Source organism: Pollicipes pollicipes, unplaced genomic scaffold (genome assembly GCF_011947565.3).
Source record: "Pollicipes pollicipes isolate AB1234 unplaced genomic scaffold, Ppol_2.1 Scaffold_6052;HRSCAF=7182_pilon_pilon_pilon, whole genome shotgun sequence".
Classification (NCBI taxonomy): domain Eukaryota; kingdom Metazoa; phylum Arthropoda; class Thecostraca; order Pollicipedomorpha; family Pollicipedidae; genus Pollicipes; species Pollicipes pollicipes.
Window position 1 is genome coordinate 19,863,413 of NW_023596805.1, and position 133,276 is coordinate 19,996,688.

General features: G+C 54.3%; 3 protein-coding genes across 3 annotated transcripts; 2 read left to right on the forward strand and 1 right to left on the reverse strand.

Moving 5' to 3' along the window:
* Window positions 1–7,302: 7,302 nt before the first annotated feature.
* On the forward strand, window positions 7,303–12,630 carry LOC119104329 (zinc finger protein 77-like). Its single transcript, XM_037228027.1, has 3 exons — window positions 7,303–7,429; window positions 10,378–10,663; window positions 12,402–12,630. Exons 1-3 carry the CDS (start codon window positions 7,303–7,305, stop codon window positions 12,628–12,630), a joined length of 642 nt encoding a protein of 213 aa, XP_037083922.1.
* A 1,091-nt stretch (window positions 12,631–13,721) lies between these two features.
* LOC119104332 (zinc finger protein 408-like) lies at window positions 13,722–19,358 on the forward strand. Its single transcript, XM_037228028.1, has 4 exons — window positions 13,722–13,788; window positions 15,249–15,485; window positions 18,354–18,547; window positions 19,119–19,358. The coding sequence occupies exons 1-4, from the start codon at window positions 13,722–13,724 to the stop codon at window positions 19,356–19,358; spliced, it is 738 nt and encodes a 245-aa protein (XP_037083923.1).
* A 29,162-nt stretch (window positions 19,359–48,520) lies between these two features.
* Window positions 48,521–82,108, reverse strand: LOC119104435 (glutamyl aminopeptidase). The gene is made up of 19 exons (XM_037228131.1): window positions 81,983–82,108; window positions 67,105–67,505; window positions 65,499–65,586; window positions 63,488–63,663; window positions 62,145–62,292; window positions 61,206–61,317; window positions 60,611–60,821; window positions 58,493–58,697; window positions 57,854–57,988; window positions 57,264–57,371; window positions 56,270–56,463; window positions 55,931–56,014; window positions 54,252–54,381; window positions 53,863–54,066; window positions 53,270–53,344; window positions 52,402–52,562; window positions 51,287–51,379; window positions 50,863–51,002; window positions 48,521–50,155 (listed from the first exon to the last, which is right to left on the reverse strand). The coding sequence occupies exons 2-16, from the start codon at window positions 67,476–67,478 to the stop codon at window positions 52,557–52,559; spliced, it is 2,250 nt and encodes a 749-aa protein (XP_037084026.1). The 5' UTR covers window positions 67,479–67,505; window positions 81,983–82,108; the 3' UTR covers window positions 48,521–50,155; window positions 50,863–51,002; window positions 51,287–51,379; window positions 52,402–52,556.
* Between the last annotated feature and the right edge of the window lie 51,168 nt (window positions 82,109–133,276).

A 133,276-nucleotide genomic window follows, 5' to 3' on the forward strand; every position in this document is an offset into this window, starting at 1 on the left:
TTGGCAAACGCACACTGCTGAGACCGGCCATGATTAAGTGCGACCAAGACTCGAAATCTATCGGGCAAGGTCAGCTGGCGTAGATGAGAGGCCTTTTGTCTCGCACCCTTCTTGCAAATCCTCTGCATTCGGCATGTGCATATAAAGCTTTCAGGATATTCCATTGAATGTTTGGCTGCTTTGATTGGGGTATCTCATAACTTGGGGCGTATTCTGGTCCGAAATCGAATTTCGGAGATATGAAGAAATGTGCTACTTTGGGGCTTTTGAAAAGATTGCAACTACCCAGAAATAAGTCCCACAAATCAAGCATGAACCCTTGAGCAATGCAAAGTGGAAAGAGTGCGATTTCAAAAGGCAGTGCAAGCGCTGTGAAGCCACGAACAGTTCAAATATGGCCGCCTTCGTGTTTTGTCTTTTCCCGTAATACTGGGGACAAGCGCACTGCTCTAATAAAACCACTACCACGCGCGGTCCTGCAGGACTCACGTAATGGTGAGGTTCAGTAAAATTATTACCGCGTAAAGAGAAAGTTGCAGCCAAAAGTTGAGATGCGAAATGAACCGAAGCGTGTGCTGCAACTCTACCTATTAAACTACAACGCCAGCGTTTCGTTTCCTAAAAAAATATGATAAAATTGGGTGTTGAAAGTCGAAATTTATCCGCGGAACCACCTTGTTTTAGTGGTGAGATGGAGCTGCGAAGATTGTGTGCTAAAATTATGTCATAAAATTTTGTTTTTCTTTAGCCTCAACTTGCTGAAAAGTCCTCCGTTTTGTGGCAATGAGATTATTGTACAAATAATGTTTGCTTATGAATCTATACTGTCATTTTCCACTATGTGTCTTTCCATCATAGTGAATCCTTCAAGATAGGACGACTTGACAGATCTGCCATGGTCCGTGGCATATACGCATGGGGTTATTCCCCGTCTTTTCAGGATAGCGCGATGTTGGAAAAATGAATCAATGTGAATTCGGGCTTCGGTTTTGAAACTCGGCTTTCATGTGATTAAAGCCATTATTGCGATCTAACATGGATTTTATGAAACGCAGATTGGGCACATTCAGGTGAGACATTTCGGCCTGTCTCCCCGAAAATATATTCTAGTATGCCTTTCTATTACTAACATCTGCCACCCGTCCACTGGAGCTAAAGGAACACGGGTAAACATGTGACTAGCTTAAAGGAAGAAATAAAATAGTGATGTAGTCGGCTTTCGGTTCGGGCGTCATGCTGCGGACTCAATGAAGTTAAATGCCTATTCGACGCCTTGTGTAACGGGATGCTGCGCTGATAGTCCTTCACAGGAAACTGGTCCGTGTCATTGGGGCTTTGTCGGCGCTCTCAGCTGCTGAGGCTACATGGCGTTGCCTGCCTCTCACCCTGGTAGGAAGGGCGGGCATCGCGGGGAATCGGACCCCGTACCTCTGGTTTCCCAGCCGCGTAGTGGTTAACGAAGACGCGTTAGCCACTTCGCTACCGGCACCGCAAACTGGTTTGGTCCCTAAATGGAAACCAGTCACTATCACTCATTACAGCACTTCATGTGGTAGCATCTAAATATGACAGTCTTCCTAGGTTCAGTATCACCCGGGACCCCACCATCAGCGACCCCACGTATTTTTTACATCTACGCATGAACGTACTGGATGTTAGAAAGTGAAAAATCTTCTCTTTATTGTAAGTGTGCGAGATATCAAACGCCTAACAAAATTGCAGCCACCGAAACTTTTTGATTGTTGATATTTACAAAAGGTCATGTCACATGCACGGAATTTACAGCAAAGCTTTATTTCTGGCACGAATCTCGGCAGTTCAACTGAACAAACCTTCGTGGAAAGGGCTGGTGCGAGTTAGGTTTTGCAGCATCAAGGAACAACGCTTCTTCCGTCCGATGACAACAAACGGCCCCATCTCCCTTTATCACGTATTTGGGCGCAAAATGACCATCGCAGTCGACGCGCCCGAAAACACCAATGAACAACCTTTATCACCTATCAACAACTCATCCGTAGCATGTCTTTAAGTGCCAGCTAAGGATGTCCGCAAAATATAAGGCGAAGCTGCTGTAAGCTGAATAATTGTACCACGACGCAGCTGACGTCAGCTTGGCGCAGTTTCATTCTGTAGACTAATCATCCCTGCGTAAACTTTGTGTTTTTATGCAAAATATGTGCATGCTTGTGTACTGCAGTACCGGAAGTGGCAAATTTGGTTTATTACGTGGTATGCTCAGTGATTCATTGCATTTTGTGTGCATGTGCTACCCGGATTTGATTCATTTTGATATTATGATCTTAAGTAGGCTGGATGTCTCATGAAGTTAGTCTGAAATGAAATCAGTCTGAATACGATGCTGTCCACCTCGTGTTGTTTGTCGGGCCCGATGCCCCTAAAGTACTGGCTCCCAATGAGATGTATTCAAATAAGGGTTCGACTTTTTATTTTAGTGTGTACATACTGCGAGGACGCTACTGATGATCAAATTGGCCATGTTTTTGCCTTTTCTATTAAAGTAAGCATATCCATCGGGATCCCTGGTATTGTTTTGCCTGTGTGCGTTAATTCGCCTTCAAGTTTTCAACGATGTTTATTTTTCTTACGAAAACGGTTAACTGCGCTTTTGGTAACAGACCCACCACTAGATCTGTGAAAATAGCACGTCCTGGAGAGGAACGGAAGGAATGCGTCCGCTCTTGCCTCTAAAGGGATCAGAACATGATCGCAGCATGCGTAGGGTAGCTGGCGGTTTCAAGAAGTCATGCATTGAGCCATCGCGTTGAGAAGTGTTGTTTGACCTTTAATGTAACACGCACTGCTTTCAACCTCCACGCACCTTTTCTTTTTATGTCCGCGTCTTTTTACGCCAGCAATGTCCCAAATTTTGAGAGATGATAGGCCTGTATTCAGTCGATCTGAAGGCTTACAATGAAGGGTGTAGGCGACCAAAAATTCTGGTCTCTTTGTTGTGAACCTTTCAAGAAGGAAGGGGACGGACCTGTCCTTTCGAGGGCGCTTGCTGATTATTTTATGAATGGAGCCCCAGACAGGGTATGGCGTAATTACTGAGGGTGTTGAATTGTCACATAAGAACAATGGCTCAGATATAAAGTAAATATATGTTGCCATGTTGCCAGAAATAATAGCAGTTCAATCTCACGTATTTGGTGGTTCGGCTGCCTTCATGTGCCGCTCCTGTTGTACAACAGCGCTTACGTCCGATGCCACAACTGGTCTGCAGTGCTGAGATGGTGCCATCCTAGCCGTCGGTGCGTTGATGATTATCCAAGTGTTTTCTTACTCAATTTCTATGTTAGGTATTTTTGGATTAGGTATACGCCCTTGATGTTGACTATCAGCGCGGCGAAAATTCACGCTGTCCAGAAAGTTGGTATTGGTCTGTTGTCCCGGCAGGTTGTCCCATAGAATGTTTGAAAGTTACCGGATAAAAATAAATACCGGATCCTTCTCTTTCTTATCCCTTCTCTGGATGTCATCCCCACCCTTACTGTGGAGGTTGCGAAATGTAGTCCTTTCTTTTGTCTATGGCTCTAGGATTTGCTTCTGGCATACATTGCATGTTTTCTTCCACGCTGTACCTGCCGAGAAACGTGCGCTGACTTTGTTTTCGTTTCCTAATAAGCATGGTCTCTCCGGAAAGGACGACGTCATGGCAGCTTATTGAATGCTGCATGGTCGTTGCGAAGTTTGAAGGACTTATTTCACACGACTCGGTAAGGTACGTATGCGTGTTTGGCCTATGTCACTACATCATTTTGAATTGTCGCTCGTGATGTGTCGTGTTCAGATTTTATTTTGTATTGCGATTGTGGCACAAAAAACCGATAGCAGCACCAAGAAATGTGCTGGCTTTTCCTGTTATTCGTGCCACGCTAACACTCGTTGTAGCATGATTTCAGAATAAAACCACCAAATGGCGTTAAGGAGCAAGAAAGCTCACCTGTCGCAGAGGTAGTGACCTGAAGTTTTTGTTTTGGGATGCGTTGCAGTTGGTGTAATGACTGCTATTTCTGTCAGAAATTGCCCCTTCTGTGCTGCCTTCTCGGCGTGGGACACTGTCTTCGTGGTTGGGCTCGTGGCATGTCACACCACAGCAGTGTGTGATCTTATTTCTGGGTCTTGCTTCACGGAATGTGACAGATGCATTATAGCCACTGAAATAGGTGACGTGCCGCCTAGTGGGTACAAAACAGTGCTTCGTTAGATAGATGGACACACTGATATGCGTTCAGCGTTGTTGAAACGTCGTTTCTGATCATGAACAAGTAAGCTATTTACGTTGACATTGGCCATATCTTACGTGGTGGAAGGTGAGGGGCAAGGTTAAAATCCACCTGTGGTATGGTGGTACCGCAGACCGTGTTGTTGTTTACAAAAATATTCTGGAATGTTTCCCAGATTAAAAAACCTAAATGATATTTGAAGTGACCCGTTTTTCTTATCTGAGTCTTCATTTTCAGCCCCATGGACTGAAAACCCCGGCTGTGAAGGACCCCATTGTGCAGCTGCGTCGGAAGTAGGTGATGTCTCATCTTACAGATGGTGAAAATATACGATGAAAGTATCATCTACCCGCAACGTGGCAACGGAATTCGGTTCTTCACCGCCGGCTGCGGAGATAACACAATGCGGACATTAATTTCCCAGCTAGATAATGATGGTTGATAGTTCTCGGGCTCCTCTATACGATTTGGGCTAAAACCATGGGGCATGCCCAAATCTCCTGGCTGAAAACACAAAACATTTATAGCACATATCAGTGAACATCACCATCTTTTCCAGCAGTAGGTATTCACCAGGTTTGTTTTAGAGGATTGGATGTGTCATCTAGAGGTCCGAGTTTTAATCTCCTAATGAAATATGCACTTTGTCAGGGCCCAATTCCGTGGTCGCGCAGTGCGCAACCGGAACGCGCAATTCAGGACCGGGGTACCGAATTAAATAATTATCTTCCAGGCGAATTAGAACCTGTTAATGAATACCATCATCTGTGCCATCGGAAGTCCCAATAATATTGTATCTTCATCAACCCAGGAGTGTGTTGACTATAGAGCCTTGGGCATGCCATTGGAAGGGCCCGTTTCGATTGCTTTGGTGTGAGGCCCGCATTTTTGCGCCTGCAGGGTAAACAGTTAGTTACCTGCAACGTGGCTGCGCACACAGAACCGGGCCGCGGAGAGAGAAAAAATCATTTTTCCCGCTGAAGTTTAATCACTCATAGAATGTATAGTTCTTATGTTGCAGATGAATAAGCGCCCCCGTCCCCAACTAATCGACCGTTCTTGTTATTTAAGGAATTTGACCTGAAAAAAATCGTTTTGATTTTCGTATCTGTGGCGTTGTGACATTCCCCTCATCCATTTGGCACGTTTCTTTTACTGCTAGCTTTCTGTACGCATACTGATTCTTTCATTGTGGCGACGTTTTTGTTCTTGAGCGATACGGACAAATACGTGGGGCAAAATGTGACTGCTTTTTTCGCCTCGGATTTCCTCACGTGAAAGCTGCTTTTTGAGCTAAGAATTTACGTCTTCCGCCTGAAGTGAGCTGTGTAATAGCGGCTGGCTGTGACTGGTTTTTGCTTCGTTGCCTTCTGAGGTAATCATTGCATTGTACTTTGTGTCGTGCACTCTTGTAATTTGAACTCCGGGTTCTCATGTGCTGTAAAAGACTGTCGCGTTCAGTTGCGTTTGTTATGTGTGGAACCGGCAGCTATGGATGAAACTGGAAAAAAATACATCGGGGATGTTGGCAATGAGTTACATGCATGGTATGCCCTGTATTTCATGCATGTTGGATGTCGGTGTCCCGGCTCTTGCACATCTTTGAAGGTTAACAGTTCCGATATGACGCATCGGTTTGGATTTCTCCCCGGGTGTAATGTCCACGCGCCTTGTTCCCAAAATGTTCGTATCTTAATGCTCCAAAGATGTATTCGAGGCAGCAGATGTGCGAATGCATCCGTTTGTGTTTCGTGTTACTGATCACCCGGCACCGTCCTTACCTTGGCGATTTTAGATGTTGGCCTGCATGAAGACATCGATCTTTTCTATTGCACTCCGTCTTCATTTTGGAATGACTTCAGCTAAGACTGCATGTATTAGGAGCATGGCCGAAGCAAAGCTATCTGTTACCCTCTATCGTCTGCGCGTGTCCAGCGAAGACATCCTGCGCCCATCCCGTTTCCGAGGCTGTTATCAGATGGAGTAGGAAAATCGTCGACTGGTTATCCACGTTTCTTTGTAAATCCCGGCACCTGGCGCAAGTCAACCTGGGCCCCATCACTCCATCCTCATGTTGTTAGTCGTCACTTAGCTGTGTTAAGTTCGGTTGATTCGTTCCACGTCAGTTGCTGGGAAACATTAAAAAGTTTAAATTGTTCATACTTCCTGGTCTAGAAAATAAATTTCGGCCCTGTGGAAAATTGATGCACACGCTAATGGTGTTTTCAGTTAGTGTCCATTATGATAAGTGTGCATCTAACTTGTGCACATTGCGAACTTTAACTTTTTTCTAACAAAGTATATACGTCCAGGGATTGAGCCTGCAGTATTTTGTCAGTGTGCTCCGAATTCTTGTACGGGGATAATTGATATTCGTTCAATACAACCGATGCGTGGGGGCTACGGACATGCGTAATAAATATTCTGCTTATCTTGTGCTTCAGAAAGCCGATAGTTTGTGAGCAAATCTGCGTGAACATGATACTGGTTGCCGCCGATCACTTGAGCCGAATTTGATTGTGCAGGATACCGGAGGGCATTGGATAACCTTCGCCATTGTTTGTGCCTGTCAGTTTATTGTTTTGTGTGCCGAAGCATGCTGTATTGCATTACTCGCGCTTGGTGGCCGTTACATGGCAGCTGCTCGTCATTAAAACCATCAAAGGCCATTGATGTGTAATCACAGCTGTTGATGTCTAAATAAAGCTGTAGGTAGCAATGCGAATAAGTATTTAGATGTTCAGCTCCATTTGTAATTCAATATACTATGATACGTTTATCACTTTATTAGTAACCGCTTTTGTACTCGACGCACGAGGATGTCCTGACACTAATCCGCGGGAAGCAAGGACTTGAATGGTGATTGGGTTTGGTAAAGAAAGATTGAGGGTGATGAAGAAAGATTAGAATGGGGATTGTGTGAGGCTAATAAGCCGTGCTTCCATAAGCCAGGCAATATGTTTTGAACGAATGAAGGTTAACGTGCACTTGTTTTTCGACAGGGGACCACCTGATGTGCCGTGTATGTGGCAAGTTCTACACCAAGTTGGACACCATGCGGCGTCACATGAAGATTCATTCGGGCGAAACTACGTGCCCTCTGTGTGGCATCGTGTACGGCATGGTGACCAACCTGCGGCGCCACATCAGGAAGGTGCACGGCGCCAGGCGCGGCGACCACAGCTAGCAGCGAGGAATGCGGTGGGGCGTGCACTGCTCGCTGCGAACTAGTGCGACCTCCCGGGTGTACGCACGGAAGGCTCAGCCAAGAGAGCGTATGTCCACCCAGAACGAAGGCAGTGTAATTTGCGGGTGACAACACGCTGGGAAGGGATTTGACCTTCCCCAGTGGCCGTCCTCGAGTGTGTCAAGCGTCCGTCGGGCAAAGTGCATATTTTTGGAAGTGCGGTGATGCTTGGCATGCACGGGTAAGCGATGTAGTGGCCATGGTGTGCCATATTCTTATTGTCTTTCTGTCGTGATCTGGTAAGAGAGCAAAGTGTTATTTATGTTTGCGTGGCGGTAATTGTTTGGTGGTTAGGAAGTATTTGGTTAGTAGTCGTAGTTTTCAGCACGCGTCGATGGGTATTGAACTTCGTTCACGGGACGCAAAATTGGTGCGCGTAAATCAGCTCGCGGTCATGATACTGCCCACTGTCAACTATCGTGGCTGTCATCGCCACCGACTGAAGATGACACCAACTTGATGGTACTTCCATCTTGCTGCTCACTCTCATGTCACATCTCCTTACAATGCGCTTGGGATGCAAGTGACTGCTGTAATGTCGACGTGGTGTCTTCATCACGGCCTGGAACCTCGTTCAACTGGGAAGCACAAGGTGGGTGAGCGCCGGGATGACGAGAGTCTCGCATCAGTGCGCCTCCTTTAAGGCCTCGGCTCGGCATTTTCGCTGATGCATGTTCTGCGTTTCTTCAGTAATTAGTACTTACGCTGTCCTTTCCGCCAGCCCTGACGTTGGTGGACCACATGTCGACCGTGCACCCGAATGTCGTCTTTTATTTGACGGGAAGCAAAGGCACGTTGGAGGAATCCACGTCCGCCTTGCCTCGTCGGCTGGTAGTGGGTCAAACCAGCATCTCTGTAGGAGCAGAGTCTGCTTGCTGGTTTGCTTAGTCGAGTCCATTCCTCCCACTGTGGTCCAGGAGATAGCACGCTTAGGCAGAACCTCCGGTGAAACCCGGTCTGTTGCTAGTCACCGGCCGGGAAGCCACTTCCTGATTGGGTACGGGTCTGCATGATCCAACCGTCTTGCGCTCAGCCGACTCGGTTCCAGGCTGTGCGAGCAATGCTGATCGGTCGCGAATTCGTACGATGGTTGGAATGCTTCTGCCCAATTTTCGGTCGGCTCGTCATTCAAGATCATGATGACGATAGTTAACCATGTTTTTGACAAACTGCACCTCTGGTTCGTAAAGTGCCAGATTGTCAGCACCCTTCCTGCATTCTGCGATAGGGTGCGGATCTGGCATGGAAGGGCTGCTTCGTGCTTTATGGCTGCTTTCTTTCTTTTAGGGCTGCTTTCGTGCTTCGTGCTAAGCTGTGCTGTATTTCTCTTGATCAAAATTGTATTTCAGCAAAGCATAGAGCCTTAGCATCTGGCTGTGTGGGAAGCGGAAATGTCCCAGGGATTCGGTTTCCGGTCTTCGCCATATTGTGTGTGTGCTGTGTTAACACGCTTGGTAATGCATGACGTGAACATGCTGTGTTTCTGGCACCTGACAGTATGAATGTGCAATTGGCCTTGGGTTGCCAACCAGCCATTGGTCAGGTTGTTATAATGTCCGTGCTCCAGTTGTCACCAGTGTGTTACGGAAATATATCAGCGCCTGGACGTATCCCTGTTGAGAAGTGGTGCAGACATTCGCTTTTCTTTTGCGTTGTTTTTGCGCCTTAAGCGTCGTTTCTCAATTGCTTTCAATATATACTGGCAGGGGCAAAACTCCATTAGTATAATTTGCGCAAAGCTGGAATACGGCTCTTGGAACGCGTGTAACGTTGCATTGCTAACCTCCTTCCTGATTCACGTTCGAAGGAAGCTCACAAATGTATTTACCATTGTCACTGACGTCAGCAATATTCAACGGTTCGAGCTATGGTGGCCCAGTTTTTTTTTTTTTAGCTCGGCTAGAAACACAGTGACGACTCTAGGTCTACCCTGCATCCTCTTGGTGTTACTTTATGTCCGTTTAACATGGATACGACTTTGCCGTTCTGTAGCCAAAATTGATTGCAGACTTTTTGGCACAATCGACGATGGAAAATAGCAAGAAGGGTTGTCAGAGCCTGCGTGGGAGGCCACAGACGAATCAAGTCTCACTTCAATTACAAGACAATGCCCAGCTTAACACGCTGGGGCGACCCGCTCTATCCCAACCCGATGCTACGTCGGTGTGTTGCAGAACGTGCTTCTGTTCTATTTCCGCCTTATATGCATCATGTCTTGCTCGCCGCCTAAGCAGCAAGGATTTGTGGGAGTTTTGCAACTTTGTTTACAAGACATTGTGCACCAACTACGCGGTAACAAGCGTCCGTTGGGGGCGTGCACCTGAGGTTATTTTGCGCATCAGACTCCGTATGGGCCCTTCCACACAATCGGTATCACTGCCTACGCTTCCTAACTTCCTTTAAACCAATAGTTCCCACGTTGCTGAGGAACAGTTCTGTGTTGTTTCCGTATTTGAAAATGCTTACTGGTCCCTAGCATATTGATAATATCATGTGAAGTTATTTAGTCAACGGGCCTGGTCTTGGAGACCGGCCCTATGACTCAGCAGTTTATGCATGGCATCCCGAATAGATGCTTGCGTTACGAAAATATCGTTACGTGGAAGCAGCTAGAACGTCTGTCGCAATTTGACGAACCGAGGTAAGCCACCTGCGATATGAATGTATACTTCTGCATCGCACTCTTGGTTCGATTCAGTTGCTCTCTTTGGACTTACTAGTCACCTGAACTGGCATGTATGCTGCGATTCCTATTCATGTCCGCCGATGCCCGTGCGGCGTGATGAGCGCCCGTATGGCCCTGAGCCCGTGGGTGGGCTCCACGGCGCCAGGCCTGTCGTCCCGGCTCCGGCTCGGGCCCTGAGCGCGTGTTCTGTGCCGCAGCTGCCGGCGACGCGGCGCGCCACGTGTGCGAGACGTGCGGCTCCGTATACCGACACCCCACCTCGCTGAAGCTGCACAGGAAGGCGCACGAGGGCCGCACCACGTGCCCCGTGTGCGGCCGCACCCTCTCCGTGGTGGCGTCGCTGCGTGCGCACATGCAGAGCGTGCACGGCATGTCGGAGGAACACGTGCGCCGCCTGGTACCGGGCGCCGCCCGGCATCGCTACAGTGCCCCGGCTCGGCCGTCGGCCGCGCGCATCGCTGACCGCTCCAGCGACGCCCACGGGCTGGCGCTCCCAGCCAACTCCGCGCGGAACCTCCCACCGCACCGCGGCATGGACCGCTGAGACGTGTATCACGGAATACCACCCCACGGCTTGTAGCACTACGGTTGGGCAACGGGGGCCATCTCGAGTGAATCGTCAATTGCACTTTCCTTTGCAATTGCACGATATAAGTGCGAAGTTGGCGGAACAAATCACATCTCGATGAACAGTTTTCTATTACTTTTACGGATTAGATAGGTCACTTGTAGCGCGATTTAAGCCAGATTCGTACCCTGGTCTGTCGGAAAATTGCCGGCACCATGCATTTCGTTTTTTAAGGTGGCAAATAGCCTGCCTTTTTACAACTGACAGCAAGCACCCGCATGTGGCGATTTGGGCTACACGCCATCGAAGCCATCTGATCTGCCAGTGCGTGATGTATCGACCGATAGCACAGCGACTCCATGTCACGTCGCGCCATTCCGGCTCAGTGCTGCGATCTTCAGTTTGCTAGTGGGTCTCTGTCTGCTCGAGATGTGACTGTTGTGCCGTACTCCTCTGTTGGTCTGCGGTCGTCATCCGACCTCTGGATGGGTGTGACTTCTCGAAGTGGTTTTGGTGCACCCTGCCTCTGAGCAGCTTGATCTTGGTGTCATGTTGGCCGCCCGAAGTCCGACGGTGACAGCGGCGAGTTGGACTGATGCGTTGTAGTGAGCGCTGTTCATCTGACGTGCGGACACAGTGGACACATGTCCACTGATCCGGCAGGGAGCCATCCCACAACAACAAAGCTGTTCGGGCTAAGCTCAGATGGTCTACGCAGTATTACCTCATTGAAACTTGACTCAAACGCTGCCCCGCAGCTGGAGTACGGAGAGCGGCTGTCACGGGCATATGTAGTCACGCTTGCGAAGTCTCAGCCGCTCATTAGTTGTACCAATAGTGGCTCGATGGGGTTGGCAATATTGGCTAATAGTGGCCAATAGTGGCAATAACAGTGGCTCAATGCACACGGCGGCAGTAAATTTTAGCATTCACACCGTGAAGGTCTGCTTCGTATGTGACCAATATTATGGATCCGTGAAGCTTTTGAAATCATCCATTCAGCCGTGACAGATCTGCTATTGGTCTTAGGGAACTACGCTCGCATCGCGGCACTAATGCGTACTGTTTCTGATGAGCTACCCCTGGTCTAGTATAGACCTTCTTTGGCATGAAATAAAACAGCTTCAGAGTCCTTGCCAGTTCGTTTCAGCCTGTTCATGGAGGCGTGACTGATGCGCTTTATTTGCATGTTCTGACAACGAAACACCACGCATTACCCGGCCCTGGTGTTGTGAATGCCGATCAGATCAGATCCCTCCGTGAACCTCGGAAGTTGCGGACACCGCTGATGCTGGTCACTGATGGTTCAAGGTATGGAGGTTACGGGGTGGGCATGAAGTATGTATGCGTAGGAACCGAGCACGCGGAGATAAAGTGTAGAACTGCCGGAGGTAAAGCCTGGCACGATGAGTAACAATCACTGCCGTGCATCTGGGGTCGCAACTTGAGCAGCTTGACTTTTCTCGCGTGTTGTGATGATCACATGGTCTCATATCCAACATTTTGCTTGGCCACAGTATGGGAGGCAGCAGCCATCCGCGGAAGGCTCCCGCGGGTGGCGCTGCCGATGGACGCTGCGCGGATGGCTGGCTTAGGCCCGGACCCCTCTCTTTTAGCGGGTGGCCGCGGCTGGCCGTGTCCGCACTGCCACAGGGTGTACAAGTTCCGCTCGTCGCTCACCAATCACCGACGCAGCCACGAGGGCCTGACGCGCTGCCCGCGCTGCGGCGCCGTCTCCAGCAATGTCCACAACCTGCGGATGCACCTGCGCGTCGTGCACGACGTCGGAGCGGAGGAGGCGGTCCGACTGACGATCATACCCCGGCCGGCTGACGGCAGCTCGATCAATCTGATGGTGGCGAAGCGGTGGCCAACGCCGTAACTCTGCTGGGGCACGAGAGGCGTCTGTCGGACAGACGCATTGCGGAAGACGTGACGAGTCGTTTCCAGTATTGTGGCGCCTAGCATCAGTGGTGCATGTGGCCGGGTGGCCGGGTGCTTCGGGCGGAAGATAAGAGCAACGTTGGAACACGTGAATAACATCTGGGTATTGACCCACATTTACTGGGACTTGAATATATGTAACGTTACACCACATCAGCCGAAAGTTCAGTTGTTTTAGACTATAAGAAAGCGCCGCAGAGCATGGCGTCGGCTGCGCAAAAGGCTTGAGTGGTCACTCGTCCAGTGGAAAATTAGGTCCTCCTTGGACAGCGAGTGGATTACAGTAATCGTCTTTAGTGCGACTTGTGAAAGGATTCAGGCGGTCTCCTCGGGCAGGGCCTCGTACGGGTATCTGCAGAAGAAGACTGCGGGGAATCAACCACAATGTACAAGTTCGTGACTTAATGGATGCGGCTCTCCTGTATCGCACCATGTCCCAGCAGATTTGTCTTGATCTGGCCAGGCTGGCATCTGTGTCGGGAATTCTGGTAGCGCCGATCAACAAGATACCGCCATAGCACTAAATCATTCTGAGTGCTCATTGTATATGTGTACCTCGTATAGTGTACTCGATGCTGGATGTACCAGTGCACGAGTGCTCGCCTAATAAACCACTTCAACTATCCATATGCATTTTCGAATACTTAAGTGGGCTAGGTTATGTGTAATGTGGGCTTGGTAGGCATCCACTGCATTCTCAAGTACGAATTATATATATATATATATATATATATATATATATATATATATATAGGTATTGATCATCACACTGACGTGATGGTTTGCCTGGAGTTCGTGGCGCAATGCATGTGGAAGATTGGTCCGTCCCAAATTGATTTGGTCTTGACCTTCAATATGCAGTGCAGCACCACGTCGTGCTTTGACGTGTAATGCGGAGCACCGTAGTTCGTTTGGCATCTTGACATCTTTGTATTTCCAGTCACTAGCTGTTAGGGGTTCGTGCTTTAATGTTTCTGAGCAGCCTATAGTTAAGCTTGGTCCTGTGGAACATGAGAACGTCACCTTGATATGATTTGCGACACAGTGGACAGAGGCTGCAGCTCGTTCATGGAAATATGTCTGCTGTTCCGCACAGGTTAGGCTTCAAAAATTAGTGGTCCCTTCTCAGAGAAAACAAACGCTGAACAGATCCCAGATATTTTAGTGACGATGTTTAGTGGCGCTTTTAGTGGCGACGCATTAAGCAGATGCGATGAGAGATTTTGAAAATAGATTTTTCTCTATCAAGTGTGTAAGCTATTCACCTGGCCTTTGCAGCGTGAGTTGGCCGGCAGGTAATATCGGGAATTGTCCGGAATGTTGGAAATTTGTCTGGGACTGTTCGGCGTTGCCAACACGGAAGACTCTCCCAGATAATTTTTCGTATTGAGAAAGAATCCCGGAAAATCTTCAGAACACGGTCAAGACGGAGAATCTTTTGCTATGCATAGTTATGACCGTTGACTGTGTGCGACGCATGGCACACACATCTGGGGGATAGTTTCCGGGTCGGCCGAACTCATATGAAGAATCTCCGTGGATGACTATGGGGAGATAATCGTCCACGTCGAATAAGAGATATGATCATCCGCGAATTCGTTGAATGATTTTCCCTCGACCGAATGCGCCTGAAATGTGTTGACAGGAGAAAATGTCTCACACTCGGTCCAATTCCCCCCCCCCCCCCCCCCCCACTGGCCGGCCTCCCCTCCCCCACACTCACTGCCGTTTTATCCCAGTTTTAGTCCCATCCTAGCCCATCCTAGCCCCTCCGCGTACCGCATACAATGCACTGCATCGTTTTCACCGCGTTTCATGCGGGTGCAAGAACGAAGGGGCCTAAATCCGGAGACAAACTGGAATGTACGGGTAGGCTAGGTGAATCCATGTATGGGATTCGTCATATTGTTAGAATGACCCCCACCCTTTAAAGACTCCTTAGAGAGGCTCTGAGTGCGCGCGTGCACACCTGTTTGGAGGTCAATTCCGTGGGATATTCTTGAACATTGAGCCGCCAAACATTAACTTGTGTAAGTGCATGGTTAGAATCAGCACACAGGTGACTTCTCGAGTCATCATTAAGAAGTCAGCGTGACATAATTTTTTTGCCGAGCTGATATGCCATACCTGACAGATACAAGGCATTTCAGAGAAAATCCATATACCCGGAACGCGAAACAAAGTCTTATCAGCAAATCTGAATCTGTGTATATATGGTGATTTGCGGAAACAATGCCCCTTCCTGGAAGTCTCCCATTCCGTAGCCTGACACCTGACGCCTGCGAAACGATGGGCGGAATGGTTTCGCTATGAACAAATAAACTTCGTATTGCTATAAATGTCATTATGGACACGTGAAAAATTGTGCCCTTTAGATTGGCATGTGTAGTTGCCGATGAGGAGCATGCCATAAGGCATAGGTGTCAGCCATATCCATCAATTCAATCGTACTAGGGCATGCGTCTGTAGCAGCCGCGGCTGCAGAGTCGTGCCGGTCACATCAGCGTTGGCGTGTAATGTTCCACCTCATTGAGACCCTGGCTTCTCCTGTTGCAGCGAACAGGAACGTGTGTGACGTGTGCGGCAGTTCGTACAAGCACCGCGAGTCGCTGTACCACCACAAGAAGAAGCACCTGGGCCTCACCAAGTGCCCCGTGTGCGGGAAGGTGTGCAGCATCGTGGCCGACCTGCGCCGCCACATGGAGGTGGCGCACCAGCTTTCCTCCGAGGACGTCCGCAAGATCATCCCCACCAAGCCTAAAGACCGCCTGTCCTGGAGCCAGTTCATGACGGGCCGGTGAAGATTGCGCTCCGGCTGGCTCGGCCTCAGCCGGCACCGGCGGCGCGCTCCCCAGAGCCTGGCCGACCGCCGACGCCGACGGGCGCGGTGCCCCTCGCTCGTAGTGACCGGCCCGCTCTGAGCCAGGTCGTGACGGCCGGTGCCTGAAGAACGCTCGTGGATCGCTCGGATTGCAGAACGAGACGTCCGGGGTTTGTGACTGGACATCTTAAACGAGGGCACCACCGAGCGTATGCGATTGTATACGTGTGGGTGTGCGGGGTGGCTATTTGCGGCCAGTGAACTGAGGTGGGATCTTCGTAGTGATGCCTTTTGATGGCTGCGCCGTTGCGTGGCTTTTTGTAGTCGGATATCACATTTCCTGCTGTGGATTTGGTATTTTGTTACGGGTGATATGTCCACCCATAGTGTATTTCGCCTGAAAGATGGATGTGGATGGCCCCGGGGCGCATTCTGTTGGGATTTTTTTGCCATTGCTTCACATTAGATTTCGGCTGGATCTTATGCCTGCTTTACTCTGGATGCCACCATCGCCGATTCAGTCTAATGTAGCAGGCATCGTCATGGTTTTGCCAGTTTTCTCTCGGTGAATGGCGACATGGTTGGGATGAGCTGTTCATTTTTTTTTTTTTAATGGCAAAAGGTGTTCGTGGCATATAAATTTAATATTTGTCCGCGTTGGATGCGCAGTAAAGGGTTTCGTTTCAATGTTGCTGGCTATTTTTCACTGATATTATCAAAATCATGCGATATCCAAGTCGTAATTTAGGCGGTTCTCATAACGCATTGTGTCTAGGCGATAAGAAGCTTGAACCACGTACGCGTGCTTCCGCCGTGCCTCTTGGCGTTAACCTTGGGCGACTACGGTGTATTTTCAGCCAACTTTGTGACTATTGAAATATGCCGTGGTACTACGATAATTGCGATATCATATTACGATAGTTTGCATGTATGAGTGAAATCGATTTTGAAACATTGCCTCATTTTGTTGCCACCGTGAACGCCTCGTACCTGGCATGACATCAATAAGCTACGCTAAGTATCAATTTATGCCAGTAGTTTGGGCCCGATACTGATTTTTTGTGCTTATTTTTCTAGATACCTCAGTATGATAGGTTCATCTCGATACTTAAGCCCGTTCGGGCGTTGCACTGATTCGCGCTGATTGTGTTCGTTCCACCGAGTCGTCACGTGCCTTTTTTGACTATGGAACCTTTGTCACCCACTGTTTGCGCGCTGTATAACACCCGCTGTATGCTCGCTGTCATGGTTTAATAACGCCAACATTGATGTCAGCATTTTGTCCAATCATCGGTAAGTAAAATGCGTTACATGGCATGGCCTTCCCTCCTAAACTAAAGACGCGTGGATTTTCACCGATATTTTGATACAAGTGAAGGGATGTCAAGATGCTGAAGCCGGCTAAGGGCAACACCACTGGTGCTTTGTTCTGTACTTTTATAGCGTGTCGCGCACAACACCGAACTGTATATTTTTCGCCTCAATTGCGCCTTACACAAGATGCAGTGTTATCCTGGCATCAACGAAATGTACCGCAACTACGGATCGTGTCGTCTATCCTGGAATGGGAATGACCCCGGCTAATAATGTGACGGAAGGGGATTCCTTATTTCAGTGCAGGCTCGTCCGGCTGGTGTTGTGCCCGTCGACGCGCCACATTCGTCACCCGCGATGGAAACCAGTTTTGAGATTGTCTGTTCCGTACCCGGATATCGGGGCCCGAAAGCCCACATCATCTTCATCATCTCGGAGTTTTTAATGTAGATACGTCTGCGCTGCTATGTGCGCCAAACGTCACTCGTGGCTAGTGCCTCCTGTATTGCCTGTGCGGTGTTTTATTTCTGTAGTGTTCGGTTGGTCTGGGTCTGTGTGCTGCACCGGATGTATGATAAACCATGCATACATTGTGGTTGTAATTACTCCGGATGTTGGCAATGGTGGAAGCTGCCCGTGAGCGCTTCTGACGAAGAATCAACCCATAACATTTCGATTTTCACGACGTATCTGGTAGGCAATATTCTGCTTCCTTTTAAAGGTTAGGTTTCCGTTGCCCATACTCACGTCATTCCCAATCGTAATATACAACATAAATTATAAACGTTGATTAGTTTTTCCGGTTATCAGCACTTCATAACACATTTTGCATGCTGTATACCAGCAGCGACTTCAACGTTGCGCAATATTTTACATTTGGAACCACGCCTAGCCACCAGCTTTGGTCTGACGAGAATGGAGTGCGCCAAATGTTTGTCCTGATGCACCCTGCCAAGATGTATCGTTCCCAGCTATTTTCCCTGCTCCCCATCCTTGCAAGCCTGGTTAACCCCCATGGCACCTCAGCGACCGCAGATTTAGAGACGTATTTTCTCAATATAATCGCCTGTGTTGTTTACTCAACTTTTTAACCCAGTTCAGTTTCCCTTCTCGAGTCCAGCTTAGCACCTTAGCGCTATTCTAAGCCCTCGGTCGATATAGACAAGCCGCTGCCCTAACCTTTGACATGGGAAGGCTGCTGGATGTTTGACGCTGGGGAGCAATGGCGGACATCGACGCGCGGGGAGGATGGGGAGAGACCCTGAGCCTTTACACCCGTGTCAGCGCAGACGAATACCTACCCGAGCGGCGTCCCCGATCTCCGTGCGGCTGGTGTCGTGACCTGGGTGGTTGTAGTGCCATGCGTAGCGGCGACGTCGTCATTGTGCGTGACGCGGTGACTGTGACGTCATCATGCGTGACGTGGTGACTGTGACGTCATCATGCGTGACGTGGTGACCGTGACGTCATCGTGCGTGACGTGGCGACGGGCAGGACCTTGGCTGACACTGGACGTTGCCCGGCAGCGGCGGCGGCGGCGGCCACGTGCGACGTGTGCGGCCGCGTGTTCCAGAACCCGGGCTCGCTGCGCAATCACCGGCAGCTGCACGCCGGGCGCACGGCCTGCTCGCTCTGCGACGGCGTGTTCAGCGCCGTGTCGGCGCTGCGCCGCCACCTGCGCGACGTCCACGGCCGCTCCGAGAGCGAGGTGTACCGGCTGGTGCCGAACGAGCGCTGCGGCCCGCGCCCGATGGGCCTGTCGCCGCTGCTGCCGCAGGCTCCGGGGGCAGGCCGAGCGCCGGACGGGACGCGCTCCGACCAGAGCTGGACGCCTATCCACGGCGGCGCTCCCCTGCGCCGCTAAAGGCAAGAGTGCCACCGGCGTCGGCCGAGAGCCGGTGGTGGTAGTGGTGCTTCAAGTCCGAGTGGTGTTCCGAAGACCAGTTCTGGAGATCGCGCTGTGGGTGAGAACGGGAGTGTGCGCGGCTGGAAACGCCGCACTCGGAGCAAGTCAGGACGGCGGTTCTGGAGGTGGCGCTGTGGCCGTGGGTTCCATGTCGCCGAAAGTCACCTGCAGAAGCCAAAGCCAAAGTGATCTGCTGACTTCAGACCGCACCATATTGCTGCGACCGCTCCAGATTGCCTTGGCGCGTCTATGCAGCGGCATTTTGTGGATACGCACAGGCACGAGTAATGCGTAACGCGCCGCGGCAGATCCCACTCAGCAACACCGGATCGTGCCACAAGAGGCGCGGTGGAACCCCGTGTTGTGCCACATCGTGCCACGACAGATCCAGGACTGCCACATCGTGCCACGACAGATCCAGGACTGCCACATCGTGCCACGACAGATCCAGGACTGCCACATCGTGCCACGACAGATCCAGGACTGCCACATCGTGCCACGACAGATCCAGGACTGCCACATCGCGCCACGACGGATCCAGAACTGCCACATCGTGCCACGACAGATCCAGGACTGCCACATCGTGTCACGACAGATCCAGGACTGTCACATCGCGCCTCAGTAAATCCGTGGCAGCCCCATCGTGACCAGACAGATCAGGGACCGCCACGCCAGAGCCAGGGCTGCCATGTATAGTGTAACGACAAATCCGGGGCTGGCACGTCGTGACCAGACAGATCAAGGACCGCCACGCCAGAGTCGGGGCTGCCGTGTATAGTGGAACGACAAATCCGGGGCTGGCACATCGTGACCAGACAGATCAAGGACCGCCACGCCAGAGTCGGGGCCGCCGTGTATAGTGGAACGACAAATCCGGGGCTGGCACGTCGTGGACTCGAGAGCCAGGGATTAGTGTGCGGGTAGATCCAGAGCTGCGAGACGCCTGTAGCAGTATTCCTAACAATCGTGCGTTCCGCGTGACATGAATTGATGGCACCCGTATTATTGACGGCCCCTTTGCAGAGGAGTACTCACCAATGCATTGCTAGCGTGTATTGGTGATGCAACCTTGCGTGATTACCTTACTCGATGCTGAGATCTTTCTCCCTGCATATTGTGCACCAGATCCGTACTGTATTGTACTGTAACTTCTGTAACTGCCACTACATCTTACTCATGAAGCATCAACGCGATAGTGGATTTTTCCTTGGAGCGGATTTTTGGCGAAATATGTAAAAGCTGGTTGCAGTAGCCGGTTTTAGGCAGCTTTTTACGTGAAATGGTGCAAAAATAGCAAAGAAGTTGATAGATTCTGCACTGGTGTGTATTGCTATCCATTGCAACGCAGCATTTCTTCCTACAAGTAACTCGTGGGCCAAAAATTGCATGTGTGGTGAGTATGTATTCGCACATTATCGCCCAAGCTTTATTGCACCATATGAAATCGAGTACATTTTGTTCGCGCGGAGCGAATTCGCCCGCGAGATATTTACTTGAGGGAATGGATCGGTCAGAGTGACGATCCATGAAATCTGCCTCCGGCAAAATCTGCGAGTGCGCCTTCGCTCCGATGTCGCATTTGAGCCATCCTCATAAATCCTCGCCGTCAGTTCTGCCTTGCCCCAGTTCTTGTTTCTAAGATCCTTTCCTGCATCCATCCCCTTTTACCTGCCTACACATCCGTCTCCGTGACGGACTCATGGAGCCACCGAGATGCGTAGACCGTCATATCCATGAAATACATTGTAATGCGGTGTTCAAGACAGACAATTGCTGTTCTGTTCCGATCCCCGCGACCTTGTTTCGGGTCGATCCAGTGGGTAAAACAAACCGTGAGGGTTAGCCTCGGAAGCAGTATCATATAGGTCGTTTCGAACCCGTCCGGGTGGAGTTGTGGCTTGAGACCATCATCCCAAACCCATAGCATCGCTTGACCGCTGTCAGGTTTTCACCAATGATGTATCAATGCAACCGTGGAAACGCTCGCCCGCGGCAGAATGTAGCAGTCCTGGATAATGAATGATTGAAAATCCAGGTTGAGCTTCAGACGTGTATGAAATCTGTTTATGTGCATCCGGTGTCTGTTACCTCGCATTAAGGGCGTAGAAAATAAATCAGCCATGATTACACCTTCGTGATTGTTCAACCCCGCATTCCATGTCCGGATCACCGAAGCTATACGGGCACTGGATGTGGTAATGGGACCGGCCAGCAAACATATCTCGCTAGATATCTCTTCATGCTGAAACTTCAAACGCCATTGCAGAGGACAGGTTGATGGCGTCAGTGTTGCGCCGCTCCGCCACGTCTTCTTAAAAAAATATGGCTACCGCTTTATTTGCGGCGGAATTGTGTTAGGCATAACATTGTCAGGAAATACACGCGTGACGACGCTGAGCGTTATGTCACGGTGACGCCCAAGTCAAAATGCTGCCGTGATCTCGCAAATCATTTCCATCAGTTTTGCTTTTTGATGGAATCACGTTCACGAAGGCTATCTTGTTTTACCCCGCGTATTTGTGGCCGCACCTCTCTTCTCGGGCGTCAGGAAAGTCAGCGGTCTGCCATTGTTACTCCCGTTAAACACTCTTAGGTAAGTGGTTCCCACAATCGACAGATATGCGGTATGCAGAAATGTATTTTAAATATTCGCGTGGCGTAGTCATTCACCATATTATCCGGTGTCTTCTCTGGTAATGGAATTTCTGCCTTAAGTCCACCAGTGTGTCTGGTAGGGGCCTGGTGTGAACAGCCCTTACTCCACATTCGCATGCGTGTTATGGATAAACAGGGCGATTAAACTTGTATACAGCCGTGTTTTATTCAGCCGCTTTAGTTTCAATGGGTCGGGATTGCCTACCCAGGGACGGCTCCATCCGGCGACGGGGACGCGTCCCTCTATCGTCGGATAGGGGGGCAGTCCCGCTACTCTAACAACGTTTGGGTAGAAAAAATACACCAATTTTCACGAAGGAATATTTAACATATTCACATGACGATGATGATGATGGCATGATGAAACTTCTTCACGTTGATAGGATTGCACTGCTACAGTGTTGGTACGATTCTACTAGGACTTCAAAGCACTGCTCGGGGATTTTCTGCCTTTATTCGCCGGGCTTTCTCAATGCCTTCGGTGCCCAGAGTTCAAAGACGGATTAGAAGTCGACAGTATCGTCATGTGCCTGCAGCCTATGGTTTTTGAAAGTTGTATTATGGAAAATGAAAACTAATACTGAATTTCAGTGCATGTGGTATCAGAGACGGCGCCACTGGGAAAACGGAGGGGGGGGGGGGGGTGTTTCCTTATTACGGGATTGGACGGGACAGTCCCCATACCCCAGGAACCTTTTTGGAGGAGATATGATATTCTTTATAAAGATTTTCACTGGACCCCATCTGCAATTATTACCACGATAAAGCTCCCTCACATCGGTAGGGTTACGATGGTATAAGCACCAGCACAGTACTAGAACATACAAACGCTTGACGGTATGCCGGTTCATTGGCCGAACATAGTCAATGCGTCTGTTCCCATCGCTCTTCCAAAAAAGATGACATTAATTTTGAGGAGGCTGGGGAGCGCTGAATCTGCGTCAAATATGCTGCCACGTTATTTTTTTTTTTAAGTTTCCTTCACCCCGCGCAGTTTTACCAAGCAGTGCCGGCGCTCTGGCGGCGAATGATCTTAATGTTCAGTTCGCTGAAAAATACATGCTCAAACTCGTAGATATGCCTAGTGATGCTGTTTTTATGAACATAAAAATATGGAAGGCGTAGCTTGCATCCATTTGCACCCATTTTTGCAATCGTTCTTTTTTCTGTTGTGTAATCAGAGATACGAATGAACTGAGCCATTCATGTCGACCACAGCCTCCTCTAACCTTCCCCGAAAAAAACGCCTTTGATTTCGCGAGAGATTGAAGAAGGTTCGGGGCGAGCTTTTAGGAGCTTGGAGGAGGATGGAAGAGCCACAGGGGCGATCAGATCAGTTTGGAGGAGATCTGAGGAGGTTAGAGGAGTGACGGAAACAGGCCCAATGTCTTCCGTGCCTCCGTGCCTAGATTTTAAGGTCGGATAAGGAGGTGGTTTAAACAGCATCAAGTGCATGACAACCGATGGATGTTATACTAATGTATATTGCGTCATTTTTGTATTACCAGTTATCATTGATGAATAGTACACGTATTTTTAGGAAAACATTGAAATTTGTATAGAATTGCAGCATGCGTGCTATAATGCAATATCCTTGATGACTTAGGTGCGATTTCTGTTTTTGATCGCTGTATGTCAATAACCATCAAAAGTTATCATCAAGCTCACCGTCGTGTTTTTGCAGCAGCTTCGGAACGCAAACTGGCATCGACCTGCAAATTTGCATGTGTTTCCTATTAGTTGCGCGCTTTGTCACATTTTGTACCTAAGGCCTGGCATGACGGCGTCATTTGATCATATTACTATTGGCCGTTACCGCACTCGAGGAATTTTAACGAAAATTTTGGTTAATTTTGCTGTTTTAGCCGTGTTGTAATGCAGTTTGATGATATGTTTAAACAACTGTCTATTTAACCGTTTTGGTGTGATTCAGTTTTCATTTTAAATCAAAACCAGCCGGGGAACGGAATTTGTTCCCCGTCATGTTTTCAGGGCTTAATCAACTGGTATCAAAGCGGAGCGACGCCAAATTTGTACTACCTTTTACGTCTTTTTTTGTACGCGACGGCAATTTTTAATTTCCAAGCAGGTCACTGCACTGACCGAGGTCAGTATGAGTTCGGAGTCTAAAAATGATGGCCTCATACCATGTTTAGGTATGGATAAATCTCGCGATTATTGTAGAAGCATTCCGTTGTGTTATGCATGTGCATTTGCCGCTTTTGTTTAACTTTTGCACATTTTTTGGTCTTATAATTTGTAGCGAAATGGCGTTCAGAGAGAATTACGCCCATGGAACTGGTAGGAATCAACTTTGAAGTATTTCCCCGGGCTGACTCGGTCCACGTTTCCTGCATCATTGCTAATCGAACAAATGCGTAATACGTTTTTTTTTTTATTCCCAGAATTTATGAATAAGGTAATAACGGTAAAATTTGAAATCAGCATTTTAGTACATGCTGAGTTTTTAGGTGTAGTTTGATTTTCTAGGTGTGTGGTTGAGTTCTAGCAATTGTTTCTGAAATTGGACTGCTGAACCTAGCCTACAATATGCAAGGCAAACATCAAGAAAATGCAGGGTGGTTCCAAAGCGTGGGACCAAGGGAAACGTGGCCACCTCAGCCAATAGGATTGCTCTAGGTACTGGGCAATTTTTCAGGAGTTTGGTGCAAACTCGCAGGACTCTGAGGAGATCTCATATTTGGCCCCATGGGGAAATGTCCGCTTCGTGTCTGAGGAAATTGTACTAGAGAATCCCGGCCATGGCGTCGTTCCACATTCACAGTGCGCTGGGAAATCTTAAGGGGGTCACACATGTTTCCCACTCCAGCAGTCGGGCACGGGCTAAAAACATGCCACTCGTGTAGCCTAAAGAGACCCCATTTCTTCCGTGTCTTCCCTATTTTCAAGCTCGTGTCGATCTTATGCCTGGTCGTACGCAAGCTGCGCGTGTCAACCCTTCGGAGGCGTCCAGGGGGCAGCGCCACCAGAGATGCAATTGAGCAACCGCCCCCTGATATTTGCCAGGGGGATTTGGACACTGGCAAGACTGTTAACATTCGACAGAGGGTTAATGGCGTCAGGTATTTGCACGTGATATGCAGCCACGCGGCGTATATGATGTGAGATGTATTCAAACATATCGCCCCTCTGTTGGGAGAAATGTCAAACAATCCGTAATGGTACCCGAAAGCTGGCGTAAACCCCCCGTCCGACCGGTGATCGTAAAGTTCCGTTTCATCCGACCGGTTTAATGCGTTCAAGGTAGTGTGTAGCTGTTACCGAGGTAAAACTTCCCGACCTGCCATCAGCGTGGTGCGTTGCTGGCGGGTGGGCGACGGTCCACAATGTGTCGGCGGCCCAGGTAGGCGACAGTGCATCATCAGGTGGGCGACAGTGTATCCTCTGGTGGGCGATAGCATGTCAATTAGGCGAAAGTGTATCATCAGGTAGGCGATAGGGTATCATCAGGTAGGCGACAGCGTATCATCAGGCAAGCGACAGTGCATCATCAGGTAGGCGACAGTGCACCATCAGGTAGGCGACAGTGTATCGCGCCTGAAGACGCTCGGCCCTCGTCCCAAGCCCTGCAGTGACGTGGTCTCTCTGCGCAGGCGACGGCGCCTTCTGCAAGACGTGCCGCCTCGGCTTCAACAGCCGCCGCTCGCTTACCAACCACCTGCACCGGTACCACGAGGGCCGCACCTCGTGCCAGCTGTGCGGCGTCTCCTACTGCAGCCTGGGCTACCTGCGCTCGCACCTGGAGCGCCGGCACTTGCTCTCGCCGGCCGAGGTGCACCGGCTGGCGCCCGTCCGCGATCGGCGCTCGCCGCTGCACGTCTTCAGGCAGCGCCAGTTGGCGGAGCGAGAGCGTGGCTACAGACGGGAGCTGGATGTGGGGCAGCAGCGCGGCTACGGACGGGAGCCGGATGTCGGTCTGGAGCACCCCTTCAGACGGGAGCCGGATGTCAGTCAGGAGCACAGCTATAGAGAGCAGCCTGATGTCGGTCAGGAGCACCTGTACAGACGGGAGCCGGATGTCAGTCAGGAGCACGGCTATGGACAGCAGCAGGGTGTTGGGCAGGAGTTGGGCCGCAGACAGGAGCCGGATGTCGGTCAGGAGCACCGCTACAGACGGGAGGCGGATGTTGTGCTGGGCCAGGACTACAGACAGGAGCAGGACTACCAGCCGCTGCCGGTGATAGAGCAGGAGGAAAGGTTCAGACGGGAGCAAGCCTATAGCAAGCGGCCAGACGGTGATCAGGACCAGAGATACAATCAGGAGGTAGACTACGGGCAGGTACCGACCCCGAGGCAGCAGCGCCGCTACCCAAGCCGGCTGACCGGCAGGCCAGACGGGATCGCCAGCGGGCCGGCAGCGGCATCGGCTGAAGGCACGGTGACACCCGCGCTCGACGCCGGTGACGCCTGAGAGGTCAGACCGTGCTGGTCAGTGACGCCTAAAAGGTCAGACCGTGCTGGTCAATGACGCCTGAGAGGTCAGACCATGTTGGCCAATGACGCCTTAGAGGTCAGACCGTGCTGGCCAGTGAAGCCTGAGAGGTCAGACTGTGCTGGCCAGTGACGGCAGAGGGGTCAGACCATGCTGGCCAATGACGCCTTAAAGGTCATACCGTGCTGGCCAGTGAAGCCTGAGAGATCAGACCGTGCTGGCCAATGACGCCTGAGAGGTCAGACTGTGCTGTCCAGTGATGCCTGAGAGGTCAGACTGTGCTGGCCAGTGAAGCCTGAGGGGTCAGACCGTGATGGTCAGCCGGCTGGCGGCGAGCGGACCTACTGTGTGAGTCGGGAGACGGGAGGCACGGCGTGATGAGTAGTTACACCACCGTGACTCTGTGTTACACAATGTGTAGTACGAGGTGCTGGCGGTGGGGCGGCGGCGCCGCGCCGGCGCAGGGCATCTGTCAGGACGGTGGACACTGAGCCCGGCTGCGGCAGCCCACCACAAGCGGCAGTGCCTGCTGCCATAGTGGGCTGTCAATGAGCCCAGCTAGCAGCCACCGGCGCGACGACTGACGCTGCAACGAGTGTGCTGCGGCGACGCCTCGCGTGGTGTGGCTGTCAGTGTTTGTGCCGCGCTAGCGCGACAACATTCCCGACTCACGAGTCTGGACCAAGGTGGCGGCGGATTTACCCTGCTTTTTGTGTGCCAAGAGTCACTGCTGTAATGGGTGCGGCAGTGACCTTCGACCTATAGTACGGTGGTCGTTTGCCCAAATGTTTGCGGGCACATGAACAAATCGTTATTGGCGTCATTGCTTCAGCCGGGGGCTGGCGTGCGGTACGGGTTGTGCTGCACGCAGAGACTGGCATTGTGAACTACGCTAGGTGACGGGTTTTTAAGAACGCGCGTTGTGCTTCGGATCGTGGCCGTTCGTGGCCAGTTGCAACCAGGCCCGCATTCGGAGCAGTTTTTTTAAACAGACGGCGAGTTACGTTTTCCTCCCGAAGTATGATGGCGGGGTAAGTTTTCCCATTCCAAGTGGCAACCCCCAGTTGTTGATTGACTTTCCAACGGTACGTTCCAAGATCCATAAATGGTGATATTTTGAGAACGAATTCATATGTGTTTTGATAGTCAATTAACTATCTGCGCTGTGCAGTGTTTTGACTGCAATTTGATCCTGCTTCTTAAAATGGTTTTAATTTTTGCACCACACCTCGGTAGATCACTCGTTTTTGCATTTGATGTTACCGATGTTCATGAATATACCTCTGGTGGTCGCCCCGGGCATGCAAAAAGTGAGTGATGCAAGTTCCAATTGGCCTGTAAAAGACCTAGACGACGATGGCGATTGGGGCTTTCAGGCGCGCCGAGTACGGTGGTGATTGAGCGCGCAGAAAAGAACCCTGAGAGACATTTGGCGTACAACGTATGTGGTGAGTGCAGCTAGCTTCACTCGGTCCCGCTGCTTAATAACTTTATGTAAGGCAAGTCGAGCTTTGCACCTGAGCATTTCGGTACAAAGAAAACAAAGCAGTGCGTTTGTATTCCTCTCAGAGCAATCTTGTCTCCATGAAGTTATCTAACGATTAGCTTGCTTAACCACTCTGTTCTATGCATGGTCACTGGATGTCGAAACCTCACGCCTTTGTCCATATTTTCGGGATCACTTCGGAAATATATCCGAATGCGCGTTAGGAGTGGGATGCATTTCAGTAGTATTTCCGAGCTTTGTTCGGTTCAAGAGTTCAGTAGGAAATCCCAAGACAACCGCCTGCGGTTTCATAGGACTATTCTTCGGAAGTTGCTAGAAATCCTTGCCAGCCAATGAGGCGTCCCGTCTCAGCTGACTCATGGTCGGCAGCCCGGTGCGTGCTGTGACGTTAACATGAAAACCGCTAACAGTTTACCCAGCGCATTTTTCGGAGTTCAAAATGTCAGCCGTCAATGTCTGGTGAAGAACGCTTATCGAGAGAAGGCTTGTGCAATTTTTGTTCCGTATTTGGTTACGCACGTCAGTCCCTAAAAAAATTACTTTTCGTCGCCATTGTCCTATGTGACACATGTGACATGAGGGTCCGAAGTTTGGCAGCTTCTTGGTGTATCTGGCCGTAGACATTTTATTCTCCATAGATGTGCACTGGAAATAATTTAGAAATTGTTCTCGGTGAGCACTGTGAGATAGAAATGGCCCTGTCCGCAACCACCAACAGCACCGCGTGACACACTGCACGCTATTGGTGAGAAGGCATATTCCCCGCCAAGAAATACGAACCGGATGTAGTACGAAAACGCACGAAAGTGATAAAGAAGAAAAGGCTGTATTTTTTTGCTATCTACGGAGCGTGACGGCCGATTTACACCGCGAGTAAGCGTTTCTTGTTCTCGGTTAGATTGACCTATCGACTGCAAGTTGAGATACTGAAAAAATATTTTTGTAATCTCCCTTTAATTTCAGGTAGGTTTGGCCGATTTAAGATTTCTAGGAAATATTAAAAGCAGTATTGAAACTGATCAATAACTGGAGATCAATAGCTGAAGACTGCTCTTCGGTGTGCGCCATTTCTGTAGCATTCCGAGATGCCGACGTCTATTCTGGAGGCGGTGAAGTCTCGTCGGGCCGTGACAGTAGTGTTGGCTGCGGCTTTAAGTAAAGGCCATATATCAATTCAGCCCAGTCATACACACAACATTTTGTCTGACTCAACGTCGGCGAATAGATGAAGCAGATGTCAGCTGTGCAGGGCAGGTTCGCTCCATAACGACGAACTGAGCCTCGCTGCCGCTGCGGTGACATCCGAGCCCTAATCACAGCAGCAGCATAAGACGTCACACACGGATGTTGTTTTGTACGTAGGTTTGGGCAGAAGGCTGAGAGAAAAAGTAATTGAACCCAGATGAACAGTAAACACAATGTGTCTTCTTAAAGCTAGGGGGGGACTTGAGTCCCATCCAACTGAATAGGAAAACTCCAGGTCCCAAATTGGATATGTCGAGGTCAGTGGAGGCCTCAGTGGCTGTCACAGTGTCCCAGCACCTGTCCCTTTGGTGAGAAAGATACTACCTTGGCTGCCAGGTAACCGCAGGAACTGCTATGTGCCAGATGTTCCTATTCATGTTATAGTGGATTGCGTGACATTTCGATCAGAATGTTGTCATGACGTGCTCTGGAGAATTATACAACGGGTGCACAACATTTCAAACAGTAGTTTCATTCAGCATTGGCTTATACCAACCCTAATTGATTCAAACCTCCTTTCGGACAACTGTCAATATAAACAATTTCCAATGTACTCCATACCTTCAATGGGTATGGTATGTGAGAGCATACACTTAAAAAGGAAGGTTTATTTGGGAAGCCAGAAACTTTCAGAATTATGCGCTTCCGATCTTCAACTGTCTTTGATAATCACTGAAACCAGCCAGCGCATGGTATTTACTGTTAACTGCTGCTTAAGAATGTCCTACAGTAACAGCTGTGTAGGCAGTGCAAATTCATCTGGGCTATTTTGTTCTTACTACAAGCCACGATTTTAAAATTTGTGTTGTCTCCCCCAAAACCCCAAACCAGATTTCATGTACTGGATATGGTGGATCAAAATTATGATTACGATAAATAAAAATATAATATGGGAGCGCTGAGCTTCCCGGGGCGTACCACATTTATCATGCCATTTCAAAGCGGCTGTATGATGCTGTCAGTCAAAATGACGTTGTTAGTCATTGAAAAACAGTCATGACGCTCCCTCGCCCTTGTGACTGACTGATCTGCGTTAGAGGGGAGGGTCGTCACTTCGTGCGATGCTCACCAAGATCGAGTTTTTCACATGTTCGCTTCCCTTGTTAGCTGCCCCCTCGGTCCTCTTGTATATCAGACGCCAGGAACGGGTCACCAGTGATAAATCGGCAAAGTCGACGATTTTTGAGGAGCAGATCTCGATCAAGTTGTTTGATTGTTATTCAACAACGTCAAATCGGCGATTTTTGAAAGTGTTTAAAACATGGACTATGAATGAATGCACTGACGTAGATAAGCTTAAAAAGCCCTAAGTTGCAGACTTCTTTTTTTCAATACATTGAGGCATTGCTTTGGCTGCAAAAAAATGGTGGAACGTTTTGGGAATTGTCTCCTCATTAACGGGAGTGTTCTACCTTTGTATGGTATTTGAACTGGGGTACTCATTTTGAAGATCATTTAGTGCAGGTCACAGCTCTTTAAGACTTAAAACCCATTTGTTTCTGGGCTTGACGTACGTGATCTTGCGCAGACTATTTCGTGCAGACCATTTCAGGGTCATCCATACATGCATGACGCCATAGAAACGTCACGTGAATGCTGCCACCTCACTAGCCATGCATTACTCAAGGTCAAACAAAATATGGTCATCTAATTTTGCGTACCTGTGGTACATCAGCACGCTTTCAGCACGCACGCTTTCAACAGATGTTAGTTGCCCCTCAACCAACGCATTGCGTTGGGGGCAAGTTTCAAGCACGAATCACGTTTTGTGCTACGTGATGCAGGAATGTGAGCAGTGCTACGAGTTAAGGCGAAGATAAGACTGGGAAAAGAATAACCTATAGCGTTATAGCCGAGCATGTGGATGCAAGTGAAGAATTTCATTTGCGAGATGCAAGAAGAATTTCAAATAGCTGATACACATGCAAGAACACCAGGACAAAGGGCCAGAACACGAGCGTCTAAAGATATTCGAGTTCTGCCAACACGCTCTAACAAACACTGCCACCTGTCCGCAGGTTTAAGTACTACAAGTGAGTTAACTCATTCGTTACAGTGGCAACTTTGACTCGGTCATCTGGCAGCGTCTGACATGTAATTACTTCATCAAACAACGGCGTTTTGGGAACTATTTCATAAATAGTGAAATTGTGTTGTCTTAAACAGTCTTTAGCACTCAAAAGCAAACCAACAGTTCCAAGTGAGCTTTTTACATTATATCTGAAGCTCGCCTCAATATCTTGAAACGTGGAACATTCCTTTCACAGGTTGGTATGTTGCCGGGGTCAGGACCCGGTTCCGTTACCTGGCGGTCGGAACTGAGACAATTTTGCTCTGGCGAAAATTTGCGAAATTTCGCCACTTTGTCTCTGGTTCGACGTTTTTGGTGAAAATGAAGGTCAAGTGTCATTCCAGCCGGGGATACGTCGCTCAGTCGGAATGAACTAAGCTAGAATGTTGACTGTGCACCTACTGACGGTGTCTGGACCCTGGAAAAGTCCGGCTTGGATCGTGCTAATGTAATTTATGGAATAAGAAATGTGTATGACCAGTCAAAACCGTCCAGAACCATGCCGCTCAAACAAAGGCGTATGTGATATCGGACACTCGTGATCCAGATCCACATCCAGTGCACTCTCCGGGTTGCCCGGCTTTGGGACAAATGCGTTTCGTGTTCATTTACGGATTGTCTTTAGTAACGAATTCCATTTGTCCCGTGGAAAGCTCATTCCAACGTCAAACAGTGCGGCATGACCCCAACCAGATCCTGAGATCGCCAGGTGACCTCGCTCTCTCACAATGGCCTGGCGCACTAGTGCCACCCTCTCGCACGATGGGCACCACAAGCGTATCGTCGGGCAAAACTCTTCTTATTGGTCGTCGTCATGTCGCATCAGGTCACTTCTGTACCTCATGGTTTGGGTCTTTTCCGATTGAAGGCTCAGTAAAAGGCGAGTCGTCTGCTGCCGAAGAGATTGGAAGATGAGGGGTTCGAAGATCATACGAACCGCCTAAGCGACTGTTGGTGCTTGTTCTACGTGTGGTCACTGTTTTACGAAGTGGGTGATGGTGAAGGTGCTTGAGTGAAACACTAGAAGATAGAAAATTCGCACTTGGGAAGGAAATCTTCAATTAAAATTCGAGAAGGGCTGACACCATCGACGCCTGTCACTAGTCTGGCCAACGTGCCAGGGCAGACAGCCAGTCATTGTCACATCTGTTACACAGCAGCCGTGCCATAGTCAGCCAACTTTCGAGCAATGTAGTATGGCGAATGATCGAGAAAGCGCATCATCACTAAAGCACTGTGTCTGCTTAACACCTCAGCAGTTCGATTCTCCTGCGCGTCGATCAGGCCCGTTCATGTGGGCCTCGAAGGATGTCTAGCTTTGTCAGCTTAGGTTCTGGTACGCTTATTGGGGAGGGGTCTCCAGGCGAAGTACCAGCTTGCTCACCCCACGGCGCTCGTGGTGTCTCTTACTTGTTCTTATTTTCAGACGGTGAAGATCACCGCTGCGAGGTATGCGGGAAGGCCTTCAAGAACCCACGTTCACTCATCAACCACCGGCAACTGCACGAGGGACGCACCGTCTGTCCAGTCTGCGGTGTCGTCTACAGCACGGCACACAATCTACGCGCGCACCTTCTGACAAACCACCGTCTATCCCAGCTGGACGTCACCCGACTCGTGCCTAACCGGCGGCACCTCCGGCAGTGACTGGCTGCTCGTGGGCCACTCACCCGGCTCGTGCCTAACCGGCGGCACCTCCGGCAGTGACTGGCTGCTTGTGGGCCACTCACCCGACTCGTGCCTAACCGGCGGCGCCTCCGGCAGTGACTGACTGCTTGTGGGTCACTCACCCGGCTCGTGCCTAACCGGCGGCACCTCCGGCAGTGACTGACTGCTTGCGGGTCACTCACCCGGCTCGTGCCTAACCGGCGGCACCTCCGGCAGTGACTGGCTGCTTGTGGGCCACGCACCCGGCTTGTGCCTAACCGGCGGCACCTCCGGCAGTGACTGGCTGCTCGTGGGCCACTCACCTGGCTCGTGCCTAACCGGTGGCGCCTCCGACGGTGACTGGCTGCTCGTGGGCCACTCGCCCGGCTCGTGCCTAACCGGCAGCACCCACCTTCGGCAGTGACTGGCTGCTCGTGGGCCACTCATCCGGCTCGTGCCTAACCGGCGGCACCCACCTTCGGCAGTGACTGGCTGCTCGTGGGCCACTCACCCGGCTCGTGCCTAACCGGCAGCGCCTCCGACGGTGACTGGCTGCCCGTGGGCCACTCACCCGGCTCGTGCCTAACCGGCGGCACCTTCGGCAGTGACTGGCTGCTCGTGGGCCACTCATCCGGCTCTTGCCTGACCGGTGGCACCTCTGGTAGTGACTGGCTGCTCGTGGGCCACGCTGCCGAGGTGGCAGTGGTTGCCACTGGCTGAAATATCACCGAAAGACTTTGAACTAGTCGTGTGACCTGAGCTGGTTATCACAACACCCGCCATATGTGTTGGGCCCGCGAGTCGGTGCTGTGGGTGGTCGTAAGGGTTGTAACTAAGGTGTCTTGAATTAAGGAACCAAGGTTCGCATTGTCTCTGTTCTTTCGTCTCGACGACCTGGGGCAAGGTGGAATGAACTCTGCATCTCAGTGAACTTTGTGTGTGGAAATTGAGCAAATATGAGAGCCTGAATGTCTTGTTTTGTAACCTGAAGGATTCGGCGGGCTGTGTTACCTGGGTGGTGAATTACAGTAACTACTGTACATGTTCACCAGCATTGCCTTCGGTGGTGGCAAGAGTCATAATGAAGTTGACATCGGTGACGTATATGGTTTCTGTTGTCTGATCCCTGTCAGTGAGCTGAGACGAACTAAAAAGTTCTGCACGGCAGGTACTTTGTGTTAAGAAACTGAGCAAATCCGAGTATTTAAAAAGTGAGCAAATCTGTATCTCTCACTAGTTGCGTTGACTGTTTCTGATGGATACGGCAATGTCGCTGAAACAAGTTTTGCATAGAATGTTCGAACATGCTGGATACACTTGAAGGAGTCGATGCTCCCGCTACCCGGATCAGATGAATTCATTATGAAATGCCTCGTGGTGCAGATAATAAAAGAAAACCTATGGAAAGCGCAAGTGTAAATGAATTTTGGGCTTGAAAATGAGAAAGGGAACTGAGGCAGACCTCAGGTGAGCAGTGGGTTTTAGTTAGTGTTTCTATGGCGTCGCTGGCCCTCGTCGTTATTTTGTGGGCACGTCAGCGGCACTGTGACATTGGCGCGGTTTTTTAACTGTACACTGCCGGACAAGCACATTGTATGGACCGTTTGACTTGTAATTCAGGCGTGGCTGCATTACTACGTTGTGCCAAGGCCCTTACCCACTTATCGATCGATTGATTACCGTATATTTGGTTAATGCCGAATAAAGTCCAGGCTGCTACTAGCCATCGTCAGCAAATAAATTGATGTCATGAGGCTAAAGACGGTCAATAAAAACACAAACAAACAAACGCACTGGAGCACAGGCACAGGCACTCCGACCACACCGTACAAGCAGGACATCGCATCCTCGGAAATCTCAAGAGAAGTCGCTTCAAATCCCTTAGGAACGAGACAGTCGGGAGAAATTGAAGATAGTCCGGGAGTTTGTTATGCATCTTGGGCGCGTGAACGGAACAAGCAAAATGTAACACTTTTTGAGTCCTGGGTACAATGAGCTGTGGACCATTGCCCTACACTGATATGCAGTAAATGACCTGTGGCAGAACCAAGGCATTCACCAGGGTCGTCGGGACACTGGCAGGCAAGCAGTGCTGCGGATGTGGTAGACTAGCTAAGATACCTCAACAGCGTTTACTGTCATGCGAAATGTGTGAATTCCAACTGAAATTGCGACAACATTACGTAGGTTGCTCGGTGCATTGGCGAAGAACATTATTCAGATAGATAAGAGAATTATATTAACTGTATTCCTCGGAAAGCAAACAGGAGAATGTATATGTAACTAGGTTGATATTTCGGCAACATGCTTTATCGAAACAATAGCAGAAGTGAATTCACTTCTGCTTGTGAATTCCTTTATGTTGTGAATTAGAATAAAATTAGTGAATCGCTACATATCTATCTCTATCTCTATTCTCCCGTTTTTCCGATGAATAAGGCTAATACCACTGTCTCATCTATGAGATTGAGACAAATTCATGTCCGAGCGTTTTACCTTCCAAACCAGATGCAAGGAGGCGATGGCTAAATTTGACGGTTAAGTGGGGAACAGTGCGAAGATTTTGTGGGCTTCCAAAAAGCATCAGCTGCGTTGTAGCAGCACTGACTTTAAGACCGTTTAATCTGAACTAATCGCCAAGTAAGGCCAAAACATGCTCCAAATGAGAGGTAGTGTTCTTGAACTGAGATTTGGGGCTGCTAACCAAAAGCTGAGTATCGTCCCCGTGCTAGACCACTACAGCGCCCTCCATGACAAGACTCAAACCGTGAGCGAATACGCTGAAGAGGAGGGGAACCAGCGCGAGTCCCTGGAATACGTCGATGCTATTTAGAAGTTTAGACAGGACTTCCGATGTGCCCGTGCGATCAGTGAGACTGAGGGTTTTGGCGTGATTTGGGTGTGAGTACGAAGTTGGGCCGAAAACCAAGAGATTTCAACGCTGCAAGCGCGCAGTTTGTAGAGGCTTAGTGACTTATCACATCGAAGCACTCGCTGAGATCTAAAACGCAGAGCAGTGATGTTTGTTCACGGTCTTTGGTGGACAGAATGTGGTCGGAAATGGTGGCCAGTGCGGTCTCCGTGGAGGGCCGGGGGCGGAAACCATGTTCGGAAGAGGAGAGGAGGTGGTTGGCGGATAAATAATTATAGAGCTGCTGATGAACAGCACGCTCTGCGATTTTAGCAATCACATGAACGATGCATAATGGGTGGTAATTGGAAGGCTTGGTGTGATCGCCGGACTTGTAGGTGGTGAAGGCTGGGTGTGATCGCCGGACTTGTGGGTAGTGAAGGCTGGGTGTGATCGCCAGACTTTGGGTAATGCAGGCTGGGTGTGATCGCCGGACTTGTGGGTGGTAAAGGCTGGGTGTGATCGCCGGACTTGTAGGTTGTGAAGGCTGGGTGTGATCGCCGGACTTTTAGATGGTGAAGGCTGGGTGTGATCGCCGGACTTGTCGGTGGGTAGTAGCAAGGGATGTGTCCAGGATACCAGGACTTCAGAGAGGGAAGGGCTGGAGTTGACCAGGTGGAAAAATGTCGTGCCCATAACGTCAAGCGTGAGGCAGACAACACACATACAGATGTCATCCTAGCCACTGGTAGAGGAGCTGATCATGCCATAAACTGCGGCTCGCAACTCGGACAGTGAGAGGGGCATCAAGGTCAGAGCGCGGACACCGACACGCGGCAGGCGACACGGAAGGTCAGGTGGTGCTCCCCGGCTGGCCAGCCACGCGAGGGCCCACGCCGACAAAGTAGGTGTCCAGAGCATCGGAAGTAGCGCCCGGGGGCACACGACCCGACCTGCGCCCACCAGCAGCGGTGCGCAGGGATCGCCAGACAGGTGGTACACCACCCTCTGCCATTCGACGCCGGATGTCGCCACGGGTGTGGCGGTGCAGCGCCGAACGCCCAGCGCGACTGAGCTTCCTTTAGGTGTCCGACCGGTGACCGTGCTGCGCCAGCGCGTGGTGGCGGCGCTGTGTCAGGTCACGAGACCGGTGACCGTGCTGCGCCAGCGCGTGGTGGCGGCGCTGTGTCAGGTCACGAGACCGGTGACCGTGCTGCGCCAGCGCGTGGTGGCGGCGCTGTGTCAGGTCACGAGACCGGTGACCGTGCTGCGCCAGCGCGTGGTGGCGGCGCCGGCATCAGGCACGAGACCGGTGACGTGCTGCGCCAGCGCGTGTGGCGGCGCTGCATCAGGTCACGAGACCGGTGACCGTGCCGCGCCGGCGCGTGGTGGCGGCGCTGTGTCAGGTCACGAGACCGGTGACCGTGCTGCGCCAGCGCGTGGTGGCGGCGCTGCATCAGGCCACGAGACCGGTGACCGTGCTGCGCCAGCGCGTGGTGGCGGCGCCGCATCAGGTCACGAGACCGGTGACCGTGCTGCGTCAGCGCGTGGTGGCGGCGCTGCATCAGGTCACGAGACCGGTGACCGTGCTGCGTCAGCGCGTGGTGGCGGCGCTGCATCAGGTCACGAGACCGGTGACCGTGCTGCGCCAGCGCGTGGTGGCGGCGCTGTGTCAGGTCACGAGTAGCCCTCTGTTACCACAGGGGCAGCAGGGGCTGCGGAGGCGGGTAAGGCGGAACGGCGCAAGCGCGTCGACAACGCCGGTAAAAATGTGTCCGAAGCACTGCTACTTCTCGGACATTGTCTCAAATAGACAATCCATGGACCATTCAGCACTCAGAAGGTCGGAGCGAAAGTAGGCCAAGTTAATGCGACACAGAGCACGAGAACGGACAGTGGCAGCCGGGAACGCACCTTAGTTACAGATATAAAATCGCGTAAAAATATATGCGGACGAGAAGCACAAAACCGGGTATCACAGCGTGTGATTAGAACAGAATCACTGAAGAACAATGTCAATAAAAACCGAAGAAAAAAGTGCTGGAGACAACTATTTGATGCAAAGAGTTAATATTTGAAGAAACAAATATGTTGTCAATGAAGTGCTGACATACAATAAGGGAAAATATAGAAAATAACAAAGAGAGATACAAATTTGCACAGCCTGGATTCACAACTACCACAGCCGGATTTCTAGAGGTCACAGTCAGAATCGTTGCAAATCTTTACACTGGGATATTCAATTCGTAAACGTTGCAACTGCACCTCGAGACCATCACAGTCTGCTCTTAGATCTGCTACTGCGTCTGGGCGAAAGACACGCTGATCTGAACATCAGTCGCCGCTTACCATCGGGTTTGACAAGCGTCCGCCGATCTCGATTTTCTTATCGGGTTGGCGCGCTGCAGAAACTTCCAAGCGCGATAGGTAAATCCCGCCCCAGGCGAGCACTGCCACGCCGCCGTACCCACGACCGTCTGCCAGGTCAGCGTGCAGCAGCTGGTGGTCAGGCGTGACCACGAGGCGGGACTGAGTGTCCGGTCGCTGCTGGGTCTCGTGAAGAGAGAGAGAGAGAGAGAGAGAGAGAGAGAGAGAGAGAGAGAGAGAGAGGAGAGGAGAGAGAGAGAGAGAGAGAGAGAGAGAGAGAGAGAGAGAGAGAGAGAGAGAGAGAGAGAGAGAGAGAGAGAGAGAGAGAGAGAGAGAGAGAGAGAGAGGAGAGAGAGAGAGAGAGAGAGAGAGAGAGAGAGAGAGAGAGAGAGAGAGAGAGGAGAGAGAGAGAGAGAGAGAGAGAGAGAGAAGAGAGAGAGAGAGAGAGAGAGAGAGAGAGAGAGAGAGAGAGAGAGAGAGAGAGAGAGAGAGAGAGAGAGAGAGAGAGAGAGAGAGAGAGAGAGAGAGAGAGAGAGAGGAGAGAGAGAAGAGAGAGAGAGAGGAGAGAGAGAGAGGAGAGAGAGAGAGAGAGAAGAGAGAGAGAGAGAGAGAGACGAGAGAGAGAGAGAGAGAGAGAGGAGAGAGAGAGAGAGAGAGAGAGAGAGAGAGAGAGAGAGAGAGAGAGGTTCGAATTGAAATTTTCTGAGTTTGTTGGATAGCTCAAGCATCTTCGGCTTGAGGCCTTCAATGTTCAGAAGGCCGATAAGAAATCTTGTTCTTTGCTCGCCGCGCCAGCGCTGCCCACTGCTACCCTGTTTGAGGACGCCCGGTGCGCGCCTGCCACGCCGGGCCCGGCGGGGCGGGGAGGCCGCGGAGGTCGGCGGAGAGCCGGTCCGGTCACGCGACGCGGCCACCGGCAGCGGCCCGGGCAGAGGCTGGCCTGGGGCGTTCTCACGAGTGGGTGACGGTCACCCTCTCGATCACGGTGGAGAGGCGGCCAGCTGGCGGGGATGATCCCCACGACCTTGATGCAATGCATAACGAAGCAGTGTCAATAGCACTTCACTTATGATGACCACATCGGACAGAATGGATGCTTTAGGTCATGCTGGCCGTAATGACTTCCGGTGTCCGAAAATTTTCAAAAGTTGTGGATGCATGAAGAAATGCTGAAATATGCCTAAGTACAAATGCTGTTTATTTCAACGCGACGTTATCCATAACTAAGTTTGGGGAACTAACTTCAGGGCGGCATTCACGTACACCGCTGTAACAAAGCTGTCTCGTCGACTGAAATGTGCACGGCCAACGGCGCTGGTACCATTCATATCACCAGCAGGAGAGTTTTGTTAGTCAAGTCATCCTAGAACGCCGCGCAACGTTGAATTCTGTGTGTGGGGTGTGTGGATGACAGCAAGTGAAATGGGGAGTGAAAGAAAAATAGTGCATTTCGCTTAAACGGATTTGCATTGCAATTTAATGCCCTTTCACTCGAATAAAGGGCGATACAAGCACCCTTCTTCCTATCTCCACCGATCTGACACTTATCCTTGCACTCGAACCGACCGAATTTATTGAGAACACTTGTCAGGGCACCATTACCTGCATACGGGTTTCGTGAGGCCGAAAAATCGTGTACGCGTTAATTTCGGTGATTAAGCGAGCGTGGAAACAAGGTACTATGGTTTATTTAGCATGAGCCATTCGTCTCGATAACAGCGATGAGCCAAAACCACGGTGTCCCGGGCTGTGTCGAAAATGTAACTGTTTACATGATAAGAGATGGGTGAAAAAATTAGAACACAACATAGAATGAGGTTGCAACTAAATATATGCGGTAGATTTCATGGAAATTTGCTGTGTCAATACATTCCTTAATTAGGCGTCATAAGCCCGACGTTAACTGTCTGGTATCGAATACCGCCGTATCTCTCCAAAAACTGTTCTGCCCATGCAAACGATAACATGGTTAGATACTCACATGGGCAACAAAGCTGGTGTATGCAGTTTCCTTATGTGTTAACACTGCCTGAAGTTTTGCTTATTGCTCCCAACCGATAGTACAAATTTCGAACGCTTGAAGACATTGCCCTGCTTGTTGGTACGAGTTAACAAGTTAGGAGGTAAAGTGACCAGAAATGTTTAGCTAAAACCGTTGCGACTGCCCTCCGCAGAACGCGTCCTCTCTTTCACCAAATGTGTTGCTCAATGCGTTGTTCTAATCTTTCGTTCAAAGATGTGTCGCTCAAATCTTGTTCAACTCAATGTGCTGCTTTTTGAATATTCCGTGTTACACAGCCTGTTATTTTCAGACGGCAAAGAGCACCGCTGCGAGATATGTGGAAAGCCCTTCAAGAACCCACGTTCACTCATCAACCACCGGCAACTGCACGAGGGGCGCACCGTCTGTCCAGTCTGCGGCGTGGTCTACAGCACGGCACACAGCCTGCGCACGCACCTCATCTCGAACCACCGAATGTCACCGCTAGATGTCACTCGGCTCGTGCCCAACAGACGCAGCCGACAGTGATTGGCTGTTCGCAAGCCCCGTGGCCGCGCAGCCAATCACCGCGGCCGGTTCGCACTCCGTGTCTGACGGCGTCTGCTTGTCATCGAACTACAATGCTGTGATTGGCCCACGTCGGAGTACCCTCAGCGCTGTCAGCTGGGTGGCGAATGCTGGCGTTCGATGTTGGAGACAAATGACCTGCTCCTCCGAAGGTTCTTTCAATGGCCACGTGACGTAACCGTGTTATGCATGTGACGAGTAATCATTGCAGATTGTCTGCTATATGGGCGCATTTCGGCACACCAGCATTTTCCACAATTTGTTCACAGCGTCTCGAAACGCGTGATAAGTACTGATGCCCTGTGTCGACGGCCATTACAATCACGGAAACGATTTTTATCCCGTCTCAACCTCGTTAAGATGGGACATGAGGGACTGAAAGACGCGCATAACCGGACGGGCAAGAATTACTGTCATCTGGATCATGTCTGTGGGCCGCACTCCGATGACGGAGTGGGTCTGTGGGCCACACTCCGATGACGGAGTGGGTACGGAATAGGTCACTCGGTACCGACCCGGACGTCGACGTGTGTGGTCCGAGTCCGATTCCAGGCTGGCGCTGTGGCCTGTGCGCGAGTACGTGGCTTCCGTTGTTCCGGACGCCTCCTGTTAGGCCACGCGGCAGCGTGTACTGTGCATACTTTTATAAAAATAGCTGGATAAGCCTGTCTGGCGGAAGCAGACGTCTTCTTTGGACGGGTGCATGTTGTAACCATCCTGCGCTCGGTTCCTCAGGGTTCGGTAAAAGCATACATGTTACCCTTCTATGTGTTTTCCCCACGGAACCAGCACCTTACCTTCCACGGTTCAGATAGCTAAAAGGAAGGCTTTGGTTTGTTTGAAAAATGCTGTCAAATGTTTGACCTTCGTGTTCGTGCTCTTGACATCGGCTTTGTGTTTGTCTTCATTCCGGAAGGGCTGCATGAAATATTATTTCTTTGCCATTCCTTATATAAGGTTTCATTTAATGTATTTTGTTATGTGTATTTCGTAATTATTCGTACCTTGTTTAACAAACTGCAAACATAGTGAACGACGATGCCGGCACTGGTCTTTCAGTTCCAGCCCTACTACTCATGATCCCTTATTCTCCAATACCGTGAGTCTGGCCTTGAAACGATTGGTGAGATCACGGCCACCAGCCAGCGACTTATACCAACCGAGCGGGCACGAGCGAGAGATGATACTGCGTGGTCGATGACGCATTCATGAACAGGGAGACCACCTGTGATTAGCTACCACGAACAACTCCCTTCTGGGCGGCGGGCTCGGCTCCACACATTGATCTATGAAACGAGGGAGGGTGGTGATTGATCGATGAGGCATTCACGACCGTAGAGGCCACCTGTGATTTCGAGCTGCATCGGCGGAGCCAGGGCGGGCGCGTACCATATGCGCTCGCTGGCGGATGGTTCGCGTGCATCGTAGAGGGCAATACGCACCCATACAATCCGATGACCAGGAAAAACTATTTTGGTCGTAATTTTCATATGACAGACGCTAGCATGGCAGCGACATGTAGAGCCCAACAGCCCTAATTCAGCTGCAAGATTGGCGGATAGTCGAGTGAATATGTACCGCGCGCAGCTGAAAAGCACCAGGGAGACAAAAATCGATAGTTTTTTATTGCGCTAGGCACTGTTTCAATTGACGTTTGTGAAATCTGGTGGTCTGATTGCAGACCATAGGTTAACGAGAGCTGTTAGCCTATGTCCTGCGACAGTATTGATACCTTATTCCTCTTAAAATGACCCAGCACGGCTGTCATACGGACATGTCATTGTTATGCATATTTTGCAATGTTATGTCTGTGTTGTGTATGTTTTGTTCATTGATGAACTAGCTGTAAGCATGTGAACGACTACGTTCGTGTTAAATTTCCAGCTCCAACTGTACCACTCGTCGTCATTCATTCTCCAAGACCGTTACTCTGACCTTGAAACGATTTGTGCGATCACGAGTCGGTAGCCAACGGCGAGAAGAGAGTTGTTCGTGAAAGCCAATCACGGGTGGTTTCTCCGTCCATAAATGTGTCATCGACCAATCATCATTATCTCTCGTTTCACGGATCGATAAGATTGGGTCTTGCGCCGGCCGAGCCGGCATGTATCAATGGTCTTATTCCTCGTAGAATGACCCAGCATCACGTCAATGGACAGAATGCCACAACCTATCCGCCCATTTTCCTGGTCACTCTATGAGTAATAATTATATTGATACTGTCTTACCCAGTGTATAGGTTCTGTCAATGGGGCTAGGTCTCACTCGCGACACTATTAGCATCCTCCCATCGCAAATTCGGGCAAACTCATCGCGAATGGCAAATTCAGGTAAATTCTGACTGGAGCCTATTCAACATTCCTTGTAATGTATCCTCATGATTTCAGTGTTCTTGAATAGTGTACGTTTTGCCCTTGCTGCGTTATGGTACCAAAGTTAAGCAAGATGATCAAACAAGCTTTCATTTTTTCGCCTAGGCCTTATTTTCAGCTCGGTATGCACAACTGACATAGATCGAACTAGCGTCCACTAAACGAGCTGGACGGCATGATAAAAACGCACGTTTAAGTGCGCATTTCTGGACATCAGTGTTGTTGCTCGATCAGAAGCGTACCTCCGTCGATTGGTACTCATCGCATGCCTCAGTGGTGTGTATTCAAGATGGAATTTCCACCAAGGGCGCACCCAATTAATGACACTCGCAAGGGAAGAGCAGTGTGCAACAGTGCGTCCAGGCGGTTGTATGCTTCGTGGTCTCACAAAGCTGATACAGTAGCTAGCTGGGTGCATTGCCTATTTGGCCTGGCTAAATCACACGTACATCTTTGTCACGGCCTGCAAATCTGTGCCAAATATGGACTACAGTGTAAGTACTTACACCAGTCTGTCATGTCACGTCAGTTTGACACGAAATGAACGATATTCTTTCGGTACCACTTTGCTTACTTGGAGGTTTTCAAAAATGCTCCATGTGCGTACCGTTTTGCGGTTGAACAAAGAACGCCGCACCGTTTGTGATTGTGATGGGTGCGCCAGAAACGGGGTGGCACACCAGTAACGCTCTTAACACACTGGTCCTCTGCGAGGAGCTCCTCTCGTCAACTCCCCACTCCACCCCCACTTCCCTCCTTTCGGCTGGAGTGATGATGCGCAATGCGCGTCAAAATGCACCCCCACCCCCCCACCCCCACCCCCCGCTGAGACCGACGTTTTGCCCGACAAAACAGCAACTTGAAGATACAGGATGCATCTTTTATCGCACATCTTTTACAGTCTTATGCCAGTGATGCGCTGGTTTGCTACCTATGCCAGTGTTTGCGTAATGACAGCCTTCTCTCGAAGCTCTAGACTTTTGAAGAGCTCGTGTTAGAACTCATTTGTCTGCTGTCGGTCGGCAGTGCGACTCGAAAAATGAAGGCGGACTTCAAAAGCAACTCTTCAAAAGTAACTACAAAGTAGGGGATTTGCTCCGATTCCATGACAACGATGCTGCATCAGCTGATGATTGGTTTTCCACTCCGAAGATATCAAGGAAGAGCCGTGAAGCATGAAGTGGCTGCTGCATTAAGAGCCGTCTTGTGTCCCGGAAGATCTTCCTTGCTTTACTTTCGTCCATGTAAAATGAATCGCTGCTGCAGTCCAAAATTGAAGGTAAGTATGTCTTTGACGCGATGGTCATTTTGCGAGCAATAGGCTTATGAACTAAGGCAAAACTTCAGTCTCAGGCTAAAGAAATGACAGCGTTTGGTGAGGAGCGCTGACGAGGCACCGAACCATGGCAAGTTTCAGCAGTGGCCAGCGAACCAGAATCAAGTCTACCAAAGCTGCCCTTCTTGACAGGATTGGACACCAGCCTCGCTCAAGGATGGCAGCGTTGGCGGAGCGTGTATTTATTTTTTGAGGTGCCGTTGCCTATTGCGCAGTTGTTATGGCCGCCTGACGCGTATAAATCGGACGTTGGTTTGCGGCCATACGAGCTCCACCAAAACAGTGAGATCCGGATCGGACGCCTCTGGGAAAGTCCAGGACGAGCAACCTTAAATAGTGAAGCTAATTTTGTCTTCTTCCCCACCAGTGTAGCGCGAAAGCAGTTTTGAGCCCATTTACGCTGAGCGTGTTATCACACACGGTCTGCTGCCACTGGCCGCTGGGCGCTGCTGTCTGTCCAACGCAGGGGCGGCGAGGAGGCTGCGGGAGGGGGGGGGGGGGGGGCTGGACGCAGCTGTCCCAGCAACTCCAGGCAACATTTACGAGATGAACAGCATTTCACATTTAACACTAGGGCAGCGCATCGAAGGATTGGTTCTTTGGTTGTTTGGATTAGAGCCATTTCGTTCAGGAATGATCACGTCGGGGCTATGGGGTGAAGGAGACTGGATAGCAGTGTGGAAAGGACTACATGCGCCTGAGGGGGGGGGGGGGGGCAACCGCCGAGTTCAGCCCGCGCAGAGTCTCTCTCCAGGTGACTTCCCGGCCCACCCTTGGCTGACGCATGCAGCCTGCCCCGCATTAGCTGGGCATCGCGAGGATTCATGATTAAGCAAGAAAGGCGATACGAGGGTTGGATGGCACATTGGAGGAAATATTGAGAGAAGCAAGTAAATTAAGCCACTTATCTCATCTCCGCAGGGGCTCCTCCGCGACTGCTCCGACACAGCAGTGTCGTTCATGTTTATATGTGATTGGCATGTAGGTATACCTCCGTACCTGGACCGACACGGCTATGGTTGCCACACGGCATTCCAGATAGCATTTTTTACACTATGTTAATAATGCTTGGCACGGGGCTCAAGGAACTTCCTAATAACGTGTGTCCAGGGACGGTGTTTGCTGCAGTCTCCGAACGTTACGCGTGTATTGATTCTTTTCTCACACCGGCAATGGAGGCGATATTGGCACAGCCAGGTTCCTTTTTCGAACATCTTGAATGCGGTTGAAGATGGTTCCGCACCCCAAGGCTGTCCGCACTGCCCCCCCTCCCCCCCTCCCCCCCCTCCCCCCCAACATGCCACACACTCAAAATGCCGTAAAAAGATCCTGCTATACCTGTTTTCACTTGGCCTGCCTTGTGAATTAAAAAGTAATGCATCTTTACAAATTTGCATAGGTAATATTGGCATGTTGGACAGTTTGTTCTAGTGTTTGGAAGGCTTGATTGGCCTTGAGGTGTTCCCACCTCAAGAATGTTCAAGTCAAAGAAAGAGGTCATCCCAAAACGAAAGCTTGAGCACCAGGCCCACCTATCTTTTAGGCTTAGGCCTACCATTAGGCCTCTCGAGCATACCTTCCGAAGCATTTGAAACGTTTCAAGACATTTTGCGTGATGTTCCTGTACAGAAGTGGCGGTGCCAAAAGGATTATACGCACGTTACCGTGTAACATCTCTTCGGCACATTCATCAATTCATCAAACAAAATGGACAAGCCCAAGGCGACGCTCGCCGACAAATCTTTTGTTCATTAGCCACACTACAATGCCACCCACCCGTTTCTGTCATCCAAAGGCAAAATCCCGTATCTTAATTTCGGAACATTTTTCGTTTTTATGTCATTTGATTCACCTACTCCTGCCAAATTTGGTAATTTAAATCATCAGTTGAGATGTCCACAAACTTCTAGCCCTTTCTTTTAGCTAAAAGCTTGTGAAAATTTCAGCTATTGGTTTAAATGCCCGAATTAAGCATGACAAGACAAATCAGACGAAATCAAAACGCAAAACGGCCAGAAATGAGCATATGTGGTTTTACCTTTGGACGGCAGAGTTGTCATGGAGACTAGATGAATTTGTTTGTGGTGCGCCAGGCTAGACGCCAAAATGTCCCCATTCCTTGGGCATTGTCGCCAGGTGGTCTCCAGTTCGATGATAGCTGCATACCTTAACATTGCCGCCAGCTTTTTTGAGTCTCAAAAAGACAATTTCGCATACAAATTGGACATGATTGAAAGTGATGATTTTAGGCTGGGACTTAGATGCGGTATCTGATTAAAGAAAACTATATCTGGTTATAACGATAAAATGTTATTCAGCTGGCGCACTACCATTGGCCTCTGCTAAATAGCACAGAGCGCGTTACCTAGCATTCCGTAGCCTTGCTAAAAAAAAAAGTGGGGCCGACTCACAGGTGATAACGTTAGCGCGGTGGGAGCGCCCTGCCCTGCTGACCAGCCTGGCCAGTCTGCAAGTCTGACCCTGAGCTGGCGTGTCCGACAGACGTCTGCGAGACACAGCCGCCCCTTCAGTGCAAGTTGTGCGGCAAGCGCTACCAGCACCCAGGCAGCCTCAACCAGCACCAAGAGTCGCATCGCGGCCTCACCAGCTGCCGCATCTGTGGCAAGGTGTTCAGCATCGTCTCCAACCTACGCAAGCACCTGATGTGCGTGCACAAGCTGAGCCAGCAGGAGACGCACAGAATGGTGCCTACTAGGCATGCCGCCAGGCCCTGGTATCCGAGAGGCCGCCTGTGATCTCCGGTTGCCGACCTGAGGGCTTGAGGGACAGCCTGTGATCTCCGGTTGCCGACCTGAGGGCTTGAGGGACAGCCTCTGATCTCCGGCTGCCGACCTGAGGGCTTGAGAGACAGCCTCTGATCTCCGGCTGGCAGCCTGAGGACTTCGGAGACAGCCTCTGATCTCGGTTGCCGGCCTGAGGGCTCGAAAGACAGCTTCTGGCCTCCGCCTGTCAATCTGATGGCTTGAGAGACAGCCTTCAATCTCCGGCTGTCAGCCTAAAGGCTTGGGAGACAGCCTCTGATATCTGGCTGCCGGCGTTTTTTTTTTGCGGCCACAGTCAAAAACCTTTGATTGAATCTGACATCACGTGATCTTACATGGCTTTGGCATGTTGTCAAACTTTAAGCGTTATTATCTCACACGTCTATTGTAATTACATGACGTGTGTGACGTTATTTGAAGTAAATATTTGAAACGTCTGTACCATCATACACTGTTTCGCCTCGGCCTCGGGCTTAAGCAAACCGATTGCCGGAGTCCAGCTGCCTCACAGTAGCGAAGTATGGACGGAATACGACAGCTGACGGAAACCCCCTGAGTGGCCTGGGGCACCAGAAACACGCCAGAATCCGACAGGTGATAGGAAACCCTCTGAGCGGCCTGGGGCACCAGAAACACGCCAGAATCCGACAGGTGACAGAGACCCCCTGAGCGGCCTGGGGCACCAGAAACACGCCAGAATCCGACAGGTGACGGAAACCCTCTGAGCGGCCTGGGACACCAGAAACACGCCAGAATCCGACAGGTGACGGAAACCCTCTGAGCGGCCTGGGGCACCAGAAACACGCCAGAATCCGACAGGTGACAGAGACCCCCTGAGCGGCCTGGGGCACCAGAAACACGCCGTGTGACTGAGCGCTGGATGCGGCGCCTCGTGGCGCCCTATGGAAACAGAGTTCCCCAAATGTCGCTGGCAACGGTTGCTCCCTGATGCGTTGTGTAAACGTTCAGAAGTTCCTCATTTCGAGCACAGTTCAAGTCGAGCTCGATAGCTTTTGACGTGAATTTTTTGTTAACGCAAAATCCTCAAAGCAAGGCATTAACGACGACAATTTGTTTAATTGTACACGGCCTTATCCTCGGTATCGTGTAACGCACCAAATCCCTCACCGGGAGCTGGTAAGGGTTGCTCCCCTGAGGTCGGGAGCTGGTGAGGGTCACTCCCCTGAGGCCGGGGACTGGTGAGGGTCGCTCCGCTGAGGTCGGGGGACTGGTGAGGGTCGCTCCCCTGAGGTCGGGAGCTGGTGAGGGTCACTCGCCTGAGGCCGGGGGACTGGTGAGGGTCGCTCCCCTGAGGCCGGGGGACTGGTGAGGGTCGCTCCCCTGAGGCCGGGGGACTGGTGAGGGTCGCTCCCCTGAGGCCGGGGGACTGGTGAGGGTCGCTCCCCTGAGGTCGGGGGACTGGTGAGGGTCGCTCTCTGAGGCCGGGGACTGGTGAGGGTCGCTCCCCTGAGGCCGGGGACTGGTGAGGGTCACTCCCCTGAGGCCGGGGACTGGTGAAGGTCGCTCCCAGCGCCCCACATTCTCATCTGAAGCCGGGAGCTGGTCACGTGCTCCCCGTGACGTCATATGTTCTGTCGACGGCGACGTCGTTCCGCTGGTGCCGAGTTTGCCCCGTGTGTTGGTTATTCGACCACAAATGTTAATATTGGACGCAAATCAAAATGCAAGGAAAAAATAATAGCCTGCATGAGTCTGCAAGAAAAGGAGCAAACAATGCAGCAAAAACCTTGTGATTTTTAATCTTAAAAACACCCACGGACCAAACTGGCGTACTCTGCTCTGAATACGCGCAGGTTCATCAAATGTAGCAAACATTTTACGCCGAAAAGTTAAACGATTTCGAGTACCAATTACATTTTTGTTATAATGCGAAGTTTTGATCTCCATAACAGTATCCATAAGTGCACGAAACGACACACATTTACATATATTCCCAAATTGCCGACACACAAGACAAACTAGTTCTGGATCCGACGAGCTCACTAGATTCACACACAGTTGGATAAACAAACAGCATTTGCCGGCGTTCCAGGTGTCGAAAACTAAAACCAACAGACTAGCGCTATTCTGGACCTTGCTTGGCCGCGTAGCAAGGGCGTAAACAGTATGGCACTTGAAAGGCTTGGCACGTCACAAAGTGCAGTCCCATTCCAAATGGATGCGTCTCGAGTGCCAGGTACGTGACACCCAGTCTTTGCACCTGCACAACCACTGCAGACCATCGCCAGTCACTTTGAGCGGCTTGGCCAGTCCATGTCAGTACTCGATCACTGCTGCAAATGTGCTGAGATTCCGGGCCGTAGCGCGATAAACGTGGATATGTCTGCATGATCATAATCGGGCTGGTGCCATTCGGCTTTGTGGTACATCGCAGCTCACACCCTCACCCGCTGCAGATTTGCAATGAAACGCTTTCCGCCAGCCCTTAAAAGGTCACGCTGCTGATAAATACGATCGGTGGTGGTCTAGTTTATCGCACCGTGGCCATCCGAGATGGACTTCTTCCCGCACACTGACCATCAGGAGCGGACTGGCTTCTCGCACACTGACCATCAGGAGCGGACTGGCTTCCCGCACACTGACCATCAGGAGCGGACTGGCTTCCCGCACACTGACCATCAGGAGCGGACTGGCTTCCCGCACACTGACCATCAGGAGCGGACTGGCTTCCCGCACACTGACCATCAAGAGCGGACTGGCTTCTCGCACACTGACCATCAGGAGCGGACTGGCTTCTCGCACCGCGACCATCAGGGACGAACGGGTTTCTTGCATGTGACCATCAGGGACGGAATGGTGTCCCTCACCCAGGTCGTTTGTGAGGACTATCTTCTCGCATTATCAGGGGATCAAGGGCTAATTCAGGGAATCAATGATTCTTCCAGGGGATCACTTTCTGCACTCTGAGGATCCTCGAATGGCTTTCTGTACCTCGACAATAGTGAGGGGAATATTTCACCATGCTGAAGATCAGGGACGGAATGCATACTTGATCAGTTGGCCACCGCCATTGAGCCGGGCCCTGAAGACCAGGAGCCAACGTTATCAACACCAACGTTACTAAAATTGAAGGTGTTCAGGTATGACGTCACTTGACGCTGGTGTGATGTCACTAGACGTTGCCGTGACGTCACTCAACGCGAACATGGGACCTCCACATTCGCACACCGTAACCTTCTGCAGTTCCACTCACTCCACACATCACCCGCACGTCTATCCAAAAGCCATAACCGCAGCTTGAACAGCCGTGCCACGATCCCGGGTCACTTCAGCCCAGCTGAGGCGAAGCCGACTTCCTGGACTTGAGCCACTTCTTCAGCTCTTGCTTGTGGTTCTTGAGCCAGTTGATGTTGGCCTGGATGGTCTCGAGCGCCTCCTTGCGCGCGCGCTCCCCGGCGCCGGCCTCCGGGTATCGAGCGAAGAAATCCTTCGCCTCCTGCAGCTGGTGCGGCGTGTTGAAGTGCTTGGTGATCTTGGGCACCAGGAAGCCGAGGTAGCGCTCGTTCAGGGTGAAGCGCGGCACCAGGTAAGACTCCCACTCAGACCTGTCACGGGGTGAGGCGGTGTCAGTGACACTGACACCATATGCCACAGGGGCAGGCCACTCAGACCTGTCACGTGGCGAGGCGGCGTCCATGACACTGACGCCACATGCCACAGGGGCAGACCACTCGGGTATGTCACGGGCAAGGCGGTCCAGGTCAGCGGCACGGAGCCATATTTGATTGAGGTCAAGCTCTCTGCTAAGTTGCAAAGCTTTCCACACAAGTCCTGCCTTGCATTTTCTGGAATCATCACGGCCACCTACAATGTTTATTTGAACCGGTTCCCCAATTGGAGCGGCGTGCAACACATGGATTTGTCAAAAAAAAGTGCAAAAAGCAACAATGAGTTCCTTGAAAGTGCGTTTTCTCTCGCAGCTGAAATCGACAAGTCTTTTTCTTGTACAGCCTAATGCGTCACAAATTGCTTGGGAACGTTTGGACTGCTTTTGCGGCCTAGTTTTTCAAAAGTTAGGATTTGATGCTTGTGACCTGAGAACGCCCCCTTAATGCCAAAATATTACGCCCATCAAAATAAGTATCGCTTGATACGTCAAAGAAGCATCACACAAAGTTTCCAAATGACTGAATTCCCCTTGAATATTTATCAAAGCTCTTCCCCTGAAAGCAATTGCTCAGAGAAATTTCCATGGCCTGGGATTTTATCCACCCCCACAGAAGCTCCTCGCGCCATCCCCGTCACCCTTCACCTCAAATAGTTCCAGACGATGGGGTTGCCGGCCGGGTTGGCGCTGACCCTGGCGCAAAGCTTGAAGAAGTCCTGCGAGCGTACATAGCTCTCGTTTTTGGCCAGCTGGAGCAGCCGGTGCAGCAGCCACGGCTGGCGGACCTGGTGTAGTCCGAGGAGCGGTCAGTGCGGCACTAGTAACATCTACCGAGCGCTGAGACTCATACTGAGCCGGTCAAATCGGTGACATGAGGATGGAACGGCTTTGGATAATCAACTAACCGGATTTCGCGCTGTAAACAGGCTTGTACAACTCCGGCTCTATGAACAACTCAAAAGAGATGTGCGTATGCGATTTTCATGTAATTTGGGATGTTGGAAGGCACCGAACAAATAACACCCCGCCCAACGCCTGGCGGCGGGTTGAGCTGCACTGGCTTACTGACCGCCTGCCAGCCCGCTGGTCAGCTTGTTCTTCTCCTGGGCGTTGTTCTCGTTAATGTAGCGCTTCCACATGGTCTCCCAGGCGTTCGCGGAATCTGCGGCGGGGAGCGAGTCAGTGTCATGCGCGTGGTGGCCGCTGACTGTGTCCAGCTGTGTCCGACACAGTCAGCTGGACATAGCACGATGTCATGCCGCTAACTGGGCACTACTGCACATTGGGAAACGAGTAGATAGCAACCGTTTTCGCACAATATTTTTACGTTAAGTGTTGAATTGGTTTACAAATATTCAACGAATTCGTGTCGGAATGTACGGGATTACCAGGGGTTCCCGGTAGTCATTTGTGAACTAAAAAATGGTCTAGTTTCATGTGATTCTCGAAAAGACATAGACCGAAATTTGCATAAATGATAACCGCTCAGGTGCAGCTTTCCGAAGGACTGCAACGCCCTTAAGACATCCGACCGCCTATTTTCCTTCAGGTACCTTCTTTCGGTAGTCACCAGACAGTAAGGCAGGTTGTCATTTTTATTTAGAACGAAACCAGTTCAGAGCTGAAAATGAGATAGGTCACTGAAGAGGGTCCATGGATCCAGCTCAGCCAAACCCGAGAGGGTAGCATGATCATACGCCCTATATCCATTCCAAGGTATCCCACACCCCCGATCTAATTTCCCGAATAGTTTAGCGTGAGCGCATTTCTAAGCATTTGTTAGAGGTTTGTGTTATACTGCATGTACTCGAACGTTATTTTAAAAAACTGCGAAGTCAGAATTACCTGCAGTTTGAACTTATTTCCACTGGTTGGAGAGTCAATAATTGCTGCATATGAATGGATGCAAATAATGAAATGCATGGGATACATTAGGTCCTCCTGCAATATTTATGTGTTAAAAAATAACCGAAATACATTGCAGGACTCTTCCGGGTCCTTCGCGAACAAGCGGAACAAGCGGAGGCTTATCGGCTGAACGCGGCTGCAGAATCCGTGCTGCGTCACGGGCGTAGCGTCTGACGTCTCAACCCCCCCCCCCTCCCCCCCGCTCCTGCCTCCCCCGTCTCACCCCTCCCCTCCTCGGCCGGCCCCGCCACGCCCTGTCTCGCCGCCCCCACTTACTGATCTGTTGCATGCCGTACTTGTAGACAAGTGAGCGAATGTTGGGCGCGATGTAGTGGTCGGGATCGGCCAGCCAGCTGCGCAGCCGGTCAGCGGCGCCCTGCAGGCAGCCGGTGTGACCGGCGCGGCACGCCAGCGCCAGCAGCTGCACCCGGTTACGCCTGGCGACGGCGCACGCGCAAGGTCAGGTCAGTCAGCTGGTCAGCGGCGCCCTGCAGGCAGCCGGCGTGGCCGGCGCGAGACGCCGGTGGTCACGAGATCGAACGGCAGGCGCGCTGGCCGCTGGCGGGGGGGGGGGGGGGGCACTTTGGCCGTCATTGGCTGCGGCGTTGATGGCAGCGCTGGGGGGGGGGGGGGAGGAGGAGGGTACATCCCCAGGACGTCACCGCTGGTGACGCGACTTCTACCGCACGCTTTCACCGCATGCTTCTGCCACTTCAATGTCGTGGGCATTGGCTATTACGAGGCGTTGGAAAAGTCAGTTACACAGCGTGCATATGTTTAAGTCATACTTGTCATGTCATCCTATGTTACCCTTGCCATCCTTCGTCCCAGCCATCCTGTGTCACCCTTGCCATCCTTCGTCCCAGCCATCCTGTGGCAGCCTTACCATCCTTCGTCCCAGCCATCATGTGTCAGCCTTACCATCCTTCGTCCCAGCCATCCTGTGTCAGCCATCCTGTGTCAGCCTTTTCACTCGGCCCGACCAGCTGCCCGTAGCAAAACACTCGACATCCTTTACAGTTGTCCACAGCCTTAGCATGACACTGGGATATTTGTGCATAAAAAACGACACAAAGTGAGCTGCATGGCAAGTTTGGACACGCCGCTGCCGAGGGGCACGGCTGTCCAGGCGGCGCCAACCTACTTTTCCAGGTGCGATCCCACTGTCCTCCCAGCCGAGCGACTCGAAGTGGGGCTCCACTATTTCAATGATGTATTTCTGGAGAAGTAGACATGCTACTGTCAGACGCCATGAAGCGTTTTACATGGGCAGTGAGGGTCCTTTTGAGACACGATGCAATGTCGGTGAGTTTCGGGTGGGGTAAATGATGAGAGGGCTGGGTGGCTCAATGCTCGCCGCTACCCACGCGGCCACGGCCGACGCGGGGTCCCTTTATCAACAGTGGTGGAGCTCTATCAAAATCATTGGAACACATTGGGTTCGAAGGTCAATTATTTGTGCTCGACATCCACAGACAACCACATAGCTTTCAAAGCGCTGGAAGATGATTGACTCGTCCCCCTAAGATGGAACAGTACATCTTTGCCGAGGGCCTCCAAAATGTTTCTGTCCGTATGATTTTTTGCGATGAACAGACCAAGTTTACGGTGTTCCTCTACCCTGCAGCGTTCATGTACGTGTATCGAACATCAGGCGGAACGCTTCCAACACAGCCTCGCCGACTTCCTTAAAGGCGTTTACGCGCATGCGCACGCGGGAGCCAGCGACCTACTGACCCTGAAGTGGCCGTACAGCTCCGTGAACTGCAGCGCCGACATCAGGTCGGTCAGCTCGTCGACGGCGGTCCGCCACGGCACGTAGTGCTGCTCCTGGCTCAGGTATGCCGTCATATCCAGCGGCACGTCGTAGGTGATGTAGCCGGCGCCGGCCAGCGCGAAGGCGTCGTTGATGAGTGAGGACCGGTCGGTGGGCTTCAGTACCTGCCGGTCACCACAGCGGTACAGCACCTCCCGATGCACGCCGGCCAGGCGCATCCAAATACTGACCGCCACCATTTCTGCCCACGGCACAACACTTCACCAGCCAATCGACGCAGGCAGCTGAGGCGCAGCGCGATCACCACGGGTGGGAAGCTGTGCTCCACGGCTCGTCAGCGTGTTCTCACATTGTGCTCCTTCAGCAGGGCTTCACTCAGCGCCCGCCAGCCGTCGCTGTCGTAATTGACCCGATAGTAGCCGCGCTGCTCCGCGTTGACCTTGACCCAGTCGGCGGCGTTGTCGACCGGGACCTCGATACTGCGAGAGGGCGGTCGGTGTCACGGTAGGCGCGCCCTATGTCGCGTCTCGTCAGGTAGGCCGTGGACAGCCCGTCTCCAGAGCCCAGTGATGCGCAAACTGCGCCACACTCGCCGCAACGTCAGCTGTCGGGCCGGCGACATGGGTGCAGTGCGGCTGCGAATCCATACACTATCATCAACTCCAAGCAGCAAACAAATGTTGAGGCACGGCGATTGGTACTGGCAGTTGTCGTTTCATTAGGTAGTGACAGCTGTCGTTTGATTAGGTAGTGACAGCTGTCGTCTGACAAGATAGTGACAGCTGTCGTTTGATTAGGTAGTGGCTGCTGTCGTTTGACTCGAGCCTTGTGCTAATGCTGCAAATCGTTCGCCTTCGAGTTCGGTTCGGTTGTTCGTTAGTGAGATCTGTCGTTTGACTGAGTGGCGACAGCTGTCGTTTGACTAGGTCGCGACAGCTGTCGTTTGACTAGGGTCATATGTTAATGCTGCAAATCGTTCGTCTACGAGTTCTGCGATTAAACAGATTTTCCATGCATGTTGAGACAGTGGACAGACATCGCTGGCACGGCTCCACCGAACGCATGACACATGTGTTTAAGTTCGGCGTAAAAATATCTCCTGAGCTAAATGCCTGATAAAGTGTGATATAGCCATCGCACTCGTACGCAATCTTTCCTCTCAGACCGTTTGCTCTTTATAATTTTGCTTTTGCTGATTTGATTATGCGACTTTTGATGATTCACGTGCCGCCTACGCGAGGCGAGAAGCGGTGAAGAGACCGTCTCGCAGAGCAATTTTAAGATCCGTGGTGTTGCAGCAGTAGACAACGCGCGCCAGCAGAGTATTCCTGTATTGTGTATTTTTTATGCTGAATTATCTTTTTGTAACCACATTTTTGTGCTTATTCTGCAAGAAAAAAAGCAGCTTTTGGTAAACCCGTGGCGTTTGCCCCACACGCAGATAGAAATGTCAGCCATTCCATCCCATCAGGGAGTATTAGTACGATAAGCGTAGACGCAAGGTAGCACAGCCATCAGCGCCATTTTCGGCGGAATGTTGACGCGCATGGGTTGTGCGGCCTCCACCGCGCTGCAGAAGCACACCGGTGGGTCGCAAACTGGCGCAGCCACGATTTTGTCCAGGAGAGTCCAGGAGAGGGTAAAATCGGATCACAGGAGCTTTCCGACCAAGGGTCCCCTCTTCGTCTCAATAGGGGTCCGCTTTTTCAATTCTGGAGACCTTTTTTAGGTTCAGGATTCCATCTTGACGCCTCAAGGGATTGCTTTTATGTTCGCGAAGCCCTCTGGACGTCTATAACTCTCAAAAGCCAAAGGACATTGGCAGAAGGCCTCCGTCAGCTCCAGGGAGGAGGGACATGGTCTGAAAAGGCAAGGGACATTGGCAGGAGGCCTCCGTCAGCTCCAGGAAGGAGGGACATGGTCTGACATGCTCCCCTTGGCTACGCCATTGGCCGCAACGCCGGTCAGGACTGTGGCGTGCAGCCCGCGCTGCCGGCGCTGCTCACAGCCGCTTCGGCAGACGCTCACCTCGTGTCCTCCATGTGGAACCAGACTTGTTTGGGCATCGACTCGCTCGACGTGAAGTACGTGACTGGAATCTCCCATCGATAACTGGCAACAACAAGAATCAGTCAAGCGTGTTTGCGGTACTTCATTCACGGTCGTTGAACAACGAGCCAGCCAGCATCGTCAGCGACCGACGAGCGTGTGAATTGATTGATGATCGCGTGGAGGTGCTCATTCATATTCACGGACGCATCTCTGCATGCGAGCACACGGCACGGACACGCACACACGCACACAAAAACGTATGCTGAGCGCGAAAAGCGAAAACATGAGTCGCGGAATCAGCATCTGTGCGCTTACTTGTACGGGCTTTCTGTTTTGTCCACGGCATCTTTATCGGCCAGGAAGCGCTGCTGCGTCATAATGTACGCCGACCCATCACTATTTTTCTTCAGGTCCAGCACGGGGAATCCCATTTGTCGGGTCCAGGTGTTCATGATCTTAGTGATGGGCAGCTGGTTGGATGACACCTGGCTCAGCTCGTTCCACAGGTCCTGAAAGAAGCCAGGTGGTGCTTAATGGGGACAGGGACGGCATGGCTTCAAGCGTTCAGAATGTAACACCATGTACTCTTCCATAAGAGGGATATGGAACACGTTCCTCCCAACCTTTCTGAAATTTAACATTGCGTCCATGACATTGCATTGAAAGACATGCCTTAGAAAATTCGCTGCTGTTCCCCCCCCCCCCCTTCCAACTGTTAGCCCGTGACAGAGTTAACGTTTAGTCATATTGCAAAACCAACAAATGAACAACTCCATCTTTGTTGTTCTTGAACAACCTTCAAAGCACTTTGGAGTCGTGGAAGACCCTTACATTCGCTACCACTTGTCGAACTACAATTTTTTAAGGAATTTGACGTCACGTTTTGCATCAATGAGTTTGTGATCAGAGACATTGCTAGTGGTAGCTAGTTTCGAAGATTTTACCGCAGCGCCCCGTAAACCATTTTCTGTTTAGCAGACAACTATTGACGACACATTTTAGTGTAGCAGGTACGCCGTCCCTGTGTCGACCTCGCCTTCTTGACTAATTCCCGACTGGCGACAAGCCACGTGACCCCACGTAAGCCTCACGTGACAAGTCACGTGACCCCATATAAGCCTCACGTGGCAAGCCCTGTGACACCGCTTCGGGACGTGACCCTACATGCCTTCCACACATCTGACTGCAGACGATGGAGTCCGCCGTTCTAGCAATGGGCCACAGCGCTGGCGGTCTTCGGCAAGGTGTTCGCATGCTGCTCCAGTGCCGTACATCACTATCACTCTCAATCACTTTAACGCGCTACTACCTGAGTAACGGCGTTCTTGTAGGAGAACCTTCTAAGGAAGTTGGAGATTCCCTGCCTGAACTCCTCGTCACCCATGAATCCCTCCAGCATCCGCAGCACGGAGGCGCCCTGCGGGAGAAGCAAAGGCGTCAGCCTCTGGGGCGTGCCCAGCCGACTCCATCTCTGTCAAAGCAAACGGTCGGTCAGAACTGCAAGTATGGGGACTCAGGGTCAGCGCCTTCGGATAATGTTTGCCCTTTTTCCTTCGTTTGCCGTGTTCACTCTCCGTTTAGTTCACTGCCTTGATCCTAGCATTGCCACTTGTATGCGTCTGAGAACGTCTACTAACAGCATCCGATCCTGAACAGCATCCGAGCCTGAACAGCACCCGATCCTGAGCAGCACCCGATCCTGAACAGCATCCGACCCTGAACAGCATCCGATCCTGGACAGCATCTGATCCCGAACAGCACCCGATCCTGAACAGCATCCGATCCTGAACAGCACCCGATCCTGAACAGCATCCGATCTCGAACAGCATCTGATTCCGAACAGCATCCGACCTCGATCCCTAACAGCGTGCGAAGCTGGCCCGGCGTGCTGGGAGTCACCTTCGCGTAGGAGATGACGTCGAAGATGGAGGTGATCTGGTCGGGCGTGTCGACCGGCTGCACAATCGGGTGGGAGCTGAGCGAGGCGTCCAGCACCATCACCCGCTGCAGATCGTCCGGCAGCATCTGGGCCTCCTGCGAGGCCGGCAGGCGGGTCAGAGCGGGACGCGGCGCTGACACTGGTCAGGCAGGCTCGGCCGCTACCAGACCAGGTGTGGCAACACCTGGCTGGCTGTGCGCCCCGCGCGCTCGGCTCGCGCATATGCCGGCAGCGAAAAACTGGGAAGCACTCGCGATAACGCAGGCTTATCATACCCGAGTCGTCTCGGTACTGCACTTTCACATCCCTTCTACCTATTTCTTTTTCCCTGCGTTCTATTTCTTATTTCCTATGTTTTATTTTTTCTGTTTTAGCTATTTCTATTCCCTGCGTCCTATGAAACACGTCCCGTTCCCTATTTCATCCATGCACGCATCCATTTCACCCCTACCCATTCACTGCGTTCTTCTCGAGGCGGTGTAGTGCCCACGCTCAGCGCGCCTCGGTCGACGTGGTGCTGGTGCCTACACTCACCACTCGTGGTCGCCACGGACCTACACCCGCCATGTCCCCGCTGGTGCGACACCGAGCCGACTCACCACGTCCCAGTCGGGGTGGTACTGGGCGATGCCCTTGTACTCGATGTAGCTGGCGAAGCCCTCGTTGAGCCAGAGATCGTCCCACCAGTTGAGCGTCACCAGGTTGCCGAACCACTGGTGCGCCAGCTCGTGCGATACCACCGCTGCGATCCGCTGGTGGTTATACGACGAGCTGGTGCTGGGACTGTACAGAAGGTTCGTCTCCCTGCAGCAGCGGGCCACGGGCGCGTCTGTCAGGTGGGGCACTCCGAGATAATACACGTCTGTCAGGTGGAGCACTCTAAGACAATACACGTCTGTCAGGTGGAGCACTCCGAGACAAGACGCGTCTGTCAGCTGGAGCACTCCGAGACAAGACACGTCTGTCAGGTGGGGCACTCCGAGACGAGACGCGTCGGTCAGCTGGGGCACTCTAAGACAAGACACGTCTGTCAGGTGGGGCACTCCGAGACAAGACACGTCTGTCAGGTGGGGCACTCCGAGACAAGACACGTCTGTCAGCTGGGGCACTCCGAGACAATACACGTCTGTCAGGTGGAGCACTCCAAGACAAGACGCGTCTGTCAGGTGGAGCACTACAAGACGCGTCGGTCAGCTGGGGCACTCCAAGACAAGACGCGTCGGTCAGCTGGAGCACTCTAAGACAAGACACGTCTGTCAGCTGGAGCACTCCAAGACAAGACGCGTCGGTCAGCTGGAGCACTCTAAGAAATACACGTCTGTCAGGTGGAGCACTCCAAGATGAGACACGTCCGTCAGCTGGAGCACTCCAAGACAAGACGCGTCGGTCAGCTAGAGCACTCTAAGACAAGACACGTCTGTCAGGTGGCAGCACTCCAAGACAATGCAGTCAGCAATATATACATGATTTACACCCTTGTGTATGTAATACTACACCTTTATCATGCATGCACGTAAAAAAGCTCTAACAATACACTCACAGGGTTCTCACACAGTTCTGAGTTTCGTGTTTAGCCACAGCGCTGCAGCTCATCCCCGCTATGGCACGTATGACGACGGCTATTACACGTGACCGCCTCTCTGCTGCATTTCTATCGCAGGAGCTTTGCGGGGAGGAAAAGTCGGTGCCCGTCAGGCGCGGCTGCAGCTGTCGCAGCCACCTCTGCAGGGGAGCTGGCAGTGTGAAGCGCCGCGGGATGGCCGGTCTGGCCGGCCGGCCGGAGCGGCGCCACGGTCACGTGACCGGTGAGCGGTGAGGCAGCGGCGAGGCGGCCAGCCACAAGTGTCCTCCAACACCGCAGGCATCTGCCCGAAGTCGGACCGTTCCACAGCTGACGGCGCTGGGGCATCGCGGCCGTGACCGCGATAAAACCGGCGCTCGTAACTTGCGCGGTGTGGTGGTGAGAGGCCCGCCTCGCCGCGGTCGTGGATTGGATTAATGCTCCGACGTAAATACCTGGTGCCGTTGGCCTTATCTTTTAGCCTTCTCAGATTGTGTCTTATCTGCGACACCTTTTGATGTGTAGGCGGGGAAACCCCCCTTGACCTGACCGCAAAGTTCATCTGGTGTTCGCTAGAAGCCTACAGGCCTCAGCCTTTTGAAAATGTCGCGCAAACGGTTCCGCGTCTGGTCGCCTGCTGGCGAGAAAGATGGCGAGAAGGCGGATGGAGAGACGAGGAGGGCGAGCACTTCACCCAGAAGGACAGAACGGCAAGCAGCCGTGTTCCTCGCCTGCACGTGATGGGGGGGGGGGGGGGGGCGGAAAGCAGCCGTGCCTTTTACCTGTGCGTGATGAGGGAACGGCAAGCAGCCGTGTTCCCTCACCTGTGCGTGATGAGGGAGCGGCAAGCAGCCGTGTCCCTCGCCTGTACGTGATGAGGGAGCGGCAGGCAGCCGTGTTCCCTCACCTGTACGTGATGAGGAAACGGCAAGCAGCTGTGTCCCTCACCTGTATTTGATAAGAAAGCGGCAGGCAGCCGTGTTCCCTAACCTGTACCTGATGAGGGAGTGGCAAGCAGCTGTGTCCCTCACCTGTACGTGATGAGGGAGTGGCAGGCAGCCGTGTTCCCTCACGTGTACGTGATGAGGATACGGCAAGTAGCCTTGTTCCCTCACCTGTACCTGATGGGGAAGTGGCCACCAGCTGTGTCCCTTACCTGTACGTGATCAGCCCCCAGTGTTCCATAGCGCCCGACACGAAGTCCGGGATGGCGATCATGTCTTGCTTCGGCAGCGGGTACTGCACGCCGAAGTAGTCCTCGAAGAAGCCAGTGATGTTGGCGCCGATGTCGGCCGCGTACTTGGTGGAGTCTACACGATCCGGCGCGGCATACACGCGGAACACCACCCCGTGCTCCGTTTGACGCTCTGCCAACAGACGGAACACCACCTTGTGCTCGGCCCAACGCTCTGTTTACGGGCGGAACACCACCCCGTGCTCCGTTTGACGCTCTGTCAACAGGCGGAACACCACCCGGTGCTCCATCCGACGCTCCGTCAACAGGCGTCGGCTGGAGTTGTCGCTTGGTGCGGCGGCGGAGGGCGTGTCGAGACGCCGCTCAGCCATGTGACGAGTCAGTGAGCGAGTCCTCTGGCGAGGCTACGCGTCGTTCATCCCGCCACGGCGTGTCAACTGGCGTTATGACGGACTTTTCCCCCATTTCTGGTAGAACGTCTCCGGGCCTGGCACGTGCGTATTTATGCCGTTCCGATGGCGGCCGTAACTGTGGCGCTAGGACGGCGGGAGCTCACCTTGGTACGGAAAGTCGCAGACGATGAAACACGCCAGATAGGTAACCATGGGCACCGACTTTTGGAAGTGGACCTTGGTCAGGCCCTGCGACGGCACGTTTTCTTCTTCTCTCTGCAAGCGGAAGCATTGCGTTGTATTTGGTGGACAGTTGCCTTCGACTGGTTGGCATACGCTGCTCTCATTTGACTAGAAGCTGTTTGAAAACCCAGCGATCAGATTACCACCAACACCAAACAAAGTAGCGGTAACTTAGCCAAGTACTAGGGCAAAAACAATACCAACACTTAAGCACTAAAATCCGGGTGGTTGTAAAGCTTCCGCAGAGTCAGCCAAGCCACAGACGCCGTTGCAGTGATCTTGACTGGCTGAAAGAAATCAACGCAACACAAATATATAACACACCAGACCCTGGGGCCCCCCTTCCCTCCACCTACTTGACCTGTCCAGCGGAGTGGCCCCCGGACCGGTCGGATAAGACACCACCTACCACCTGACAGCATCGATCAGACGGTACCTGACCTGACATCACCTGATCTGACCCCGCCTGACCGGGCTTCACATGACGTGATCTGACCTCATCTGACCTGACCCCACCTAGCCTGACGCCACCTGACCTGACCGCACCTAGCCTGACCCCACCTAATCTGACCCCACCTGACCTGACCGCACCTAGCCTGACCCCACCTGACCTCACCCACTTAACCTGACCCCACCTGACCTAACCTGACCCCACCTGGCATCCTCTAACCTGACCTGACCCCACCTGACCGGGCTTTACATGACGTGATCCGGTCTCATCTGACCTGATCCCACCTAGTCTGACCCCACCTGATCTGACCCCATCTGACCTGACCGCACCTAGCTTGACCCCACCTGATCTGACCTAAACCCACCTGACCTGACCCCACCTGACATGCTCTGACCTGACCTGACCTCACCTGGACTGGCATATTGGAGAGGGCGATGTAGCCGTCGCCGCTGGGCCGCACCAGGGTCGTAGTGAAGGTCGACTTGAAGCTCGGCTCATCAAAGCACGGGAACGCGCGCCGAGCAAAGGTCGGCTGGAACTTGGACGTGGCGATAAATCTGGAAGCACGCCACCGGCTTTATCAACGGAATAATGTCACTGCAGCATGTCATCAGTTTCCTCTCGCGAGATCATAACTAAACTGGTGGTTATTTGCTCGCTGTGGCCATGTTCTGTCTCTTTATGGTATCAATCTTGATATGCCTGGCCAGGGATCACACAGACAAGGCCATCACACCGTCTCTGCGAAGGACGGCATAGACAAGCCATCAACCCTTGGTGTTGCACCATCCCCCAGCGTGAGTGATTGCTGTGCCCATTGTTGGGCGTCGCGTGAGCGTCGCGTGCGTGAGCATCAGCGGGCGCGAGCCGGCCGGCACGCACTCGCTTTGCAAAGGACACGGCACGCGGGACAGGCCGGCCGGCAGTGACTGGCTTTTGCAAAGGACGTGGCGCGCGGGACGAGCCGGCCGACCGCGGCGGGCTTTTGCAAAGGACACGGCGCGCGGAGCGTGGCGCTGACCTACAGATTACGACGCCGGACTTGCCGAATAAGGCGGGTCTGGCCCGGGCCTGTGGGTCTGGCCCGGGTCTCCGGGTCTGGCCCGGGCCTGCGTCCGAGGTCGGCCTTTTCCCCGGCGGCCAAGGCAGGCGTGCGACCCAGCCAGAGGGTCAGGCGGACCCTCCACCTCCCCCCCCCCCTTCCCCCCAACGGCAGTCATCAGGCACGCGTGGCGGGTGCGAGGAACAATGCGCTGCATGCTGACCGCGAATGGGTCGGTGAAAACAGCGCCAGCTGAGAAGCAGTGACGGAGCCTGTTGTAGTTATTCTTTTGAACAACAGTGTTACGGAACCTGATGCATTTTTACACAAAACGACAGTTGATCAGACTTTTAATCCCCTGGACAAAATGCATTGGGCCTACGATGCAAATCAGACATCTTCTGCTGCAAATCGGCCCCTGTGGGTTCGCCATGACCTTGAAAGTTATGGGTAGTCCTTGAGCTGAGAACCAGCCGCTTGTGATTCTGGGGACAGCACGAGCAATACCCCGTTCATTATTTCACGACGCACACCGCTGCTCTTCTCGGCAGTGGCGCGATGTCTCATGACAACTACGGCGGAGAGATCAAACATTGCCGTTGGTGAGTTTTGAACCCACGAGTCAGCCACGGCCCGCCGCATGACGTACGGCGGAGTACCGCTCCAGTCGCTGGGGACAGCCTCGTCGCGGCGGCGGTGGCCGATCTCACCGTTTCTGGCCGGTCTGCTCGTTGGTGTAGACGCTGCGGTACATGCCGACGATGGAGCGGGTGAGGTTGCCGCGGAACTGCAACTCCAGCGTGTAGTTGGCCGGCACCACCGACTGCTCCAGCTGCACCACCCAGAACTCGTTGGGCTCGTACTCGAAGGCCCGCTTCACGGTCACCTGCGGCGGAGCGCGGGCGCCGAGGTCACCCACAGACCTGGGCCGAGCCCGGCAACTGCCTGCCGTCGCCGTGTACGTCTGCTCGTGGTCATGACGTTCGGATGTGGTTACCATTCTTCGCACAGGCTGTTGGAGTTTTCAAGTCGATGATTTGCACGCGGTGAAAATGCTGCGCAGCGGGCGTTATCTTATTTGGTTTGGTTTGGTGCGACGACGTCTGGCAAAAGCCGCAATAGTTCATGTCCTATTTGAAACGGTTCTGAAAATCCCCATAGGGTTATGGTGAGGGAACATTACCGAAATGTGCAACTTTCATCATGTAAAGCAACTGGTTCTTAAGTTGCATCACATGAACATTGATCACCTTTTTGCGCACAATCTTTAGCATTTTTTGTCAGCAGATAATGTGAGATACCATAATCTGAATGTTCATCCCACGTTGACATCATTTTTCTCGAGCGTTTTTCCCAAAACACAAAATCCTTCTGCCAGGCACGTGTCGGCCTGTTCGCTGCGACCTTCTGCCAGGCACGTGTCGGCCTGTTCGCTGCGACCTTCTGCCAGGCTCGTGTCGACCTGACCGTGGCGGTAAGTGGATGTCCACCAGCACAGGACAGCATTCCTCCCGGATAGCGAATCCCCAGCAGCCGTCCCGAGCGGGTGAAAGCGAGAGCCCGGCGACTCCAGCTGACCTAGATCGAGGACCCAACGGTGGCCGTTCCTGACCGACTCCCCCCGGACACCGGCCGGACGGCCAGCGCTCACAGACGGCTGCTGCATAACCAGCCACGACAGCACCGCAACGACGTGTTACAGCAGAGGATCAGCGGTAATTTTGGTGGAGATAAGCCTACTGAAACATTAGGAACTCCCAAGTCCAGGTTCAGCTGTATAGACCGCCGTTTAAATCCAGTTCCGACTACGACTCGCCGTCTGAATCCGGCTCCTGCTTACGTCGGGCGCACGAATATGGTTCCGGACGTAGCCCCGGCTTCTGCCACAGACCAAAGGAGTTCAATCCCAGCTACAGGCCGTCTCCCGAGTCCAGTTCTTGGCGGCGAGCCAGTCAGAATGCACAGGACTGCTTTCTCCGCAGCGAAGAGGCCGTCATCAGGTGCTCGGACCGTCCGTCAGCATAGACAGTGTCTTATCATCGTATCGAGGATCCACAAGTCGAATAGAAAGGGGTATGCACTTCTAGGGAGGAAGAGGAAAGAGAAGAGAGAGAGAGAGAGAGAGAGAAGGAGAGAGAGAGCAGAGAGGAAAGAGCAATAGAAGAAGAGATGGGGGGAAGAGGAGAGAGAGAGAGAGAGAGCGAAAGAGAAAGAGAAGAAAGTCGACCCCAGATTATCCCCTCTCTCCCTCGAGATCTCCCATACTCAGACCGTCTCCCTATTCTCATCCTCTATCTCGTCTCTCTCTCTCTCTCTCTCTCTCTCTCTCTCTCTCTCTCTCTCGCCTCTGCTTTCCCTCATGGGATGACTGGGTATACAGTGACCTGGACCGACCTGCCACGAATCGCCGGCCTCTCTCCCCCTCTCTCGCCCGTGCCGCCTCATTTGCAGGGCGTACGGCCAACCGCGGGCTTACACGGCTACCGGCCAACCACCGGGCCGTCACACGTGGACAGCTCGCTGGCAGGCCGCTCATTGCTAAGCGTTGCACAGCGCGCAGCATGCTGGTGGGGAAGGCTACCAGCGCAGGTTTCACTTCATGTATCTGTAGATATATGCGTCCACTCAATCAAATTGTGGGAAGAAGCAGCTGCTGAGGACCATCAGCTGCTAAGCACCGTCTTGGTGCCGGACCCCCCCCCCCCCCCCAGATAAGCTCACCTCTGTGCCGTCTCCCCGGGTCAGCTTTGTCTTGGTGATGTTGAGGAACTTGGCGTGAGTGACTAAGAAGTCACGCTCATCTGTCACCCTGGAGGCATTGGGACATTGTCAACGTGTGTGGGGGAGTGGAGGATGCGCTCCGGCACTTCAGCGTCCCATGCGGGTCAGCAGGGTGATTGACATGGGGTCATCACTACCACACCAGACAGTCGGAGGTGCGGCATGGTTACTGGAGGCAGGTCCGTCTTTAAAAATGATACATTGCAGTTGAGGAAGTTGTACGCGCAAGGCCGAATTGGGCCCAGACAATGGCTGCGGAGTTTCTTGCCATCTTCGTTACTAGGATAATTATTTGACTGTCATGGACGCGGAACTACGCGTGGGTCAAACGAACCACTCGTCAGAATACAACTTCTGCGCATTGCATATATGAAATGAGTGGGAACATTCAGGCTCTGTCAGAAAGCATTTATGTGCATGGCAGAACGTCACAGATGGCGCCTTAAGTTGGGTTTCAGACATCAGCTCCAACGGTGAAGTGCAGTGGCGATGCTTTGCCCCCCCCCCCCCCGCCCACCGCTCCAGAAAATGGTAGCCGAGGTAACGGGAAGCCATGTTAACGTTTGCATTGACGGAGTACCGGGTCGAACGGAAGCCGGCGGCGGGATGCGGTAGGTGTACCCGACGGGAGGTGGCAGGTGTACCTGGCAGGAGGTGGCTGGTGTACCTGGCGGGAGGTGGCGGGTGTACCTGTCGGGAGGTGGCTGGTGTACCTGTCGGGAGGTGGCAAGTGTACCCGACGGGAGGTGGCAGGTGTACCTGGCGGGAGGTGGCTGGTGTACCCGACGGGAGGTGGCAGGTATACCCGGCGGGAGGTGGCTGGTGTACCTGGCGGAAGGTGGCTGGTGTACCCGACGGGAGGTGGCGGGTGTACCCGGCGGGAGGTGGCGGGGGTACCTGGCGGGAGGTGGCTGGTGTACCTGGCGGGAGGAGGCAAGTGTACCCGACGGGAGGTGACAGGTGTGCCGAGCAGGAGGTGGCAAGTGCAGTCGGCGAGAGGTAGCAGGTGTACTTGATGGAAGAAAGCAGGTGTACTGGGCAGGAGGTGGCAGGTGTACCGGGCGGGAGGGGGCAGGTGTTCCTGACGGGGGTGGCAAGTGTGCACGACAGGAGGGGTAGGTGTACCTGGTGGTAGGTAGCAGATTTACCCGGCGGGAAGTGGCAGGCGCACCTACCTCCTTCCATCTCGACCCAGAGTTGAAATTAAGAGACAAACAAACATTGTAAGACAGCCTATGAAATTCCGCTTAATTTCCGATGGCGTATTCATAACTGATCATGTTGCGTTCCGATTCGTATAGAATGGACCTACAAATCATCACCGTCGTTTCCATCTTCTGGCAACTGAGCGATTCGGTAAGCCAGTTTTTCGTTCATACCAAAATCACATTCTGCTGACGTTTAAACCCGGCCAATCAGTTTTTCAAGGCAGTAACATTTCAGGGTGAGTGTATGTGCGAGGGTACGCGGATTACCTTTGCAGCACGCCAGTATCCGCCCAAAAATCCGCCAGCCGTCGGCCTCGAACCTCTGACCTACGACTGACCTGATCAGGATGTCCACCTGGCCGGAGAACAAGCCGGTCTCCATGTCCGGGTGCAGGTGCAGGTCGTAGTGCAGCGCGTACGTGCTGGACGGGATCCGGTAGTCACGCTCCCAGGGTTCCTTCGGCTGCTTCTTTTCCGCCGGCTTCTCGGCCGGGCTCGCCTTTCCGGCGGTCTTGCCCGCCGTCGGTTCCGGCTCCGGGTAGGGCTCCGGCTCCGGCTCCGGCTCCGGCTGCGCCTGCTGCTGCGTCAGCGGCTCCGACTGACGGCTGGGAGCCAGCAGCGCCACCAGCAGGCCGACCACGACACAGCTCAGCACGGCCACCACGGCCAGCAGCAGCAGCGTGCGGTACCGGACGAACGTCTCACGCGCCATCACGAACGACAGGCGGCGCAGAGAGGTCTGGGGACGGAGGCACGCTTCAGAACCACGGTCGGACAGACACAGGGCAGACGGCACCGCGCTGGAAGTGGTAAGGGACCGTCTGAGAACATGGGTAGGTCCAACAGTGGGCGGACGGCACCGCGCTGGGAGTGGCAAGGGACCGTCTGAGAACAGGGGCCAGTCCGACAGCGGGCAGACGGCACCGCGTTGGGCGCGGAGAACCGGAACCGGTCCGGCAGCGAGAGACGGCACCGGTCTGGGAGTGGCGAGGGACCGTCCGAGAGCCGGGACCGATCACAATTTTCTTGAGGCATGAAGCAGATTAGCACGTCTTGCGACGCCGAAGCTGAGCAAATCACATGAGGAGGTGAGGACTGATTTTTGCGGCAGAGCTGCGTGAAATGCACCCACGCCCTGCACGCGACGCGAGCCGTTATCCCTAGGCCTGCCCAGTTGCGAAGCCACGCATGGCTGACTGGGATTTAGTCTGCTTTCCTCCAGTTTTTTTTGTGATCAAAACATGAAAGTAGCTCCGCCCCAAAAAGTCGCTGTTGTTTAGACCCAACCAACCTCATTGGTGGTTGCACCCACTGCATCTGATCTATACTGTAAACGCTTCCATTTCCCGGTCAGGCCTGTAGTGTTGTTACCTCTCGGTCCGGCCTGTAGTGTTTTTACTTCCCGGTCCGGCCTGTAATATTCTTACTTATGGGTCTAGTCTAGAGTACCTTTACCCTCGGGTCTGTCCTGAACTATCTTTACCTCCGGTCCTGCCTGTAGCACTCTTACTTCTGGGTGTAGCCTGGAATACTACCTCAGGGTCTACCCTGAAGTGTCCTCACCTTCGGGACTGGCCTGTAGTGTCCTTAGCTCCGGGTGTGGGCTGCAGTGCTCTTACCTCTGGTTCTGGCCCACACCGCGGTGCCGCAGGGCGAGTCATCTTCCACTGGGATGGAAAACGCTAGACGTAAATCACACCCAACGAGCTTCCATTGCGAGCCTCGACTGACTGTCAACAACATTTAACGGAGAGGCGGGCGGTCTCTGCAAGCGGCAATCTGACCAAGGTCTCCGGCAGTCGAAGGTCGAATGACCGGCTTACAACCTGCTGTGGACAGCTTTTTGCCTGCTACTTGCTTTTTACATTCAAAATCAAAGGCACCACAAAAACGTCTGGCCGAGTCCAGCAAAAAGCGCCTGCTCCTCGCCACACTTTCGCCACTAGATCCCACGTCAGATCAGCACCAGCTACACAGCAGCTCTGAGTGTCGGGACCAGAGCTGACTTTAGGAGTCTGGGTGCCCTGCTTCCGATGTGTACCAGGGTGTATCGCCGCCGCCCTGGTACACCGGTGGTCAGGGCGAGTCGCCGCCGCCCTGGTACATCGATGATCTGGGCGAGTCGCCGCCGCCCTGGTACACCGGTGATCAGGGCGAGTCGCCGCCGCCCTGGTACACCGGTGATCAGGGCGAGTCGCCGCCGCCCTGGTACACCGGTGATCAGGGTGAGTCGCTGCCACCCTGGTACATCGATGATCAGGGCGAGTCGCTGCCGCCCTGGTACATCGATGATCAGGGCGAGTCGCCGCCGCCCTGGTACACCGGTGGTCAGGGCGAGTCGCCGCCGCCCTGGTACATCGATGATCTGGGCGAGTCGCCGCCGCCCTGGTACACCGGTGATCAGGGCGAGTCGCCGCCGCCCTGGTACACCGGTGATCAGGGCGAGTCGCCGCCGCCCTCGTACACCGGTGATCAGGGCGAGTCGCTGCCACCCTGGTACATCGGTGGTCAGGGCGAGTCGCTGCCACCCTGATACACCGGTGTACCAGGGCGAGTCGCTGCCACCCTGGTACATCGATGAGCAGGGCGAGTCGCTGCCGCCCAGGTACACTGGTGATCAGGCGAGTCGCTGCCGCCCTGGTACACCGGTTATCAGGGTCTGTCGCCGCCGTAGCATTCAGGGTCTCCTGCCTCAGCACCTGTTCAGTGCCCATTCAGCCAGGACACCCAACCTCCCCACGATCGGACTGCCAGGGAAGCTTTATTCGTCATTGTGATCCTCGTTTCTTCACCTTACCGCCGGTAGTAGGCCTATTGTGTCGATAATCTTATTTGCACTTTGAATGATGACTAGTTTAGCCCAACTAACGACAGCTGGTGCATTAATTGCAACCCTCAGTGACTCCGCTTCATTGGTTTGTTGGCCGACCACATCCCTGGATACATACTTAGTCGTTTAATCGTACGCACACCTCGCTGGGTACGTCAGGATGCATGGTTAAGCGGCCTCCTTGTGACATTAGCTCAGCGTAACTAGGTAAATCCCCCCCTCCCCCTCCCTTTGGCCATTGTTTATCGCAGTGATACGGTATCACTGCTGCTAAAAAAACGTCCAAAAAGCTCCCAGGTTTATTGCTTGATGAAGCCGGACCTATTCCGTGTAGCATATCGCCAAAACCGAAATGGAGACGACCGAGCGGCAAATTGCTAGCGTCAGACGGAGCTATTGTGAGCATGCACCGTCCAAATGCCAACACAGCTGATCTGCACGTCAGTATCAGAAATATACCAGCAATTAAAGCGAGCGCTATTTCCGCAGAGCCGCCATTAGTAACTGGTCGTCACGAGGTCAGTGCTCCCGCGGATGACCTGTGTCTTGTGCCCAGGCCCGCTCCTGCTGCTGTCTTCCGCCGGTCCAGATCCCTCTGCCCACGCATGCGTATGGCATGCGTATGGCATGCGTATGGCACGCGTATGGCATGCGTATGACATGCGTATGGTATGCGTATGGCGATGTGTATGGTATGTGTATGGAATGCTTATGGCGTGCGTATGAGATGCGTATGGCATGTATATGGCATGCGTGTAGCATGCGTATGACATGTGTGCGGCGTGCGCATGGCATGTGTATGGCATGCGCATCACATGCTTATGCGCCCGGGCGTCATTATCGCCCGTGCGTAGGTGCCATTCTCTCACTCGGGCACCTCCAGTCGGGAGGCTGGCGCTCGGCGCGGCGGCGCGGCCGCGGCCAGGACCGGACCGGCGCATTCCTGCACGTCCGAGCACGGGCGGGCGCGGATTGCGCTGCTCGGACGGATTTGCGTCACAAAGCTGGGTATCATTGCCATGCATTGCTGCACCACCTTAGACATCACATCAAGCCAAGGGGCAAACAAGGGCGTGTTCACCACGGCGATGTCTGTCGTTCCATATCGCGTTAAGTGCGCCCCTCTCCGGTGACAGCCAGGAAGCAGGCGTCTCCACACGGCTAGGTAGTGTCAGAGGGTGGCAGCAGTTGTCACTTGTCATACGATGAACGCGGTTTGTGCGGCCGGCGCAGTCCCTGACGGGTGCCAGTTGGTGCAATGGTGGCGCCGATGCGTGAGGTCTCCCCAGCCGGGAGCCACACGCCGCACCCGCCTCTCGCACGCCCGCGGATGGACTCGCTCTCGTCAGCCGTCCGTCGCGAGAGTGTTCAACCACCTCAGTCCAGCCTCAGTCCAGTCTCAGTCCAGTCTTGGTCTCAGTCTGATGTTGGTCGGTTAGTGGCCACGAGCGCGAACCACCATTCCTATCAGGTTTTATAATGCGATGAAGCCTTGCCGCTGCGCGGACTTAAACTTAAATTTCGTATTCATGAGACATGCTGAATCGGCTTTCTCAGACCATGCAGCACAAGGTGGCTCCATATATTTGCCTAAGCTCGAACGCTTCAGTTCCTAAAATGAAAGCAATGGGATCGGAGCGTGCTTCGTCCAGGGTACATTTCGGCACGACTCACGCGACGGGCGGTGTGGAGTGCTGCGATTCACCGGCACACTCTGCGATGAACCGATAGGTAGATCGATAGACCGATGGACGTGCAGAAAGACTGCATTACGCAGCGCTTACCGCTCGCGAGCGACAAGGCGGCTTACCTTTTTTGCGGTGGCATTTGACCCAATCGCAAAAGTACTCAGTCCATGTACGGATAGAATGCAGTTGTTCGGCCGGTGCGGAGTTGCCGGCGTTCCGTCCGACTGGTCTAAGGACTAAGGAGCGGCCCCCTTAAGGTTAGGTGACGTCAGAGGTCATGGCGGACCGTGCCGAGTATTGCGGCACGTTAAGATTTTGCCACCGAACTCTGCCGTTGATTTGGAATTGCACAATCGGATAGTAGGGGTCAGGTCTCACACAATACAAACTGCTAAGCGTGAGCTCTGATTCCAAAAACACATCCATTCTCAGGATATGGATTAGATTTTTAAAGAAGTCGAACAATACGCAACGCTATTGATCAGAATGTCACGCATGTGTAACATGACCTAATGAGATGATTGCGAAATGAATTTGGTCTTCTGCGAGATTCTAATATCTCCAGATGTTTTCGAAGGCCAGGAAAGGCCTTTTTGAAGTAGTGGCAGCATCACAAACGTATTTGCTATAAGTCAACTTCGTCATTGTATAATGCATCTCACTCATCTCCTTCACAGGTGAAAGGTTCCCTTTACTTAGCATGCCGTGACCCAGGGGCAGTAGTATCCGTCGCGACATCGGGAGTGAAGGGCTGGACAAGGCAGTGGTGCTGCGCGCTGCCTTGATCAGCGCCACTGTTTTGCATTACACGGAGGCCGTGCCTGGGTATCCTGGTGGCTGCACCTCCGATGCTGCTGCGCTGCCATCGTGATATGCCCGGCCGCAGGCAGAGGAGTGGCGCGAGCTGCGAAGGACACAAACCCGACTTGGGCAGCGGTGGGTCTGTGCCGACAGCGGTGGGCCTCACTCCCGCTCCTCACGCATTTCCGTGTTCCCAGTTATGCCGAGAGCCCTTCAAGGCCCCCACCTTGCTTTGTCTTTTGTGAGAGAATGGCATGTCATGCAAGCAAAGGCGCACCGACCCCCCCCCCCCCTCACGGGTATCAATTTGCATTCTTTTAGGTGGAGAACTGCCCGCCCCAAGTCCAGTTTGGTCGCCCCACGATAAGTTTGCCCTTTTCTAAACCTTCTAAACCTTTCTAAAGTAATAAGTACAAGCAGGACATTAGAAATGGAAACTCAAAAGCATATCAGTTTTAAAGGAGACTCTACTAATTGTTTCACAGGTGGAATGAACACAGAAAATGCAAATTCCGATGTCATGTCCAGTAAGTGCAGCTAACTGAGCTAGTCACACTTTTCAAGTCACACTTTTCAAGTTTCCCGTTCGTACCCTGTCTGCATGTTGCATCTTTTTGATTACACGTTTACAAAGTCTTGTTGACTCTTGACTAGCTTTTTGCTATTGTCGGGCTGTTTTGGCATTAATTAGCGATGCTCCAGGTTTTGTTGTCTGCAGCAAGTTAGCCTATTTTTCCAGGACGCCTTATCGGAAATGGAACACAGGCCGGCCTTTTACTAGCAAACAAAAACGTGACCAAGTCATTTGCCATCTCCGCTGTAAAGAAACCTTGAAATGTGCAGATCTTCACTTCGACTTTTGCCTTGAAACCTGACGATCGACACCAGCCGACTTAACCAATAGCAGTACTCGTCTGTCAATGACCACCAAAGCAACACGAGACGTGTCCAACATGTCCAACGCGGCTGCTGCGTTGTAACCTGCATCCCGTCCTGCGGCTACCAGCCTGAGATTGCCAAGACAACTTTAAATAGTCGTGAGTATCAGCTTACTCTCTTTGTTTCCGAAGGCGTCCACGTCTAATAACTCCTGAAGCCACAAACGCCGTCGCCTCGTCGATTGCCGAAACCAGGTTTCGACGATCGACGTCAAACAAGACAACAATGACACCCGACGGAGACAGAGCGAGAAAACGCATTAGAGCAGGGATGGAGTTTCCTATTCAGATAGGAAGAGCGAGGACTCCAACTCCATAACGTTGATAGGAAAGTGGGTCAAATTTGGGGATAAGCCTGTTGGCTAGTGTATTTATGGCTATTTTTTTACGACCCAATTCAGCCCCAATCCTATCCTGCAGAGCTAAGCCGCTGTGGTGGGGGCTTAACAACTGGGACACACGGCGGATGCGCCATCAGATTACTCCAGCGTCGGGTCCGGGACTGAGGACCCATTTCCGAGCAGGGATAAAACCGGGACCCGCCATTTGCATTGGACAAGGCCCCGAGTGAATGAGGGCCCATGTGTCAAGAGCCCGTTACGCCGAACTAGAGTCTCTGTGCCAATGATTGGACCACCTGCGGCGATAATGAATTTTGTCGCGACATTGGGGTCTCCTGTGCCGATCCGGGCCCAAGGCCGGGTCGGTGGACTTCAGAGGCTTGTAGGGGATGGGTAAGGCAGGCAACCAACGTATAATTGATCTCTCTAAAGGATTCCGTCTCAAACCGGGGGCCCCGCTCCTGTGTTGCCAGCATGGCAGCCGGCAGGCACTCTGCGCTGTAGTGGAATGGCCCTGAAATCCTTGACCGGAAAATCTACTCCGCCCCTCATGTTTTATCCACTGGGTCCCCTGCTCGGAAATTGTGAGCTTGCCTTAGTGTTCAACCGGGTGATCAAAAAGAAAACCCCTGACATAGAGAGGACGCCCATACTCGTTCAGAATCAGCTCGAATCACATCCTTGGTCCCGGCTGGTCTTTCCATAAAATCCATCTCTCTTTCTTGGGTTATATTAGCTGTTTTGTTAACACATCACCCTGGTCCCTGGACCTCGTGCTTTTTCGCGAATTAAAAACATTAGCTCCTGGTCCCTGCCGGTTTCCTCACAAACACCATGCATAGCACGGGGATCTCATTGGCTTTTCGCAAACGCCAGACCTTAGTTACCGTAAATTATTTTATAAACACCACGCCCCGGTGCATGGCTACCACCGGCATTCTGTTTCCAACAAGCGAAGTGTGCTCCAAACTTCTGTTCGGCTTTTGCCTTTATTCTTGTCAGCTTTTTGTCCTCCGACGTTTTCCAGATTCGACATTTATCTCTGTCGAATTTTATCCCGTTTGACTTTTCGCCTGACGGCTTTGTCCGTTTTGATTTTTATTCCGGTCGACTTCATTCATTTTGGCTTTTTGTGCTTCGCGCCGTTGCTTTTCCGATTTGACTTTGGAACGTGTCGTCTTTTTGCCGTCCGGCTTCTTCGGGCGACTTTTTCCATTCGACTTTTTGCCCGAACACCGCGGTTTGAACCCAACTGCACTCCGAGACAGGCACACGCCATTGTCAAGAGCCACATGATGTTCTGAATTTCTTCTACAAAGTGCTTCCTAACAGGGTCGCTGACGCCAAACCGGGAATGTTAAGCAGCTGAGTATTGCCACTAATCGTAGCTGAGAGGAAAGGTGGAGCATTTCCAGAGTTTTCTTATGGTGTATTACAGGTTAGCAGTACTCAGATAGCTCCGGAGGCGGACGAACGTCTCCGGTCGCAAATAATTTTTTTGTAAATGCTTACTTCCATCATGGTGTCGCCTACCTCCACCAGACGGCTGTAGCGATCTATGTTATCTGTGTATCAGGCCAACTCCAGAACCCTGTTGCGAATGCGGTATTGACTGGAAATGAGCTACTGCTCTAGTTCCAATTTTTATAACGGGACCCTGAGCCTCTCAGGTCATAACTATATAGCTCTATAGCATACAGTATATATTGTATATAGTGATGGTAGATGCAAGTCGAGCCGATGATGATTTGGAATGCAAGAACATTTTTCTGAAATTATTGCTGAATGGCTTTGACGTTCCACTTAAGATGGCATCTTATCAAAGCCTTTCGTTGAAATCCTCACTCGCCACCACAAGGAATTAATTCACCATGTTTGCCTCGACCTTATTCCACTGAAGTTAACGCACTCGTTCAGTAGATGGGGCTGTGTTGTCTCGGACATACTGTACAAGACTGACTATCTTATTTCGATACGAAAACGTTATTTCTAATATCCCAGTCGGGCCGAAGCCCTGCGAGCCGGATTTCGGCCCACAAGACTGGGGCGCCGTTGTGCAGTCGCTGCCCAGGGCCGCCGAGTGATGACGGCCAGCCGGCGGCCCTGGCGGTCGCCGACCGCCTCCTCGGCGCGACGCCGCCAAACTACGCAGCACGCGCCCGGCCTCTCCGCGAAGGAATGCGCCGCGGGTGTCGCCGGCGCTGCCGACCGCAGTGGCGGCCAGCTCGGCGGCGCGCTGCCGGTGCTGCGGCGGGTCACAGCGCAGCAGCGAGGACTGACCTACTGACGGGCCGGGCAGCCCTCCCAGCTGACCTCTCCTGGACGCTCTAGGTCAGGAGTTCGGCGAGCCACGGACGCTCCTGCTGACGGCATGGGCAGTCTTCCAAGCTCACCTGACCTAAACGCTCTAGGTCAGGAGTCCGGTGAGCCACGGACGCTTTTGCTGACGGCATGGGCAGTCTTCCAAGCTCACCTGACCTAAACGCTCTAGGCCAAGAGCTTGGCGAACCACGGACGCTTCTGCTGACGGCATGGGCAGCCTTCCAATCTCACCTGACCTAGATGCTCTAGGTCAAGAGTTCGGAAAGCCACGGACGCTCCTGCTGACGGCATGGGCAGTCTTCCAATCTCACCTGACCCGGACGCTCTAGGCCTTTCACGCTCTCGGTTTTCTTCAACATTTCTGAGGCGTATAACGCGGGATTTTCCTCGCTTTGTGCGACTGAGGCGCTAACTGAGCAATTTGCGACCAGGCCAGAGATTGAGACGAGAGGACCAGGCCAGAGATTGAGACGAGAGGGCTAGGGCATAGATTGAGACGAAAGGACTAGGGCCGAGATTGAGGCGAGAGGACCAAGCCTGAGATTGAGACGAGAGGGTATGGACACTGATGCGACATAACTAAAAAGAACTCTGCTAAACGGGGGAATATCGGGTAATAGCGGACACGTACGAAGCATTTCAGCTGTTTTGCCCGTGATGGTTTCAGTGGGATGGACCCGATTGTTTTGTGAAGGACATCTCAATTTGCCAGTGTGGTTGCCTGCGCTGTCTTAGTTCACTACGTGGAGTCCCAGTATCACGGTTGTCAGAAGTCTATTTTCTTGTGGCATCGGATCGTATATGCGATATATCATAGTATGTATCATTTCACGTATATATATATATATATATATATATATATATATATATATTGTCTATCAGGCACTCGCATATATCTTATCGTGGGCTGTCGGCAGACACCTTAAGTCCTGGTGTGCATAGTCTGGTATGGTAGAGCCTTTAGTATATTCGTATCCTCATCTTGCTCAGGACTTTAATCACTAGGGCCTGGTGTTTGTAACAGAACTGCTGGAAGCCAGGAAACCAAGGTCCAGTGCTTATCGCAAACGCACGGGAATCAGGTATTAGACTATGATATTTGTGAAGGAGCTGGTGGAAACCTGCCCTGCAAATATTGGTTTCCCACGCTGCTGCGCTGGAAACCAATGTTTGTATTTGCCAAGAACCAGTGAGGAGCAGGAACCAGGGCGCTGTGCTAGGAAGGCGGCCAATAGGATCCAGAAACCAGGCGACGAGGCTTAGGAAATAACCAGCCCCGTACATAGATTCAGATCTCATTACCAGAAGGAGAGCTTGGAACCAACAACCAGCACTGGAAAACAGGCCTGTGTCTCCCCAGCACCAGGACAACGAAAGAAGCGGCATTTGTTATGGGATTCTTGATAGGGTCGTGACAGATTCGTCCACGCGTGTGCCGCCCCCTGCCGTGGTGCCTGTGTTGCTCGGGAACTTCCTAGACAATAGCTAAAGAGCTCGTGGACCTATGTAAGGGGTAGCGGTGTACCCGCGACAGATGGGCCACGTGATAGTCTTGGGCCAAGCTCCGCGTGGTTTCGGTCGTGAGAGCTCGAAGGCTAGCTCCCTGACAGGAGCTTTTGCCGAGCTCCGCGTGGTTCGGTCGTGAGGGCTCGAAGCCTAGCTCCCTGACAGGAGCGTTTGCCGTATGATCGTGGGCGGGTCCAAATTAGAGGGCACAGAGGCGAGAAACACCAAGACTCATTGAATCCACGGGCGCACCCTAATACGATCGGCAACACTCCGTCTCAAGCCGGGCGTAAATCATTGAGACTCGCCGGTTTCAAGTTCTCCTGACCACTTGCTGGCCGATCTTTTGTCCCAATCGGCGTTTCTCCACTTCAGTGCTTTCTCCGTTCACTTGCTTTCCAGCGTTAAAAACGCTGTTGACTTATGTATCATCCCGACTTTTTTCCGAAGTTAGTCTTATCCCGCCGACTTCTTGTCCTACGACTGTTTCCGATTCGACTTTTATCCCTGTCAATCCTAGTCCCAGTCCTATTTTTTTCCTTCGGCTTTATTCCCGATTCCACTATTATGCTTGTCGACTTTTATGCTGTTTCACTTTTGTTTCCATTTGTTTCCTTTCCGAATTGTATTCCTATCAACTGTTTATCCACTATCCCTTTCGACTACTTTCGTTCGACGCTTTCCATTCACCTTTTTCATTCGAATTTTGTCCGGACCCCTGTTTCCCCTGCGGACGGGAATCCCGTAGTTTTCGGAACAGTGGGACAGCACGCGATAACATGATAGCCATACTCCCCGGAGTTCAGCGCTAGCGTCGGACTGCGCAGCGAAGCCGAACCGGGAACAGACCGGTTGCAAGAAAGCTTTCCAAGAACACTGCGCGGCACAGCCACGGCATTAGCAAACAAGTAGTATGAGGCGAGGTGCTTCTGCGACGGTGGTTAGCCTGTTGCTCTGGGTGTTGGCACATCGCTTTCTGTCGTAGTTTGCGGCCGCGGGTGCGGGAAAACCCACACGGGCCCCGCCTGGGAAAGAGGTATCTCTAACTCGACAAGAGTTCTTGCTCAGCTTCGTAGAGACCTTGACCTAAAAAACATAAATGAAGAAATCCTTGCAGTTCTTGAATGGTCAACGCTCTTGCGAGAATCAAGGCTTGTGCAAGCAGGTGAGAAAGAAATTCCTAATTGTGCTGATTCTCGTTGCAAAAGTCAACTGAGGTACTTGCCAGGCGTTGCCAGTCTTCGTCTAGTTAAAGACATTCACCTATCGTGTTTTATTGAACTCATTCGTTGCCTCTGAAACCCAAATTATATATCCTAGTTTCCTTATCCAAGGCGTACATCTTTTCCGGGTGTTTGATTGGCAGTGAGATATTCGTCTTCATAATACAAGCTTTTGGTCCTCCACAAAGTTGGGTAAGACGGACAAGTCTCCCATTTTTAAGAAGTGAAATTCTGCCTTTGGTCGTTTTCAGGCACTCTGTACATTTGCATCAAAGAACGAATAGAGGATGGAGAGGTCCATGCCATGGGTGTTCCATAGGAGGCAACGTCTTTAGAGGTTCTCATACCCCCAGCACCTGGCCGGTGGCGGAGCTCCTGGGTCGCAAGTCTTTAAAGATTCTCATACTCTAACACCTGGCCGGTGGCGGAGCTCCTGGGTCGCAAGTCTTTAAAGGTTCTCATACTCCAACACCCGGCCGGTGGCGGAGCTCCTGGGTCGCAAGTCTTAAAAGGTTATCATACTCCAACACCTGGCCGGTGGCGGAGCTCCTGGGTCACAAGTCTTTAAAGGTTCTCATACTCCAACACCTGGCCGGTGGCGGAGCTCCTGGGTCACAAGTCTTTAAAGATTCTCATACTCCAACACCTGGCCGGTGGCGGAGCTCCTGGGTCGCAAGTCTTTAAAAGTTCTCATACTCCAACACCTGGCCGGTGGCGGAGCTCCTGGGTCGCAAGTCTTTAAAGATTCTCATACTCCAACACCCGGCCGGTGGCGGAGTTCCTGGGTCGCAAGTCTTTAAAGGTTCTCATACTCCAACACCTGGCCGGTGGCGGAACTCCTGGGTCGGAAGTCTTTAAAGGTTCTCATACTCCAACACCCGGCCGGTGGCGGAGCTCCTGGGTCGGAAGTCTTTAAAGGTTCTCATACTCCAACACCTGGCCGGTGGCGGAACTCCTGGGTCGGAAGTCTTTAAAGGTTCTCATACTCCAACACCCGGCCGGTGGCGGAGCTCCTGGGTCGGAAGTCTTTAAAGGTTCTCATACTCCAACACCTGGCCGGTGGCGGAACTCCTGGGTCGGAAGTCTTTAAAGGTTCTCATACTCCAACACCCGGCCGGTGGCGGAGCTCCTGGGTCACAAGTCTTTAAAGGTTCTCATACTCCAACACCTGGCCGGTGGCGGAACTCCTGGGTCGGAAGTCTTTAAAGGTTCTCATACTCCAACACCTGGCCGGTGGCGGAGCTCCTGGGTCGCAAGTCTTTAAAAGTTCTCATACTCCAACACCTGGCCGGTGGCGGAGCTCCTGGGTCGCAAGTCTTTAAAGATTCTCATACTCCAACACCCGGCCGGTGGCGGAGTTCCTGGGTCGCAAGTCTTTAAAGGTTCTCATACTCCACCCTGGCCGGTGGCGGAACTCCTGGGTCGGAAGTCTTTAAAGGTTCTCATCCCAACACCCGGCCGGTGGCGGAGCTCCTGGGTCGGAAGTCTTTAAAGGTTCTCATACTCCAACAACTGGCCGGTGGCGGAACTCCTGGGTCGGAAGTCTTTAAAGGTTCTCATACTCCAACACCCGGCCGGTGGCGGAGCTCCTGGGTCGGAAGTCTTTAAAGGTTCTCATACTCCAACACCTGGCCGGTGGCGGAACTCCTGGGTCGGAAGTCTTTAAAGGTTCTCATACTCCAACACCCGGCCGGTGGCGGAGCTCCTGGGTCACAAGTCTTTAAAGGTTCTCATACTCCAACACCTGGCCGGTGGCGGAACTCCTGGGTCGGAAGTCTTTAAAGGTTCTCATACTCCAACACCTGGCCGGTGGCGGAACTCCTGGGTCGTAAGTCCGACCCAGCCGTGGGTCGACCTCCAGACCCGACGCCCACCGCCGCCGGTGGGGCCCGCTGGTCTTGCATTGCGCCGCGGCCGCCGTCGGCGTCGCGCGGCGTCCCGGGCGTCAGCCGCACGTGACGTGACTTCAGGATCGCTCTCCTGCCCGGTAACGCATTCGTAACCAACTGGGGCTTCAGGGGCGCCGGGCAGCGGCACTGACGAGGGCGCGGGTGTGCAGGAGCACGCAGAGTGCCGTCGTGGAATATCGGTCTACGGCAGCCGCGAAAATGACACGCCTGGGTGACAGGAAGGACGGCTCGCTTCGATGACGACGGCTCGAAGATGACGATGACGGCGGGAGGACGGCTTTCTTCTTCTTCGCTCGCACGCCTGTGCTGTGAGGCCGGACCGCGGCGCCGCTCCTGGCCGACAGTGTTAGTCCGAGTCGACCATAAAGTAGGTTATGTGGGCTTCAGTGGTGGATTTAAGTGACAGCTTATGAATCCCAAACGAAGACGTTGACCTTTTTTGTATCGCTTTCCCCATGCTCCGGGCAAGGATCTGGTCTCGCCACTACCCTGCCTGGTTACGTCAAAATGTCTGACGTCATGCAATCAAAAGACAAATCAACCTGGCATATTGCCTTATGTCTGCATTTTAGTAACTCAGTAGTATAATATGCAAATGGCCGACAGCCTCACTAAGTTTCGCAGCCGTTGGCCGAAATTTCAGACGTAATTCTGACGTTTGTGAACCTGCACGTAACGGGGTCATGGATCTTGGGCTATCAACCGCCGCCAAACCAGATTGTGGTCATTGCCCAGTAAATCCGGTATCTGTCCGCACAACGAAGTCAACCACGCGGTTCCAGGTTGTTTTGCGCGGCGGGCTCGTCTGAAAAGCCTGTAGGCACCCTAGAATTTCTGGTGGCTGGCGCGGGTGGAGCGCTCAGCCAGAATACATTTGCCGGTGGGGGGGTGGGGAGGGGGTGGGGGGTGGGGGGATGGGGAGGGCCGCCGTTTTTCGGCGTGGAGCTAGCCACCAGTTGTGCTTTCCTACGACGTTATACCCATGAAACGAGGACACTCAAACAACATGTCACGATCTGTGTCCCGGATGGACTGTTGTCGGCGCGGTCTTTATCCCGCATGATCATACCTCGTGGATCTTGTATACCATGTTATCTCGTGCGATCTTCTCACCTCGACCTTTACTCGGTACAACTTTTAGCCCGCGCGAACTGTTGCTATCGATTTCCCGGTGGCTCACCCTGTGTAATTTTGTATTGTTGCGATCCTCAACCCATACGAATATGTGCCATGCAGTTACTTACCCGGCCGTTGGTTTATTATGTCATCAACTTAAGTGATGTTTAAAAGGGGCGTAAAATGGTGAGGTACTAATTAGCGGTGATTTTTCTGAAACCGACATTAAAAAGGAGTGAGCCCTGTCCGTACGTGCGTGCCTCCGAGGTGGTGGTCTGGGGTAGACAAGCTATATAGCATTGGCAAGTGGAATGAGCTAGCACTGAAAGTGGCACCCAGAGGAAATGTCACGGGAATTTTCTGCTCAAGGAGTAACGTTGAGAGACATGCGCAACGAAAATGTTGCTGACAAAACGCTAAAGTTCGAAGACGAATTAATTTACCGCAGCACAATTTGCCAGGATCCGATACCAGATACAGAAAATGGTGTCGAAAGCTGAAAGCCCATTGAAGAGCCCCATGGGACAGGTGAGCACCGTACCTGCTGATAGCAATCCTTGCTTCCAGCTGCTGCTCCTCAGGGCGAAGGGGCGGCCCAGCACCGGATCACAGCACGCCTCAAATCACGTCACTCGCGCACGCACACCAGACACGCTCCCGGCGCGGGCCGGCCCGGCAGAATGGTCCACGCTGCCCCGGCGCGGTACCGGCGGCCCCAAAAACCCCCGACGGTCCGGCGGCGTCAGGTACTGCGGTGTCGCCCCTCGGCCGACAGAGGGCCGGCGCTCAGTCCGGCGGCCTCAGTAGGTCGCTGACCGCCAGAGCAGGCAGGCCTCTCCGACAACCCTGGAGAAATGGTCAGGGTGAAAATCACTCTCCGCCAGGGGCGGCATAACAGAGAGGGCAGCCGAGGTAGATAGGTAGAGGTAGGTAGGCAGCCCCCCCCCCCTCCCTAGCATGGAGCAGGGAGGGGGAATAGTATGTTTCACACACCCCCCCCCCCGAAATTCCGCCACCAGCAAAAGGATGTTTGTGGCGGAGATTTATCGTAAAATCGGCGTTGAATATGGACCACCACTGTAATGGTATCAATTTTTGTAAGTGAGTGGGCTCCAGGCCGTGTGTCCGACGCTCTATCCTCTCCTCAATTTCTCCTAACAGATTCGGCCCCACTTCTTACGAAAAACAATTAAAACTTTAAATATGTGTGTAGTTTATCTAGTAGTCCTCAATCTATGCAGCACAGCAGGCATGCGGTGGCGGATATGGAGGGGGAACTGGGATACGAGCCCCTTCTAATCGGAAAAAGGCGCCCCTCTCCATGTCGCGTTAGGGTGCCGAAGGTGCTCGCCTTCGGCGGCGCCCCATAAGGTGAGTCGGGCAAAAAAATTGGCGTTGGCAACATAAGGGGCGTAGCAAGGCAGGATGTTTAACAGAGGCGTAAAAAGGGCATAACAAGGGTCTACCTGCCCGGGTCACAGGACCTGCCGCATCAAGAAAGGACCATCGCATGATGTATCTCTCCAAGGACCTCCGGATTGACCAGGGGACCCTGCCTGCATGTCACCAGAATGGCAGTTGGTAGGCACCCAGCGCCCGGACGAAATGGCCTCCAGCCCCGGACCGGGAGGTATAACGTGCCCCTTGTGTTCTGCCCACTGGGCCTCTTACCTCGAAAAGGGTAAGCGGCCCTAGGGGTATTTTAAGTGTTCAAAAGGGTGGATCAAAATTAGGTCGAAATAAAAAGAAGGCCAACCCGTGCTTGCCGTGAGGCGTCCACCATTCACAGAATCGACTACTAAAACAAAAGGCATAGAACACTTTTGATCCCGCGCGCTCGCAGTCTCAGGAACAAGAGCACAGATGGCCGGGTTGCGGACTCCGCACAATCGAACGGCTGTTGGTTGCGGTTTCCGCACAATCGAACGGCGTTGGTTGCGGACTCCGCACAATCGAACGGCGTTGGTTGCGGTTTCCGCACAATCGAACGGCGTTGGTTGCGGTCTCCGCACAATCGAACGGCGTTGGCCGCTGAAAATAGCACCAGGCGGCGGACGCCGGGCGCAAGACAACGGCCGTGGAGACCTAATGCTTCAGATAGCCGTTCAAAAGTCTTTAAAAATCCTTTCGCACCATCAAAGGTTTGACTAGGACGTATATTTTGCCTTTATAGTTTTGACTGTGACCGCTAGACGACTAACAGTTACTACAGTACAAGACATAGAGCTTCCACGTTTACTTTTTCATTGTCACCACCAAACTCCAGCGCCAGCTTGCGATGCTGAATGAATTCTTATTTGTTCCATTAAAATGTATGAATCTGAATGGGTGAATATACGCCCGCACGACCTTTTGAACGCAAAATGTCATGCATTAAAGCGCGGAAAGGCATTTCTTTTAAATGCGTCACCATTGTCGTCCTCCGTTGGTGGTCGCCTAATGTTAGCCGCGGGCCGACGCCGTTCAGCCTACGGAGAATGCAACGCCGGCCGCCGAAATTTTTGTTACTAAGGCTTGCGAATGCGCATGTTATATTATTCAATTTGTTTGCGACTGGGTCCTAAATGAGTATTGAGCATTCCCAGACGAACGAGGTCGGCCATTCTCATGCCGCCAATTTTCGCCCCTGCCGGTTCTACAAGCTACGTTCACGGGGTCCTCAATGCCCCTGTAGAGCCCAGAAAAATGCTGGTAAAATCTCTGAGACCTGAGTACCATCGGTGTAGGAAAAATTCTACTGACCCATCACAAGACTGACAACTTCGGTGGTTTAGTTCATGCAATGGCTCAGCGCCCAGCTGCTTTAACTGAATGCCTTAAATACAACAGACTTGCATCTTTCGGGGTTCATGGCTTATGTTCCAATTAAAGAAAATAAAGATCAAAGCAAAGCGAATGAAATCTTGCTCCTCGAAATTCAGAGCGCCATATCCGGTGATTTATTTGTGGGCCTTTCACCACCAAGGGCTCTTTTTCACTCTGTGTCCCCCGCACGCCGACTCTGGTTACGCCCCTGCCAAAGTTAGATCACAGATGTGCGGGTTCTGAACGCAAGTACGCCTACAGGTGTAGACTGGCTAGCGTTCGACGCTCTCCCAAGGGTTCTACAGGAATGGCCGCCGCCTCTACAGCTACTCGCTGTTGCATGCGGCAACCAGCAGTGGGTAACGAATACAAGCAAAAAGAACGAAGCATGAGTGGGTACTAACAATTGGCCTTCAAAAGTCAATCTGAAAGTAGTCGGCGGTTCAAACGTCTCTCAGGAGAGCATGCATGGCCGGTTAAAGATGCCTAGTGTTGAAGAAGGACGGAACGGGACGATCAAAGTAAACTTGCGATCAGTTGACCCACATACCCTTGTTATGAGTTGGACGGGCACTACAAGTATAGTTGTTACGTTCAGATCGATTTCAACCTTCGTAGATAGCAATCTCAAATGCGTATAAACACGCACGTACCCTATACTGCATCAGCTCATTACAGGCCAGGCCGTATCGCTGATGGGTGTAAATAAATGCAATGCAACGATGCGAAACACTCCATTCTTTTACTGATGACTGAGGTTTGGTGACGAGCTTTAATCGCGATGAAAAGCTTATGGAGGCAATACTCATTGCAAAAAGAAACGCTGGCATGAAGTGTTCGTTGGATTTTAGAACTCCCAAGGTGTGTATAATCACAGTTGCTGGAGATCCTGTGAGGGTCGGGGCCCTGACCCCCCCCCCCCCCCGCCCTCCCATCGGGCCCCGGAAAACCTCAAGTGTGGGTTGGGTGTCTGGTGCCTTCCGGCAGCACCGTTTTCCACTGGCGTAGCGCGAAGAGCAATGACTGCACTGAATGGAAAGCATCCCAAGAGATTTCTTCTACCAGAATGTAAACTGGAGGCAGTATTGCTCTCTCTGGGCCTCAGTGCACCCTATTTGGCTCTTCGCCCAGCGAAAGAAGCGCCTCGTAGGGATACCGGAGCGCTTGCTGACTCTTCAGCTTTCCTCCATCGTGACCTCTGCCGTCGTGAACGCGAGACCGCAGGCCCCGCCCAGCCCATGCTGAAGCTCCCCAAGCTTGACAGCTCGGCGCCGCGCCGCACCTTCGCCAGCCTCGCTGCGGGATCTCCCCGTCTGTTGGAAAAGGCTCGACGTGTGCTTCTCAGTCTACGACGACTGGCCCCGGGTCGTGTGGAGCGACCATCGGCCTTCGTCCACGACAGGACTCCTGACGTCGATCGTGTCATTAATGAAGCAGCATCTCCGTAATCAGCGCAACATGCTGGTGGACCGCCTGCGGCTTTTACTCTCGGTTGCAAGGGGAGTGAGAACGCATCGACGCTTCCCTGAGTGGCATCTGGAAAGTCTCCGCGTTTTGCGTCCTCGGGGAGCACTTTTGGACGGCAGGCGCCACGAGCGGCTCGTGTGCGGCAGGGGCGACGGGGGGGGGGGGGGGGGGGGGGGGGGGGGGGGGGCTGTGAGGCGCCGAGATGGGGGTCGCCGATCTGACCATGCCAAGGGCAGTGGACAAACGCCGAGCGTCTAAGAATGTGCGTGCTTCGTGTGCCGACATCGGCGGCGGCATAGGTGCGTCGCTGGTCCGGCTTGCGTCGTGCCGGACGTCGAAAGGCAGATCACGGATCTCGTCGGTCCGTGGCTCCGACCACCGGGGCAGCTGGAACGACAGCGCCGCCTATAGCTGCTGCAGCGGAAACGACAGCGTTACCTATAGCTGCTGCAGCGGAAACGACAGCGTTACCTATAGCTGCTGTTGTCGCGACGGCAGCGCCATCTGCCGAAAAAAGCGCCACCTCGCGGAGGGCGGCGCCACCTGTCGGTTGTTCATCAGCAAGAGACAGTGCTGACGGGGTCCAGCGACGCACCACCTGTCGGAGGCGGCCCAAGCGGCTGACGCGACGGAGCGATTCCATGTTTCTTCGGCAGTGACCCTGCAGGAGCCCGATGGAAGGTGGCCCGATGGTGATTCAACTTCACGCTGACGCGGCGTGAGCTGTCCTCGGCAGTGACCCTGCAGGAGCCCGATGGCTGGCGGCCCGATGGTGATTGAACTTCACGCTGACGCGGCGTCGGCTGTCCTCGCCGCGGCCCGGTTTATCTCGTGCGCCTGCTGCTGGTTACCAGGCGCATATCCAGAGTATGTCAGCGAGTCGACCTGGCTCGGCTCAACCTCCACCCAGCGCCACCTACCTACCCGGTCCGGTCACCACCCAACACCACCTACCTACCCGGTCCAACCACCAGCCAACATCACCCACCTACCCGGTCCGGCCACCACCCAACACCACCCACCTACCCGGTCCGGTCACCACCCAACGCCACCCACCTACCCGGTCCAACCACCCGCCAACGCCACCCACCTACCCGGTCCGGCCACCACCCAACACCACCCACCTACCCGGTCCGGTCACCACCCAACGCCACCCACCTACCCGGTCCGGTCACCACCCAACACCACCCACCTACCCGGTCCGGTCACCACCCAACGCCACCTACCTACCCGGTCCGGTCACCACCCAACACCACCCACCTACCCGGTCCGGTCACCACCCAACACCACCCACCTACCCGGTCCGGTCACCACCCAACACCACCCACCTACCCGGTCCGGTCACCACCCAACACCACCCACCTACCCGGTCCGGTCACCACCCAACACCACCCACCTACCCGGTCCGGTCACCACCCAACACCACCCACCTACCCGGTCCGGTCACCACCCAACACCACCCACCTACCCGGTCCGGTCACCACCCAACACCACCCACCTACCCGGTCCGGTCGCCATCCAACACCACCCACCTACCCGGTCCGGTCACCACCCAACACCACCCACCTACCCTGTCCGGTCACCACCCAACGCCACCCACCTACCCAGTCCGGTCACCACCCAACGCCACCCACCTACCCGGTCCGGCCACCACCCAACGCCACCCACCTACCCGGTCCGGCCACCAGCCAACGCCACCCACCTACCCGGTCCGGTCACCACCCAACGCCACCTACCTACCCGGTCCGGTCACCACCCAACGTTCCCCACCTATCCGGTCCGGTCACCACCCAACGCCACCCACCTACCCAGTCCGGTCACCACCCAACGCCCCCCACCTACCCGGTCCGGCCACCACCCAACGCCATCCACCTACCCGGCCCGGCCACCACCCAACGCCACCTACCTACCCGGTCCGGCCACCACCCGACTCCGTGGCGAGCACCGCGGCCAGCAATCGCTGGCTGACGACTGCGGGTGCTGCCGTGGAATCCTTCCAGGTCTCCAGCGCGAAGCGCTGGCGACATCTAACCTGCATCATCATACTGTGAGGTCGAATGAAGCTCATCAGAGCCTCGGAGGGACCGACCTCGTCAGCAGATGGATACCCAAGGTGAGGCGACACAGTTCTCGGTGACGTCGCGAACGCCATTAAGTGTCGACGATCTTCGAGAGTGTGAGGTTACTTAGTGGAAACGTCTTGTGTGACGTCACCTACCAGAATCGTCAAGTGTGACATCACCTACCGGAATCGTCTGGTGTGACGTCACCCACCGGAATCGTCTGGTGTGACGTCACCTACCGGAATCGTCTGGTGGGACATCACCTACCGGAATGTCTGTTTTGACGTCATCTACCGGAATCCTCTGGTGTGACGTCACCCACTGGAATCGACTGGCGCTGACCGACTGTTTGGCTGTCGCTAGCCAGACCCAGCCGGTTCACGTGGGCCGTCTGACGGGCCGGCGCTCGTGCCGTCTGCGCCACGACTGCCTTAGCTAACCACTGACGCGGCAGCTACGGAGCTCTTCTCTCAGGGAGAGCTCCAGCTGGCTTTAGATCTGACAGCTGGCAGCAGTTAATGCCCGCAAAACTGACAGCTGCCCGCAGGACTGACAGCTGGCCGCAGGCACCTGCCGGCGAGACCTGGACTGGTAGGAGGCCCGCCGTGAGCGGCTGCTGCCGTGACGTTCCCAGCCGCACGGCCACGGGAAGTCGCCGTCAAGACGGCAAAGTAGCTGATCCTCGCTTCGTCTCAATGAAACGAGATGGACGATGAGCGGCTGGACCGGGGCTCCTCAAGCTGCGCAGCACGCGGCGAGCCGGCGGCAGGTCTCCGCCTAGACGGTGCTTGGGCTCCGCTGCGGCAGGTCTCCGTCCAAACGGCGCTTGGGCTCCGCTGCGGCAGGTCTCCGCCCAAACGGCGCTCGGGCTCCGCTGCGGCAGGTCTCCGTCCAAAGGGCGCTTGGGCTCCGCTGCGGCAGGTCTCCGCCCAAACGGCGCTCGGGCTCCGCTGCGGCAGGTCCCCGCCCAAACGGCGCTTGGGCTCCGCTGAGGTCTCCGCCCAAACGACGCTTGGGCTCCGCCGTGGCAGGTCTCCGCCCAAACGGCGCTTGGGCTCCGCTGCGGCAGGTCTCCGCCCAAACGGCGCTCGGGCTCCGCTGCGGCAGGTCTCCGCCCAAACGGCGCTCGGGCTCCGCTGCGGCAGGTCTCCGCCCAAACGGCGCTTGGGCTCCCGCCGTGGCCGTGCGAGCCCTTAACACCACCACCGCCGCGCGTCTCCTCCGCAGACGACTGTGACACAGAGGCCGTCGAAGTCCGGAGCAGGTGACGAGCCGTAGCCAGGCTTCGGCACAGCAGTGCTGTCCGGCGAGGGGGGAGGCGGGATTCCAGGGAGGCGCCACCGAAGCAAACAGACGGCTCAAGTCGTCATTTTGCAGCTTTCGGTCCATTCATCGCTGATGACGAATTGCGGTTGCCCACCCCTTCAATTGAGACCTCCATGTGCCTCTACGGGATGTCTGTTGTCTCGGCTTGCCACCCTCCCTGTCACTGGCAGTGCGTCAGCTGTCCTCGCCGGGGGCTGGACGCGAAGGTGTGCCGCCGTGTGCTGTTCGTCGGTGTTCGATGGACTCGGACCTCATATACTGCGTCTCGTCAGTGCACCTATAGTCGCGTGTGTGTTGCACGCCGCCCGGAAGCTTGCGGCTGTCGTTCTCGCGTGACCTCGTCACCCACCGTGACGGGATCGGCGCGTTCAGGGCGCCCAGAGACCCGCGTGGTCCTGAGGCAGTCCGCTCGTTATTCACCACACGTGCTGCTGCGTTACGGCGCACCTCCCGGCCGTCGCTGGCAGACATGCTGTGGCTGCCAGCTGTCCGCCCGTTCATGCTGCAGCTGCCAGCTGTTCGCTTGTTGATGTCATGCCACGTATGTTATTGTGTTATGTTGTTGCGGTATGTTACTTCCACGCAGACTTGTCCAAGATGTGCTTGCCTCCGGAAAGGGTTCTTGATAATTTGAGCTGTATGTATTATGTGTGGTTATATATATATATATATATATATATATATATATATATTTAATTATATCATACTGCTATCCCCGGAGTTATACAAGGGAGACCGCTGCCATAGAGGCGTGCTGAACATTTTTTTGTGCCAACGAAATATATAACATGCAAAAGAAAACATTGTAATCGTTTGATGAACATTATTGAATCATGTCTTGTACACTGACATGTCCAAAAATGGTGATGAAACTAAAAGCCACCCGCATCCAGTCAAAGCTTAAACTTGTTCTAAACGTCACGCAAACGTCACACAAACATCAAACATCTAACGTCTAACGCCACAAACGTCTAAACGTCACAAATGCAGCCCAAAAAAGGAATAATTTTGGAGCTGTGCTGAACACAACAATACTGAGCTGTAGTGTTTCAATAGTTTTCTCCACGGATGTCCAGTTTAAACACCATTGTTATGCAGCACGTCTCGCTCAAACCATCTCCCCTGCAGGACTGGACCCGGAGCCGCAGCGCGATCAAGGGCGTATTTACATTTCCCAAAGTGATATTATAAAACAAATCTCTACATCGCGAGCAACGTTTCAGCTGTGCCATGAGCATTGCTTCATCTATTTCTACATTCTCTAACGCTTAGGACGTAAACTTATAAGCTGTACACAGCGTGCACGTTTTAAAGCGCACGTTTAATGTGTTTTCAAAATGTCCCTCCTGTGCAAAACAGGTTAATCCTGCTTTCCGTCAACGGCCGGCGACTGAGGAAAGGGAAACAGAATTGACGCTGGCGTATTTTCTTATCCTATTCTTTTGACACGTGGGGCCTTGTCTGTGTCGTCATTTGTATTCACCTTTGCCGGAATTCCTTATGATATTGGCCCCTGCACTTCACTGGGCGGGCCGCGAGCTGTTGGGACTCCTTATTGGCGCAGGCGAGGACGGCGGTCTTGTGCCATGCTATTTCCAGTCGTGTGCCGCGCTTGGCCAAGCCACCCAATAGAGCAGGTTTGCCCTTCGACGTTACAGCTGATCATCCTGGGCGATGCCCGAGACCAGTGGTGCTGCTTGCACGGCATGGACAGCTAGACTCACACAAGCTCGTCATTGGTTCAGTCGTCTGTATTGTCCTCGAGGCTTAACACGCCATCGCAACTGACAGAGCAAGACACGAAATACACCACGGAAAGGATTCCGCGGCACTGAATAAATAGCAAATACAAACCTAAGCACGTTTGCCTACAAATGATAAGATGTCTACACAAGCCAACTCTCCGCCTCTGACCAACCATGGAGGCGCCTCTGTGGTAGTACTAGCCTTCCAGCTTGGAATCAACCGCTGCAATATCACATGTGCTAACTGCACCACTCCCCTGCTCGTTTGCCCCGTCCTACGTCATCTCACTCGTTCCGCGTGATTCGTCCGTAGAGCACTGTCACGCGCCGCGCTCGGGTGGGGTCAAACCACAGGCCACCCAAGCGCATCTGCACTGCCGCGCCGTTTAAAGCAAACATCGCTTCTCACTTCCTTCAGGCACGGCAGAAAGCAAACATTCCTAAGCTCGTGCTTCCACGACCGTAGCCACTCCTTTCAAGCACTACACATTCTCATTCGGAGCTATCTTATAGCACTGATGCCTACAGCAAATAATGTCAATCCGGCTGCAAAGCTGGCTGGGGTAATTCCCGCTGGGCCTGTTGGCCATAACAAAGAAGTGAAGCCATTACTGCAGTTAGTAGCCCCCACCGCCACGCAGCACTCGAGCCGTTCATGGAGGATGCTCCACGACCGTTAAATAGACATGGCGGCCCAAAGGGCCGGGCGTCGTATACCGCCGGCGATTGTCGAAAATCTTCTGCTTCCATAAGCCGACCACGAGCGGAAGCCGAGGAACACCGAGGTCACCAATCAGAAACATAGCTGACTTTCGAGTCTGGCGGCCAGGGTAGCCACTCCCACACTTAAAGTTTCTCGTCTTGTTCCTAGATGGCTGCATCCGAATATCACAGCTTTTGCAGGTCACTTGCCGAAGCCGAATTTTGATTGGCCTACACAGTGCGGGAACAGCTTTTGGCAGAGGTCCACCGTAGGCTTCTTTGACATCTGCTGACAGAGCTCGGCGAAGCTGCCCTCATAGAGATACGTCGAGAAGAACCAGCGTGGCGGCTTCCTGCAACACAACAGTGGAGTGTGGTCAGCGCCCGTTCGCCTGCGGGTGTGCACGCAGCCCACAAGCTTACTGGGTCGGCCCCGCTGCCTTCTAGAAGACACCGAAGCTTGACTTCTACAGATCACCCTTTGGAACGTCACAACGGGGCGATCCCACAGCTCCGACTGCTCTCAAGTCACTTTTGTCAAAGGATCGCACCCATCACGATACATTAGTTGGAAGAAAATTGTGAAAAGGGCAAAGTTTCGAGACAGCTGTTATACCAAGCATTGGCATGCTGATAAATTTTATGTTCCGTGCACACGCATATCAACCAGCGAGGACCAGACATGTGCACACATGTGATATAGCTATGGACCGACGCCTGCGCGTAGTTAAGCATGGTTAAACATGACAAACCGGTTTCTCCGACACATCAGACAGGTATGACTGAACTGTCAGGTGTCCACACTGTCGTACAGTGTGCACGCATCTATCACACAGCTATGCCTCACGCGTGCATGCGTCTGCCGCGTGTTTAAGACCCTGTGGTACACGGTGTGTCTGTCATAAAGTTTTTTATAAATTTGATCCAAACTTTTTGAATGGATGGATTTCTGGGATCAGCGCTCACGCTAAACAGTGCCTGTGTTAGCCCTGACCCCCACCATACGATCGCGTAATTCCAGACAAGGGCAGAATTAAATGGTGAAAGCTTAACGTTCCGCAATGCTCTTCACGTTGTTGTGCTTTACGCCGCGTCTGTCATACAGATATCACGCATCATGCATAAATCCTTCATACAGTCATGACACTCCACCACCCGTCTGTCACACAGTCAGGACATCCTTACACGTGCATCTGTTAGATACATATGAACCTCTTTAAGATGTCTGTTACGCAGTTATGACCCTCTTTTAAATGTTTGTCAAGCAGTCATGACCCTGTTCCAGGCGTCTGTCACGCAGTCATGACGCCCTTCCAAATGTCTATCATGCAGTTATGACTTTCTTCCAGACGTCTGTCACGCAATCATGACCGCCTTGCACACGTCTGCCGTTCCGTCATGAACTGCCGCGCACACAGCGTTCGTCCAGCTGTCCCGCGCCGTGCAGCGTCCGTCACCCAGCCGTGCGCGGCGGTCCGTCTCCGTGGGTCCGTCACACAGCGGAGCTGCTGCGCGCCCGTCTGTCACCCGGCTACGGCCGGCGGCGCTGGCGCGCGAGTCGGGCCGGGGTGAGCCGGGCGCGCCGGCGCCGCTGGCCCGGTTCTCCGTGGCGCCATATGGGTTACTCGGGCCGCTGCCGACGCGTTGTCACGGCAAGCGTCCTGACGGCCGCAGCCGCGCGCGTGAGTAAGCACGCTAACCAGCACGGCGCCTCCGGCGGCAGCGCGGCCCGGTCCCGTGGCCCGGCGACGCTTCGGCTTCGGAGTGACGTCACACCGTCCAGGACTGACGTCACTGCGCTCTGACTGACGTCACATACGCTGGGTGCGGCGAAGCCTCGCGCAATACGCCTAAGAGGGGGAGAGGGGTTGAGCAGGGAGAATAACTAGGAGTATTTCGCCCAGAGTTTGGCCCATTTTCTTTCCAACGTTTAGCGATGGCTGCTAGCCACTCCGAGAGCTCACTAAATACCATTGCTGGCCACTCCGAGAGCTCACCAAAACCACTGCTAACCACTCCGAGAGCTCACCAAAACCATTGCTAACCCCTCCGAGAGCTCACCGAAACCACTACAGCCGTTCGCATCAAATCAACCTGCTTGAGGTTTTTAATGGAATAACCTTGCATTGATTTGGAATATAAATACAAAATGCCGCAATTTTCGTCACCAAAGCTGCATGCTCCATTGATTTCCTACTCATTGCACATAATACAGTTTGTAAGTTGCAATATCAGTTTAAACGCATAAGTTCTGTCTGCACGGCTCTCGACGGCTTTATTTCATCGCTTACTCTATGCGTTACGCCAAAAGTATTTCTCATTATCTACACGATAACTGGTTTTGAAGAGACGATTTCAAGTCTTGAACACCAAATGTGGGGAATTCTATAAAAAAATATATCTGCGAATCACAGGTAGCATCCCAAAAATACTGTGTCGTGTGAACGGTGCCGCATGTTGGTTGTTCCGGTTTAGTTTTGTTCATTCAGCTTGCGTGTCAGCCTGTCGATCTGCCAGCTGAGAGTGTGGTTCCCTGTTCAGCTGGGTGGGGGGGGGGGGGGGGAGGGGGGATTTAGAACCCTTCCACCACACCTTGGCCCCCTCCCTTCCAACGTTGACGAAAAGTGTACCAAAGTCGGGGTGAAGCTCGTTTGTTGGCTATTTTGAGGGCAGATTGCGTCATTTTGCACTGCCCAGTACCACTCACCTCATCTCCTTCTGAGGAGGACCGGCGCTCCTGATGCCGCCTGTCCAATACGCGGTTGGGTTGGATATTTGGCTAACGACACTTTTTGTGTACGTGGGTCACGGTACATGGAGCTTAAGATGGGTAAGTCACGGCACATGGAGCTTAAGATGGGTAAGTCACGGCACATGGAGCTTAAGATGGGTAAGTCACGGCAGGTAGCTCAATGGACAATGAAGACGTTAGGATCTGACACAAAGCCAGAGTGTGTGGCGCAGTGGCCCTGCGGGTCTGTGCACCTGGGATCGGGTCTCCCCGTGGACATGAGGCTGGGTCTGGCTGCGACCATTTCCGAGTTCAATTTCATTCGCGGCCTGAGAAGGTAGGGCTTGACTACGCTGACTGAAAGTAACCGACACGGCGTGATCAAAACTGGAGACCGACACTGTCAAAGCCAAACACTAACTCGTTCAAAGCTAAAGAAAGATGAGAGAGAGAGAGAGAGAGAGAGAGAGAGCCAAGAGAGCTTTCCAAACAGACCTTTGATCGTCGGTCCCGATGGGCCATTCAAGCCCCTCTTCGGGCCCCCTTGAACACTGCCCCTGGTCGACTCGGGCCCCCTTGTCAACACAGCATACCTTGGTAGACACTGTGGGCCCGTGGAAGACACGGGGGCTCCTCATAGGCTTAGGGGCCTCAACCGATGTGAATAGCGGACCCCGGCCTTGTCCCTGCTTTGGGAATGGGCCCCCATGACCGAACAAACTTGAAGTCGACTGTTCAGTTCTGGTGGTGCCTGACCGATATAAAGGCCCCCCCCCCGTAGGCTCAATGGGCACTTAATCTGCGCCCACGATGCCCTGAATGGCATTTGAAGAACCGGCCCTACGGGTCTGGCCCGTAACCTTACCTCCAGCCAACCCTTCGAGCTCTTAATTGCGGGTAGCGAGGGACTCTTTGGGCTCTTCGTCCTTTGGCCCATTGACCTCGGGCCCATTTGTAGGTCGCAAGAGGCCCTTCGGGCCTCTCGCGACCTAACAGGGGTGTTGGGGCCACACGCCTCCTGTGTAGACGTAACGCCATGTCCCTGCCCAGAGTAACGTTACGCCCAGGTGTGGCTGCCAGCCATGCTTAGGTTTTTTTAAAACGTTTTTATCTAAAAACGCAAAACCTCAAAGCCGGATACTGTTGGCTTCCTTGCATGACAAGCAACACGCCTGCTTTTGTTCCGCACCGCTAGCTCAATTAGGGGCCCAATGGACGCTTCCTTTCCAGACGTTCCGCTTAACACAGTGTAACCAGGGGGATGGAGTGGATTTCGCCCAGCGTAACCAGTGCGTAACCAGGGAAGGGGTTGTAAATGACAAAAAAGTGGCATAATTGATGGTCGGCGGGTCACGTGGCACAGCTGCGGGGCTGCAGGTGTGTACGGGTCAGCGCTGAGCCCGCCAGCTGGCTCCGGTTCGGGTGTGTCCGGTGTCAGACAGATCTGCCGCTCAAACCAACAATGGAGAGATAACGTGCAGCTTTATGTCATGCAGCTGCCAGCTGTAAGTAACTGTGCAGCTTGCGGCATTATATTCTGGCATGAGCTAGGATCTGGGATCTGGGATCTGGATCTGGGATCTGGGATTGTAGTTTTTGCATGTCCGTCCAGGGGCGTCCGATGGCCAGTCATGCCCGTCCAGGGACGTTGGCTGGACCGTGTTGGGCGGCGGCGGCTGATTGCCTGCCGTATAGTGGCGACAACATCTGTCCGGAGCTGTTACGGCATCCAATCAGATGTTGTCCGCGATTTACAAGGCGCCCCTAACGGTTGCTCCGCACAGGTCATGACCTTGACCTGGATGGTACTTGGCGGTCTTTTGGAGGCTACCTTTGAGCTCTCGGCTAAAAGGATGTTCATCATAAGGGGATAAATGGTATATTCTGGTTAGTGGTTGACAAGATTCACATTTTGGGTCACTTTGATGATTACGAAGAGAATGTAGACCTCACACGATAGAACCAATCGTGCATGGCCAACCCAAAGCACCCGTGTTGCTGTTAGGTGGTCTGTTGATATTCACTGATGCATTCATTACATGTTATATATATATATATATATATATATATATATATATATATATATATATGTGTTGTGTGTGTGTGTGTGTGTGTGTGTGTGTGTGTGTGTGTGTGTGTGTGTGTGTGTGTGTGTGTGTGTGTGCGTGTGTGTGTGTGTGCATATATGATGTGTACGGGCTGTCGGTGTGCCAGCAAAAGGTAGCCATTTCGCTAAATTCCTGGAACTCACTTTACAGGCTGTCCTTACCGCCACATTTTTGAGCCAGCTCAGCTCAGTCTAGGACTTACCTGGGAGGAATATGTGTACCATTTTAGTGTCTGGCGTAATAGTGGAGCTAATACATCGGCGAATGCTACGATCACGTAAAAATCGGCTCCTATGCTGTCAAAACCATCCACGTAATCCATACTTGCGCGCATGGAAGTATATAGAACAAATCGGCGAGAGTATTAGGGGGTGATCTTGACGCCCCACATTCGCGGTCGCACCGGCTGACCCAGTGGTGCCCGGTCGCCTCCGTCACCGTTGATACAGCGACACACCATTTGCCCCTAACGGAGTGTTCAAACTTGCTGTCGCCTCCGGGGTCGTCCTGGCCCACTTTCCAAAGTCGACCGCACGCGAAATGTGGGGTCGTGTCCTGGACCGCGAGTTTGCCAAAGTGAAGTGCAGCAAGCGGCGTCTCGTTCGCTTCTCTGAACAGTCCACGGCTCTCGGGGTTCGCCACAGATAGCGCCTTTCTCTGAACTTTCAGCATCTTCAGCGAACAAAACCTGCCTACGCTAAGTTGCATCATTTGTCGACGATCCAGCGCAACTTGTTACGAGTGGTTTATCATTAGCCTATAGCCTGCTCTGCCAGGACAGTGTTACAAGTCAGCTTAAAATCTAACAAGCGGGTGATGCATTGAGGGTGGAAGGTAGATGGGGGAGGGCAGAGTGAGAGACACAGAAACAGAAAAGGACAGAGAGAGAGAGAGAGGGAGAGAGAGAGAGAGAGAGAGAGAGAGAGAGAGAGAGAGAGAGAGAGAGAGATCAGAGAGAGAGAGAGAGATGAGAGAGAGAGAGAGAGAGATGAGAGAGAGACAGAGAGGGAGAAGAGATGAGAGAGAGATATGAGGGAGAGTGGAAGATAGAGAGAGAGAGAGAGAGAGAGAAAGACATAGAGAGAGATAGGAGAGAGAGATAGAGAGAGAAAGAGAGAGAGAGAGAGAGAGGATGAGAGAGAGAGATCGAGAGAGAGAGAGAGAATGAGAGAGACATAGAGAGAGAGATGAGAGAGACAGAGGGAGAAGAGTGAGAGAGAGAGAGAGATAGGGAGATAGTAGGAAGAGAGTGAGATAGAGAGAGAGAGAGGGAGAGAGTGAGAGAGATAGAATGAGAGAGAGAGATAGAGAATGAGAGAGAGAGAGAGAGAGAGAGAGAGAGAGAGAAGAGAGAGAGAGAGAGAGAGAGAGAGAGAGAAGAGAGAGAGAAAGAGAGAGAGAGAGAGAGAGAAGATGAGAGCGAGAGAGAGAGAGATGAGAGAGAGACAGAGAGGGAGAAGAAGTGATAGAGAGAAGAGAGAGGGAGGAGAGAGAGAAGAGAAGAGAGAGAGAGAGAGAGATGAGAGTAGAAGAGAGAGAGAGAGAGAGAGAGAGAGAGAGAGAGAGAGAGAGAGAGAGTCCACCACTGTCAAGCGGTCCTGGCCAGGCCGTTTGGCCACACCGCCGCGCTGTCCATGCCGGCTCGGGCTGAGCACTATGTACCGGTAACCGGTGCGGTCACAGGCGGCCCGTAGACGCTGCCTCCTGAGCGGGCTGCGTCCGGCTAACCACCACGCTGAGTTATACGCTCACACTGCCCGCCATGAATTATGATTTGGCCGCGTGCCGTGTCCCGGTGCGCGTGACTACAGAGACGAGCAGCGTCACAATCTGTCGTGGCAATCGGCCAAGGCCTCGTGACCGTTCGAGGGCTCCAACAGCCTAGCTGTACCGCGGGATTTAAGCGGCTTCGCAAATCGTCGATATCCATGTACATCGGCATGCGGCTGAATGAGTACCTCGCGGTCTTCCGGGCCTGGAACATGCCAACGAGTCCTACTACAGCTACTGCCCCAAAGCCTGCCCCGAGCACCATGCCAGCGGACATGCCATTATGTGTCGAATAGCCATGCGGATGCGCCCGGTCTTCACCAGTTCACCGCGGCTGTCCCTGTCGCCTGCACGTGCGCATGTCCTAATCGGCCGGTACGTTCACTTTGGCCCTCGCTGTTTGCGTCCTGGCTCTGTCGACTCCGGACTGTACGTGTAACGTTGCCGGTGCTGGGTACCATAATGCAGCTATAATTTCCGCATGTTAACAGTCGCCCCCCCCCCCCCCCGCTCCCCACCTAAAGTGGCCCCTCATGTTGCCAGGTCTCAGATGTCGTGGCGCATCGCCTCTCTGCCAGAGCGCCGGAGCCGCCGGCGGCCGGTACGACCCCGGCACGTGCCCCGCAGTGAGCTCATTGTGTGTCCGCCACTCGGTCAGCGCCGGCTGCTGGCGCCGTTAGCTCGCACCGGCGGTCACGGCCTCCGGTCACGGTCCCCGGTCACGGTCGCCGCCCACCGAGCAGTGCCGAAACGCCGCCGGCTGACCGCCGTTCATGGCCTGCAGCGCTCGGCGCGCACGCGAGCCCCTGTTTGCATATGGTACGGCACGGTGCTGCCGGCCGGCAGCCGTGCGCTGACAGCTCATGCCATGGCATGACTGTGTGCGGCATGGTGCGATGGGTTCAGACCTGGGAGGACGCGGAGGCTCACAGCTCATGTCATCGCCTAGCTGCGTTCGGTATGGTGCGATGGGTTCAGACCTGGGAGGGAGCGGGGGCTCACAGCTCATGTCATGGCATAGCTGTGTGCGGTATGGTGCAATGGGTTCAGACCTGGGAGGGCGCGGAGGCTCACAGCTCATGTCATTGCATAGCTGCGTCCGGTATGGTGCGATGGGCTCAAGCTTGGGAGGGCTGGGGGGCTCACAGCTCATGTCATTGCATAGCTGCGTTCGGTATGGTGCGATGGGCTCAGGCATGGGAGGGAGCGGGGGCTCACAGCTCATGTCATGACACAGCTGTGTTCGACATGGTGCGATGGGCTCAGACATCAGAGGACGCGAGGGCTCACAGCGCCGAGTGAGTTAGGACTCGGTGCGGGGCTTGCAGCGGTCTGGCTGAGCACGCAAATGCTGGCCAATAGTCGCCACTAGCGTGTTCAATGATCCTGATAATGGCCACTTTGAACGCTTGTTGTGCCACCATAACAGAAACACGACACATGGTGTTTAACTGCCACATATAACGTCGAATAATTCACGCTGGCAGATAGCATCAGTTTTAAATGTGGGCGTTTGGCTGGATGCACATGTGCGCGGCATTATTTTTCACGTGGCATCACTCATTAGTGCCCCACTCCGCGGGTACTACAAACGAGACACTATTGGCAATCGTCTATTTAAATGAATTTGATCAATCTCCTTACGCTTGGGCAAACCAGCAAATGCAAATTCGCCGTATATTGAGATGGTAAGCCTTGCATACGAGGCACGAAGCTTTTTTCAAGTGTGCGCTTATGAATGCAATGCACTATGTGCACGGGAAATGCATCCGAAGTTATTGCACAAATGAAGAAATTGATGCTCAGGCCAGATGAATCAAAGCGTACGTAAGCCGCATAAGGCGTAAGTCAGTGCACAATCTGTGTACGGAACTCAAATTGGCATGTGCTTGAGGAACTCATATTGGCACTCGTGCTTCACGACATGCACGGGTCAATGTTGTGCCAATTTGACACAACATTGACCTGTGCATGTCGTGCAGCGAAACGTGTGCGCGTCTGTAGATTTGAGAACCGCATAGGACTCGCACGCCAATTCACGTTCCACCTGATTTTAAGCATGTTGGCTTCTAAAGCCAGATAATTACAAACTTGAATAAAAAGGATGCAAAGAATCAGGAGCACCAAAAATTTAGATAAGTAATTGCGTGTGCGATGCCCTGGGAAAATTGCAGCTGCGAAAATGTGCTACGAGAAATCTGATGAGTTCTGTTCCGGAGCCCTTTTCACAAACCCGTTACAGAAGAACTGCGACCACGAGAACCATGTGACAGCCTGCATATGCAAATAAGTGCGATCTCAATCGCTGTGTACGCAAAGTTCAATGAATAACATTTTCGTGTTCAGAGATTTGTCCGTCCGAAAATTAAGCATAAACGAAAGGTTGGCGATCGCTTAGAGTTGTGCGTGAAAACTACCAAGATTTGTAATGCAAGTCTTGTATAGGAAGCTTTGCGGACGACAAAATGCGATAAGAAGTCCGAGCCACACAAAGTTTTGCAGTTACGAAGATTTGCGTTCATGAAGATTCGTGTGTGAGGAAAAAAATGTAACGAAGATATGCAGTGCGAAGTTTTGCCGGCCTAGTTTTGCGTGCGAAGAAACGCGGCATTAAGATATGTGATACAAAGTTCTGCTCCTGAGCCCTTAACACTGACCCGTTTCAGTAAAATCCGTGTGATATATGCAGCACACGACGTTTTCCCTGGGCCGAACGTCACGTGACATATTTACCAGATCACGTGACCAGCGCCACTTACGCCTTGCTTGGTACGCGGTGACGGCATGACTCAGCTCATCAGCCAACATTCCTGCAGCAAACACGACAAAGGACGGCCCTTAGGCCGGCCCTAATGCGGCTTAGGTCTCGTGTCACTCAGCTATGTCAACAAACAGCTCGGCCGACAAATATCCGCCTGACAGTAGTGATTCACGTCACTAATCACTGACAAAACAGGCAGGTCGGTGCGCTCGGGTGCAAATGTCACTTACGAAGGGGATGCGTCCGGAGCTCTACTCGTACGCACGTTTTGCGGTCAAGGTGAGGTAGGCTGTTTTTCGCAGCTTATAGTTTTTACTCTTGTGCTAGAGCTTTCTTTAGCAACTGGACGTTTTCTGACCGTGCGTCTTCTCTTCCGACCGGGGCTGTTCTCACCGTGCGGCTTAGTTTTGATCAAATCTATCCGAAATTGTCGTCAAGAAGACACCTTCATGCTGGCATCTTCCGGGTTATCGTGCCCCCCCCCTCCCATAACACTGAAAGGAGCCCCCTGAACGGGCTGTTAACTGCGGCCGCTGTCGGCGCCTTGACGGCGTGCGACGGCTCATCCGGGCGGCCACTTAACCGGCGCCGCTCCAGCCGAGCCGGCAGCGGGCGGAAGATGAACGGGCAGCCGCTGACAGCTCCCGCGCCTCGTTTGTCTGCTCGGCTTCCGGTCGTCGACGGGCTGATCGCCGCCTGTCGCCGCCGCCACGCCGATTAAATATCGAGTGTCGCGCCACAACGCGACGGAGATGGAGCACGGGCCTGGCCGCCGCCGGAGCCGTTCTGCACCCAGCTGCGTCGCGCCAGGGCTGTGCTCACGTTTGTGAGAAGCGGGAAGGGTGCCTTTGGCCCCGTGAGAAACTGCCGAGGCGGCCGAGCTGGTGTGGCGGGAGCGTTCGGCGCAGCTTGTCACGAGCCTGCTACGCGTGGTGGGCAAAATGCTGCGGGCAAACTGCACCTGGTGAGAACGCGGATCCAGATGATTGGGTGAAAAATACCCCAGCATGCCATGCTTATTTTACCCATGTACTTTGTTTTGCCGATTTGCCGCAGTTCACGCTAAAACATGTCCAAACGTAGAGAACTTCAATTTAAAGGTGGAGACCATACAGTGATACACTTGCACAATCCTGGAGTTTGGACGCTCACCCATGATAATTATGACTGTACCAAATTACGTTACGTGCATTTACCAGCCGTCATATTTCCTATATGCGCCTGTAGACCTGAATCGAGCTATGCTGTTGCTGCTCATCTTTGTCTCGTCGACATTCGGCTGACACTTTACATGCTTCGATTGGATGCTTTAATGTTAGGGCTTAGATCAAAACAACCGCCCAATTCAAAAGATATATCATTAAATATTCTTTCACGTCAGATATCCATTGTATAAAAGCAGGGATGCCGAGTTCCAACGAAGAACAAGAAAACGCCACGAAATCTACCTTCCGCTGCAACCACCACTGGTCGTCTTCGACTACACATATCCAAATTTCTTAATGATAGCAATACTTCTTGCGGCGGCCTCGCGCTGGGTACCGGTCATGGCACTTACATAGAAAAACGCTTCTTAAGGCAAAGGATGTAAAAAAGACTACGAAATTCGCATCTCAATAAAATACACACGAGGGTCAAACATGCAGAAGCAAAAAGCACTGATAATTTGGGCGAGCAAAGTACGATTTGCGATGAGCAATATAAAAGGAATCAGGCAGTCAAATATAATTCCGATATCACGCAGCCCACATATCACCCGCAGATACTTTCCGGAATAGATCTTGATGTCAGATTAAGTTGGCTCCTAGGCCAGCGGTGTTGGTCCATTTTTGACTGCTGACATGGAAAGGTCATCTGGCAGCTGGCCAACAAGAGTGACCCGTAGCCCAAGATCCTGTGACCGTTACACAGCGTTCTGCCGTACGCAAAACCCTCCACAGTCCTCTTGTGAAAAGGCGAAGGTGAAATTATCCCCTGAGCTGGACACGACAACCTGTTGGGTGGACACAGGGTGCTCGCATGAACTTCGCTGACTATGAGTTCTAAACCCAAAACCATCTGTGGAAACCGCCCGGAACAGCGTAAAAATCGGCGATCTTTTCAGTGAAGCATTCTCAATGTTCTATTTTGTTTTAGGCGCTGCACTGCAGTGTGATGACCGGTTTGAATGACAACTAGCTTTTTTACCGGTTCACGCAAAAAACGTCGGTTTCGAAGCACTGAGCACGCATGCTGGAAACCATGGACTGCATCTTCGACAACAGCGAGGGTCAAGAACCGCCGAAACAACAGACTGTGGGAGGCTGCTCGTTCGGAGGAAATTGCTTCAAACTGTCTGATTCATCACGGTCTAGAGCATACGTTCTCTAGTTCCGTTCTCCGAATTATTTAATGACCACCAAATTAGCTGGTTCACAGATGGTCACAAAGTGCGACCATAATCACACTTTCTCTTCGCTGGCTACCAAAGGAAGGAAAGCAACAGTTACCGACAACGAGCCAAAGCTGTCATCAAAGCCAAGTTGAATTGGGAATCGAGCACCAAGGCAGATGTTTTGCGCCTAAAGAGGTCCCGTTAGCACTGAAGTCGACGTCAGTGACACCGGGGAAGGAGGGAGGGGGAGGGGGACCTTCGCAGCGCGCCAGTATATTGCGCCGACTGCGATGGATGAAGCACTGTGTAGCACGAAGGACACGTGGCTGCGCATCAACAGCACCGATTAATGCATCGCGACCCCCCTAGCGCCTCCCTCAGCTCCGCCCTGTCTTACCATACACTGAGTCGTCCCAGAGCACACAATTCCCGAAAGAACATCCCGCCTCAGCCGAAGAGCACCTGATGTTTGCTGAAGAGAAATCGGCAGATTACCAGACAGCCTCTGAACAGGGGCGTTCGAAAACAAAACTCAGGTATAACCGTCGCGAGTACGCCTGACGACGCCTGGTAACGCTCGGTGGCGACGACTTTCTTCGATCACGGCCAAATGACAGACGCAGCCGGTTCGGGTCTAGTTCAGCCGGTAACGGGTATTCACCGGAACCACCGCAGTTCCGTCTTATGAGACCGGCGCTCGGAACCGCGGTAGTTCCGTCTTATGAGACCGGCGCCCGGAACTGTAGCAGTTCCGTCTTATGAGACCAGCGCTGGAAGCGCCTCGTACGTTGACTGCAGGGCGGAACATACATTCATGTGTGCATATATATATATATATATATATATATATATATATATATATATATATATATATATATATATATATATATATGTGTGTGTGTGTGTGTGTATATACATATATATATATATATATATATACGTATATATACATACATGCCTATATACATGCATCCATGGCACATGACTGAAATATGTCACAGGCTCTTCATATGAATGACATTGCTGCAATATCTGTTGAAATAAAGGGATCTCTTTGAAAACGCGTATCCGTTTCTATCAAAATGAGGTGCTGTGCGATTTGCCAGTGCACTTTTTGGCGAAATGAAGGCAAGGCGTTCTTTTCCTTTCATTTCGGCCTTCTGCTGCAAAAACAACCCTGCAACTACTGGTGTGCGAGAAAAATGAAGGACGGAGACATTGGGACATAAAAATTGATATAAGCCCCGCAGGCGAGTCATAGGCTTGTGAGTTTACCAGAGGCCTCTTTATTGCGCGTGGTTATACTGGCAGTATAATTCACTTATACATACTGCCACGCTGAACTCCACATTTAAAACTATATGCCGCAACATTTGACATCAGACACTGAAGCTCCACTTGGAAGTCTCTTGACCAGCTGTGTAGTATTTATCAATATTCGTTTGAAACTTGCCTGATCTCGAGTGGACCAAAATCAAAATTCGTCCGAATAGACTCGGCTTGTTGACCCGGATGTCACCTCATCCCCTCCAGCGGTGACAGACACAGCTTCAGTGTGCAAGCTGCGCGACCTAAACGGGGTGTGCCCCTCTGACAAAATCGCTGTCACCCGCTCTGGCGCGCCGGCGGCATTACAACCTCAAACAGAGCATCCCTAATCGAGACCGGCCGGCCACTGCCGTCCATCGGCTGCCTATTCGCTCACAAGGGGACAGCTAATTACGCTGCTGCCATTATGGAGGTATCAGCTGTCAGAGCGGCGGTGCGCCGGCAGTCTGCTGGACGGGGCGAGCGCGGCGCCCGGCCGGCGCTCGGCGGCGCCGCCGCCCCGGTCTAGTTGACGCTAATCGGCCCGGGGCGATCACCGGGTCAGCCGTGCGAGGTCCGCGACGGGAAAGTGACTCACAGAGCCGGCGCCCTCCGCCTGAGAGCCGGCCAGGCCCACAGAGTCGGCGCCCTCCGCCGGGGAGCCGGCGGCATGACTCACAGAGCCGTCGCCCTCCGCCTGAGAGCCGGCCAGGCCCAGAGAGTCGGCGCCCTCCGCCTGAGAGCCGCCCGGGCCCATACGGCCGGAGCCCTCCGCCGAGGGGGGAAGGGGGCGGCGGCCGGCGGACGTACCTGGTACTGACCCCGAGCCCGGGCGCGGCTCCGTTCACCAGTGCGGCCGGCCTCAAATGGCTAGCATCTGCGGTCCTGACTCAGACGCGACGCAGAGCTCTGTGCACCACCCCACACTACATTACCAAGCTACATCGAAATGCAAGAAAATGTTGGTTTCACCACAGCCGAGTTCGATTTGATAAACATGAGTCAATTTTTGCCAGATTGTAATAGCGTATGGGATAATTGCAACAGTCTCCCAACGCTACTGCTGCAGCCGGGTGATCGATGGGCGGCGAATAGAACAACTGCACCAACCAAGTATCAGCATCAATAAAAGCAACGAATGATTGCAAGACCATCCATCTGCTAAATAGCGAGTCATGATCTGGTGTCAAACTTTAAAGCAGAGGTGATGACATGAGAAAACAAACCCACGCACGCGCAATGCGTACCCACACGCTGTGAGGACACGCGCCGACATAAATCGAGTGATCCTAAGATCTTGCCCATTCCCAGACTGTCCAAACGGATTCGTCGGCCTTAAGTGAGCTCAATTTGATATCAAGCTGAGCTGAATCTGGAGGATTCAGTTCCGGTCATCAAGCCGCGGCGGCCACCCACCGACTATTGGAGCCGTCCCGGCTGCCTCGCACACAGGCTCCCGTCTGATTCCTGGAAGACCACTGCCGGGATGCGCTCCAAGCACCGGCTAATCTTCAGTTGGCTACCACGCTGCCCACAGGTACGAGTGAGGTTCCCACCGCACTCTATTCACGGTCCGCCATGCTCCCACCATACTCCCGTCATAACCTCGCCACACTCCCGTCATACTCCCGCCATACTCCCGCCATACTCCCGCCGTACTCCCGCTGTACTTTCGTCAGACTCCCCCCGGGCTCCCGGCGTACCGCCAACGTACTTCCACCAGACTATCGCCAGACTGTCGACAGACCCCGCCAGACTCTTGCCGTCCTCCCGATGTGCTCCCGGCAGAGCAGCGGTGTGCTACCGGCAAAGCAGCGGCGTACTCCCGGCCGGGTGGCGTGCTCCCGGCTGGGGGCGGTGTGCTCCCGGTCAGGGAGCACTTGGGAGCGGCGTGCCCCCGGCCGGGCGGCGTACTCCTGGCCGGGTGGTGTGCTCCTGGCCGGGAGGTGTGCTCCCGGCCGGGAGGTGTGCTCCCGGCCGGGCGGAGTGCTCCCGGCCGGGCAGAGTGCTCCCGCCCGGGTGGCGTGCTCCCGGCTGGGGGCGGTGTGCTCCTGGCCGGGTGGTGTGCTCCTGGCCGGGAGGTGTGCTCCCGGCCGGGCGGAGTGCTCCCGGCCGGGCGGTGTGTTCCCGGCCGGGCGGTGTGTTCCCGGCCGGGCGATGTGCTCCCGGCCGGGCAGCGCGTGGGAGCGGCGGTGGCGCGGCCGAGCCGCCTGACCGAGTTAGCAGCAGCGGCCGGGGTGGTGCCGCGTCGGTCGCGCCACGCGCTCCGGGGGCGGCCGTCACGGCCGGCGGCTGTCCTGCCGCAGCTTAGACTGCGCGGCACCGGGCCGCCCGCGGGTGACGCTGCTCCAGCTGGAGGGCATGTTGCAAACGTTTAGTCCAGTGTTCAACACTCAACGACGCATTTTAAGCTGATGGATTTGGCACTGTCGAAGGAATGCGTTTGAATCGAAAGCGTGCTATCAATAACACATTTTCCTCAACGTAAACGGGCTCATTACATGCATCTGGTTTTGTAGAGACGTTTGGTGGTCCTCGACGGCGGGTTTTGTGTTTCAGGTCTCTAATTGATAATGAGCGTGAGAGGTTTGACACCAACAAGCGTCGGGGAAACCGCCGAGCAATTGTTTCTAAACGGTCAGCGAGTCAGCGGAAAACGCCCGCATTACCATGGGAACAGGTGACAGGTAGCGCACGCAGCACGAGTTCTCGGTGCGAGATTGAACGCACGAGGAACACAAACGCTACGTTCTAGTGACAAAGGCGTCCTCGAAAGGACGTGTAATGCCATAAAACAGCTGCAGGTTGATACTCAGGCGCATAGGTGATGGATGGTGCCCCGACAACATCGTGGATAAAGCCCACGGACCGCCAGTTAGAACGACAGTCGTATTAATGAGTGAGCGGGTACGTGAAACTGCGTGCCGAGTTCCACACGGCAGCATTTTTGGCTTCCTTACAAATTCTTTCCGTTCACCGTTCGCCACTCTCTCAGGTGACCACGGTCAGACCGGTACCGCTCCTCGCAGGCCACACTGCATATCACACCAGGAAGTCCGTCCCAAACGCAGTTCAGGCATGACCCAGCGTTTTCCGGGGAGCCGGCGCGACCGCTAGCGGTGGGGCCGGACTGGGCCGGGCCAGGCGCCACAGCTGGCGCGCTGACGGATCGGGCTCGATCGCGGAGACGGCCGGCCGACTCCAGACCGACTCTGATCATAACTCATCGGCCTGGAACGGCCGTGTGATGGCGACGCGGCGCGACGAATGGAACGGAGCGTTCTCCGGCGGCGGTGAGGCTCGAGAATGGAGCGGCGTCGCCGCCGAGCAGCGTGGCTGCCGCGCAGCGTCTGGGGCGCAGAAGGTGCGGCCTGGCAGCTCACAGCTATCTGCCAGGCGGTATATTGTCTGGAGGGAGGATTTCAGGGTGCCGTGATCATCTAAAGACGTTAGACATAAGCACTTCCGATGCTTACTGACTTGGAGATCAGAGCTGGGAAGGTGAGGAGACTAGCGGAGTTAACAGCTGATGTAAGGTGGCAAGGCGCGTTGAGTGTCATGCTTTGATACCCATGATTATGCTGGATATTCATATGAAATCCGGAGGGAGGTGGTATCGCCTCAGATATGATGCAAACCAATGTGGCTGGTGTACGCCATGCGGGAGGTAGGTTCTCGCAGTAGGGCACTGGTCTTGGAAAGCCGCCCACTCACAATGTTAAACCATCCGCCCCTGTCCATCGGCGGCGGCGCCTGAGGTGAGACGGGGTCAGCTGCTGATGTGCAGCAGCGCCGGGAGGTAGGTCAGACTCCAGAGCGGCGCTGAGAGGGAGGCGTCAGACTTCAGAGCGGCGCCGAGAGGGAGGCGTCAGACTCCAGAGTGGCGCCGAGGGGGAGGCGTCAGACTCCAGACCAGCGCCGAGAGGGAGGCGTAAGACTCCAGAGTGGCGCCGAGGGGGAGGCGTCAGACTCCAGAGCGGCGCCGAGAGGGAGGCGTCAGACTCCAGAGCGGCGCTGAGAGGGAGGCGTCAGACTTCAGAGCGGCGCTGAGAGGGAGGCGTCAGACTTCAGACCAGCGCCGAGAGGGAGGCGTCAGACTCCAGACCAGCGCCGAGAGGGAGGCGTCAGACTCCAGACCAGCGCCGAGAGGGAGGCGTAAGACTCCAGAGTGGCGCCGAGGGGGAGGCGTCAGACTCCAGACCAGCGCCGAGAGGGAGGCGTAAGACTCCAGAGTAGCGCCGAGGGGGAGGCGTCAGACTCCAGAGCGGCGCCGAGAGGGAGGCGTCAGACTCCAGACCAGCGCCGAGAATGAGGCGTCAGACTCCAGACCAGCGCCGAGAGGGAGGCGTCAGACTCCAGACCAGCGCCGAGAGGGAGGCGTAAGACTCCAGAGTGGCGCCGAGGGGGAGGCGTCAGACTCCAGAGCGGCGCCGAGAGGGAGGCGTCAGACGCCCGGAGCGAGGGAAGTGTCAGACTCCGGAGCGACGCCGAGAGGAAGGCATCGGACGTCAGAAGCGGTCCGGGTCGGCGCGTCGGTGCAGGCGGCGGCGAAGCAGACTGGGGTAGCTCTCGGCTCCCAAGAACGTGCGCCGGGTCGGCGCGTCGGTGCAGGCGGCGGTGAGTCAGACTGGGGTAACTCTCGGCTCCAGAGAGCGTGCGCCGGGTCGGCGCGTCGGTGCAGGTGGCGGTGAGTCAGACTGGGGTAGCTCTCGGCTCCCGAGAGCGTGCGCCGGGTCGGCGCGTCGGTGCAGGCGGCGGCGAGGCAGACCGAGGCAACTCTCGGCGCTCGAGTGCGTGCGCCGGACCGCAGCCGGTCGTACAGACCCGCACCCTTCTATTACCGGGCGCAGCCGAGTGTGGGGTCTCTGTCAACTGGCACAGACAAACATTACCGGCAGGCTACATTGCCGGTGATGGATTGTCTGATGTCAGCTTGTCAGTTGGTATACGCTCCCGAGGAACTGTTGATAAATTGATATTGTTTCCAAGAGTCCACGACCTGGTTAATGCTGCAGAACGAATTTATCATGGGTACAAAATAGTCTTATCCGCAACAAAATTACCTCCCAGAAGTGGCAACATACTGAAATGCAACAACCGTTACGATTGCTTACGGAGAGTTGTCACGGACGCCAGATGATCCCAGAGCTGGCTTACCAGCTCTAGCCCGTGCCAGCCATCAATCCCACACCAGACGCGGCGACAAAACCCGTTCGTGGTGTGTGCAGCCGCTCACCCGTATCCCATATCGCCAGCCACACGGCCTACACTACTTGGTCACACTGCATGCCGGCGCCGTATCGGCCGCGTCTCTAGTCAGCTCGAACGGAGCCAACCCTTCATTGCCTGCAATCGAGGCGTGGAAGCGATCGGCCTGCAGGCTGGGAACGGCGGCCGCCTCGAGAGCCGTGGGCCCCATGCCCACCGGGTCGGCACGACATCCTACTGCAGGAGCCTCTTCGCAGCTCTCTCCCGGTCGGCGCGTGCGAAAACCGCGCCCCTGAACTCCGCGCACGTCCGCGACTACGCGATTTCGATTGCGATTCCCCAGAGCTTCGCCGTGCCTGGTGCCCACCCCGCCGGCGCGGAGACAAATCGCCGAGGGATCAGCAGGCTCCCTCAGGCCGCCGTCATGCGAGCCGGCGCCTCCGGGCTCGGCGCACCGCGCCGAATTCGCCGCCCGGCGTCCCCGTGCCGAATTCGCCGCCCAGCTCGGTCACTGGGCTACCGACACCGCAAACGACGCCGCCTCCGTTTCTCCGCGTGCAACCTGCGCGGCGGCGGCTGCATCGCACAGCGGCGGCCCGTCACGGCCCGTGACCGGCACCGTCACGGCCGGCGTCACGGGCCGTCGTGACGGTTTCCACGGCCGGCCACGGCGGCGCAGCGTGCGGCGACGGCAGCGTGCCCGCCGGGCCCGGCGAGAGGAGGCCTGCACGCAGCGGACGCGGCGGCCTGGGGCGGCGGCAGCCGAGGGCGGATTTTCAACGCTACAGGACAGGACAACTGTACGGCTTTATTTGAATGCGAAATAGCGGCGAGAGGTCGCATTTTGAGATTAAGAGAGCGAGGATAATGTCTCTGACGTGCGAGGTTCCGTCAGCGCTCGACTTCCCAGCACTGTAAAAAGCTTCGCAGACCGAAGATATGTGGTATGCGTTACCTCCTGTGATATGTGATATGTGTCACCTTCTTGCGTTGAAAGCAGAAGTGAGAGAATTAGGTATAAACTTGAAAAATTGCATGCCACGAGCGTCACATTTCAAGACCATTGCACGAACGGCAATTGCACGAACTACATTGCGAGAACAACATGAGGACTCCAGTCATCCAGGGTCTCGCGGCCAGTCGCCCAGCACGCGGTGCCATGGCAAAAGCTGCCCGAAACACAGGCGGATAAACCAAAAGGTTTCCACGACATGTACCGAGTAGAAGCACAGAAAGAAACTTGCCGGCGGGTGTCAGCGGTCATCACGACAAACGAGCTATTTTTAAATGCAACAGACTAAACGACGTCGCTCAAAAAGCATGTCAGCTTCCTCAGAAACTAAGCGCGCAAGACCGTCAAATCCCTAAGAGGGCATTTGTAGGTTCAGCCTCGGGAGACGGTGACGGCTGCCGCCAAAAAAGTTTTGTTTCCTGAGATCCGCACGGTTTTTTGTTGCTCCTAAGCTTCCTTCTTTGAGACTTGTATTTGTTGTAACGTCCCCCATTCTGCGTATCAGCCTACTATGTGAACACTTAGTGGCGTGCACGCCCTCTGTGAACGTGCATTTCCAACGTGTTTATAACACTGATCACGAAAGCTATGCTTCGCTTTGGCTTCACACAGTATTCCCGAGCAGAGGTTGCAAGAGACCTTACATGCCGCGCCCTTCCCTGTGCATTTTTTTCTAGCCAATCGTCACATGTGTGGTGAACCCTAATACCGCAGCTGGACACACTGGGACCCGTGGGGCTGATCGGACTGGCATGGATTTAACACTAGCATCATCAGTCCACGCTACCCTGAGGCTTTGCAAGCTTCTCGATGTCGTGGCCTTTTCGTGCAGATCACAGTTCGCACAGTTGGTCACGCATCACCAGATCATGAGAGCATCACGAGATTTTTTCAAATGGGCGATTGGTTTGTTTCACCTGTGAACGACTTCGTGGCGAAGCTAATGCATTGTTGAACACGCCTGATTTTGCACCTGCGGAGGGGTCACAGCCTAAAAATGAAAACAAATTTAAGCTCGCCGTAGGTACGTGCAATTGCTTGCGTATTGAAACCATCACTGCATCTTTTTAACTTAATGTTACGTGTCTCTTTGAAATTTTAAGAACCAAAATTTAGTCGTGCACATATCGATGCATACCATGTGCATACATATGTCTGTGCCCAACCATGAACGCGCTGCACACACAGTGGACGTCACTCGGTGTTCTGGTTATCCGTTCTCGCACAAAATAATTAATTTTTGGCCCCAATACGCTCAGACGACTGGGATCACAAGATGCATGCACCAAGCTCTGCACATGTGGCAGAAAGACTGCTTTCTCAGCAGTCATGGTGGCGTGCTGAAGCACAACGCAGAATGATGCTGGCCATTAATTTAAGGCACGGTTCGGCTATACATATTCTGCCTGACTTTATCACAAAAAGGTGTATCGTTCAACCTTGCAGACTGAAGGCTCATTATTTCCAAAAAACTTCTCATTCATGATGTCGAAAAATCACGAGCTTCAGGCACTGCCTGGTCAAATTAACTTTGAGCTCTTGCCGGATCGCTGGTCGCGCTATCTGACACGACGGACGCTCTGGTGACATGCCCGGTCACCAGCCTTTCCAACTTAAATGGCTTCGGTGAATTGCACCCGACGCTGAGTTTCTCACAAAGCCGCAGCTAAACATGAGCTTTAAATGGCATGCCATGCTTCCGTTAAGCGAACTTTTATAAACATTTTTAAATAAATACGTGCCCAACATCCGGGACGGAGTTTAAATGGCTGAAGTTCTGGCATACATCGTTGATCATTCTATACCGTTAATAATTTTCTCAGCATCCATGCAACTCCCCGCTGTGTTCTAATGCCCTGTGTTCATTTCCTGGTACAAGCTGCTTCCTGGCATAACTTGGCCGCCGTTCGTGTCCGCAGTTGCAAAGCGGATTATGCCGCCGAGGTCCCAGCGCGCCCTCAACGCACCATGTACCGGCGCCGGGGTCCCAGCGCGCCCTCACCGCGCCATGTACCGGCGCCGGGGTCCCAGCGCCCCCTCACCGCTCTATGTGCCGGCGCCGAGGTCCCAGCGCGCCCGCACCGCGCCATGTGCCGGCGCCGAGGTCCCAGCGCGCCCTCACCGCGCCATGTGCCGGCGCCGAGGTCCCAGCGCGCCCGCACCGCGCCATGTGCCGGCGCCGGGGTCCCAGCGCGCCCGCACCGCGCCATGGGCCGGCACCGAGGTCCCAGCGCGCCCGCACCGCGCCATGTGCCGGCGCCGGGGCGCGGTGATCGCGTGGCGGAGCTCACCGTTTGCTGGTCTCCTGGGTCTTGGCGTGCAGGATGCACAGTTTGTAGTTGGCACAGTCGGCGGCGAGGGGGCCGAAGCTCTCGCCGAGTATGCCGCTGACGGAATCCGGGTCAGCCGGAGCGCCCACAGCTCCTGGAATCCACGCGGGCCACACCGCTAGCGTACACCTCATCACAGGCGATTTGACTTTCATGAGAGCACGGAATCGGGACGCTGGTGGCCCCAGAGCAGATCAGAGCATATTCCGTCACTCCGGACGCGAGGGCCGACGACATTTCGTGACCCGACACTCAAAGCAGAAGGAAATCTCATGCAAGGGATCTAAACCTTCAACATGGGTACCGTCTCATTGCACATTGATATGTGTGGTGTAGCACGCGACCCTGCATGCTCCGGAATGCTCGTGCAGCATCCGCAACATACTTGAAATGGTGTCACATTAGAGTCATCTGGATATATCACGCCAGGTGAAACCGCTCCGGTGACTAGAAACACAACCTGCCGCCGATTGCCGAAAAGGGATTGGTGGCAGCTTGTATTGGCGGCGGCGGCAGCACTGACGATACTCCCGCATGTCGACCGGCCGAGCGCGGCTCTGGGCATCTGCGCCAGGTGCGCCAGCGCCGCCGGCTGGTCAGGTCACCCGGCCGCTGGTGTCCCGACTCGGTGCTTACCTGGCCGTTGGTGTCCCGTCTCGGTGCTTACGTGGCCGCTGGTGTCCCGGCTCGGTGCTCACCCGGCCGTTGGTGTCCCGGCTCGGTACTCACCTGGCCGCTGGTGTCCCGGCTCGGTGCTCACCCGGCCGATGGTGTCCCGGCTCGGTGCTCACCAGGCCGCTGGTGTCCCGGCTCGGTGCTCACCCGGCTGATGGTGTCCCGGCTCGGTGCTCACCCGGCCGATGGTGTCCCGGCTCGGTGCTCACCTGGCCGCTGGTGTCCCGGCTCGGTGCTGTGCTCCGCGCTCACTGTGACCTCGGGCGGCACATAGTAGCTGTCGTGGCCGACACCGTGCACCTCCTGAATTTTCTCCTTCTCCACCTCTACCGCCGCCGTCACGAGCACTTCAGGACCTGGGAACAGTGGTGTGTTACCTCCTGGAGTTCCCCCTCTTTACGTCCACCCCTGTCGTGCGGACAATGCAGGACCCGGGTACAGCGATGAAGTAATTCGTGAAACTTATCTTGCAACTTGTGTTATGCGAAAGACCGCACGAGAGTTGGATAAGAATACACATGTAACGAAAATGAAATGATCTGCCTCATTCGTGTCGCGCTGCTCATTCTTATACCCTGCACACCTACAGGCTTGTTCGATATGCGGTGCAACAAACAATGCCGTACTTTGCCGTGTGCTATTAGGGAGCCCATATGTTATGAAAAATCCTCTGCCCAATTTCAAACCCGGTGCCAGCACCACTCCGTGTTGCACTGTCCATTTGAACGAAGCATTTGCTCTAACGACGGCTAACTAGCAAGACCACCCCGGCCGTCAACCCTCAATCCACGCAATAACAGCGCCCGCACAAAAACTCGCACGTGACAGGCCCGCGTTGTTTGTGCTGCCGTCTGGCATTGTCGGCATGACGATTGCCTGTTCTCTGGAGTTTCAGCGGCTAATCGGCACGAGCGCACGCACCAAGACTCCCGTCCCGCGCAGGACGAGCACGGCTGTGACGGCTGGAGACGGGGCTGACCATGAGCCTTAAGGCTTCAGTGAAGTGACGGCAGGGATCAGTGGGTGGTTGGATGGACTAGTGACCACGCGGAACCACGGGACTCGCGGAGGTGAGGACGGTGGTCTTAAGCGGCCACTATATGCTCCCAAACACTCCTAGCGACGAGAAATGCGTTCGTTGGTGCGGAACCCACCAGCATCGCTCAGAAAAAGTGCCTGCGATGCCTCTGTCCACACGTAAGCAAGCTAGTCTCCATATTTAAACAAGCTGATAAGCCAAGACTTGCGTTGTTTTATAGCCGGACTACAGATTCAACACATGTAGATTACTCTCCTTTTAGAGTTGCTTAATTAATCAATTTCTGACAGTCTGGTGTCACAACAGAAGTAACTTCGTTAGCGATGAGTCTAATACCACCCATAGTCATTGACAAAGTCACTGTTATAGTGAACAAGCCGCATAGCCTGGCACCACTAGCGGGAGCGGGACGCAGCGGCGATTGCTAGGGTCAGACCCGACCTACGTAAGTCATTTCAAAGAACTACGCGAGATAATCAACTCGCAATGATCCGGTATTTCTGAAATGCTTGGTTAGCGCTACTAACCATTGCCAAGACAAGACTAAACACGATTGACAGATTAGACTGGCAGAACTGATGGGTTATGTGGCTTTTTCCTAAATGAATTAAAACTAACCAACAATCATCCGCTCCTTATAGCGATTTTTTGCGTGTGTAATTTCATGCACCAAGAGGATAAGCGTGTCATCGTGACAACGCAATTAGGCTACGGTGCCCTAGGCCCCTAAACACTCTATCACCGCCCATCTGGCATGACAGGAACAAGCCAAGTCATTCAGAGGGATGTGCGGAGTGCATGAAATGCGCGCGCCGCGGCGGAGCGCGCTCGCTTTGGGTTCTCCTGCAATCAGGTCAGCTCATCTTCCGGCTTTCGCCGAGTCCGCACCCTTCCACGCACTTGTCATTCGGGCCCGTGTGAAACTCCTCGGGCGATCCGAGAACATAAGAAGCCGTTAGAAGCCGTTCTCACCTACAGGTGGTTGCCGCAGTGAGCAGTTAAAAGCCGTTCTTACTTACAGTCAGTCGCCACAGTGAACGGTTGGAAGCCATTCCCACTTACAGTGAGTCGCCGCAGTGAGCGGTTGGAAGTCATTCTCACTTACAGTAAGTTGCTACAGTGAGTGGTTGGAAGCCATTCACACTTACAGTGAGTTGCCACAGTGAGCGGTTGAAAGTCATTCTCACCTACAGTGATCGCCACAGTGGGAAGGCAACGCACGGGGAGCAGCTCGGTATCTATTTTTTTGCTTTCCAAACCACCTGCAGGTCAACACTGTCGTTGCAGTCATGTGCAATATTTTTGAGGTCGCTGATCAATATCAGGATGCCGCTTTTGCCAGTGACTAAATATTAGTCATAAATAGTGTCTATCAAAGCTGATTGAACATTCTCTCCTTTTAAATAAATGTTTGCATCCGTGATGAAACCCGGAGTCCCATAAGCCTCTGTGTGTGAATCCCCGATGTGCCGTGTTCATTACTACCTACGAAAACCTCCTCCGACCGTCACAGTCCGGACCTGATCCAAATTACGAACCAGATCCGAATTTTCGGTATCTAAAAAGTTCACTTTTATCTCGAATATTTACCGCGCGTCATAGCTATCACATGTGAAAAATCCTAATGAACGCTTACATGTTTCCACGTGTAAGAGATTTTCGGGTTATCCCTGCCCCAGGTGTTGCTGATCACATAAGAGAAATTCTATTGGTATCACTGCTCTGACCTGCGATACACTCATCGGATGCCAATTCTCTTTCACCAGAGTGAAATCTGGGCATCCTGCTCTCACCCACCTCACCCAACAGAGACCCTCTGGGATTTACAGCTGTTTCATAAGTGAGAAACTCGCCAGGCGCCACTGCTACCGCTTGTGCGAAATTCCCTGAGCTGCGCTGCTTTCAGCCGCAAGGAACTCCCCTGCCTTACCGCGCTCCCCTTTGAAAAACTACAGGTGCATGTTCCGGGCGTCATTGCATGATACATCTACAAGATATACACGCATACGGCGCCACTCTCAGATGCATGCATGTTTATGTATCTAGCCATCACCGTCATCCCTGTGAAAATACCGCTCTGTGCCCCGCCGTTCTCTCACCTGTGAGAAACCCGCCGGGCGTCACGCCGTCGCCGCTGGTGGGCGGCGCCGGTGGTGAGCCGCCGCCGCCGTCGCCCGGCGGTTGCCCGGAGCCGGGCTCGGGAGGCGCCGGCGACTGCGGGTCGTCCGGTGCCGGCGGCTGAGTGGTTGGTACGTCCGGCACCGGCGCCGGCGGCTGCGGCTGCGGGCCTGTCACATCTGGCATCGTCCCTAGCGGGATCGGCACAGGCGGGATCACGATCGGCGCGTCGTTGCCGGCGTTCGCGCCCGTCGCGGCGCCGGGTGCAGCGGCAGCGGCGGCGGCGGCGGCGGCGGCGGCGGCGCTGGTGCCGCCTCCGCCGCCGGACGCCAGTGAGGCCACCACCAGCGCGTACACGGGCACGGAGAGGGCGGCCAGGCCGCCGACGCCTCCCAGGATGCCGACCGTGCCGAGCCAGCAGCGCGTGACGCAGCGGCCGGAGAACTGGTGCCGCCACCCGGACGGTCGGAACTGGTGGCGGAAGCTGCGCGCCTCGTCCGTCGCCCGGCCGACACCGGCCGGCGCGGCGCCCAGGCTCCTGCCCACGCTCTCCAGCAAGCCATCCAGCGTCGCCGGGGGAGGTGGCCGGGCGGGCGCCTCGCGCCGGCCACGGCCGGAAGTCGGTCCCTTCCGGTGCGGCTTGAAGTCGGCGTTGACGTAGGAAACGCGTGGGGGCAGCGACAGCGGCGGGCCGACGGGCGGCGGTGCTGCCGTCGTCCGCTGCAGCTGCCGCTTCTTCTCCCTGAGACGCTGCAGAGTCGTCAGGTACGGCTGCCGCGTGGGCTTCCAGAAGCCGAACCGGTTGTACTGCGGCGTCGGCATCGGCGTCGGCGTCGTGGGTCTCTGGGTGGAACGCTGGGGTTGCGTAGTAGTAGTAGTAGTAGAAGTACCAGTAGTAGTAGTAGTACCAGCAGGAGTAGTAGTGCCTGTCGTGCCGTGATGCATCGGTACCTCGCCTAGCTCTGTAAATAGGTTGCCTAGCAAGTTCGGGAGCGAGCCCTGAGCGAAGGCGTTGGAGATGTCTGCCGTTGTTATTCTCGGACCAATCGTTGAAGGACTTGGCGGCGTCGAGGACGAGCTTGGGCCCCCGGGGCGCCGCGTGCCGATAGGTGGGGGTGTCGTCTTGAGTGTCTGCACGTTCCACGGGACGGCCCCGGTCCAAATTGTCGTCTCTCCCTTTGGCCTTTGCTGCGTGGTCACGGTGCGCGGTGTTGTTGCAGTTGACTTCATCTGCCACGTCGCCGCGCCGGTCCAGATTGTCGTCTCCCCGTCCTGCTGTGTGAACACCGTCACCGGCCTCCTCGAGATTGGCTGAACCGGCCAGGGAACCGCTCCCGTCCAAACGGTCGTGTCTCCTTGCTTCTTGTGCTGGGTGCTGACCGTCCGTGGCGTGGTCGAGACCGGCTCCACCTTCAACGGCACCGCACCAGTCCAGGTCGTCGCGGCGCCATTGAGCTTGTGCTTGTGCTTCAGCTTGTGGAGGACCACGGGACGGCGGGACGGCTTCCAGAATCCCAGGTCGTTGAACACGGTGTGACTGGGGCGTTTGGTCGGACCCGTTCCAGGTCGATCAGGCCTTGACTCCGTCTGGCCCGCCAAGGGACCGGAGATCGTCGGAGCCGCCTCTCCGCCGACCCACGTGGACAGCCGCTGAGGCTCCTCCGTCGTGGTCGGCAGGGCGAAGAACGTGCTGAACGTCGCGCCGTCGTTTGAGGTTGCGAGCGCCGCGTCCAGTTCGTCGCCACCAGCCGCCGACGCGAGGCTGGCAGCTCCGCCCGCGGCCTGACCCGGCGGCGTCAGCACGGTCTGCTGCGACCAGGTCGCCTGGGAGCCTTGCGCCGCGGCCGCTCCCGCCGGCGCTCCGGCGGCGAGCGTGGCTGCCGGCCGGCCCGCCGTCCCCTCTGACGCCGGCCTGGCGCCCGAGACGGGCGTGACCTCGTCCGAGGTCGCGGTCGCTGCTCCGGTCGACGGCACCGAGTCGTGCATCTGAGGCGCGATGGAGATGATGGGGGAGTTGGTGAGATTCACCCGAGCGGGCATCATCATCATGGGCATGTTGGGGTCAATCTGCTGGATGTTGATGATGTTGGTGCTGTCAGTTTCCTGCTCACCGTTGCCTGGCCTATTAAACAGACTATGAATCTCCGTCGCCTGGGGTACCCCCATGAACGGGCTGTCCACTGAATGTTCGGCACCATCAGTGGCAGAGCTGCCGCCGCCGCCGGAGACTTGCACTGTCGAGTGTTGAGAGGACCCTGGCGCCTGGACGCTGATATGGGAGCTTCCGAAGTGTGCATGTGTGCCCGGCCGCTGGCCCAAAGCCGGCTTCAGGCCGAGAAAGCTCACCGGCCGCTGTGTCGGCGGCTTCCAGAAGCCCAGGTTGTTGAAGGTGATCAGCTGGCCTGATGCTGTTGTGGCCTTGGCGCTGGTGGTGGATGCTGGCGTCGTCGTGGTCGTGGTCGTGATCCTGGTGGTTGCCGCGAGAACGGTCGTCTTCCACGTCGTCGTCACCAAGATCGGGTACGTCGTCGTGATAATGGTCTCAAACGGCGGAAATCGGAACGTCAGCTCGTCCGTCTGGGTCGGCACCGTCTGCGTCGGGTGGATGTGCAGCTCGAACGATCCGTCCTTCAACGGCACCTCGTCCAGGTGCTCGACCGTTCCGAGCGTCGACAGGATATCCATGGTGGACGGCAGATCCGCGCTGACCGGGGTCGTGGCCGTGGGCGCGTTCTCCTCGGTCGCCGTCACAGAAAAGTTGGGCAGCATCGGCAGCTCGACGTTCTCCGGCTCCTCGGAGCTGACGGCAAACTCGTGCTCCTGAATGTCCTGGATGAGGCCCTGGTCCGACTCCTGGCCGCCATTCTCCGGAGGAGCGCCACCCGGCGGTCGCAGCGGGGGCAGTGTCGGGCTAGCCGGCCGCTGCTCTCCGAGGATGATGGACGCAGAGTCCGTCGGTTCGAACCACGTCCCCTCGCCCACGTGGGACGTGGTCATCACGCCTTCAGCACTGATGAGCACATCGTCCGTCACCAGGAACGATGACGGGGTCGCTGACCCCGGGCGAGACGCCTCCGGCGATGGGCGTTTGTCGAAGTTGCTGCCGCCTGTCGTCCCCGGCGCGGTAACTGGACGCTCCACGACGCCGAGGTCTTCGTCGTCGACCATGTCGGAGATGATGGACGTGATGCTGCCCATGATGCTGTCCACAACATTGGACTGGCTGCCCGCTTGTGGAGACGGTTTCTGTGTCTCCGGAGGTCGGCTGGTTGTCGACGGAGGGGTGACGGCAGGCTCCGGCCGAGCCGGTGTCCCCACATCTCCGCCGTCTAGGTCAGATATCGACAGTAGGCCTTGCAGGAGGCTGTCGACGGACGGCGAGGACGCGGATCCCGGGCTGGTGGCGTTATGGTCCGAAATCGAGGGCGTATTGGACTCTTCGGTCGGCCCACTGACAGCGGTGGCGCTCCCAGAGCCAACCACATTAGCCATGCCCTGGAGACCGGGCAGGGTCACCAGACCCGGCGGCCGGGGCCGGGCCAGCGTCGTCAGGGTCACGGTTCCGGTCACGGTCTCCCCGGGCACGGTCGGTGGCCCGCTCAGCCCTCCCTGCACCACCTGCTCCTCGGGCGCGGCTGGCAGGAAGCTGGAGATGGTAACAAGACCCGGCGGTCGTGGGACGCCCTCGGCCGGAGCGAGCTGGTCTGCGGCCGGACGCGACCCGCCGCCTATCGGGAACACGCCGTCTGCCGTCTCGATGCAGAGGCCCTGGCAGTTGGAGGGCGGTGAGCCACCGTCAGCCGTCGCCGACGCGCCAGGCGCGGGGTCGAAGCTGATGCCGGCCGCAGCGGATCCCGCGTGATGGTCACCAGGTGACACGGAGGCTGCGGGAGAGCCGGCGAAGACGCCTGGGAAGGTCTGGCTGCCGCCGGACTGGTCGGTCACCTGCACCACGCCGCCCTGCGTTCCGCCGGGAGGACCGGGCAGCACGCTGACACTCGCTCCCGGCGTGTTCACGTGGACTCCCCCGCCCTCGCCCGGCCTCACATGGACAGTGCCGGACGGCGTGAGCACGTGAACCCCGCCGTGTGTTTCCGAGCCCGTGTGACCTCCTCCCCCCGACACCGCCGGGCCCTGGGCAGCTCCAGGCGTGCCCTGAATGACGTGAACGCCTGCGGGAATCACGTGCACGCTGCCCGTCGTCTGCGTCCTGTTGCCGAGCACCACCTCACCAATCGTCACCGTGCCAGTCAGGTTACGCCTCAGCCCGGCGCCGAGGTCCGTCGGCCGCGACGGCACGAAGTTGGGGTGTCCGCTGTAGTCGGGCTCGATGAAGCCCATCAGATCGCACGCGAACCGGAGCGACTGGTGCGAGATCTCGGGGCTCAGGGGCGGCAGCGCCTCCACCACGCCGGCAACGTACCCGGCCGCGTGATGCTCCCGGCTACCGCCCAGCGTCCTGCCCAGGCCGCCGCCGTTCGCGATCGCCAGCAGGATGAACAGCAGGGCGTTCAGCACCAGCGCCGTGGTGCCGGCCACCGCGCCGACGCTGTTGTAGGTGGCGCAGTTGCACGCTCCGATTGGCGACGCCACCGGCCGGGGCCGGAAGTGCAGCGGCGGGTCCACGGAGAACGGCAGCGGCGTCACCGCCTCTGGCCACACCTCCTCTTCCCAGACATTGTGAGCCGGCGGCTCGCCGTAATGCGAGCTCGGCCTGGCCGCCGGGTACTTCCCCTTCGACTTCTCGCCGTAGTGCGAGCCGGGTTTGGCAGCGGCGTACTTCCCCTTCGACTTCTCGCCATAGTGTGAGCCGGGCCGGGCCGCGGGGTACCTCCCCTCCGACGCCGTAGCCCCGCCAGCCTGGCTGACGCCACCCTCGGCCGTCTGGTAGCTCGTGTAAGAGCTCTCCGCAGAGATGTCTTCGGCCTGGTCCGCGCGTGTCCGGAACGCCTCCATCTCGTATACACGGGGTGGCAGCTTCGCATTGTGACCTCTGGTCGCGGCGTTGCTGTTGAGACTCAGGTTCTCGCCGCCTTGCCCCATCCTGCTCTCCTGCTTCGCCTCGTGCATCATCGTCTTGACGTTGTCGAATACCTCATTCTGCTGGTGTCTGTCCAGCGTCAGGCGGTGGGGCCCCAGTGGCCGGCGGCGTCGGGGGCCGCCTCGCTGGGGGTGCCGCTGCACCCATTGGCTCGGACTCGGCGGCCGCGGCCGGTGCCGCCGCTCCTTGTGGACGCGTCGCCAGCCGTTGCTGGGCCCGCGTCGCTCGTCTACCGGCTGCCACCGGTCCTGGTTGGCTCGGCGTCGTTCATGGTCTAGTCTCCGCTTTTCGCCGCCCTGCGCCCGGACCCGATGGCTTGCTCCCCACTTCCGCGCCCCGGCAGCCGGCCCGGGGCTGCCGTTGAGCTTGTGTGCCGGCTCCAGCGCCGACCGCGTGGAGGCGCGGTACCGCACCACCGGCGCATGTCCGAACTGCACCCCGTGCTGCACCTCCCGCGGCAGCTGCGAGAGCAGCCTCGGCTCCCGCATGTCCAGTCGCGCGTCACCCGAACTCAGGCCGTGCTCATGGTCCCGTAGCCGTCCACGCACTCAACCGCCACGCGCGCGGCTCCGAATCCGCCGAGCGGCACGCGGCGCAGCACGTAAGCGGCAGCCGTCTCAGCACGACAGTCTCAGCCGCAGCGGTCTCAGCTTCAGCAGTCTCAGCGGCAGCAGTCTCAGCAGCAGCAGTCTCAGCGGCGGCCGTCTCAGCCGCAGCAGTCTCAGCGACAGCAGTCTCAGCGGCGTCGAGCCCGCAGCACGACAGGTCCACCCACAGCCGGGTCGTTGCGCACGTCAGCGCTGCGCGCCGCCCCTCCGCCGCTGGGCCGTCATCGGTGCCGTTTTTCCCGGACGCCGGTCGCCGCCTCACTGAGCCTCAAATCGGCGCGTGCAGGCAGCGTTCCGGTCGGCGCACCCCTGACCCAGACTTCTTCACATGGGTGCTCCGGTCGGGCGGCGGTGCGCTTCCCGCTCTGATTGAGACCCCCTGCGCCGGGCGCGGTGGTGTCGCAGCCGCCGACGGTCGCAGCTACCGACGAGGCTCTGCCGCAGCTCCGTGCGGAGCGCGGGAGGCTTGTTACGCTCCTTCTCGCTCAGCGGCAGACCGGAGCTCAGGTTAGCAGTTAGCTCAGGCACGTGACAGCTAGCTCAGGCACGTGACAGTTAGCTCAGGCACGGCACGTTGACGTTGCTGTGCGCGAGAGGCGGGCAGGCGGAGCTAGCGTCCGCTGGTTCTGATGCGTCTTGTCCTGGGTCTTGACCCGCTCGCTCCCACTGGCTCTGTTGCGCACAGCAGCCGCTCGCCGACTGACGGAGGGGGAGTGTGCCGATGGCACGTGCTGTAACAGTTCTCACCTGGCGACGGAGGTCTCTGGACCAAGTCTATTCCACGCTTTCCACGCACCCCTGGCACTCACCGAACTGCACCTAAGCACCCCTGGCACTCACCAAACTGCACCTAAGCACTTCTGGCACTGGCTAAACTGCACCTCAGCTTAGCAACAAAAACAAATGCTGCTCTTCTTTCTACGCTTTTCACAACCGCCTCCGATGCTGTCCCCTCGCACAACGTCTAGTAGCGCAGCGAGGTCGCCACTAGCGCGCGCCTCCCCGGCGTACAGCAGCAGTGCCCACGCCGCTTGCTCGCCGCCGCGCGCGTCACTGCGTCTCCTGCAGCAGCACGCCGAGCGCCTGAGGGAGCTGCACCGGCACGTGCGCCTCGGAGCGGGGCGGCGACACGACTGCCGTCCAGCCGGCGTCGTCCAGCCTCCTCCTTCCCCGGTACGACGGCCGGTCCGTTCCGAGCGAGTGAAGCCTCGCGAGCACGGCGGCGGACCGACGGAGCGACGGAGCGACGGACCGACGGACGAACCGAGGGACTGAGGGACCGACGGACGTACTGAGGGACACAGGGACTAATGGATGGACCGACGGAGCGACGGAGCGACGGACCGACGGACGAACCGAGGGACTGAGGGACCGACGGACGGACTGAGGGACTGAGGGACTGACGGTCAGACTGAGGGACACAGGGACTGATGGATGGACCGAGCAATAGAGGGACCGGTGAACAGACCGAGGGACAGAGGGACCGAGGGACAGAGGGAACGACGGACGAGCCGAGGGACTGAAGGACTGACGGACGGACTGACGGACTGAGGGACTGACGAACAGACCGAGGGATAGATGAATGGACCGAGAAACACAGGGACCGACGGACGGACCGAGGGGACGGAGCGACGGACAGACAGAGGGACTGAGGGACCGACAGAGCGGCGGACCGACGGACAGAGGGACGGACGAACGGACAGAGGGACGGACGAACGGACCAACGGGCGGACCGAGGGACAGAGAATGCAGACAAACGGACGGAGGCCCGCGGGCGCAATGACAGGCAGCCAGCCTTACCGCTGCACGCATGGGGCGGATGGCTGGACGAACACCCTTGAGAAGGAATAACGAAAACGACTTGGTCTTGCAAGAGATAACTGGTATTCATGTCATCCTGCATGGAGTACGGTGAAAAGCGAGCCCATAACCGTTTCATCGCTCCTCGGCGATCTTTCGACGCTGTGTCTTTCTCGCACTCGCACTAACACCGGTCTTTTCATGGGAGGGGGGGGGGGGAGTGATAAGGAACCACCCGTTTGGTACGAGATGTTTCGGTGCCATTGTACTATGCTGTGCAGTGTTTCCGCCGTGTTATGTGATGACCTCGTGTCACGCAGAGTGATTGCCAGTGGTGGTAGCTCCCTTCCCAGCGTTCGCACCATAAGGACCCACTGCTCGCGAACTGGACCATGTAGGTGATGCACTAGATGTGCAGCTCCGGTGAATTGTGTGCACCATTCGCCGTACGGTTATCTTGACATTTTACGGCATTAATCTGTCTTTAAATGTTAGTATGCAAATTGCATTTAATGGTCTAACTTTCTCCTTGTCTGCAAGGTGCTTGTGTTTTCTAGTCCGGAAACGCAAGCGACAAAGGGCGGGCCGTTAACGCTGCCCAGTGCATTATGCCTTCTGCAGTCACCGTGTCCAACTGGGAATGTTGCTCAGTGTGTTATGCCTTCTGCAGTCACCGTGTCCAACTGGGAATGTTGCTCAGTGTGTTATGCCTTCTGCAGTCACCATGTCCAACTGGGAATGTTGCTCAGTGCGTTATGCCTTCTGCAGTCACCGCGTCCAACAGGGAACGTAAACGCACCACTCCATAGTGAGTATCCGTACACATTTCCCAGCTCCCAGAATTGTCTGATATTCCGTTCACTTCAAGACTTAAGTTATGACATGAATTACACACCGTATACATCTGTGGCGGTCCGTTTTGTAAAATGTTGTGAGTAATGAGCAATTTATTTTAAGGCTAAAAAATACTGATGTGTTGCTATTTTTGCGCTATTAGGGTATCTATATGTATTTTTCCTGCCGAAGCAAGCAACGGTAGAAGTAATGCTTATCCTGTAGTGTGATAATGTCTGAGACAGCTGCCTTACGGTTTGCTTAACACTAGCTTAGATACAAAATATGGATATCAATTTCGCCTTTTGCAGTGTGATCTCATCTATAAATTGGTGAAACCGGCCTGGTAGGAATACGAACACGATATGGAGAAAATGTAGATAATAATGAAGAATTCACATGTCTGGGCGCGCGTCGGTCGTGTACGCTGCCCGTTAGAATCTCTGTGCATGGGGTGTCTCCGGGTGACGAACCGATCATGTTTTCTCCTTTTTTACACTTTTCATTGTCGAAGTGCCATCGGGGGCAGCCGATCCCTCGTCCATAGACCTTTTGAAACCCGCTCGCTTGTCCCGCACTGCTGCCTGCTCCCTCCCTTCCCTCTGCCAGCGATCCAGGTGCTCCTGCTCCTGTTCCGGTCACCGCTCCTGATGCTGATCCGCAACAGCGCGGCTCGACAGTCAACAATGCGTCTGCCGCCAACACTGCCACTCCGCCCTGGCGCGAGACTAACCGTGTGTGTTTCCGAGTGCCGTCGACCACGGCTGCTGCCGAGGCTCGTACCGACCCTGCACTGAGGCTGACCCTGCGAGGGGCCGGCTGCGGGGCGTCAGGTCGGTCCTCGGGGGAGGAGGACGGGAGGAGGACGGGAGGAGGACGTGGGGAGGACGGAGCGTCTTCAGGGTTCTCAGGGGAGGAGAACGGATGGATGACACTATGCTGCTGGCACCGCAGCTGTGCTTTTCTAAACATATTCGGTTTCGGTCACTTCCGGACCATAACGGACAATATGTCTTAATTCTACTTTGAAGTTGAGCTTTTGCATTAGTAATATGCTCAATGGCTGAAAATTCGGGGTTCAAGGACCACAAGTCATCTTATTTAAAACATGTGGTCCTCTGGGACCTTGTAACTCATAAGAAACTGGTCCAGCAATGTGGGGTAATCGAATTCATCCACGAACGAGTTTCTGTGCCCCGGCTGAGGTCACGGGCCATCGACCCGTGACCTGACCTGGCCAAAACCTGACCTAAAATCGGCCTGACCTGGCTGGGGCCGGACGTATGAAGGAGCGGTCGGGGCATGTAAGTCTCGGTCAGCGTCCCCAGGTCAGCCCGGCCGGGGGGCAGGCGAATGACACAGGGCCGAGGCGTGGCTCCGACGCCTCGTCAGCACCGCCCCGGTCCGTCTCCGCCACTACGGCACCCGCACGCCAGCGCAGGCCGGTCGCACTGCCCCCTCCGCCTACCCACCCGGCGTAGGCGGTCGCTGCCGATCCGCTACGGCCCCGGCGCCAGGTGCGACCACCGGTCAGCGGTTAACGGTGTGGTGCCGGGGCGGGTGGGTTCATTTCTCGTATTGACACGCGCCTGAACGGTGGCGCTTTGTCACTATTGAGCAGGCGGCGCCGGCGGAGACAGCTGGCTGGGACGGCGGCGCCGGCAGAGACAGCTGGCTGGGACGGCGGCGCCGGCAGAGACAGCTGGCTGGGACGGCGGCGCCGGCGGAGACAGCTGGCTGGGGCGGCGGCGCCGGCGGAGACAGCCAGCTGAGGCGAGCGGCGCCGGCGGAGACAGCTGGCTGGGGCGGCGGCGCCGGCGGAGACAGCCAGCTGAGGCGGCGGTGCCGGCTGAGACAGCCAGCTGGGGCGAGCGGCGCCGTCGGAGACAGCTGGCTGGGGCGGCGGCGCCGGCCGCCGACCCGGCCGCTCCGCCGGCCGGCGCTGGGCGGGAGGACGCGCCCTAGCGGCTGTGTCATCGGCGCCGGCAGCCAGCTAGCCCTTACAGCGACGCGGCCCCGATTGGGCGACGCGTCTCTCAGCTCGGCCCCTGCCGAGCCGCCGGCCCATACTGTTACACGCTCACTAGACGCTAACGGTTTGCGGAGACTGATGGTGATGACATCTTATGCAAGGGTGGATGGTACTGAGCGCTATAACTCATTTGGCTCAGGCTCAGTCGGTCATCTGTTTACACGGGGTCGGCCTGCCCACACGTAACGCTTGGAATGATGATGCAGCGATTAAGTGGTGATGGAAACGAAGCACCTGTGGAAGACGTCAACCGTGTCACTACGTCACACATCTGCACGGTCTTCTTCATCTCAGGTCTCCGTTTTATAGCCACCTTTGATGCCCGTGATAAGATCCGATTTTCAGCGGCAAGAAGCATTTCATTAACGATAGAAATAAGGTCACTTAACACTATATATCACTAAAAAATGCTACATGAATACATATGGTAATTAGTTTTACTGAAAAACGAAATGATGTCATGCTCCTGCCAATATATAGTGGCAAAGCTTAGATGCAAACCTGGCCCACCTGCTACAAACTCCACTATAACTCAAAAAATATCAGCTGAGCACTGCTGCCTTGTGGCTGTGATAGTCGATGCCTAACGTATTGCAATAGACGACTCTGTGCATGAAACCCAGCATTTGGTGAGCCATTTCGGTTTCATTATTACACATCCATTCTCTTCAACGGGAGAGGATGTGGAATATCATAGCTTCAGCTGATTGAGATAGGCCTTGCCACCGGCAGCTGCAGTTTGATAACCAATTTATTGTGAATCGATCGGGTAACAGTGAGCGTGTCTATCGAGTCGCGTTAATGTTTATTCTGTTGTACAAATACCCACGCAAGATCTGACGTTGGCGTATAAGCACCTAGAGGCAATCGGCCACTTGGTATGACCGAGACGTGCGCCGCTTCAGTCCGGGATCAAGACATCCACATCAGCTGATCTGCTGTGGGTCGTAAGTAAAAACAGAAGGGGTCGAAGTCACGTGCCGTGAATCGTTGATGACTTTCGATGGCGCTCTGGGATTCCTACCATAGTGTGATGTGCGAGCCTTAGACCGATCCCACAAACCTGGAAGGAAATCCTACTAAATCCCTCATTTGCGTCAGCGTCGAGTGTTTTTTAATATGATTCCAGCCCTTACCACCTGTAGAGCCTCGCTATAGGTCTACTATTTTAGTTCCAAACGAGTTGTGAATGTGAACTGCAGCAGTCAATGCAGTATAGTCCTGAAGATAGCGTGCATGCGTAACGGTTTATGCGCAATGGCCTGGATAACAGAGCAGCCGCCGCAAAACCCTTTATTACGTCTCGAAAAATATAAGCCAAGGTGGGAGCCTAGTTGCAGTTTGCAAAGTTGGAACGTTGGTCAGAGAGTTGGAAAGCTACGATCATCCTACTTCTATCCCGACTATACACACCGGAGACCACACATCGGCCCACGAGCCCCGGCCGCGGCAGCGGGCTGGGCGGAGCAAGATAACCGTCACACGAACCCACGTCCAGTTCGAGAGAGCACGTGCCTCCCTCAGCAGAGAGAAGCAGGTGGCCCACTTTTGACGATCGTGAATGGGATGGTATCTCCTGTTAACAGTCCCAAGCGGAACATAATACGTGTCTGGAGGGCACGGGAGCCATGACCAAATGCAAAACCAATGACCCGTGCTCAAATGACGCGTTTTACCGGTCTGTCATTGCTGCTGCGCTGAAATAGCGTTCTGACGATTGCTCTAAGGACGTAGGTTATGGGTCACGGAGTTTGACCTCTTAGTCGTCGCTCGCGGCGTTAGCGCATGCTTCCAATGCACCCTACTTCTCTCGTCAGCTTAATGTCCGTTCAGTAGCCGCATTTATTGTGATATGCATTAACCTCACTTCGGGTTCTTCAGTCGCTATGATGGCAGTTGTTGAACCCCTAAATCCTGTTCTACATTCACATGAGTGCCAGAAGTGTGGCTTGCTGGTAAACGATATCGATATTGATGCCCGCATTTACATAGGTGCGTTACTTCAAGACACTTTGCTTTCAGTCGAGTCATTACTGTGGCGCACAGGGATTGCTTTCCCGAAGTCTATACCACACAACTCAGACAGGGCCATCTTCTTCGGACCATAATATCAAAGGAGGAAAACCGCTGCTACCGAGCCCCATACGAGAGATCGCATGTATTTGCGGCCGAGCTGCGTGGACTACTGGCATGCTCAAATACTGGCAGCAGGCGGTGATTGGTTGACCAGTTATGTCGCGCGGAATGGCAGAACCGTGAGCTTAGAGCAGGGAATTGGAAAATAGATATTTATAAATCCTGCTGAGCGTCGCAGCAACACTGCGGGAACACATGATGAGGCGGCTACTGATCTTAACAAACATGTGCATGTGAGAATGCTGGCAAATGAATTTATGTGTCAATGGACAAGCTGTCAATAGCAATTTTCATGGAGGCATAAATTGTTGATGCACTAATGCTTCAATAATATGCGCACACCATTCGTTCACTTCGAAACAGTCTGTATCAACAACAGAGGAATTTTAACAACGCATTTTACACAAGCGGTTCCCATACCAGATGATAGTTTACGGACGTGTCACCAGCAGCAACAAGTGGGCTGTGCTGGTTCATCAAACCACCAACGCCGGCGTGGTCGACCCCTATCATCTGCATCGGTGTAGCGTGATTTGCCTCAGCCCTGAACGGTACGCCTGAAAGACGGACGGCGTTTCACCTATACCGATGAAAAAAAATGCATTGAAATCATCTGCCCAGGCCTCGAGCGAGCTTTCCTGCCAGGCGGCCCAGGCAGTTCATTCACTTCATTTCGCAGAAACTGTGCCACGTATTCACCCCGTGCCGACATTTGCATGGGCACCTCCGCTTCGGCAGAACTGTGATGGGTCGCGCGGCTGCTGCGGCGTTGGCAGCGGCCGCCAGTGCCGACCGTTACGGTCGTCCCCGTTGGAGACCGCTCGGCGTCATGAGCGGACAAAGGCGGCCGCACGAGACCCGCTCAGTCGGCAGCACGGCGACGGGTCGTCATCGATCGCCGCCGTTGCTGCTGGCCCGGCCCGCCGCCCGGCCTGATGGGCGAGATAGCAGCCGTCCTGTAGCCGCCCCGCCTTCCCTGCAGAACTGAAAGCGTGCCATTGTCTTCCGTCACCAACGGGCTTCGTTCTTATTGGCCTTCTTTGGACGACGGGATCGGACAAAGCTCTCCTGTCGGTTGAGTCTCAGCAAGTGGTGGTTCCTTCCATTAGATTCGGAGGGCGTATTGCGCGCTTTGCTGCTGGCTGCATCAGCCTAATTTCGTCATGATTCATTTCTACACAACTTCTTTTATGTCGCAGTCGTTCTGTCCCATTGTCATGTATCGTCAAATTAGCAGGTTGAAAAGCGTCTCATTCATGCTCCTTGTGTCCGTGACGTTGACTGGCGCGGTGCGCACCTGAGGATGCGACACCGCCCCCGCATGGATGGCTGTCCATTACTCACCTGGCAGTAGCGAACTCAGCAACATTCTCCTCCCTGTACGCAGTGCTGTCTCTCACACACAGCGCTGGTTTACACTGATTCAGGTAAATCACTCGGCAATTCAGGTGATCACATGGACCATGCGACGGACTTTTCGTGGTTTCCGTGGCCTAAGGCTTGACAACATGAGCTGCAGACATTTTGCTCGTCGCGAATGATGGGAATGATGGAACACGCCAATCTTGGCTGCCATGTCAATGCCTTTTGTAATCGCACTGGTTCCCGTAAACTATTAGCATGGGATCACGCTCGCGCACATCGCTAATCATGCCTCGAAGGCCACGCTGGACGTGGCGTCCATGACAAGTGATATTTCCAATCACTCAATCAATCATATATTCCAGTAGCCTCCATAATGTAGATATTCTGGCTGCGCGTCAAGTTAAACAGCCATGTTCCCACGCATGCACACACACGTGCACAGCTCTTGGCAATACAACACTAAAGTACATGATGCACCGGCTCCTGTCAGCATGTCGGAGAGATCACCGAGCTCGCCCGGTGCAGCCCTTGGGCCCGCGGATCTCCGCACCGCCGCAGGAGACTTGTTCCATGCTGTCACGACCCGGAAGGCCTAGCTCCGGTAGGCTGTCTTCGTGCGCACCCTCGGCGGCCCTGAAAGGCTGTCGGCGGCTCCACCCCTGACACGGGTTGACACCGCGTCGCGGTACAGCACACGCCCTTTCAGAGATGTCGGTGAGCGAGACGTGTGTAAGATTCTATGGATTTCTGGCGGGCCCGTTTAACCAAAAGCCCGTCAAATGTTTGACATTTATTGCCCATTGCCAGACCAACACCCAGATTTGAGCCAAAGTCATTTAGTGCATCAGTCAGACGCAGTTTTGTAGCATAACATTGACGGTTTCTGGTGTCGAGGTCCGTCGGTCATCATACTTGCCACTGACTTCTTTAATTCCTCTCTTACTTTTGAGTTGCATTTGTGCGCGTCGTAATCCCCGCTACACACCTGGAAAATATTAATCCCCTGCGCTCTTCTGCCTTGTATGTGTAGCACCTCTCATTTATTTCAGCGGGGAGTGCCGCGGTTTCGTAATTTTCTGTTCCTTATTTGGGTGTTTATGTACGGTTCTGTGCGCCGCGGTGGACAGGGGCGGCATTCTGTGTCACTCGTTCATCGCTGATGGGTAGAAAAATTACCTTCAATGGCACTGATGCGTATTTGCACCAATACCGGTCACGCCTCTCAAGGCGTATCTCCGTCGAAAAGCGTGCGGGATCAGCTTATGCTGAGAAAAGCGTGCGGGATCAGTATGTCGTGAGAAAAGCGTGCGGAAGCGGTAGGTGCTGAGTTCCACACCTCCCCGTATCGTGATCTGTGGCTATTCAAGCGGTCCAGCGTGGCAGTAATTCTGAACCTGACATACTAGTTTCCTTTAATGGACGGCGATGACGTCGGCTTAATTTGCAGGTGGTACCGCTTATTGAGTTAACCTACACTAAACCAGCTAATGTATGAGATTTCCTGGTGGCATTTACCCACTAACCAACATTGTACGGGAACATGTGGTATCACACTGGAGGCGGGCAGACCAACAGCAGCGTCACGGCTCCGGTGGGTCAGATACGGCAGGCCAACAGCAGCGTCACGGCTCCGGTGGGTCAGATACGGCAGGCCAACAGCAGCGTCACGGCTCCGGTGGGTCAGATACGGCAGGCCAACAGCAGCGTCACGGCTCCGGTGGGTCAGATACGGCAGGCCAACAGCAGCGCCACGGCTCCAGCCGGTCAGATATGGCAGGCCAACAGCAGCGTCACGGCTCCAACCGGTCAGATACGGCAGCCACAGCAGCGTCACGGCTCCCGGTCAGATATGGCAGGCCAACAGCAGCGTCACGGCTCCGGTGGGTCAGATATGGCAGACCAACAGCAGCGTCACGGCTCCGGTGGGTCAGATATGGCAGGCCAACAGCAGCGTCACGGCTCCAACCGGTCAGATATGGCAGACCAACAGCAGCGTCACGGCTCCAGTGGGTCAGATACGGCAGACCAACAGCAGCGTCACGGCTCCAGTGGGTCAGATACGGCAGACCAACAGCAGCGTTACGGCTCCAAGCGGCCAGATATGGAAAGGACTGTTTTTGCGCCACCGTCATGCCTAGAATAGTTCTAGCGGCCCTAAAATGATTTTGCCAGCCTTAAACACGTCGCGTCCCGATTGAGCGCATTGCCGCCATCACGAAGATGGATACGACATCATGAGAAGTCAACCGAGCCACGGCTGAGGAGCTAACCGTGTCAACTTTCAAGGATAGTGACATTCGAAAGCTTGCAACAAATCACATCTGGACATTTCCTGCGTTCGGAGTGCTTTACGATTCCCACGTATCTTCTGGAAAGTGCGACGAATGGGGTAATCAATTGCCTGCTCATACGCCCGATTTAAGGAATCGCCATTTCCATGCGAGCAAGATACTGCAGAGTAGCTATCCAAAAGGTCG

Bases quoted from the DNA above. Each gene is read 5' to 3' on its own strand.
- LOC119104329 (XM_037228027.1), top strand. From the start codon at position 7,303: ATGCGGCGTCACATGAAGATTCATTCGGGCGAAACTACGTGCCCTCTG. The intron at 7,430-10,377 runs GCTAGCAGCGAG...TCTGTGCCGCAG, and splicing joins CGCCAGGCGCGGCGACCACA to CTGCCGGCGACGCGGCGCGC. The intron at 10,664-12,401 runs GCTGGCGCTCCC...GCACTGCCACAG, and splicing joins CGCTCCAGCGACGCCCACGG to GGTGTACAAGTTCCGCTCGT.
- LOC119104332 (XM_037228028.1), top strand. From the start codon at position 13,722: ATGATTTGCGACACAGTGGACAGAGGCTGCAGCTCGTTCATGGAAATA. The intron at 13,789-15,248 runs GTTAGGCTTCAA...CTCCTGTTGCAG, and splicing joins ATGTCTGCTGTTCCGCACAG to CGAACAGGAACGTGTGTGAC. The intron at 18,548-19,118 runs GTGCCGAACGAG...GTGCCACGACAG, and splicing joins AGAGCGAGGTGTACCGGCTG to ATCCAGGACTGCCACATCGT.
- LOC119104435 (XM_037228131.1), bottom strand. From the start codon at position 67,478: ATGGCGCGTGAGACGTTCGTCCGGTACCGCACGCTGCTGCTGCTGGCC. The intron at 61,318-62,144 runs GTGAGGTCAGGT...TTCCGCTTGCAG, and splicing joins TCTCCAATATGCCAGTCCAG to AGAGAAGAAGAAAACGTGCC. The intron at 60,822-61,205 runs GTGAGCTCCCGC...GTCTGTTGGCAG, and splicing joins CTGCGACTTTCCGTACCAAG to AGCGTCAAACGGAGCACGGG.